The 129,625-nt window shown below is 41.6% G+C and overlaps 1 protein-coding gene across 1 annotated transcript; it reads right to left on the bottom strand.

Moving 5' to 3' along the window:
- Positions 1 to 65,860: 65,860 nt before the first annotated feature.
- TRIM71 (tripartite motif containing 71) lies at positions 65,861 to 129,336 on the bottom strand. Its single transcript, XM_063113553.1, has 4 exons — positions 128,470 to 129,336; positions 83,392 to 83,559; positions 71,208 to 71,342; positions 65,861 to 67,312 (listed from the first exon to the last, which is right to left on the bottom strand). The coding sequence occupies exons 1-4, from the start codon at positions 129,334 to 129,336 to the stop codon at positions 65,861 to 65,863; spliced, it is 2,622 nt and encodes an 873-aa protein (XP_062969623.1).
- Positions 129,337 to 129,625: the final 289 nt, after the last annotated feature.

Here is a 129,625-nt window from a genome sequence, read left to right as displayed (position 1 = left end):
TAGCTGCTCCTGGGCCAATTTGATGCTAATGAAGCAAATGTGTTTTTCTCAAAGTGGCCTTTTGGAAGGTTGCAATACTCAGTTGGATAACTTGAGAGAACTTTTTGGTCTTTTCACCAAACTGCCTATGAAAATCAATCCTATGTGCTGAATTCTATTAGACTGGGAATTAACCCTATGGATCTAGAAAAGGCACATCATAGTCAGAAATAAAATCTCTACGCCCCAACCACCTTCATTTCCTATCCGAATTGGCAGATGAAGAGATTAAAACCTCTGAAAGTTACACACATGCTCACATGTGTATCAGAGCGATCAGGGATGAAGGGCCACCAACTCAAGGCCACTCTTCTTGTGCCTTCATGGCACCCTGATATTCCTTTTTAAAACTCTTTTCACCTTGTTTAGTAAATCACATCTAATCCCTCCCCACATCCTCATTATCCAAATTTGGATATCTAACTACCCAAATTATGTGTTTCTCAAGAGAGAGATTTTGGTTTACTCCTGCACGTGGATACTGAAGACCTGTTGCATCACAGGGCCTCCAAAAAAGCTTGATAAATGAATAACAATTCTAGTCTTTCTCCAACATTTTACCATTGAAAATTAAAGGAATAAACAAGTCTAAGGAGTTAGGAAATTATCAGAAGAACAAACAAACAAGAAACACAGCTGGTAAATGTTTGGAATGATTCTGTAGGCCTTATGTGTGCAGTGTTTCTTGGCCTGGGAGTACTGATAGAAGAAAGAAGCAGAAAGGTTTGTATTTTAGGTGAAAATCATCTGTATATTTTTGGCATGTGGACTTAGGCCAGTTGTATGCAGGGGACAGCCCTCCATCAGATGAGGGCTCAGGAGGTGTGGGGACAGGTAGAGGGTGTGGGAGCTCTAAGATGGGTGCCATGAGTGGCTGGGATGCCTGAGTGTCTGAACTGAGTGAGTGGCTGGCAAGCACTCAGGGCTTCTTCAACTCCACACACATGTCTAGAAAGCCCCACATAGCCTAAGGCCCTGGAAACATCCCCATCCCCACTTACCTTGCTTTTCTGTAAGTGGCTCTGAGGAAGGTCTGTGAGGCAGTGCCAGGCTTGCTCAAGAAGCTGGCGTTAAGGAGGACAGGTGCCTTTGAAGGGCACGTGGTTTCCTGTGAGCACCACCTCTATCCCTCACCCATCTATGCTGAGTTCAAATGGGGTTTTTTTCTGATAGAAGTAGGAAGCAGAAAATGAGTGATTCTTACTCACTCATTCCCCAAAACTGAAAGCTGGGAAGGTTTGCTCTCTACAAGATTAAGAAAAAAAATGAAGTCAGTTTTTTTTTTTTTTTTTTTTTTAAAGAATTTTAATTTTTAAAAATTCATTTGTTGGCTTTTTAATTTAAAAAAACCTTTCTTTTAGCTGGCCATCTGCAGTAGAAATTATCTTTATATTTTGGATCAGTGGCTGTTTGTTACTTCCCTGTCACGGACGTACAGCAGCAAGTGATCAAGGTGTGCGACGTTCTTTAAACAAGTAGGAAGGCCAGAGATACCCAAGGAAAAGGATATTCAGGAGAAGAGAAGAGGAAAACGTGTCCAAATGTGTATGTGAGTGACTTGAAAGGCGTTAGTCAACCACATTCTTTGATTCAATCAGTAATTGACTCATCCTCAGTCTTGTGTAAAGTGGCGTGACAATGCGGCTTCAAGCCATTTTGCAACAGGAAGACCCCCTCATCCAAGCCGCTTCTGCTTGGAAATTGGGGAGCCTCACAGACAGTGATCTGGGCAGGGATCTGGATGTTCCCTTTGGTAGCAGTGTTAAGTTCCTTGTATATCATATCCTTGGCTTTTTGGCAGCTTCCAGATATTCTCCCTCTGTGTGTCTACAGTTGCTTAGCTTTTTGGTTCAGCTTAAAAGAGCCACAAATGTCATTCTTCCCGAGGAGTTTTCATTAATAGGAATTTAAAAAGTGCATTAGGACACAGTTAATCTTTTGTTGTTGTTGTTATCACTTTTCTAAGGAGTATTTTTAGACATATTCTTCCTAATCCCCTCCATAAAATTTTAATGTCACAGACATATTGTATATCTGCTTAAGTACTGTATGTTTATCTGTGCATTCTACATAAAAAGAGCAAGAATTTTGTCTCTCCCCATGCACCAATTTTTGCCTCCTTGGGGGCAATATCACCTCTGTTGAGAATGCATGAGTTAGAGTAGTGGTACTCAACTGGAGTTCTTTGTCCCCCACCAGGGGACATATAGCAATGTACATTGTGGCAGTAGGGAGGTGCTACTGGCTTCTAATGGGTAGAGCCCAGGAATGCTGCTAAAATCCTACAATGCACAGGACAGCCCTTTACAACAAAGAGCTATCTGGGCCAGAATGTCAATAGTGCTGAGGTTAAGAAACCCTGAGCTAGAGCAATGTTCTCCAGAGTGTGAACTGTGGAACCCGATCCATAGATGAGAAACGAGAAATGGGAATCAGTGGTCAAATAACTCTGGGGAGTGCTGGAGTTGGGTTTAAGTTGAACACAGTTCCTTACTATAGTGCTTCTTAGGGGCTTTTCAATGCTATATCATGTCTCTGGAAGGTGGATTTAGAGTGAAAATGTCCCAAATGTATTTGACCAGCTTATAAAATGAACATGGAATTATAGACTTTGAGGGACAAGTTAGAGAGATGGGGAAGGAAATACTATGAAGGGCATGAAAACATATGCCCTGGAAGGCCCTTGGCAAGTCCATCTGAGCACATTGCCTAAATCTCCATGGATTCCAGCTTGGAGCAGGGGAATATTAAGGTTCTAGAACATGCTATTTAGGGGTCCAAATCACTAAGTGGTCTTTGCAATGTATGTCTGCAGATGATCCCTGGAGAGCCAGTTAGTGCTCCCTTGACTGACCCTTGCCCTGTAACAAGCATCCTGGTTCCCATTAGTGAGGGGAAGTGTAAGCTCCAGTATCCGTGTTGGCTGATAGTACTTGCTGTAAAGCCTGCTCAGTCTGGGTTCGGATCCCAGTGCCACAACTTACTAGCCACTTGAACTTCAATTTTCCTATCTGTAAAAAGAAGCTTTAATGCATGAGGATTGTGGGAAGATTAAATGAGCTAGTGTTTGTAAAGCACTTAGAATTCTGCCTGGTATATATAGGTACATAGCAATGGCACTAGCAATATAGCAATAAAAACCAGTAGGATGAATAAAATACACAGGAATAGCTTCTTCTCTTGAAGTAGCTGAGCCTAGCATGTTGCTCTTAGCCATTACTGGGCTCCCAGGAAATATCTGGAATTAGTCTCGGTGGGCCACACTTAATTTCCAAGTCAGTGCTCAGGTTAAAAGGTTTCAGGTTTCCAAATTGCAGAGATTACTGCCCTGGAGAAAATGAGTCTTCAGGTTGGCAAAGTAACGTCACTGTCTTGGAGAAACACGAAATAGATTCCCCTTCAGTAAGGGTTCCAAAACTAAACATACAAAAAGAAGGATCCCACCCCCCAAAAAGATCAGGTTTTAAATAAAGCCCATGTCATAGATGGGGAAATAGGAATCCAGAGAGGAGTGATATGCTCAAGGCAACACAGCCACACAGCCACTTGGCTAAAACCCACACTCCTGACGTTTTCATGGACACCATGTTCCGTTGGGCTTAATTTCTGAAATCTGGAGGAGCAGAACAAAGAAAACCCATTGCAAACCCTACCCCAAACCATGGTGGTATAAAGTACAGCACAAGCCCCAACATGAAGGAAGCTGTAACATGAGACTACAGCGCCCCCTCGTGTACTAATCTTCATCTCAACACAAAAGACATCAAGGTACATTCCCCAGGCCACACATACCATACCAACCCCCAGGGATCTATATATATCTGAAATTGGAAGTCATAAATTCCCAAAGCCTTCAGAAGGAGCTTCATAGGACTCAGCTGCAGAACTGTGGTGGTTAAGCATCCAAGCTTTGGTGTCAGATCTGTTATTTACAGCTCAAAATGAGAGAAGGCTGCCAGGCAGGGCCACACCCAATGGCCACATATGCTGCTTTAAGGGCAGTGTATGTGTGGCAAGCAGCATGAGGTTAGTTAGGTTTCAAGCACTTCCTGCTGATTTGCTAATTTGAATAATTGTGTGAGCTTAGAGCACAGGGGCTGTCCCTTCTTGTCTGATACCTCGCCCCAGGGCCATTAGAACTAGTGAATAATGGCCTCTGAGTATGAGAGCCTGATAAGAGAAGTGATTGGGGTTTGGACTTAGCTGCTCAAGAAGAGGAACTGACCGCCTCTAGCCAGGGCCTCAGACAACATTAAAAAACCACCACCACCACCTATATTACAGAGGAGATCTGAATAAACAAAACTTTGTCAAGAAAATAGAAAATAGCAAATAGTTAAATTACAAATTAATTTTTTAAACGATAACTAAATATCCCTACACATTGGAAATTAGACAGCACATTTTCACACAACCCAGATGTCACAAAGATATCATAATAAAAACCAGAAAACACTTATAACTGAACGATAATAAAATATTTATCAAAGTTGTGGTGGGCAGTTAAATTGGCCTTTAGAGAACAATTTAGACCTTAAATGTTTATATTAGAAGAAAAGTAAGGCTAAAAATTAATAAGAAGTGTTCAACTAGAAAAGGAAGCAGTAGATAAATAAACAAAATAAACCCAAAGAGGGTATAAGGAAGAAAATAAGAGCAGAAATTAAACAGGAATTTTAAAAGTAAAGTAAAATAGGCTCATTAAAGTATCTGAAAACTCACTTGGTTAGAGCACGGTGCTGATAACACCAAGGTCAAGGGTTTGGATCCCCTTACCGGCCAGTCACCAACGTAACAAAAATTAATAATAATAATAATAATAAAGTATTTTAAAACATTAATAAAACTGACAAACCTCTAGGATGATAGGTAAAGTAAAAAAAGGAAAAATAATTTTGGGAATGTAAGTGGAGTTATAAATACAAACAAACTAGAAATAAAAAGCATTATAAGGAAAATTATGGACAATAACAAATTTTAAAAGTTAGAAAAAATGGATAAATTCATAGAAAAATGTCATACTAGAGTTGGCTGAAAAAGAAATATAAAACCTGACATAAACATTTTCAAAATTCAAGGGCCGGCCCATGGCTCACTTGGGAAAGTGTGGTGCTGACAACACCAAGTCAAGGGTTAAGATCCCCTTACCAATCATCTTTAAAAAAAAAAAAAAAATTCAATCAGTAGTTTAAATGCTTTGCACAAAAACAAACTAACAAATTTGCTTTACAGGCAAATTCTACAAGCATCCAAGGTACACACAATTCTAAACACATGCATCTTTTTTTCCGTAGAAATACAAAAACAGAATACTCCAAACTCATTTGATGTAGTATAAACTTGATAACAAAACCGAAGTATGAAAAAATAAAATTACTCAATTTCAGTAAGAAAAAAAAGTCGCTCAGTTTCACTCATGATTATACTGATGCAAATATTCTGTACAAAATACTGGCAAACCCAATTCACTAATAGTTGAAAAATACATAATAACCAAGTTAGTTCATTTCAGAAATGCAAAGTTGGTTTTATATTAGAAAATCTATTAACACAAATCACCACATTAAAAGAATAAGAGAGAAAGGCCATATACCAAAGAAAGAACACTGAATAAGAAAAACAACCTGTCATTTGTGACAACACGGATGAACCTGGAGGGCATTATGTTAAGTGAAATAAGCCAGGCACAGAAAGACAAATACCACATGATCTCACTTATATGTGGAGAGTAAAAAACTTCAACCCATAGAAGCAGAGGGTAGAATGGTGGTTATCAGAGGCTCATGGGGAGGGGATGGGGACTGGGGAGATGTTGGTCAAAGGGTACAAAATATCATTTAAACAGGAGAGTAAGTTCAAGAGACCTATTGTACAATATGGTGACTGTGGTTAATAACAATGTATTGTATACTCGAAAATTGCTATGACAGTGGATTTTAAGTATACTTACCACGAAAAAAAATAAGTATGTGAGGAAATGCATATGTTAATTAGTCTGATGCAGACATTCCACTGTCTATATATTTCAAAACATTATGTTGCACACCATAAATATGCAGTCAATTAAAAATAAATAAATAACGATATTCATGATTTGGAGAAAAAATGAAAACACTCTTAGCTCATTAAGAACAGAAGGGAACGTCTTTAAACTGACAAAAGTTATCTATCTACAAAGAAAATCTCCAGCAAACAGGGGCTGGCTGGTTAGTTCAGTTGGTTAGAGTGTCGTGTTATAATACCAAGGTCAAGGGTTCAGATTGCCATACTGGTGGGCCACCAAAAAGAAAAAAAAAAACATGAAGAAGAAAAGAAAATCTCCAGCAAACATACTGTTTAATTGTAAATAGCAAATGTCATTCCTCTTATAATTAGGACCATGACTAGGAAGCCCACCAGCACTAGTTCTATTGTAGCTGGTAGAAAAACAGAAGAATTTTAAAAGATACAATGAATTCAGCAAAATTGCAGAATACAAAATCAATGAACAAAAATCAATTGCATTTAATACATGAACAATGAACAATCTGAAAAAGAAAATTTTTAAAAATTCCATTTACAATAGCATCAAAAAAATACTTAGAAATAAACTTAAGCAAGGAAGTAAAAGACTTGTACCCTGAAAACTATAAAACACCAAAAGAAATTAAAGATGACACAGATAAATGGAAGACATCCCATGTTTATGGAGATTGGAAGACTTGATATTGTTAAAAAGTCAATACTACCCAAAGCAATCTCCAGATTTAGTGCCATCCCTATCAAAATCTCAATGACATCTTTTGTAGAAATAGAAAAATCCATCCTAAAATTCGTTTGAAATCTCAAGGGACCCTGTATAGCAAAACAATCTTGAAAAAGAACAAAGAGGTCCTATACTTCCCAATTTCAAAACTTATTACAAAGCCATAGTAATCAAAACAGTGTGGTACTGGCACAAAGACAAACATAAAGACAATTAAAACAGAATGGAATAGAGAGCCCAGAAATAAACCCTCACATATATGGTCAAATTAATTCTTTTTCTTCATTGTCTTTACTTTCTCCCTTCCCATTGTATAGTAATGGTATCATTTAGTACATTCAGTGTTAAACACCATTGGAAACACAAAATATACAAACACACGTTTATATATTTAAAGAGTATAAGTAATTTTAATACTGCCATGTTATATACAAAAGGATAGTAGGGGAAGGAGAGTATCACAGAGATTTTCATTACAGAGGAATAGTTACCATAGCCCTCAAGAAGGTGACATGAGGAGTCAGCACCAGGAAGGGAGCTGGCAAGAAATCTTATTCCTGCAGCTCTGAGAATCCTTGGGTGGGACCCATGGAAACAGGAGGTGGCCGTGATGACTGGCTGACACACTGTGGAGGTGCACCATGACCTGTTGCTGCCATCTTTTCTTGGTCTAGGGTAGAAAGAGGAGAAAAACCTGTCAGAAAACAATGTTGCCAGGGTTGGCCAGTTAGCTCAGTTGGTTAGAAAGTGGTACTGATAACACCAAGGTTCAGGGTTCAATCCCTGTACCAGCCAGATGTCAAAAAAGAAAATAATGGTGCCATGATGAGCCAAATAGTGAAGCACTGAACTGTGGAATCCAGGGCTTTCAACAACAACAAAAAAAAGAGCCTGTTTAGAAGGAAAAGGAGAAGCCCTGGGCCAGCTCCTTAGGATTACTCCCTCCTCAGTGTCCGTAGATGTCAAACACCGTCTCTCCCATCCCTTAGGAGTACATACCCTTTTCCTCTCCTCTTCCCTCTCTCCCAGCCTCCTCCAGACCCTGCTGTTTCCCTGACATTCCCACATCAACACTCAGTCCCAGACCTGCTTAAATATTAGCACCACCGGGTTAAGGGCTGGGATGTCCTAAGCCTCCCTAAGTGCCAGATGTCAATGTAAAGAGGGAGAAGAAATACGAACGGCTGAACATTGTCACTGTGGTTCTCTTATGCCATGACAGTTGAGAGCATTCCAAGTAATACCTAATGTAAAATTCAATTTTTATTTTAATTCAAAATCTTTCCATGTAATAGTATTGAAAAACAGTAGTTTAATTTCAAACAAAATTATTTTTCTTTCTCTAAAAATATTTATATCTTTAAATAACAAAATATCACAAAAATGATAGTAGAAACATCTTATCAGTGTGTTTATATGTGTGCACCTATGTATACACATACTTTTGAGTGCCAAAATTACTTATGTAAGTAACATTTACAATACACGATAAGTTGATGTAATAAGTTCATGTAATAAAATATATCCATGGTATAACGGTATGTCCTAGTCATATAACTCCTCTTCCCCCGTCTTTTTAGGATCCAGGCTCATTTTCCTTTATGAGGCATGCATACATTGTTAACAATTACTAAATGTATTTCTTTGAGTCTCTTGGTTTCCTAAAAAGGTAAAAGAAGGAGAGATGTCATTAATGACTGAGTGCTGGTTAATGATCTCTCTTGCATATAACTGAGAAGTGGGGTCAATTCGGTCAAAGTTCAGTCAAGATGAATGATTAAATTTAGGAAAATGTGAAATTGTCCACATTTCAGTACACAATATCAAAATCTCACTTTATTTGCTGTCTGTTACTGCTGTAACAAATACCACACACTCAATGGCTTAAACATAAATTTATTATTTTACAGTTCTGGTGGTCAGAATCTGAAAAGTTTCCCTGGGTGTTAGCAGGACTGGCTCCTTCTAGAGCTTCTAGGGAAGAATTTGTTTCCTTGCCTTTTCCAGCTTCCAGAGGCCACCTACATTCCTTGGTTCGCGGCCTTTTCCTCCATCTCCAAAGCCAGCAATGCAGCATCTTCTCTCTTCTCTGACTTCCTGCCTTCCTTTAATAAAAACGAGTCCTTGCAATTACATAGGGCGCACCCAGATAATCCAGGTGAATCTATCTCAAAATCCTTAATTTAATCACATCTGCAAAATTTCTTTTGAATGTAACATAACGCATTCACAGTTTCTGGGGGTTACGACATGGACATCTTCAGGAGCTGTTATTTTGTTTCCTCATCTTATGCAGTGATATCACTCCTGATCTCATCAGAAAACTCTTACTGGGAAGTTGTCATATTCGTGATGGTGGATACAAGTTTTTCAAGATTATAATTTTTGCTTGAAAGCTACAGTTTTATTGGCAACAAATACTGTCAGTTGTTTTACTTGAAATAACAACTTCATTCGTTTTCAATAAAATGTTTATCAAATACCTGTTTGAATAATCATAAATTGTCACTCTTTCAAGTAAATGGAATTCCATGGGAATTCAAGGGTAGAAATAAAATTAGTTTTTCCTGTTTCATCAAGATTTATTAAGTAAAACTGGCACTGGGAGTGCATAGAAAGAAAGAATATAATGTTTTTTAGTACAGTTGGGTATTACTGTCTTGATTTGTCTGAAGATCCCAGTGGTTTTGCCTACTATTGCTTTGACCATCAGAGCAAATATCAACACAGTGAAAAATATAAAGTAGTTATAGTATTTTGAATATAGTTTTGATATCATGATTCCCCTGGAAAGGGTCTCAGGGACCTACTCCTCCAACGCCCTCATGGGTCTATGGACCACATTGTGAAAACTGCTCTTTTAGGGAAATAAAACCTGCCAGCAGATGGCAGCAGGAACAGCAGCATTCTCCAATGTATGTTAACCATCATTTAGGAAATTTGATTTTATATTCAAATTTTGCCTTTAAAGCTAAAAGAGAATTTATTTTTAGAAAATATTTTAAAATATACAATGAATTCCATGTGACAAGTTCTACTTCAGCTCGCAATTATGTGAGAACTTTTTCTTGAGACAACCATCACATTTGCAGAAGTATGCGGAAGTGCTCTAGTCCACTTCACATGTAGTTACCCAGATACTAGGAACAGTAAACAGCCTTGGTAACAGTAATTCTGTCATTTTATTAAACCATACAAAATTTAAATGTTCTACCAACTGGAATTACTATAAAATTGAAGGGTTTCCAAAAAAAAAAAAATCATGCATATAGTTAAATAAAGCTCATATTTTTTCTTTTAAATGCTACTGTTCAGTCTTTTTTTAAAATTTCTTTATTAAATGCCAGTGCACTAGAAAGAGCTTAACAAACTGAAAATTCATATCTACTGAAACTCAGCAACTACATATTATCTTAAAGCATCAGTTAATGCATTTTTCTCTTCTTTACAGTGACAGGTTTTGAGTTTTACTTATAAAACATCAAGGTTTAGTGATGAATATCATGAATGATTCTGGAAGGTATGAGACGCAAGAATGGAGCAAAATATTAGTAAACGTGAGAATTTCTAAAGTAAAATAATAAAACAAGAATAAATTGTATAATTTGGAAGGTAAATAAATACAAGGTAGAATTAAATATTGTTCAATGATAAAATGCAAAACAATGATCAGAACTTGTGTGTTCCATGTTCAAATCTTATAGGTTAAAATTTAAAGGAAAACTCTTAAAAAATAGGATTCAATTTCTTTTTAAACAGAAAAGTCACAAAGATAATAAAATCGTTAATTAACTCACAAGTAGTCATTACCTAAAATACTGAATATTCTATTTTCTTTCTTTTCTGTTTCACACATTAGAATTTAAATTCCATGAGTGAAAATAAAATAAAATAAATTCCTTTGTGAAAACATTTTTACTTCTTTGTTAACCACTACATCTTCAGCACCTAGAACAATGTCACACACATGGGAAGTGCTCAAAATTATTTGCTGAATGAATATCTTACACAAACTAGTTTATCTGAAATAAGAAACATACTTGAGATTCCAATAATGGGGAAAAAAAAAGACTCCAATAATGGGCAAAAAGTACAAAAATTCATTTCACTAAATAGGAAATACAATTAGTAATAAGTGATAATGGAATAATGCTCAATCTAATCAAAAATGCAAAAAAAAAAAAATCTGAGATTCTATTTTACCTGATCATAGTCACAGATATTTTAATAATTAATAAAAATCACACGGATGATAGGTATCAAGAGTCATGAAATGATCTGGTAATCCACATTTAGTTTGTTTTCCTAAAAAAAAAAAAAAAAAAAAAACTCAAAATCCTTTATGTGTAAAGCTCATCACTGGATAATTTATGTTTAATGCAGAAAGAATAATAAATGCAGTTCCACAATATGGGACTAGCTAAGCCAACAGGAACAAACACTATATGAACCATTTATACAGTCATGAAAATTATGTTAATGAAGACTATGCAATGATAAATGAAAATGATTGAATATCAAATAAAACAAAGTATGGCATAACTCTATTATAGATCACAACAACATAAATTAAGCTAAAGCAACCAGGTTGGATAAATTTTCATGTAGGAGAATTGGTCATAGCTCAAACTCTAGGGAGGAAATCTTCTTGGTCAAAGGATATGAAAATTTTAAATATGAAACATACTGTCAAATTGTCTTTTTCGTGACCGGCACTCAGCAAGTGAGTGCACCGGCCATTCCTACATAGGATCCGAACCCGCGGCGGGGGTGTAGCTGCGCTCCCAGCGCGGCACTCTCCCGAGTGCGCCATGGGCTCGGCCCCAAAGCAGAACCCTTCTGTAGCTACACAAAAATCCATTCAATTATTCAGCAAAGTTTCCTGAACATCTATGTATCTTCATCATACTGGACAATGGGATTTTAAGGTGAATATGAAGTGTCTATGTTCTCAGGGCACCAATTAATAGTCTAGTGGAGGAGACAGCAGGGAGAAAAACATTATAACAGAGCAGAATTCTATAGTAAAATAAGGAGGTAATTTTAATAAAGTATAATATTGAAAAGGTGAGATTTGAGCACAGTTCTATAATAGAACAGAAATCACAGCTATTCGTTGGAATGAAGAGAAGCTTCTGAGAACAGTTGCTATTTGCCAGCTACATCTGCCAGATGAAGAAGGCATGAGATAAGGACTGACTGGTAAGGCAAAGGAAACAGAGGGGTTGGAGGCAAGGAGTGGAGACAGGGTAGGCAAGCCGTGTGCAGACGGTAAAGTTCAGTCTGGTAGATCAGGGTGAAATACCAGTGTACCTGAAATTAGACATAGGCTTCAGTTATCGTCGGCATTAGCATTCTTTGAAACAGGAAAAACCATAATCTCATCAGTTCTCTTCTTTCGCACTGAATGTAGCTCTATGTGGGAACACAGTAATGGCAGATGAGCATTAAGACTTCATCCAGTAGGTAGCCCCGTAGGATACCCCACTGGGCGGTCAACTCCCATGTCCTTGATTTCTTTTAAGTTCCTGATGGTTTCCCTCTGCCCCAAACGCCAGTCTTCCTTTCCCTCCAAGCACACCAGGGCAGCTTAGACAGTCTGCAGCGCCCCTTCTTGAGGCTTAACCCTGACAATTATTCCTTCCTGTCAGGTGAGGATAGGAGAAGCCACTTTATTTTATGCATCCAAGGAATATAAGCTAACACACAAGTACCATTTTTCAAACTCTGAAAAACAAAATATTCGTTATTTTCTTTTTTTTTTTTTTTTTTTTTTTTTGTCTTTTTCGTGACCAGCACTCAGCCAGTGAGCGCACTGGTCATTCCTATATGGGATCCGAACCCGCGGCGGGAGAGTCGCCGCGCTCCCAGCGCAGCACTCTACCAAGTGCGCCACGGGCTCGGCCCAATATTCGTTATTTTCTAATTAAAAACAAATGTGAATCAGTGTGAAGTCAAGAGGAGGCCAAAGTGTTCACTACAGAGCAAATCCAATCACTGTAATGGGATCCCTATTGGATAAATCATCCCAGTCCTTCCGGGCGCGTCCCCACAATGCCAGAAGAGACCCATCTCTGACTGTGTAGTCCCCACCCAGCCTGTCTCCATGTTACAGTTAAACAGAGACTTGCAGAGGGGAGGAAATGGCCAGAGTCCATATCTGTGCCCTGAGGCGAATTTTTTTCCAGATGAGGTCTGTTCACCCCACAGTACACCCCTCAATTCATCCCCACCCAGTGCTCCGAGGAGGGTGGGGTCTGGCCCTCCTTGTGACCCGGATACCTCTGGACCCCAACGTCCGCCACCTCCACCCGACCCCCACACAAATACCTGCAGCGGCCCAGCCACGGGAGCGCGGGAGACAGGCAGCAGCTGGGGGCGTGTCTCAGTGGAGGTGTGAGCCTCGCAGCCTATCAGAGCCACGGCAACGCCGTGGGGGCGTGTCCTGTGGGGAGCTTGTCAGGCCCAGCGAGCAACACAGCCCAGTGAAACCATCCTCTGGGAGGCCCGATATTCTAATTCCCATGTCGCAGAGGAGGCTCAGCGGGAGGTTAAGTAACTGGCCTGAGGTGAGCAGCTGTCAAGAGTTCGGCCAGAATTTGTGGTAATGGGCATACTGATAGTATTGATCTGATCATCACATCTTGGACACAGGCAGTAACGGTCAGTTTTGTACCCCATGAATGTGCATAATCAATAAAAAATAAATAAAAATAAAAAAAGAGTTGGGCCAGGAGACTGACTCACACTTATTTTATTATTACTTCCCTCCACCGCACCACCTGCCTTTCTCGTGGACAGCAAACATGCTGACAAAGGTGTTAAGTTCCAGAAGATAGAATAAGCAAAAGCGGGCATCTTCAGTGGAACCGAGACCCCCACCCCACCCACCCAGACAAGAGTGCGGTAGGGAGAACTCCCTGACCTCATAGAGTTTAGGGAGAAGCTGTTGCCATCGAAAGAGATGTTACAGAGAATTAAGTGAATGGATGCTGGCAAGAAAAATAGAAATGAGGACATTTTCTGTGGTCAAGATGTTTTCCTTCAAATTCATGGTCATTCTGAGAAGTAAATATGGTAAAATTTTTTTGTTTTGTTTCGTTTCTTATTTTTACATATGGTAAATATTACCAGCCAAGAGCCATAGAGAAAGGAAGCAAGACTCAAGAAGGTGGTGTGACCAATCTGAGCATTAGTGTTGGATCTAGAAGAAAACCCAGGTTTCCTAGCAGAGGTGTGAATTGTAGCCCCCTCTTCTTCTCAGCTACTCTCAATGATTTCTCCAGGAAAAAGACAGGGCAAGACTGAAGGACCAAGATCCTGCAAGCTTTCACCTGGCTCCACACTAGGCATGGAAAGACATGGTGAGATTACCCTGATTCCTCTGACATCAACTCCAACCACCATCAGCTGCCACCCACGTGTAAGGAGGGAAAAAGCTGATCCCCAGTTGTTGTTGTTGTTGTTGTCTTATTGTGGTAACATATATAATAAAAGTTGCCATTTTAACCATTTTTAAGTGTACAATTCAGTGGGATTAATTACACTCACTATGTTGTACAACCATCACTAATATCTATTTCCAAAATGTTCTTATCACCCCAAATAGAAACTCTGTACCAATTAAGCAATAACTTCCATTCTTTCCCCTGCCCCAGCCCCTGGCAACCTCTAATCTACTTTCTGTCTCTACAAATTTGCCTTTTCTAGATATTTCATATAGCTGAAATCATATAATATTTGTACTTTTGTTTCTGGCTTATTTCACTTAGTATGTTTTCATTATCCAGGTTGTAACATGTATCAGTACTTCATTCCTTTTTATTGCTGAATAACATTCCATTGTGTGGATATACCATATTTTATTTATCATTCATCCACTGATGGACATTTGGATTATTTCCACCTTTTGACTGTTGGGAATAATGCTGATATGAACGTTGATGTACAAGTATCTGTTGAGTCTCTGTTTTCAAATCTTTTGGAGTATATGCCTGTTATGGTCTGAATATTTGTCCCCTCCAAAGCTCATGTGGAAGTTTGATCCCCAATCTGGCAGTGTGGAGAGGTAGGGCATTTGGAAGGTGATTGGATCATAAGGGTTCTGCCCTCATGAATGGATTAATCTATTCATGGATTAATGGGTTAATGAATGATTGGGTTATCATGGGAGGGGCACTGATGGCTTTGTAAGGAGAGCAAGTGAACACATTAATACATGCTCTTGTGGAGAGTACTAACATTAATAAAACAAATGTATTTCACAGGACCTCAATTTTTAAAATTACACATAGAAATGTTAAACTTGCAAAAAACAGGAAACTTTCCCCAGGCTAAAGTCTCTGTTGTAGATAAAGAATTGTAACACAGCAAAATTGCTGGCTCAAAGGGCAGATGTCCTTGGTGCAGGTTAACCTACTGATTGATATGTTGAGAAAGTTACTTGATTGTTATGTAAACATACTGAGGAAATTGCTGTAGGAAAAAAAGTGTTTACTAAGAACAAGCTTTTGTGGGTGGATTGACTTAACCTTTTGCAAACTGCATTATGGAATGTCACTTTATTTCACTGATATTACTAGTTTCCATTGTTAAAACTATACTTATCCATAACTCTGCCCATGTCCTTATGTTCTCTGTAATGATTAAATCAACTGAATGTTCTTGTTAAACTTCCTTGTCTTTACAATAAAAGGGAGAAGCTAACTTCGAATCAGGGCTGTCACATTCAGCTTTCTCCTCCTAATGGGGAAATTACTGAAGTGCAGTCCATCTGGGCTTCTCAATGCATTCATAGTGCTTTGAGTGATCAAGTAATTCTTTTTTACATCTCTGTTACACAGGGGGATGTGTAACACGCTCTTGCCCCCCTCACCATGTGTATTAGTCTGTTTCATGTTACTATAACAGATTATCTGAGACTGGGTAATGTATAAGGAACAGAGGTTTATTTGGCTTACAATTCTGGGACAGCTGCATCTGGTACGGGCCTCAAGCTGCTTCTACTCATGGCAGAAAATAGCAGGCAACCAGTGAGAACAAGCAGATCACATGGTGAGAGGAAGCAAGAGAGAGAGGGGAGGTGCCAGGGTTTTTTAAACAATGAGCTCTTGCGGGAACTAATAGAGCAAGAACTCACTCACTACCCCCACAACCTAGGGAGAGCACTAATCCATTCATGAGGGATCTGCCCCCATGACTCAAACAGCTTCCAACACTGCCACTTGGGGATCAGATTTCCACATCAGTTCTGGGAGGACAATACATCCAAATTCAATCACCATGTGTTGCCCTGCTTCACCTCAGGACTCTGAAGAGAGTCCCTACCAAGAAGGCTCTCACCAGATGTGCTCTCTCAACCTTGGACTTCCCAGCCTCAAGAACTGTAAGAAACAAATTTCATTTCTTTATAATTTACCCAGATTCAGGTATTCTGTTAGAAATGACAGAAAACTCACTAATATAACACCTAAGAATGGAATCCCTGGATCATATGGTAATTGTATGTTTAATTATCTTAGAAACTGGAAAACTATTTTCTATAACTCTGCATCATTTTACATACCCAGGGGCTGGCTGGTTAGCCCCGCTGGTTAGAGCACAGTGTTATAACACCACGGTCATGGGTAGTTCGGATCCCTCTACCAGCCAGCTGTCAAAAAAAACAAACAAAAAAAAAACACTTTACATTCCCATAAGCGATATTTGAGTGTTCCAATCTCTCCACATTCTTGCCAAGACTTGTTATTTTCTGATTTGTTTTGTTTCGTTATAGCTATCCAAGGAGGTATGAAGTGGTATGTATGTCATTGTGATCTTGATTTGCATTTCTGTAATGACTAATGATGTTGGACATCATTTCCTTTGTCATTTATCTTCTTTGGAGAAGTGTCTATTCAAGTCCTTTGCTCATTTTTTAATTGGGTTGCTATGTCTTTTGGTTGTTGAGTTGTAGGAGTTCTTTATATATTCTAGAAACTAGTCACTTGCAATGTGATTTGCAAATATTTTCCCCTGTTCCGTGGGTTGCCTTTACACTCTCTTAATAGTGTTCTTTGATGCACAAAAGTTTTTAACTTTAATAACATCCAAATTATCTATTTTTGTTGTTGTCTGTGCTTTGGTCTCACATTAAAGAAACCATTGCCAAACCCAAGTTTGACCCATAGCTTTATGTAGGTCTGAGCCCCCTATTGACAGAATCCACCAGTTCCTCGCCAGAAGATATTCGGAGCATTTATTCAGAGGTCACTCTGTTGTATCAAGTATAACCTTGACTCTTTTCCATGGGGGATCCCTGTGATTACTCCAGTCTCTGAACTATCCCATCCCCACTAGACAGATCCAGGCATCCGGGTTTCCTATCTCACAGATCTTAGAATTTGTTTTGTTTTGAGGCAAAATGAGCCATTTTTCCATAGGCCTGCTTCCACTGATTCTGGCTTTGCTGAGAATATTTAAGAGATGCAAACATTGTGATTCACACTACTTAGAGATACCGAGGGCTGCTTCCATAATTCAGCTCTACTTTACGAATATAAGTGAAACTCTTTGAGGATGAGCATGGAACCAAAATCTAGGGCAAGTTTGAGGGTGGAAAAAAAAAGGGTGGTGCGTTTCTCGGTCCTCTTCCCATGTGCTGCTGGGACCAGGCAGAGAACTTGCTGAGTCTGGAACATGCTGATATGACTAAGAAGATTGCTCCTCCCTTTCCTCAAATTCCTCCAATAAAGATTGCCAAAGACTAGAGCTAGGCTGGGGAAACACTCCCACCTCTTAATCTTTGCTCTACCTATTTAATAGAAACATATGTAAGCATTTGATTTATGAGTTTATTTGTTGAATCATTCCTCAATTCTGGCTGCCATCTCAGTGACTTTTCTCCAAAAAGACTTTTTACATTACTGGAAAGCCCCCAAATATTGTCCTAGTACCCAGACTGTGTAGCCCCATTAGTGAAATTGCAGCTGTTTGACCCTGGGATACCAGCATTAAAAAAAAAAAACTAGAGAGACTGTTTTTGTTTTTGTTTTATTTTGGTGGCTGGTGGTATGGGGTAGAGAGATTGTTGATGGGCAGCACAGTTTTCATGAAATGCTGCTAGAGTCAAAGAAAACTGTTCCCTTCCGTAATGCTAGATACCAATATGCACCATCAACCAAGGGTTATGATTCTTCAGGGCATATTCTCTGCACACTCCCCTCCTCCTCCCCTCTAAATGACTACCACCCAACATGCACACATCCTCCAAATACTGTCTCTCGAACAACCAATTTCCTCCAACCCTGACTTTCTACTTTTCAGTCAGCCCTAGTTGAGATTCTTCCTCCCTCCTTACATGCAAGGTTCCATCCCTTCCTTGCTAGGAAACACAACTAGGAAACACAAAATATACAAATACAGGTTTGTATATTTAGAAAGTATATTTTAATTTTACCATGCAAATAATTTTGGAAATATAATAGTACATTAGCGCAAGCAATTATAATACTGCCATGTTATACATGAAAGGATAGTAGGGCAAGGAGAGGATCACAGGGATTTTTACTACAGAGAAAGAGTTACCACAGCCCTCAGGAAGGTGACGTGAGGAGTCAGCAACAGAAGAGAGTTAGCAGGAAATCTCATTCCTGCAACTCTGAGAATCCTTCAGTGGGACCTGTGGAAGTAGCAAGCAGGTGACTGTGGTGACCGGCAGACAGACAATGGAGGTGTACCATGGTGTTGCTGCCATCGTTTTTTGGTCCTGGGTAGAAAGAGAAGGAGAGGGCCTGCCCGTGGCTCACTTGGGAGAGCGTGGTGCTGACAACACCAAGTCAAGGGTTAAGATCCCCTTACCAGTCATCTTTTAAAAAAAAAAGAAAAGAAAGAGAAGGAGAAAAACCTGTCAGAAAATAATAGTGCCACGATGAGCCAAATAAATAGTGGGGACCTGAACTGTGGAATCCAGGGCTTTCAACAATAACAAAAAAATGAGCCTGTTTAGAAGTAGTGGAAGAAGCCCTGGGCCAGCACCTTATGGTTGCTCCCTGCTCAGTGTCCGCAGATGTCAAACACTTTCTCTCCCATCCGTTAGGAGTACATACCTTTTCATCTCCTCTTCCTTCTCCCTTGGCCTCCTCCAACCCCTGCTATTTCCCTGACATTCCCACATCAACACTCAGTCCCAGACCTGCTTAAATATTAGCACCATAAGGTTAAGGGCTGGGATGTCCTAAGCCTCCCTAAGTGCCAGATGTCAATGTGGAGAGGGAGATGAAATATGAAAGACTTAGCATTTACCTTATATCCACATTGCCACTGTGGTTCTCTTGTGCCATGATATCTGAGAACATTCCAAGATAAGAATACCTAATATAAAATAAATTGTATTTGTAATCACAAAACATTTTTAATGTATTATCAATGGTACTTAGAAATGTCATATAGGAAAAATTAACTTTTTATTTTTTCTGAAATTATTTAAACTTTATATAATAAAGCAACACAAAATGACACTGTGGACATGTTATCAAACAAGAACGTCGGGTGTGTGTGTGAGCTTGTGTGCATGTGTGCCTGATATACTTTTGGTTGCAAAAATTATTACATGAGCAACACTCACACCTACACAATAAGCTGATATAATAAGCTCACGTAATAAAATGTATCCATGGTACTACAGTGCGTCCTAATGATAAAAGCCCTGCTCCTTCATACTTTTTTTGAAACTGGGCTCATTTACTTTATGAGATATGCACACATCATTAGCAGTTCCAAGATGTATTTATGTCACTCTCTTGGTTTATTTAAAGAGGAGAAAAGGAATGAGTGTCGTGATCAATTATTGAGGCTGGTAAAAGAGCACTCTTGCATGATTGGAAAGTGGAACTAATTCGGTCAAAAGTATCAGTAAAGCCACATGATCAAACTGAAGAACATATTTTAACCTACAAAACTGATTTTAGAATCATGAGAGTGAAATAAAGAAATACATTTTCCTCTTTCGGTATAATTTACATGCATGTGTTCATTAGCAAAATCTGCTAATCAACTAAGTTTTACAAATAAAAGACTAAGCAAATTATAGTATTTAAACTCACCTATCTGTTTTTAAATGCTTTAACTTGCTCGCTTCTCTAAGAGTTTCTGTTTGGTGCCTCTATTGTCTCTGGAGTTGACTGCCACTCCAAACTCATTGTCATGTCTTCATCTGCATACTAGGGCCTCTCCTGGGTCATGCGCTATAAGGAAATGTAACCAGCTTTTCAGCTCAATCTTATTTTATATCTAACATTTAAATTCAGAGGTTTCAAAATGAATTGAGGATCCAAAGAATATTACTATGCTTAAAGATGTGGAAAAATTACATGTGAAAATATATTCCTCCTCATGGAATTGAGAGCTAAGTTTCAGGATTCTTACGTATGAATGTGCTTACGATGCTCAGCAACACTGTCATTCCCACACCCCTTATGGTTCAGCAGCTATAGTTTATTACCACATAGCTTGGACTGTCTGGGGGTGGGGGAGTCTTACTGCAGGCTAAAACCTAGAAAAGTTCACACAATTAGTTTTGTGATAAAGATATTACGTCAGCTGTTATGTCATATGCAAGAATTTTACTATCATTCCTGTGCCAAAGCTGGAATTTAATCCTCCCATTCTGGTGGTTATTTAAAGGGCCACAGCCTAATTTTTTTTTTTTTTTAATTTTATTTTGTCGATATACATTGTGGCTGATTATTGCTCCCCATCACCAAAACCTCCCTCCCTTCTCCCTCCCCCTCCCCCCATCAATGTCCTTTCTGTTTGCTTGTGTATCAACTTCAAGTAATTGTGGTTGTTATATCTTCTTCCCCCCCACCCCGGTTTTGTGTGTGTGTGTGTGTGTGTGTGTGTGTGTGTGTGAATTTATATATTAATTTTTAGCTCCCACCAATAAGTGAGAACATGTGGTATTTCTCTTTCTGTGCCTGACTTGTTTCACTTAATATAATTCTCTCAAGGTCCATCCATATTGTTGCAAATGGCAGTATTTCATTCGTTTTTATAGCTGAGTAGTATTCCATTGTGTAGATGTACCACATTTTCCGTATCCACTCATCTGATGATGGACATTTGGGCTGGTTCCAACTCTTGGCTATTGTAAAGAGTGCTGCGATGAACATTGGGGAACATGTATACCTTCGACTTGATGATTTCCATTCCTCTGGGTATATTCCCAAAAGTGGGATAGCTGGGTCGTATGGTAGATCTATCTGCAATTGTTTGAGGAACCTCCATACCATTTTCCATAGAGGCTGCACCATTTTGCAGTCCCACCAACAATGTATGAGACTTCCTTTTTCTCCGCAACCTCACCAGCATTTATCGTTCAGGGTCTTTTGGATTTTAGCCATCCTAACTGGGGTTAGATGGTATCTCAGTGTGGTTTTGATTTGCATTTCCCGGATGCTGAGTGATGTTGAGCATTTTTTCATATGTCTGTTGGCCATTTGTATATCTTCCTTAGAGAAATGCCTACTTAGCTCTTTTGCCCATTTTTTAATTGGGTTGCTTGTTTTCTTCTTGTAAAGTTGTTTGAGTTCCTTATATATTCTGGATATTAATCCTTTGTCAGATGTATATTTTGCAAATATTTTCTCCCACTCTGTTGGTTGTCTTTTAACTCTGTTAATTGTTTCTTTTGCTGTGCAGAAGCTTTTTAGTTTGATATAATCCCATTTGTTTATTTTTCCTTTAGTTGCCTGTGCTTTTGGGGTTGTATTCATGAAGTCTGTGTCCAGTCCTATTTCCTGAAATGTTTCTCCTATGTTTTCTTTAAGAAGTTTTATTGTTTCAGGGTGTATATTTAAATCCTTAATCCACTTTGAGTTGATTTTAGTATACGGTGAGAGGTATGGATCTAGTTTCATTCTCCTGCATATGGATATCCAGTTATTCCAGCACCATTTGCTGAAGAGGCAGTCCCTTCCCCAGTGAATAGGCTTGGTGCCTTTGTCAAAGATCACATGGCAGTAAGTGTGTGGGTTGATTTCTGGATTCTCTATTCTATTCCATTGGTCAGTGTGTCTGTTTTTATGCCAGTACCATACTGTTTTGGTTATTATAGCTTTGTAGTATAGCTTAAAGTCAGGTAGTGTTATGCCTCCAGCTTTATTTTTTTTGCTCAGCATTGCTTTGGCTATGCGCGGTCTTTTATTGTTCCATATAAATGTCTGGATAGTTTTTTCCATTTCTGAGAAAAATGTCTTTGGAATTTTGATGGGGATTGCATTGAATTTGTATATCACTTTGGGTAGTATGGACATTTTCACTATGTTGATTCTTCCAATCCAAGAGCATGGGATATCATTCCGTCTTCTTGTATCCTCTCTAATTTCTCTCAGCAGTGGTTTGTAGTTCTCATTATAGAGATTTTTCACCTCCTTGGTTAACTCAATTCCTAAGTATTTTATTTTTTTTGGTGGCTATTGTAAATGGGCAGGCTTTCTTGATTTCTCGTTCTGCATGTTCACTATTGGAGAAAAGAAATGCTACTGATTTTTGTGTGTTGATTTTGTATCCTGCTACTGTGCTGAAATCATTTATCAATTCCAACAGTTTTTTTGTAGAGGTTTTAGGCTGTTCGATATATAGGATCATGTCATCTGCAAACAGGGACAGTTTGACTTCATCTTTTCCGATCTGGATGCCCTTTATTTCCTTCTCTTCTCTGATTGCTCTGGCTAGTACTTCCAACACTATGTTGAATAGGAGTGGTGAGAGTGGGCATCCTTGTCTAGTTCCTGTTCTTAAAGGAAAAGCTTTCAGCTTTTCCCCATTCAGGATGATATTGGCAGTGGGTTTGGCATATATGGCTTTAATTATGTTGAGATACTTTCCCTCTATACCTAACTTATAGAGGGTCTTTGTCATGAATGAGTGCTGAACTTTATCAAATGCTTTTTCAGCATCTATAGAGATGATCATATGGTCCTTGTGTTTGAGTTTATTAATATGGTGTATCACATTTATTGATTTGCGTATGTTGAACCAACCTTGCATCCCTGGGATGAATCCCACTTGATCGTGATGAATAATTTTTCGTATGTGTTGCTGTATTCTGTTTGCTAGTATTTTATTGAGGATTTTTGCATCTATATTCATCAAGGATATCGGCCTGTAGTTTTCTTTTTTGGTTATATCTTTACCTGGTTTTGTTATCAGGATGATGTTTGCTTCATAGAATGAGTTTGGGAGATTTGCGTCCGTTTCAATCTTTTGGAATAGTTTGTAAAGAATCGGTGTCAATTCCTCTTTGAATGTTTGGTAAAATTCTGCTGTGAATCCATCTGGTCCTGGGCTTTTCTTTGTTGGGAGCCTTCTGATAACAGCTTCAATCTCCTTTATTGTTATTGGTCTGTTCAAATTTTCTACATCTTCATGGTTCAGTTTTGGGAGCTTGTGTGTGTCCAGAAATTTATCCATTTCCTCCAGATTTTCAAATTTGTTGGCATATAGTTGTTTATAGTAGTCTCGAATGATTCCTTGTATTTCAGATGAATCAGTTGTAATATCGCCTTTTTCATTTCTAATTTTGGTTATTTGAGTCTTCTCTCTTCTTTTTTTTGTTAGCCATGCTAATGGTTTGTCGATTTTATTTATCTTTTCAAAAAACCAACTTTTTGATTTGTTAATCTTTTGAATTGTTTTTTGGTTTTCAATTTCATTCAGTTCTGCTCTAATCTTAATGATTTCTTTCCATCTGCTAACTTTAGGTTTGGATTGTTCTTGTTTTTCTAGTTCTTTAAGGTGAAGTGTTAGGTTGTTCACTTGCCATCTTTCCATTCTTCTGAAGTGAGCGTTTAATGCAATAAATTTCCCCCTCAATACTGCTTTTGCAAGATCCCACAGGTTTTGGTATGATGTATCATTGTTTTCATTAGTTTCAATAAATTTTTTGATTTCCTGCTTGATTTCTTCTTGGACCCATATGTCATTAAGTAGAATGCTGTTTAATTTCCATGTGTTTGTATAGTTTCCAGAGTTTCGTTTGTTATTAATTTCTAGTTTTAATCCATTGTGGTCTGAGAAGATACATGGGATAATTCCAATTTTTTTGAACTTATTGAAACTTGATTTGTGACCTAATATGTGATCTATCCTGGAGAATGATCCATGTGCTGATGAGAAGAATGAATATTCTGAGGTTATTGGGTGGAATGTTCTGTAGATATCTGCCAATTCCAATTGGTCTAGAGTCTTGTTTAGATCTTGTGTTTCTCTGCTGATTCTTTGCCTAGATGATCTGTCTAATATTGACAGTGGGGTGTTCAGGTCCCCTGCTATTATGGTATTAGTGTCTATTTCCTTCTTTAGGTCTAATAGAGTTTGTTTTATAAATCTGGCTGCTCCAACATTGGGTGCGTACATATTTATGATTGTTATGTCTTCTTGATGGATCAGTCCTTTTATCATTAAGTAGTGTCCCTCATTGTCTCTTTTTATGGTTTTTAGTTTAAAGTCTACTTTGTCAGATATAAGAATAGCTACTCCAGCTCATTTTTCTTTTCTGTTTGCATGGTAAATCTTTTTCCATCCTTTCACTCTTAGTCTGTGTGAATCTTTATGGGTGAGGTGGGTCTCTTGTAGGCAGCATATAGTTGGGTCCTCCTTTTTGATCCAGTCAGCCAGTCTGTGTCTTTTGATTGGGGAATTTAAGCCTTTTACATTAAGAGTTGTTATTGAAAGGTGTTGATTTATTCCTAGCATTTTATTGGTTGTTTGGTTGTCTTAGGTGTCTTTTGTTCCTTGCTTTCTGATTTACTGTTTGGTTTCTGTGTTTGTTGGTTCCTTAGGTTGTAGATAGCGTTTTTGTTTGCTTGTTTTCTCTTCATGAATGCCATTTTTATTATAGTAGTGGGTATTGATTTTTCTTGGGTTTTTATGGCAGTGGTAGTTATTTTTCAGGAACCAAACCCAATACTCCCTTGAGGATTTCTTGTAAGGGTGGTCATGTGGTAGTGAACTCCCGCAGTTTTTGTTTGTCTGAGAAATGTACTATTTGCCCTTCATTTCGGAAGGATAGCCTTGCAGGGTAGAGTATTCTTGGCTGGCAATCTTTGTCTTTTAGTATTTTGAAAATATCATCCCATTCCTTTCTAGCTTTTAGGGTTTGTGATGAAAAGTCTGATGTTAGCCTGACTGGGGCTCCCTTATAGGTGATTTGACGCTTCTCTCTTGCAGCTTTTAAGATTCTCTCTTTGTCTCTGAGTTTTGCCAATTTGACTATGACATGTCGTGGAGAAGGCCTTTTTGGGTTGAATACGTTTGGAGATCGTTGAGCTTCCTGGATCTGAAGATCTGTGACTTTTCCTATACCTGGGAAGTTTTCTGCCACTATTTTTTTGAATATGTTTTCAATGGAATCTCCATTTTCCTCCCCTTCTGGAATACACATGACTCAGATATTTGAGCGCTTAAGGTTGTCTGATATCTCTCTCAGATTTTCTTCCATGTCCTTGATTCTTTTTTCTTTCTTTTTGTCTGCTTGTGTTATTTCAAACAGCCCATCTTCAAGTTCAGAGGTTCTCTCTTCGACTTCGACAAGCCTGCTGGTTAAACTCTCCGTTGTGTTTTTTATTTCACTGAATAACTTCTTCAGTTCAGCAAGTTCTGCTACATTTTTTTTCAGGACATTGATTTCTTTGTACATTTCCTCTTTCAGATCCTGTATACTTTTCCTCATTTCATCATGATGTCTAGCTGTGTTTTCTTGTATCTCATTCGGTTTCCTTAGAATTATCACTCGAAATTCCTTGTCAGTCATTTCAAGGGCTTCTTTTTCTATAGGATCTAGAGCTTGAGATTTATTAACTTTTGGTGGTGTACTTTCTTGATTTTTTGTATTTCTGGTATCTTTTTTTTTATGTTTATTCATTGTGGCAGGGGGTTTCACAGTCCACCGGTTTGAGACTAATGACTAACTAGAATGTTGCTGTGGTTGCCAATTTGGTATGGCTACCTCCGTGGCTGCTCAGTTGGCCTCTAGTGCCTTGTGTGTGTGGTTGCCTCGGGTCTTTGGCTTCTCCGGGGAGCCACCTTTCTCGTCAGCTTGGACTCTGCTGGGCTGGTGATTCACGTACCACAGGGTGTGTGATCGCTGTTGAGCTTTCACTTCCTGTGCAGGACTTCTCCCTGTTCCATGTGCTCTGGCCCAGGCTGTTGGATCGTGCAGTGGCGACCCCACAGGGTGTGTGGTTTCTGTCGAGTCTCCGCCTCCCTGGCCGCACGTCTCCCCACTCTGTGCGCACTGTGCTGGGCTGGGGCGTGTCTTCTGCAGCCCTCGTCTATCAGCTGGGCCTTCAAGATCCTGCTCGGCACTGCCTCGCCCAGGAAGTCTACCAGGTTTCTGCTAGGCACAGATGACCGGTCACTCTGGGTGCCTTTGTAGCACTGTGTAGATCTTTCTCAGGACTTGTTCACCTTTGTATCCCCCCGGTATAAACCGAGTCTAGCGCCTGCCTGCAGCCAGCTCTCCGGCAGATTCAAGCGGACCTGGGAACTCGCCTACCACACTATTCCCAACTAGAAATTGGTTAGGCTTTTTTCCAAACTGGTGGCCACAGAGATGGTAACTGCCTCTCAGTAACAGGAAGTTTACTGGGGGCTGGAGTCCAGGGTGTGGTGGAGTGACAGTTGGCCCGCCCATACTTCCTTGCCCTCCCAACACTGGCCGGGCATGCCCCACGCCACCAACCCACCAGAGAACCACGGAGGGGGGAGGGGAGGCCGGCCCGCAGGCTCCGGAAAGCCCCGCCGGGCCAAGCAAGTGGGAAGGCTCAGTGAGGGCTGAGCCAGGCGGAGCTGCCTGCACCTGGGAAAATGGAGGCAGCCCCGGGGCGGTGAGTGGCCTGGTGGTGCAGGCGGGAGCCAGGTGGGCGTCAGCCCCCCAAACAGGGCTGGTCCAGGGGTCACTCACAGGGTTGTGCCAGGTCGGGCGCTCACTCTCTGCCTCTGGTTTGCCGCCTTCCCCGTTCTCGGCCGCGCTGCCGTCTCGGGCTGTTCAGTCACGGCGCAGCTCGGGCGCTCCCAGGAATCTTCTTTAATGCCGGCCTGAAACCTCGAATCCTGAATAGGGCAGCTGGCCGCCTTCAGCGCGGCCCCAGCCTCCAGGATCCTGTCTGCATCCACAGCAGCCCTGGCGCCGTGTTCCCTGTTTAGAGACTCGCTTTTGCAGCTAAGAAACAGTTCTTTTCCTGCTCCACACTTCAAAGCTGGTGTCTGTAAATGAGGCAGCCTCTCCTGCCGGGGGCAAAGTGGTGGTCACCCCCCCACAGCCTAATTATATGCATGTGCATCCTTTTTATCACTGAGTTGAGAATAAAAATGTTAAAAACAGATATAATGTATTAATTTAAAATAAACTGAAGGCCATTTCAATGACATACATACAAAATATCGGGTTAGGTTAAGTAAGGATCTATCAATAACTGGCCAGTCGCAAAAAAAAAAAAAAAAATCATTAATATATAAGTGATACTGGTAGAAATTTAAGGTACACTTCAAGTAATTCTTCAATCAAAAAAATCTGTTGCAGGGAGGGAAAAATCTACTTCGTGCTGGCAGTTAGCTCACTTGGTTAGAGTGTGGTGACAATATTAGAGCATGGTGATGATAACAAGGTCAAGGGTTCAGATCCCCTTCGCAGCCAGCCACCAAAAAAAAAAAATCTATTTCAGCAGTATAGTGGTTCTCAAAATGTGTTCCTAGGACTCCTAAAGTCCTCTAAGATTCTTTCAAGGGGTCTAGGAGGTCAAAACTATATTTGTAATACTACTAAGTTAAATAATTTTAACTTTTCTCTCTTTCTTTAATGAGTGTACAATGAAATTTTCCAGAGGTTATATGATGTGTAATGATGCCAGTGGTTTTACCCACCAATGCTTTTGTACTATTAGTGCAAATGTCAACATAGTGAAAAAGGAAAATAACATGGTAAAATTATCATAAAAATGGTATTGGACTTGCAAACACCCTAAAAACCATCTCTGGTTCCTCCAGTACTCCTCACACCACACTTTGAAAAACATTAAAACTTTGTCTTATAAAATTTAAGGTCCCAAGAATAACATTTCTCTAAAGTTAATATTTTAAAATACAATAGAATTTCTAAGGAACAATAACATTTCTTTTTTTTTTCAGTGTATTTTTTTTTCTTTTTCTTTTTTTTGTATAGTACTTTTTTTATTGGTTATGAATATTCATGAGATACAAAGCTGATTGTCACCACTCATGCCCAAGATGTGATGGCCAGATCCATACTGGCAGCACGCCCATTACCACAAATTGCAATTATACCCAGTGTCCCCCACCCAGTTATCCCCAACCACCCTCCCCATCCCCGTTTCTGCCACTCCACTTTTTATCCCTAGGTATGCTCTCTCCCTCTGCAAGTCCAATGCACCACTGTGGTCTTTCCTTCCTTCTTTGTCTCTTAGCTCTCACTTACCAGTACATGCGGTATTTATCCCTCTGCACTTTGCTTATTTCACTCAACATAAGTTTCTCCAAGCTCATCCATGTTGTTGCAAATGGGAGAATTTCATTCCTATTTATGGCAGAGTAGTATTCCATGGTGTATATATATATATACACCATATTTTCCTTATCCAATCATCCTTCGTTGGACATTTAGGTTGGTTCCATATCTTGGCTATCGTAAAAAGAGCTGCGATGAACATGGAGTGCAGGTATCCCTTCAACATGATGATTTCCATTCTTCTGGGTATATACCCAGAAGTGGGATTGCTAGATCATATGGAAGAACAATCTGTAGTTGTTTGAGAAACTTCCATACTGTCTTCCATAGTGGTTGTACTAATTTACAGTCCCACCAACAGTTCAGTAGTGTTCCCTTTTCTCCACACCCTTGCCAGCATTTATTATTCTCCATCTTTTTGATTATACCCAGTCTAATTGGGGTGAGGTGATATCTCAATGTGGTTTTAATTTGCATTTCCCAGATGACTAGTGATGTTGAGTATTTTTTCATGTACTTGGCCATTTGTATGTCTTCCTTTGAAAAATGTCCATTCATCTCCTTTGCCCATTTTTTAACAGGGTTATTTGGTTTTTTATTGTGTAATTGCTTGCATTCCTTGTATATTATGGATATTAATCTAGGGAACAATAACATTTCTTAATTGTCATTGCTATGATTTGAGTGTTGCCTCCAAAACTCATGTTGAAATTTAATTGCCATTGACCTTTAAGAGGGGTTTAGGTCATGAGAATTCTGCCTTCATGAATGACGTTATCAAGGGAGTGGTTTAGATATCTTGGGAGTGGGTTCCTAAGAAAAGGATGAGCTTGACCCCCTTCTTCCCTCCATCTTGCTTGTTCATTTGCCCTACTGCCTTCTGCCAGGGATGGTGCAACAAAAAGGCTCTCCCTAGATGCTCAGGAGATGCTGGCATCATGCCCTTGGACCTCCCAGCCTCCAGAACCATTAACCAAATAAATCCATTTTCTTTATAAATTACCTAGTCTGTGGTTTTCTGTTACAGCAACACAATATACACTAAGACAGTCATGATTATGTCATTTTACCTAACTAAGCAAAAAATTACCTTAAAAATTACCAATATAATATTGAAAGAGAAGAACAAAGTTGGAGATCTAACACTACCTGACTTCAAAAATTACTATAAAGAGGGCCGGCCCGTGGCTCACTCGGGAGAGTGTGGTGCTGATAATACCAAGGCCACAGGTTCGGATCCCATATAGGGATGGCCAGTTTGCTCACTGGGTGAGCATGGTGCTGACAACACCAAGTCAAGGGTTAAGATCCCCTTACCGGCCATCTTTAAAAAAAAAAAAAATTACTATAAAGCTATGACAATCAAGACAGTGTGATATTGGCAAAAAAATAGACAAATACTGTATGTTAATGAAACAAATTGGAGAACCCTAAAATAGACCCACATAAATATAGTCAACTGATCTTTAATAAAGGAGCAAAGGCAATACAATGGAGAGAAGATAATCTTTTCAACAAATGGTGCTGGAACAGCTGGACATCAACATGCAAAAAAAAAGAAAAAGAAAAAGTGAATCCAGACACCGGCCTTACACCTTTCACAAAAATTAACTCAAATGGATTATAGACCTAAATGTACAACACAAAACTATAAAACTCCTAGAAGAAACATAGGAGAAAATATACATAAGCTTGGATTTGGTGAGGACTTTTTAGATACAATACTAAGGTCACAATCTATCAAAGAAAGAAATGATAAGCTAGACTTCATTAAAACTAAAATTTCTCTGTGAAAGACACTGTCAGGAGAATGACAAGAGAAGCCACAGACTGAGCAAAAATATTTGCAGAAGACATACCTGATAAAGGAGTGTTATCCAAAATATCCAAAGATCTCTTAAAACTCAACCCGATTATAAAATGGGCAAAAGATCTGAACAGACACCTCACCAAAGAAGATATACAGATGACAAGAATATGAAAAGATGCTGCTGAGGACTGAATTGTATCCCCCAAAGTGTAGGTATTAGAAACTTAATCCCCACTGAAACAGTATTAAGAGAGTGCAAAATCCTATTATGGTAATTGAAAGTGAGGGCCCTGGGGAGGTGATTAGATTGTGAAGACCATGCTCTAGTAAATGGATTAATCCATTAATATTTTAATGGTGGTCATGGGCATGGCTCTGTTGGTTTTAAAAGGAGAGTACATGAGAGTCTCTATCTCTCTCTGCTTCTGCCATCCACCATGTTACATCCTGCTTTGCTGTGAAGAGTCACTATCCACAAGCAAGGCACTCACCACGTGTTTCCTGGATTTGGACTTCCCAGCCTCTGAAACTGTAAGCAATAAATATCATTTCTTTATAAATTACTCAGTTTTCAGGTATTTTGCTATAAGTTACAGAAATAGACCAATACAGATGTCCAACATATGTCATTAGGGAATTGCAAATTAATATGAAAATGTGATGCCACTATACATCTATTAGCATTTCTTAATCTAAAATACTAAATATTCTATTTTCTTATTTAATTTCTGTCTCACATTTTAGAATACTCATATAAGCTCAATGAGTAAAGATTTTTTGCCTGATGGTTAAATATTATATATGCAGCATCTAGAATAGCATTATACACATAGAAGGAGTTCATAACTATATGTTGAAGGAAATCTTTATAACACAACTGATTTATAAAAATTATAAGAAAAATGCTAAAACTTCAGTATTGGGCAAAATGAAAAAAGATAACTCGGAGAAAAGGAAATACAATTAGTAATAAATAATTAGCACAAATTATGACAGGATGATTTCAGTCTTACTTTTAATGGAAAATGCAAAAATTGATCTGAGATAACATTTTAGCCTATCACATTCACCAATATTTTAAAGATAATACAATCATTCTAATATATATATCAAGTGTCTTTTATTCATTTTAATTAACACATTGTAATTATACATACTTATGGGGTACAATCTGATGTTTTGATACAAATATGCTGTCTAATGATTGGGTTAGGGTAGTTAATATATCCATCACCTCATGCATTTATCATTTCTTTGTGGCAAAAACATTCAAAAGCCTCTCTTCTAGCTATTATATAATATACAAAACTTAACTGTTAACTGTAGTCATCTGATTGTGCAATAGAACACCAGAACTTATTTCTGCTATCTAATTGTAATTTTGTACCTGTTGGCCAGCCTCTCCCTGTTTTCCCTTCCCTCCTTTTCCTCCTCATTCTCTGGTAGCCACTATTCTATACTCTCTGTCTCTATAATAATAAGCTTATATTTTTTAGATTCCACATGAGTGAGATCATGTGGTATCTGCCTTTTCGTGCCTTGCTTACTTCACTTAATGTAATGACCTCCAAGTCCATCCATGTTGCTGCAAATGACAGGATTTCATTCTTTTTTATAGTTGAATAGTATTCCATTGTGTATATATATGCCACATTTAAAAAATCCATTCATCTGTTGTTGGACACATGTTCATTTCATATCTTGGCTATTATGAATAGTGCTGCAATAAACATGAGAGTACAGATATCTCTTCAACATACTGACTCCCTTTCCTTTGAGTGTATACTCAGTAGTGGGATTGCTGGATCATACAGTAGTTCTATTTTTAATTTTTTTTTAAAAGATGACCAGTAAGGGGATCTTAACCCTTGATTTGGTGTTATCAGCATGACACTCTCCCAAGTGAGCCACAGGCCGGCCCTCTATTTTTAACTTTTTGAGGATCTTCCATACTGTTCTCCATAATGACTGTACTAGTTTACACTCCTACCAACAATGTGCAAGTGTTCCCTTTTCCTCATATCCTCACCAACGCGTGTTTTCTTTTTTCTTTTTTTTTTTTTTTTTGGTGGCTGGCTGCTACAGGGAAATGAACTTTTGACCTGACCTTGGTGTTTTAATATCACACTCTAACTGAGCTAACCAGCCAGACCTTCTTTTGTCTTTTTGATAATAGCCATTTTCTAGTGGGTGTGAGGTGATATCTCATTATTGTTTTGATATGCATTTCGCTGTTGATTAGTGATGTTGAGCATTTTTTCATATGCTTTTTGGCCATTTGTATATCTTCCTTTGAGAAAAGTCTCTTAAGATACTTTGCCCATTTCTCAGTTGGGTGTTTTGCTGTTTTTTCTTTTCTTTTTTCTTCTGCTGAATTGTTAATTTCTTTATATATTCTTGATATTAACCCCTTCTCAGTGTATGGTTTGCAAATATTTTCTCTTGTTTTGTAGGTTGTGTCTTAACTCTGTTAACAGTTTCCTTTGATGTGTAAAAGCATTTTAGTTTGATGTAATACCACTTGTCTATTTTTGCTTTTTTGCTTGTGCTTTTGAAGTCTTATTTTTAAAATCCTTGCCCAACCCCATGTCATGGATCTTATGTTTTCCCCTATGTTTTCTTCTAGTAGTTTCATAGTTTTGATTTTACATCTTTATATTTAAATCTTTACATTTACATCTTTAATCCATTTTGAGTTGTTTTTAGTATATAGTGAGAGGTAGAGTTCTAGTCTCATTCTTCTGCATGTGAATATTCCAATTTTTTCAGCACTATTTACTTAAAAGACTGTCTTTTCCCCCAATGTATATTCTTGGCAGCTTTGTCAAAACTCCATTGCCTTATAGGTGTGCAAATTTATTCCTGGGCTCTCTATTCTATTCCATTGGCCTATGTGGCTGTTTTTATAACAGTACCATGCAGTTTTTGTTACTATAGCTTTGTAGTATAATTTGAAGTCAGGTAGTGTGATGCCTCCAGCTTTGTTGTTTTATCCCAGGATTGCTTTGGCTATTCAGGATCTTTTTTTGGTTCTATATGAATTTTAGGATTGTTTTTTCTATTTCAGTGAGGAACGTCTTGGTATTTTGATAGGGATTACATTAACACTGTAGATCACTTTGGGTAGAATAGCCAATTAACAATATAAATGTTTTCAATCTATGAACATGGGATATCTTTCCATTTATTTATGTCCACTTCAATTTCTTTCTTCAAAGTTTTATAGCTTTCATTATAGAAATCTTTCACTTCCTTGGTTAACTTTATTCCTAGATATCTTTTTTTTTTTTTTTGTAGGTATTGTAAAAAGAATTGTTTTCTTTATTTCTTTTTCAGATAGTTCACTATTAGTATATAGAAATGCTAATGTCTTTTTTATTCTTTTGGTGGGAGGGTCTGGCTGGTACTGGGATCACACCCTGGATCTTGGTTATCAGCCCCATGCACTAACCAACTGAGCTAACTGGACAGCCCTCTACTGTTTTTTGTACATTGATTTTGTATCCTGCAACTTTACTGAATTCATTTATTAGTTCTAACAGGTTTTTTTGGTGGAGTATTCAGAGTTTTCTATATATAAGATCATGTCATCTGCAAACAAGGACAATTAAACTTCCTCCTTTCCAATTTAGATTCCTTTTATTTATTTATTTATTTTTTCTCTCTTTTCTAATTGCTCTTGCTAGGACTTCCAGTACTATGTTGTATAGAAGTGGTGAAAGTGGGCATCCTTGTCTTGTTCCTGATCTAAGAGGAAAGGCTTTCCCTGCTTAGTATGATGTTAGGTGTGGGTTTGTTATATATGGCCTTTATTGTATTGAAGTACATACCTTCTATACCTAGTCTGTTAAGATTTTTTATCATGAAGGAATTTGAATTTTGTCAAATGCTTTTTCTGTGGTAATTGAAATATGATTTTTGTCTTTTTTTCTGTGAATATGATGTATCACATTCATTGATTTGTGTATGTTAAATCATCCTTGCACCTCTTAGATAAATCCCACTTGATCACAGGAATCATCTTTTTTATGTGCTTGCAGTTTTCTTTTTTTGTGTGTCCTTGTCAAGTTTTGGAATTGGAGTAATGCTGGCCTCATAAAATGAGCTGGGAAGTATTCTCTTCTTCTCAATTTTTTGAAATAGTCTAAAGAGAATTGGTATTACTTCTTTAAGTGTTTGGTAGAATTCAGCAGTGAAGCCCTCACGTCCTGGGCTTTTCTTTAATGGAAGACCATATTACTGATTCAATTTCCTCACTTATTATTGGTCTATTCAGATTTTCTATTTCTTCATAATTTAATCTTGGTAGATTGTATTTGTCCAGAAATTTATCCATTTCTTCTACATTATCAAATTTATTGGCATATAGTTGTTCATAACAGTCTTTTATGATCCTTTGTATTTCTGTGATATTAGTTGTAATGTCTCCTTTCTTATTTGTGATTTTATTTGGGTTTTCTTTTTTTCTTGATTAGTCTGGCTAAAGGTTTGCCAATATTGTTTATCTTGCCAAAAAACAACACTTCATTTGTTGATCTTTTCAACTTTCTTTTAGTTTCTATTTCATTTATTTCTGCTCTGAGCTTTATTCTTTCTTTCCTTCTGCCAGTGTTCACTTTAGTTTGTTGTTGTTTTTCTAGTCTCTTTAGGTGCATTGATAGATTATTAGAAATTTTCTTTTTTGATATAGGCACTTATTGCTGTAAATTTGCCTCTTAGAACTACTCTTGCCATATCACATAGGTTTTGGTATGAATGTATTTCCATTCTCATTTGTCTCAAGGAATTTTTTAATCTCCCCTTTTAATTTCTTCATTAATTTATCAGTTGTTTAGGAACATGTCATTTAATTTCCATGTATCTGTAAAGTTTTGGAAATTTTTCTTGTTGATTTCTAGTTTTATGCTATTGTGGTCAGAAAAGATACTTGATATGATCTCTATCTCTGGAACATCTATTATTTGAACATGTTTGCTTAATGGTGTCCCATAAGTCTTGTAGGCTTTCTTCATTTTCACTTATTTTTTCCCTTCTGACCATTCAATTTCTAAAGATCTATCTTCAAGTTCAGAAATTCTCTATTCTGTTTGATATAGTGTTGCTGAAGCTCTCAATTGTACTTTTAAAAAAATTTTTCATTCAGTGAATTCTCCAGCTCCAAGATTTCTGTTTGGTCCTTTTTTATGATATCTTTGTTAAATTTCTCATTCAAATCATGAATTATTTTCTTGATTTCACTGAATTGTTTATCTGTGTTATCTTGTATCTCACTGAGTTTACTTAAGATTGTTATTTGAAATTCCTTTACAAATATTTCATAACTGTGTTTTTCTTTGGTGTCTGTGACTAGAGACTTATTGTGTTTCTTTGGGGATGTCACATTTCCTTGCTTTTTCAGTTTCTTGTGTTCCTACATTGATATCTGCACATCTAGTGGAGTAGTGTTTTTCCTGACTTTAGGGGGGAGATTACATAGAAATGACTTTCTCCTGTATGTGGGTCCTAAGGTGTCTGTTGGATATGTTGTGCTGGATTTGGTTTTGGGTGAACTCAGTAGCATAGTTTCTGTGCTGTTTCTTTCACTAATTCTCTCATCACTAATTCTCTTTAGTGATGTCTACAAATGCCTAAGTGGCCTAGACTGAAGTAGTTTGTGCCAACACTGGACCTATCTTGCTGGGTCATAGACTCCAGGGTGGTTGGTGAGCCAGGTGTATGCAGGTGCAGGTGCAGACCACCAAACTACTCTTTGAGGTGTAGAGTCACTGCTCAACGAGTTATCAGACCAGGCTTGGGCACTCAGGTTTGAAGTTGTCTCTCCTGGGGGTGGTACGCTGCCTTACCAGCTTTGGGGCTTGACACAGGTGAGGCTGGGTGCAGGGTCTGGAGGTCAAGTGGCTCTGTGAAGGTCTATCAGAGCAGTGGATGCCACTGCCTGGCTAGGATGGCATGCGTAGGTGCAGCAGGGCCAGGTGGCTCTATGGAAGCCTGCCAGAGGTGGCAAAGCCACCACCCAATCTGCTGTCAAATAGGGAACAGGGCATGTACAGGTGCAGCAGACCTGGCAGCTGTGTGGAGGGCCACCAGGTGAGCTGTTGAGCCCAGACCTGCAAGGGTCCAGTAGCTCAGAGGAGAGCTGCCAGTTGGAGGGAGAGCTGCTGCCTGATCCACTGTCCAGCAGGGAGCAGGCATGCCTTAGTGCAGTAGGGCCCAGCAGCTCCACAGAGACCACCAGGTGGAGGCAAAGCCACTGCCTGATTGCTAAAGGTCAGGCAGCAGGTGTACACTACTGTAGCAGGGCCCAGCAACTCTGTGGAGGACAGCCAAGCAGAGGAGGAGCTACTGCTGGAGTGGATGTCAGACTACCATGGGCACCTGTGGCCTCAGTGGGCCAGCAGGTTTTGCAGGGTAGGTGCATGCAAATGTTGTGGACTAGCAACTTATTGGCAGCTTCCCTGATCAGCTGGTCTACCTGTTCTCTGGGGGTGAGGGGAGGCCACATGGGTTCAGATGCTGGAGCCAGTCTTTCTGTGTGGCTTAGGCTCCAGGCAGCCAGGGTCATGATCCTGCTGATACCCATGTGAACACTGTAGAATAAAGGTGGGGCCTCAGGATGGAGGGAGTTTGCACTGGCCCCCAAGGCAGAACACACTCTAGCAGCAAGTTCAGTTTTACGATGGCATTGTGCCACGTGTTATTATTCTTTTTTTAAGTTTATTTACTTATTAATAGTATTATTTTTTTACATTCTAAGATGTTGTGGAGCTGTTAGTGGAGAGAGGGAAAGGGGAAGGGGGAATAAAATAGGGTGGGAGAAGGAGGAAGAGGGACATTAGTTTGGAAAGGTGGGGGTTGCTTTCCCTCAGCTTCTACTGTAAGGTCATGCAGCTGCACAAATTCCCACCAACTCTCCAAACTGGGTCTAGGGCCTGTGAGAACTGGGAGACTCTCTTGTGGCAGAAATTGCTGGCAATTGTGGTGGCAGTGGAAAGAGCTGGGGTTTTTCCAGCTTACCTTCTCTCCACCTAACTTCAAGCCAGTCCCTGTAGGGAGACAGAGAGGCAGAGGCAGGATGCCTTGCTCTGCTGTCTATGGTGCTAGCTCAGTCTTCTGTGCTCCACAAGGATTTTGTCACTCCCCTGGTGCTCTGCAGTCATTCCAGTCAAAATATGATTGTTTATTTGCTGTTTTATTCTCTTTTTTGTGTGGGGAAGATGAGTACCAGACAACTCCAGTCAGCCCTCTTGCTCCACCCTCCCCAAGGTTCTTAAAATGATCTGATAATCCCACTTCTTATTATCTTAGAAAAGAATCCAAAGACAGAAATGATTTTATGTGTATAGGTCACGACTACAGTTTGACATGTAATGCTAAAAGAGTCTGATAGCAAATGAAATTCTAGAAATAGTGGAACACTTTAACAAATTGAGGAATAACACTATATTCAGTCACTAAAATTATGCTTCTGACTGCCCGGCCACCAAAAAAAAAAAAAAAAAGTTTCTGATAATAACAAATGAAAATGGTTACATCTCTAGTGAAATAAAGCACACCATAAAATTCTACTGGGTGATCACAACTATATAATTAAACTATTTTAGCCACAAAGAATTCATGATATTGCTACAGAGAAATTTAAAATAAACACCAATACTTATGTTTCAAATTTAAAACATACACATACTTTCAAAAATAAATCCTTTTGTAGGAATTCAGGCTGTGACTAATTCTCCCACATGAGAATTCATTCACTGATTCTAAAACATATGCTGACACCAAGGTGAAGGGTTCAGATCCCCTTACCAGACAGCCACCAAGAAACAAATTTTTAAAAGTATACTGAACCTATATGGCTGGCACTGTGTTGGACAACGGGGATTTAAAAGTGAACAATGGCCCGGCTGGTTAGAGCCTGGTGTTGTAACACCAAGGTCAAGGGTTTGGATCCCTGCACTGGCCAAAAAAATTTTTTAAAGTGAATATTAATTATCTCAGGGTAAGAGTTCACAGATTGGAAAGAAAGATAAAGATATGAAAAAATTATTATAATAAAGTGCAATATTTTAAATAAGAGAGATTTGGATAGAATTTTGTTCTACCATAAAACAGTAGTTCTCTTTGTTGGAATGAACAAAGGCTTCAGAGAAAGGTTGATATTTTCCCAGCCATATTTGCCAGATGAAGAATACATGAGCTTAGGACTGCTTAGCAAAGCAAAGAAAACCGTGGAGTCAGAGGTGAGAAGTAGACAAAGGACAGACATCTTGTCTGAAGATGGCAAAAAGTTTAGTGTGATAGTTCAAGGTGGGATAATAATGATAATCATGATTACATATAGACTGGAGTCATTGCTGGCCATCAATGTCCTTTTTAAATATGAAAAGCCATAGTCTAGTCAATCCTATTCTCTCACATTGACCTGAATAACATAGATAATACAACAGTAATAGATGAACTACAGAATGTTTACTTTGTGACATATGCCCTGCTAAGCATATATCTACTATCTGTCTCAATCCTCACAACAACCCTATGAGGCAGGTGTTTCATTATATTCCACACATTGATGGGAATATATTAGGAGCTTTGCCAACATCATAAAGCTTTTCTTCACATCAGCTCTGGCTAAGAGAAGTCAACCCACGTCATTTCAACAAGTACCTGTACAAAGAATGCCAGCCTCTCCTGAACACAACTACTGATACACACAAGAACTTAGATTACAAAATTATGCTGAATGATAAAAGCCAATCTCAAAAAGGTTACATGGTGTGTAATTCCATTCATATATAACATTCTCTAAATGACAAAATTACAGAGATTGAAAACAGACTAGTGGTTGCCAGGTGTCAAGTGCAAAGCTTCACCTTGTAGGTAGCCCCTTAGGAATACCCCACGGGTGGTCAGCTCCCAAGTCCTTGTTTTCTTTTGCTCTCTTGATGATTTCCTTCTGCCCCAAAGGCTAGTCTTCCTTTCCCCAGGGCTAGTTTAGCCAGTCTGCCGCCCTCCTTCTTGCAACTTAACGCTGACAATTCTTTCTTCCTAATCGCGTAAGGATGGAAGACATTCGTTTCCTCTTTGTATCCAAGCTAACACACAATTCTTTTCAAATTCTGCAAAACGAAATATGCATTATTTTCTAATTATGAGCAAACATTCATGATTCACATTTAGCGTGAAGAGGAGGCCGAAATGTTCACTAACGAGAAAATTCAATCACCGCAATGACAAAGATTGTTGGTTAATAATCTCAGTCCACCCCAGGGCCAGCCCTTGGCTCACTTGGGAGAGTGTGGTGCTAGTGACACTAAGGCCATGGGTTCGGATCCCTATATAGGGATGGCCGGTTGGCTCGCTTGGGAGAGCGTGGTGCTGACAACACCAAGCCAAGTGTTAAGATCCCCTTACCGGTAGATCATCTTTTTTAAAAAAATAAAAAAATAATCTTAGTCCACCCGGACTTCTCTGTCGCCATTTGACGCCTGGTCCTCACCCCTCAAATAGTCCCCATATTAGTTAGAGACTCACTGAGGGGAGGAAACTAGCTAGGATCGTTGGCCAGGTGGGGATTTCTGTGCCCCGAGGTGGAGTTTCTTTAGGGTGCTTATCCTGGTACCCTAGGGCCCAGTCCTCCTACGGCCACTGACTCCAACATACCTGTTGCTGAAGAGAAACAACATGGCGGCCAACAGTTAATGGCTCCGTGGTTGCAGCTGGGGGGCGTGTCTGTGAGCTCCTCACAGCCAATCAGAGGCAAGGGAGGAAAGGAGGCCGCTTCCAAATGGCTTGCCTGGAGGCGAGAGCCTCGCAGCCAATCAGAGCCAAATGAGCCAAGAACCCATCTCCAGGAGGTGTGTGGGTTGATGGGAGCCTCATAGTCAGGGCCAAGGCAGCTGCGGGAACCTTTCAGGAGTTACTGTCGGGGGCGCTGGCCTTGTGGGGCTTGTCTGGGGCATGAACTTTAACGTCGATCAGAGCCGTCTAGAGGTCTCACCCTGTGCCCTGTCCGGGCTCAGCACTATGAATAATAGGAGCCTGAGAACTATGCAATCTGAACTCACGCTGTTCCCTCTGCCATAAATGCCCTTACTGCTCTCCTTCCCAGCTGACTCCAGTTCTTCCTTCAAAGGCCAACTCACTGCCACCTTCTCCTCTCAGCGTCCTTCAATCTAGGAGAATCTGATCTCATGCTGTCTGACTTCAGCCATCCTGCATTGAGATTGTCCTTCTTTTGTGTCTTCCCCATTAGACTAGATGCTTGTCACACTGCACGGAAGTCGAAACAGAATTGCACAATAACGACTTGCAAGTGCTTTGGAATCAGAGGCCGAGCTTCCCTCACAGCCAGGTTCCACAACCTCCATGCTTTGTGACCTCCGGGAAGAGAATTAACCCCTCTGAGATCAGCTTTCTCACCTGCAAAAGGGGAAGATGGGAAAGCCTCCATCTGACTTGTTGGGCAAATTGAACAGTAATGGAGCAGGTAAACCCAACACAGAGTCTTGTCATCTACCTAACCTTTGAAAGAGTGGGAGGAGTTGAGGGGCTGAGGAGTGGGAAGGGGAGGTCAACAGCACGTTCTGTTATCTAAAGTCTTCTTTGAGAACAGGCATTTCCAGATTTAGAACAGCTCAAGATGAAACTGGCAGAACTGGGTCCAGCAGATGGAAGCCCCAGGAAATGCCCTTTAGCATGAAGAAAAGTGGCTTTGGTAGGCGGTGAGGTCCCCATCCCAGGAGGATTCCAGCAGGAAGAAGGGCTCTTCTCCAGGTGGAGCTGGACAAGAAGATCCCTCAGACTTGACCCACAACTCAGGGCCTGTGACCAAGACGGGAGCACACCCTGCAGCATCTTCCTCTCTGGGTTCCAAGTCACCTTGTCTCTAAAATGAGAGGACTAGCCTGGACATCTCTAGGGGGGCAATTGGGTTGAGAAAGGCAGCTCAACCTTGGAAAAAAGCCTAACACTCTCAAACTCTTCCACTGTACATCCTTGACCTCATGGCCTTTCATCAAACACCTTCCCCATTCCCACCCCCACGTCCTCCACCATTTCTCTCAGTGTTTTTCCCTCACTCTCAACATACTGAGTATTTAATACAGTCGACCCTCCATATCTGTGGATCCGAATCTGCAGATTCAACCGAATGTGAATCGAAAATATTTGGGGGAAAAAAATTAAAAATAACAATACAACAATAAAAAATAATACAAATAAAAATACACTATAATAATTTACATAGCATTTACATTTTATTAGGTATTATATGTAATCTAGAGATGATTTAAAGTATACAGGAGGATATCCATAGGTTATATGCAAATATTACACCACTTTATATAAGGGACTTGAACCTCCTCAGATTTTGGTATCCATGGTCCCAGAACCAATCCCTCATGGATATGAAGGGAGGACTGTACTAAAATCTAGCTGTCCCCTGAGAACACTGATTTTTCTCTAACCTTCTCAAAAGTATCCGTGAAACTCTCCTGGTTTTAAAGGATGTAGATAAGAAAAAAAATGCTTCCTTGTTGCTAATTTCCCCTCCCCAATCATGTCTCTATCTTCTCTCAAACACTCATCTCCTCTGAAGTATATTGCAGTCCTATCTATCCACAATCTGCCAGAAGAGTCTGCGGACTCTTCTCCTGACTCACAGCCTTATTCTCCACCACAACTCCACCGTGACTCTCAACCCCAATCACAGATGATTACTCCTGCACCCTTGGCCCAGTTGCTCAACCTCATTTTCAACAATCCTCCCTGAATCTCACCTTGTCATCATAATCTTTGCCACCTCCCCCATGTTCATTTCAAGCATCCCACTCTCCAAAAATCACCTTCTATTTTCCTGACACTCCTGTCTTAATAGGTCTTCTCCATTAATCCCTTGACCCCTTTGGGACCTCCAGTTGATTGGCTGGTCCACCAGTCTTTTGTTGCCCGTATCCTCCTTTGCCTTCCTTCCACCTAGCTTAGATGTTGTGGGCCCATCACTATAACGATTCACTTCAGTAATCATCAACAACCTAGCATCTCTTTTCCTAAATCATCTCACCTGGAGAAGCCCAACCCTAGCATAGTCAATGTTTTTACTTGTCACCTGAATCCGAATAGCTCAATGTGGTGAGAGGGGGGAAAATTAGACATATGTGGATCGATCTCATATCTAACAGTTTCTAACCATAAATCTTATGTGGGCACTTGCCATAATCCAGCAATCTTACTTGATTTCTCCAATCAATTTTCTCCTCCACTCTCTGAAACATAATTTCACACCTTCTCCTTTCACATCAAAATTCCAGCATTCTTCCCATTTCCTGATGCACTCAGAATTAGAATAGAACCACCTCACTTTTTAAATCTTCTAACCTACTCACACGGCGTCTATGTCATATCCTGTTAAAATGGATGGCCTCTTCTACTACAGCCAATAACCACTCAGGTACCCTGGAGCACATTCTCATTAATCGTACAAGGACTTTGCTGTTGCAATGATCTCAGCTCCTCTCCGTCTCTCTTTCCTGGTAGATCATCTCATGTTTCAAAACAACTCTTCTTCGATGCCACTTTCCACTTCCACCACAACCAGTTTCTCTGCTTCTTTTTATAGCAAAATTCTACAAAGAACTGTCTGTGCTTGTGGTCTCCACTTCCTTGCCTCCCGTTCTCTCTTTAACCAACACCACAACTCCATGGATTCTGTTCTTGTCTAAATCATCTCCATTTTCTCCAATACAAAAATCAATTTTTAAATAAGTAAGAAAAAGTTTAGCAAAATAGAAAAACACAATTAAGTCTTAGCTTATGGAAAGAGTGAAAGAAAGACATATGACAAATTGTTCCATTAAATAAGCTAAGGTAGTGAAATGTTAATATCTGCCTAACAAATTGGCAAATAATTTCAAAATAGGAAAATTCTCATTGATAAAGTGTAGGAAGCAGGCACTCATACAGTTGTGAGAGATCTAGTTCAGCCTGTTTATAGGGAAATTTGATAATATGTTTTAAAAGGCAGAAACATGTATCATTAAACACAATAATTCTACTTCAAAGTAATTTTTTAAAATGAATCAGAGCTAATTATAAAGATTAATGTACAAACAAACTTATTGCAGCATCATTGAAATAGTAAAAAATTATTAATAATCTAAAGGCCAGGCCAAATGATATGAGAATGAGTCAATTAATTATGAAATATCCATAAAATAGAATATGCAGACTTTAAGCTGATGATTTAGAAGGCCATTAAAGATGAGATTGTCCAGTTAGCTCAGTTAGTTAGAGTTCAGTGTTATAACACTAAGGTCAAGGGTTCATATCCCTGTATCGACCACCCACCAAAAGAAAGAAGGGTGTTAAAGATGAGAACATTCTCCCAGTTGATAAGAGAATGAAGTATATTATTATTATACAGTATGATTTTAATTTTGTATCATATTTATATATAGACAAAATTTGAGCTCATTTGTTTTATATATTATATACATTTCTTATATTATATGGAAATGTAATGATGGTCATCTTGTTAATTATAGCTGTTTTTTCTTTTTTATAACATTTAAAAAAAATTTTAAATGATTTTTAGAGCAGTTTTAGGTTCACAGCAAAACTGAGAGGAAGATACAGGGATATCCCATATACCCTCAATGTACCCACCACCACCACCACACATACACAGCCTCCCCTGTTATCAATATCACCCACCAGGGTGGCACATTTGTTATATTTGATGAACCTACACTGACACATCATTATCATCCAAAGTCTATAGTTTACATGAAGTTTCACTCTTGGTGTTGTACATTCTATGGTTTTGTACAAATGTACAATGACATGCATCGATCATTATAGTATCATACAGAGTATTTTCACTTCCCCCTAAATCCTCTGTGCTCCACCTATTCATCTCTCCCACCCCCTTAATCTCTGGTAACCACTGATCTTTTTACTGTCTCCATAGGTTTGCCCTTTCCAGAATGACATACACTTGGAATCATAGAGCATGTAGGCTTTTCAGATTGGCTTCTTTCACTTAGTAATATGAATTTAATAACCTTAAATATCTTTTCATGTCTTCACGGCTCCTTTCTTTTTAGCACTGAATAATATTGTCTGGATATACTATAGTTTATCTGTTCACCTACTGAAGGACTTCTTGGTTGCTTTCAAGTTTTGGCAATTATGAATAAAGCTGCTATAAACACTTGTATACAGGGTTTTGCGTGGACATAAGTTTTCCACAACTTCTGGTAAATATCAAGGAGTGTGATTGCCAGTAAGAGTATGTTTAGTTTTGTAAGAAACTGACAAACTGTCTTCCAAAGACAATGTATAATAAATGAGTGTTCCTGTTGCTCCTTATCCTCATCAGCTTTTGGTGTTGTCAGTGTTCTGGATTTTAGTCATTATTTTTAGAATTACATTATTGTTACCGAACAAGAGCTTGCTGCACAACTCACACAGAAGCCAATACCATGGCTCTGGTTTTTGTGAGAACAGAAGGTTTTATCATGAGGTCAACCAGCAAGGAGACAGAAAGCACAGCTTAAATCTGTCTCCATGAACCAGGGGCTGAATGGGTTTTTAAAGGATTGGTAAGGATCAGGGACTGAGGATTGGCTGGCTACTGTTCAGACCAAATGACTAGGCAAGGGGTGATTGGCTGGGCCCAAGTCCAGCCATATGACTCAGGCAAGAGCTGACTGGGGGATGAGTCAGGAATTGGTTTGTTGAGCCTGAGTCAGGTCATGTGACGTGGGCAAGGGCTGATTGGTTAGCCCTGAATCCAGTCCTTTGGTGGAAGATTTTCAGCTTCCTGTGGTGCCCAGGGATATCTGGAGGGCAAGGTCTTCTCTCTGAGAATGCTCAGCTTATACCCTGCAAGATAACTTGTAAAACAACTTGAGATAGGGAAATAAAACCAGTTTCAGCTAGTTTTAGAGAGTTTCATTATTATTATAGTTATTATTAGTCTGTTTCTGTTGTTTATAACAAAATACACAGAACTGGGTAATTTGTAAAGAAACAAAATTTATTGCTTACAGTTTTGGGGGCTAGGAAGTCCAAAATCCAGGGAACACATCTGCTGAGGGTCTTCTTTAGTGTTGGCTTTACAGCAATGCAGGGGTCTCACATGGCAGAAAATGGTGGAGAAAGAAAGAATCTCACATGCTCGCCTTTTAAAGTCCTCAGAACCATGCCACCATTATTAATCCATTCGCTATGGCATGGTCCTGTAGTCCAATCACCTCTTTAAGGCCCCACCTTTCAATTACCATAATAGGATTTTCCACCCTCTTTACACTGTCACAGTGGGAACTAAGTTTTGGGGTGATATCAATCCACAGCAGTTATTGTTCTAATTAGGTTTGTAGTGGTATCTCATTGTTATTTTAATTTGCCTTTCTCTGATAACATATGATGTTGAATAAATTTTCATATGCTTATTTGCCATCTGTATATCTTCTTTGGTGACCAATGGCCACAATGTGCCAGCTGTCAACTCCAGGATTCTAGGAATCTGAATATTTTCACCGCTCAAGTGACCAACTAGCAAGCCCATGTCAACTGTGATGCAGCCACCAGGGGTCAGTTGTAAAATGGGTCCCCAGTCTATCAAATCAACACCATCCTTAAAAGAGATCTCCTGTGTGTATGTGAATTTCAAACCTACTATTGGTGAGGTGGTTGGCCCATTATCAACTCCTTGAGTAAGACAATACCTTTTCCTTGGAGAGGTGGGTAAGGGAAGAATTGGTAAAGGGCCACAAAAATTGATTACATTGTATAATGTTGAATATACAAATTTGAATATCCCAATTGGCACATCATATATTGCACACAGGTATTGATATTCAACTCTGTACCCCACAGATATGTACAATTAACTATGTTTCATTAAAAAGTAAATAAATAAATAAATGAAAAGACAACACTTTTTCCTAACACAGGGAGCCACTATTGTCAGGCTGGCTCCCAACCACCAAGGGTTTACAATGAGCCAGACACTCAGTGAAGCCCTTTCCATCCATTATTTTATTTATTTTATTTTTTTTTTGTGACCGGTAAGGGGATCGCAACCCTTGGTGTGGTGTCGCCCACACCGCACTCAGCCAGTGAGCGCACCGGCCATCCCTATATAGGATCCGAACCCGTGGCCTCGGCGCTCCCAGCACCGCTGCGCTCCCCGCACCGCTGCGCTCCCAGCGCCGCACTCAGCCGAGTGAGCCACGGGATCAGCCCTCCATCCATTATTTTACTTATTTCTCACCATGACCCAGCACAGCAGATATTTTTATAGGTAAGAAAACTCAGATTGAGAGAGATGAAACAACCCGCTCAAGATCACTCTGCTAGCAAGTGGTGATTCCAGGATTTTGAAACCATTGCTGGACAGGGGCTCTCCTTCCCCTTCTTACTAATGTAATTTGCAATGCAGCAGAATCAAAAACAGCACTTGCTTCCCAGCCTGTGGCCATTGTTAGGGCATTTCTCATAGATTACATTGTTTGAACCCCACCATAGTCACATAAGGCGAGACAGGGCAGGGTTTCGTGACTTGCCCAAAGTCTCTTGTTTTGCTCAGATGAGAAATGGGAGCCCAAAGTAAAGACAGTTTCAGACTTGGTGAGGAGACTGCAGGATCAGAATTAGGAGCCTCTGAGAGCTGGGATTTCTGGGCCATGGCCCACAGGGGTCTTTCCCAAGGGATGGATAATAAAATCTGGGCAAGAGGAGAGAGAAGCTCTTTGACTCATCAGAACCAAAGTATAGAAAGGTCGTGAGCACAGGCTAGAAGCAGACCTTCCTGGGTTTGGACTCCTCTCTGACCTAGGGCAAGTTTCTGAGCCTGTGAATTAGAGGCAGAATCTTCCAATTCCCCCACCTCCAATTCCACCTGTCTCTATGCCTTCCAGATCCCCACTGCCATGCTTTCCCCTCAGGTTTTCTCAGCTTGAGCTACTCCCACCTATTCCTAGTTGGACTTCTGGGCCTGTCTCAGGCTTCTCATCCCTCACCCTTTCCTCCTGCGCCAGCCATAGAACCAGTTCCCCAACTCTCAGCCCATTCCTGCCCCCCTATTGTCCCACCCCCCCAAAGCCAAACCACTGAGCTGAACTCCAAAGTCTCTTTCAGAATGCATTTGTCCCTGCAGGAATCTGCTCCTAAACACACTGGGTTCCTCCTCACCCACACCTCCCCCCTGTAATGAGCTCACCTCTCCCAATCCAGAGCCATCTCACCTTTGCAACCCCAGCCCTGGGTCTTGAGAGTCAGAGTCCTGGGCTTGTATTCTCGCTGCCTTTGGCCAGCTGTAGTAATTTATCTTGAAAGACAGATGTGAAGAGAAAAAGAAATTTATATGAAAGTTTGGTGGCATGGGACTCTTAGAATGTTTGGAGTCAGCTAGAGCTAAGGTAGAATTCTGACTCTGCCACTTATTAACTCTATGGCCTTAAGCACTTTCCTTTACCTCTCTGATTTCTCATCTGTAAAATGAGCATATTATTGCTTTATTTGCTTGTTGTGATATTTAAACAAAAAAAAACTTAAGTTCCTTGACAATAAATGAGTTTCCTTTTTGAATTCTCTTGATGACCAGGTTTTTACTAATATAGTGTTGACAAAAGCCATTTTACCACTAAACATAGAGAACCAGAGTGCCTGGAATATGACCACCTTAACCAGTGACTGACTGGTGCAGGGTATAAATACTGCAGCTTCGTAACCCCTATTTAGGACCAGTCTGAGTCCTACACTATCTTCAGAGTTTTCTCTTGCAGGATTAAGTCAAAGTTATCTCCTATGGCACTTATCTTGATATTACATCCTTACTTGGCCTCCTTCCCTTCCTATATCTCTACTCCCTTTCCTTTTTTTTTTTTTTTTCTAGGAACACTTCCTGGTAAAACACTTGTACAGAAATTCTTATTTCATGGTCTGCTTCTGGGGAACCCAGCCCAAACCTAAGAAAGGCTTGTAATATCTACCTTGCAGGCTGCTGAGGATGAGAGCGTGCATGAGACAGCTAGCAGAGGCCGGCCCACGGTAGGCGATCGACTACATGGCTGAGTGCAGGAGCTCACAGACTCCAGTGCCAGCTGTTGGGAGGGGACCGGGAAATGGGAAGGGGATCTCAGAGGACATGGTGGAGGAATGGACATGTCTGTTGCACATCCTGATGACACGGTTGAAGAAACAGACTTGGCTGCATATCACTTGCCCAAGTCCCCTCAGCCAGTGAGTGATAGATTTGGATTCAAGCCCAGGTCTGCAGTGTGGTGACAGAACACAGGAGGAAATGGGAACCGGGAAGGTGAGGCTGTGAGACTAGAGGCAGCAGAGTGAAGTTGTGGCAATCTACACATGGAAGGAGAAGCATGGTGAGAGTGCAAGTGAAGAGGAAGGAACGAAGGACGGGGTCATTTCAGGAGGAGAAATGACATGATCTGGTGAGAGATTGGAAACAGCGAACGCAGTACATGAGCTCCACGAAGACAGGGAGTGTTGTCGATGTTCACTGTGGCATCCTGAGCACCTTAAACAGTTCCTGGTACACAGAGGCATTCAAGAAGATTTGTTCCAGAGCGCACAATGTGTAGAGTGAAGTGATGGAAAACGAAACAAAAAAACACAATTAGTTAAATTTATACTGCTTACTAAATTCTAAATACAGAGATTTGTTTTTCGAATACGTTCTGAGTTTCAATTTCTTGCAGGACAGTTTTAGGCAATGTTCAATGAAGGAGCTCAACACAGGGGGACGAGGTACAAAACAAACAAATCATAAACAAGATAGCTTGAGCTAGTTGATAAATGCTAATAAAAATGAGGGGAAAAAAAGGTCAACAAATATTTGAATGCTTATTTGAATATTTGGATATTGGATGAACTAATGAATAAATAGAATGGCATTGCCAGAGCCTCTAGTTTGAGCATGAAACGACGGAGGTGGCCCTGGCAGGCGTGAAGAGGTGGCAAAGGGGAGCTGGAGGTGGGGAAGAGAGAAGAGATTCAGTCTGACAGCATGTTGAGTGAGGTGGTGGCAGAGATTTCCTGGAGAACTGACAAATATGAAAATGATCTTTCACACACATTCACATGCATACCTGGCACGATCATGAATAAAAATACTTAAAGAAAGAACCCAAATAAGGAGTGGCCCTTCAAAAACATTGGGCGGTACTTGGCCTGTGTTCCAACAGGGCAAACTGTCCCATCCACAAAAGGCTCACACTGGGCCATTCCTTTGTCTCCAACACTCTTCCCCATTCTTCAGAGGTGGGCTTCTGCCTGCATCTTGGTCTGCCTTGCTTTAGGAACAATGCCCTGGAGGGAGATCTCTTCAGGAGAGGTTCGGTTTCATGTGGAAGGTACAGCAATAACGGCCAGTGCTGGAATCCTGACAGAGCCTGTTTCTCAGAGATTCTGCTGGAATTGGCTGGAAACCTCGACATGCTGGCACCTGCCCAGCCCTTCTTGCATGAGGGGCATTAAACTGTGTTTTGGGTGGATCCCTCACCCCTTCTCTTCTCATTCCCATCAAACCTTGAAGTTGTGGGCACATCCCTAAGCCAAGTTCCTAAACCTCAAGAGGAGACCTCTCAGTCTAGATTAGAGGCTGTTTCAATCACTACCCCACCCTACCCCATCCTTACTAAGCATACACCACAGTGCCAGCCCCACACAGATTAGCAGTGACTCATCTGGCAGAAGGTGGTTCATGCTGCTGTTGAAATCTCCTCAAGCAGTAGGGTCTCCCCCTACAAATTTCAGATCGATGCCAGTTAGCTCAGTCCAGAGAAAATATTGTCTTTAGCCTTCTGTAGCACGGATAGCACATATTACCAGAAATAGAACTCTGGATCTTGTATACGAGGGTACTTCAGCAAGTTCATAGAAGGATTCATATTATCATTTAATTCCATTTTTCTACAGTTTTTTTTTGGAAGTACTCTTATATGATAGCCATTTTAAAATATGTTGGGAATGCTTGACCATAAAATTTGTCAAGATCAGCCTCAATCACCAAAATCGAAGTTGACATCTTTTGAGTAAAACACCAGGAAATTACTCCACCCAAGAAAACCAAGTTGTTGTCAGGCCACCTGTCCTAGCAGGCCCTAAAAGGGATTTGCTGAGCACAAAGTACATTCATATCATAGAACTCACTATGCAAAAATGTGTGAATACCCAGCCAAACCATGTGTTTGTATAACTTTCGACTAAAAAGGTCATGTTCACATTTGCCAATGTTGCAGTTAGTGTCAGCTCCCAAACCCAGCCCCAACCTCCATACGTCTTCTTCCTCCCTTCATAAAGGCTTCCTGCCCAACCTCCTCATTTCTTCCAGGACTGCCTTCATTCTGGCACTAGGCTAGGTATAGAGGATCAAGAATAAATATAAGTTATAACCCTGCCTTTTAAAAAAAAGCACAAGTCTTGGGAGAGAAAAAAAAAATCAATGCTGGAAATGGTGAGTTAACTGAGAAGACTATAATTGGCTTTAAATTGTCAAGAGGAGACTTTAGAAAAATGGGCTCATGAACTTTTCCCCCCTCTTCCATAACGAAAAGCTAATGATCAGAATGGCCCAGACAATGGCCTAGATATGAAGAATTAGAAGAAATGAGCCAACACACTCCAAATCTTTTTGCAAACAGGACATGGCCCCATCTTGTATGTGGAACTGCTGGAGGTCAGCTGCAGGTTTGGTCTCCAAATGGACCATCTGGCTTTGCTTATGTCCATGAAAATAGTTCACCTCCCACAGCATCTAATATACACTCCTCACCCCAAATGCCAGAAGTGTTTGTGTTAAAGAGAAGGCACTATAAAAAATGTAGAAAGGCAATAATGAGAAAATTAAGCCCATAAATTTATATAAAAAAGGACAACAGCATCAAAGGTAGAACTACCGAGGAAGCCCCTTTGTGGGAGTGGCCCTATTCTGGGAAAGAATCCCTCAATGAACATGCAAACTTAGCCTTGAAGAAAGATAATTTCATTTAATGGTTCTCTTAAATCAAGAAAATGAGGTAAATATTCTTTGTCCTAAGATTTAAAAAAATATCTTACTAATACCTATTAAAAAATTTAGACTGCTTTTTTTTGTACTCACAATTTTACTAACACTTGTTTGGTGATCAGTATGGCAATTTTTCCATAAAATGAATATTTCAAGTCCCAGTATATTAAAATGTTGATAAGTTTTTGTATTTTTAAGTAAAGAATTTCAGGATTGAATGCCATAGCCAATAATAAAGTTATTAGGGAAAATGGGACTACCCACTACCCAAGGGAACGTCATAGGTAATACGCAATACTGACGTGTGAAGCCAAGACCAAAGAAGAGTTACATTTAGGAAAACATAATACTTAAAGGAAAAATAAGATTCTAACAAATAGATTATGCAAAGGGATAAATAATAACTTTGCAGATACCACCTTAACCAAGTGATCAAGGTTAATTAACATCATCAATGATAAGTCAGTTTGATACTATGTACCCCCTGGTAGCAATAGAAGCAATAATAGCAATGGCAATAAGAACATATCATCTCTGGAGTCTTCTTCCCTAAAACTCCTTAACACATACAATCATGCTGAAACATCAGAAAAATACAAACTGAAGAAATACCTGACCAGTACTCCTCAAAATTGTCAAGGTCATGAAAAATGAGGAAAGACCAATAAACTGTCACAGATTGGAACAGACAAAGGAGACATGATGACTAATCATAGAATTAATCCCCAAACTGAAAAAGTACATTACTAAGGAAAATGGTGAAATACAAATAAAATCTATAGTTTAGTTAATATTATTGTACCAATGTTAGTTTCTTAGTTTTTATAAATGCACCATGGTTATGTAAGACATTAATGTCAGTGGAAGCTGGATGAAAGGTATACAGGAACTCTCTGTACTATCTGGAATTTTTCTGTAAATTTAAAACTACTTCAAAATAAAAAGGCTTTAAAAAATATAAATAAAAGGAAGAAACAGGACAAAGCAAAGAGAAAGGAGAAAAACAATGGGTAGTAAGTTTTAATGCTTAAAACACTTTAAATCCATGATTGTTTCCAAATTTCCATTTGTCTTAAGCTTCATGTTATATGATATAAAGGCCCTCATAGCTTACGGAACTTTAAATTTACGCAAAAGAAAGTTAAGATTGCCTATAATTTAACATTCTACTTATTGATAGTTGTAGAGCAAAACAAGCAAATAATCTTACTTTTTAACGAAATTTATGTTTCTCTGAATGTTTTAAAAAATGGGTAAGGCAGGATTCCCTCACTAAAAGTGTGTTTTTTAGAGCCACTTCAAAAAAAATTATACTTAACAAGTGGTTGATGAAACTATTGCTTTAAGTTGTACAAGAAGGGGGTTCAGGAGCTGCCAATAATCCTTGATACATGTTTTCCAGACTACACTTCTTTCCTTTCCTCAGGTTTATTATCTCCATTTTCTTAGGTATGTTTTCTTAAGTTCCTCCTTGGTTAACCACCTTGGCTAATTTCTTCCTCCTCCCCTTTTTGGATGACTATTTGGCCTTCCCTGCTGTTACTTTGGCCTCGGTTCAACTTTCCAGGGGCAATTTTGATTGTAACCTGGCTGACCTATTCCTGGGTTCTTTTCCTACTGATGATGCTTTACCAGGAATGGACTTCTTCCAAATTGTGGCCACAGTCAGTTGTTTAGGCACCTTGGCAGAAGACACTGCCTGGTTATATGTAGAGTTCATGCCATCCCACCGTTGTCCTAGCTGCTCAGACTTCTTTGTCATGACATCTCTAAAATTTCTATTGACATCTTTCCCCCCGCCCCCCAGTTTAACTACTCATAATCCTCTTGGTGAGAACAACTAAAAAAGCTGAACAAAATATTAAAAACATCCCCTTGAAAGCATCAGAGTTAACTAGGTACTGAAGAATTGTCAGGCAATTCTTACAGAAAACAGGAATCCAGAAATTTGAACTCAGTCCTTTGAGGACTTTGCTAATTATTGAAGAGGTGGCCAAGAGGCTCTGCAGCACTGCTGACTGTCTGAAGGGCGAGGAAGACAAAAGTCAGAGTCTAGGGCCTATCAAGGAGGGCATGCCTGGTAAACAACCTAAGCTTTGAGTTTGCACTCTTAAGGGCTGCTCTCTAGCACTAAAGTAGACCAGGCTTCACGGATCTGAAGCCAGTTTGAAATCATCTCAAGCCCTGAAAACTGGTGATCCCTGTTTGTTAGTGCCCACAGGGATCTGGTGAGAGCTGACTCTCTCCAGAGGAAGATGACACTATTCTAGGCCTTGAACAATGCCCCCCAAACAACTTTGAAATACAATATTGAACACAATCAAAATGACCACACACCAAGAAACAGGACAATGAGAAAGAGAATACCATCATCATCAACAATAACAATAAAATCAGACAGTAAAACAGAGTTACAGTGCTCCAGATATTGGAATTACCACTTTTACATAAGTACACTTAATACATTTAACAAGATAAAAGACAAGATCTATAATTTCAGAGAACTTGAGCCTATAAAAACAATATAACATTAAACTTTCTACAATTTAAAAGTACAAAATCCAAAATTAAGAACTCAATAGATGAGTTTAAAAGCACATTAGACACAACGGAAGAGAGATTTTGTGAATTGGAAGGTAGTTAATTAAAAAAAAAAATCCAAAGGGCTGGCTGGCTAGCTCAGCTGTTAGGAAACATTCAAAACCCCATACTGGCCAGCCACCCAAAAAAACCCCAAAATCCAAGAATGAAGCTCAGAAAAAAATTAAAAGATAAAAAAATTGAGAAATTAAGCAAATTTTGGAAAAGATGGAAAATATGGTAAGAGACAAAAAAGATACATGAGAAAGTCCAGTATATATTTAATAGAAGTCCCAAAGAGAGAAGAGAATAAGGCAATAAGGTAGAAGTATTTGTAAAGAAACAGACTAAAAACTTTCCAAAAGTGATGAAACATATCAAGTCAAATTAAAGAATACTAAAAAATCCCAGGCAGGATAAATAAAAAGAAATCCACAAGTAAGCCCATCTGAAAACCAAAGACAAAAAGAAAATCATGGAAGTGTCAAAGGACATTATAAAAAGAAAGATTACCCTCAAAGAAGCCATACTGAAGTTGACAACAGACTTCTCAACAGAAACAATGGAAATCTGAAGAAAAAATGCTAAAAGAAAGAAATTTTTGTAATTAATAAAAATAAAAATAAATGGTTCCGGACTGGCCTATGGCTCACTCGGGAGCGAGTGGTGCTAATAACACCAAGGCCACAGGTTCAGATCCCATATAGGGATGGCCAGTTAGCTCACTTGGGAGGGTGTGGTGCTGACAACACCAAGTCGAGGGTTAAGATCCCCTTACCGGTCACCTTTTATAAAAAAAAAGAAAAGAAAAGAAATGGCTCCCATCTCATTGTCACAACTGGGCACAAATTTATAAAAATTCAAAATGCTGAAAGGCTGTGATAATAGTTGCACAATATTGTAAATGTACTTAATGCTACTGAATTGCATTAATCACAGTTAAAAATGGTGAAGATGGTAAATTTTGTTATATATATATTTACTGAAATAAAAATTCAATTTAAAAAAAGGCTGAAAAAAAATAATTCAAACCTACAATTATACCTCCAGTAAAAATATCCTACCAAATTAAAGGTAAAATACAGGCATTTTCAGACATGAAAAGTGAGAGAATTCATCAACACACCCTCGCTAAAGAAAATAACAATGTGTTCTTCAGGCAGAAGGAAAATGATCACAAATGGTAGCTCAAAGTTGCAGGAAGGAATGAACAGAAAAGAAAGGGGTAAATATGTGGGTTGATCTAAATGGATATTGACCATATGAAATGAAAATAATAATAAACCTGTGGGTTCTAAAAAATATAGAAAATATTAAAATACACTCAACAAAGATACATAAGTCAAAGAAGGCTGATTAATGGGGTTAGTGTTCTAAGAAGCTTGCAAATGATGAGAAGAGTATAAAAAGTATCAATTAGCATTGAACTTTAAAAAAAAAAAAACCCTTTTATTTTGAAATAATTGCAAATTTAGAGAAAAGTTGCAGAATAACACAAAGAATTCCAGTATCCCATTTATCCAGATTCAACAGTTAAATTTTGCCATATTTACTTTATCATTCTGTGTCCTCTCTTCTCTCCTCTTCCCCTTCTATATGTATTTATATTCTTTTCTTCTCAATTATTTGAGAATAGGTTGCATTCACACATTCATCATGTTCCTTTAAATCTTTTTTTTTTCCCCTGGCGGCTGGCTGGTACAGAGATTAAACCCTGGACCTTGGTGTATCAGCACCACACTCTAACCAACTGAGCTAATTGGCCAGCCCCTTCTTTAAATCTTAATAAAAAGTATTATCTTACATAATCAATAAAAACATCAAATTTAGGAAATTTAATGTTGACACAACACATCTAATCTACAGACCATTTTCCAGTTTTTTCAATTGTCCTTATAATGCCCTTTATAGCAGTTTTTTTTCTGGTACAGGATCCAATTCAAGATCACATACTGCATTAGCTGCCATGTCTCTTTGGTCTCTTAATTTGGAAGTTTTTGTCTTGCACGACAATGACATTTTGAACAATAAAGACCAAAAATTTTACGGAATATAACATTTTGACAGGTTAAGAATGCATGTTATAATCTCATGGATAATGACCAGAAGCAGATTGACCATGAAGTTAATGAGACTTCAGCTTCCCTCTCCTTTAGGAAGCAGAGATAACCTTTCTACCCTGGTGGTGGTTGTGGTGTTGGTTACATGTATGTTTGCTCAAAACTCACAGAGATGTATGCTAAAGAGTGAAATTCATTAGATGTAAATTATACCTAAACTTTTAAAATGAAAAAAAAAAAAAGTGCTAGTCTCTTGAAGTTGAATTGTCAGAATATCCCACCAAATTACATTCTGGTGCTCATCAATTAAATTTTAATAACTGGGATTGTTGCTTAGGAGACGTGAGACTTTCTTTTTTTTTTTTTTGGTCTTTTTCGTGACCGGCACTCAACCAGTGAGTGCACGGTCCATTCCCATATAGGATCCGAACCCGCGGCGGAAGAGTCGCCGCACTCCCAGCGCCGCACTCTCCCTAGTGCGCCACGGGCTCGGCCCGACGTGAGACTTTCTAAGCAAGATTAAGTCTAGCGCTACACACTTAGGGAAAAAGAACTGTTGCTAAAGGTAGAGAAAAAACTTTCAACATGTCTTGAGGAAAGGAAGTGTTGGTGGGGCAAGTGGGAACAGCCACTTAGACGTCTCTCCTGGAAAGGCAATTTCTTATGGCTTCACAGGCCTAGTATATAACCATTTTATACACCATTCCATTCTTCCTAGAAATGCAAAGTTCTCTCATCACTGTTCTTCTGTCTCCTATTGTCATGTTTTATGAGCAAGTCATAAAAGAAAAGGGAAAACCAAGTCCTGAGGTTTTCTTCGGTCAACCTCTAGCCAGAAATCCAACATGCCACCTGCCAAGCCACTTAGTGCTCGCTGAACAAAAATGAAATCTCTAGCAAATATATAGTATTGTTGTTTTATATCTTTTTCGAGCATTATGCAAAAGGTATACTGTGAAATCATTCTGCAATATACTGCTTTCACTCAACATTATGATTTTTAGATGTATCTACACATGTAGCTCCGTCATTCATCTTAACTTCTATTGAACAAATATATCAAACTTACTCTTCTATTTCCCCACTGACAAGATACTTGGCATTACTTACTCCAGACAACAGGGCAATGATTCTTTTGTCTTCTTGTGCTAGAATTTTCCAAAACATATTCCTGGAGGTGAAATTACTGGATCTAAGTGTACTGCCTACATCTTTGGCTTTACTAGAGACAAACACCCCTGCAAAGAGGTCGCACTCCTTTACACTCCTAGCTGCACTCCTACCAGCTGTGTAGGACAGTTTCTATTCCTCACCGATACTTGCTATAATTTCACTTTCACATTTTTCAAATGGATGGGTATGAAATTGTTGCTTTGGTTTGTATTTCCCTGAGTTTTAGTGCAGTTGGGCTCAGTGAATTCTTTACCTACATCCTTTGCCTGTTTTTTTTTTTTAATTGGGTTATGTTTTCATTATTGTAGTTCTTTATATATTCTGAATATTAATCTTTTGTTAGTTATACCTTTATAAATACCTTCTCCCAATTTGAGGCTTATGCTTTCGTATCTTTATTACTGCTCATTGAGCAGATTTTAAAAACATGAAAGATAGCCACTGTATTTTTATCACATGTGCACTCCTGGGCGGCTGGGCATGCTATCAGCCTCACAACCAGATCCAGGCTGATGACATTTCCTGACACTAGAACATTGCCTGTGGTCATGGGAGAGGGAAGAGAGATCTGAAAGGATGTACTCTGGCAGTGAAGTGTTGCTGTGCACAACCTGCTGGTCAAACTAGTCACATGGCCCTCCCAACATGAGGGGACCAGAAAAGGAAATCAGATCTTTTCACTGAGCAGAAGTTCTTAATGTAGTTATTATGTTACATATTGGTATATATTACATAACATTACGTACCAATTTTTTGATTTGTTGCCTGTGCTTTTTCATAGATAATTCATATACCATAAAATCCACCCATTTAGATTGTAAAGTTCAGTGACTTTCAGTATATTCACCAAGTTGTGAGACCATCACCACTATCCAATTCCAGAACACCTCATCATCCCCCAAAGAAACTCCATAGCAGTCATTCCCAATTCCAATCTCCAAGCCCCAGCCAACCACTTGTCTCTGTGTATTTGTGTATTCTGGACATTTCATGTACGTGAAATCATGTGTTTGGCTTCTTTCACTTAACATTTTCAAAGTTTACTCATGTCATAACATGTATCAGTATTTTATTACAATTTAAGGCTGAATAATATCCCCTGTAATGACATACCACCTTTTGTTTATCCAGTTACCAACTGAAGGACATTTGTTTTTATTTTTAGGCTATTACAAACATGTTGCTGTGAACATTCATGTACTAGCTTTTTTGTGGACGTCTTCAATTCTTTCAGACATAAACCTAATAGTGGCAATGTTGGATCTTATATTTAACACTATGATGAACTGCCAAATTGTGTTCAAGTGTCTGTAGCATTTTACAATTCCACCAGCAATGCATGAAGGCTCCAATTTCTCCACAACTTTGCCAATACTATTGTAGTTTTGATTATTGTTAAAATTTTTACGAAGGGCAGCCCACAAAGGGGGCCTGCTACAAAGGACGGTAGTCATCCTTAGAAAGTTTAAGCCCTGCAAAGCTCACCACACACTGTTGTTTAAGAGCCTGCAGGAGTCAGGGGGGTTGAAAACTAGATGTTGATTCTTCCTAGAGCTTTCCTTCCCTGCACTTCCTCAGAAATGGGTCCGGCCTCATTTTATAGCTTCTTCTCCTGGGGCTTTCACAGAGTACTGAGATAAGAATCCTTTCCTTAAAACAAAAAGGCACATCCAAAAAAAATTTTTTGGGGGCAACTGGCCAGTATGGGGATCCAAACCCTTGACCGTGGTGTTACAAGGCTGTGTTCTAACCAACTGAGCTAACTAGCCAGCCCCCATCCAACTTTTTTATTCCATAAAAAATCTCCCATCTAGTGGTAAAAGGGAAATAAAAGTGAGGGGACTAGGAAAAGGCATGGAGAATAGGAAGGGGGGAAAATGGGGACAGAGATTGAGTTGTCACACTGCTATCTTGAGTCTTCTAGAAAACAGCTACTCAGAATGTTAATTTTGAAGCTGAAGGTATCAATAGGGCAAACGCCACTTTAAATGGGATTAAGGAAAGAGCACAGGTTTCATATTCCAGATATTGATACTCTGCACTTTAAAAAGGTGGTTCCTGTACTGTAGGTGGAAGATTTACCATTAAAAGTGTTAACACAGCAGGAAAGGGACCCAGGACAGGAGAACATTTCAGGAAAAATGTGGAAACCAGTGTGCTGGCTGTCTCTAGCATGCTAGACAGACACTCCATTCATAGGTCAAACCTAAGGCTGTATGCACAGAAGACAGGTGAGCAAAACTGGGGAGAACGAACGATGAAGTCCCAAAGTAAGTTCTGAACACAGAGCTCAAAAGAATGGTCTTCTTTATCCACCTGGCAGCTATGCCCTCCCAAACCCCCAACCCCAGGGAGAAACCAGGGTGTTGTTCACTTCCCCTGGAGCCAGAGGTGAGACCCAAAATGGTTTCTTGCCCTCTCCCCCCAGGTAGAGATTATAAGTACCCACCAGGAAAGGAAGAGGGGGTGGCAACTGGGAAGTCACATACTTGCCCTTCTAAAGGGACACCTGTTACTATGTTCCTTGGGAGAAGGTAGGTATGGGGCTTCCAGATTTGAAATACCCCGAGAATCTAGAAGTCCAGATGTAAACGTTCGTAGGCTCTTTAACATTTCTTCCACTTTAAAATGCTGGTATCCACATTTAAAAGAAAACACACACACACACACAGCATGGGCCCGATCTGGCCCACAGGCCAAAGTGCAGCCCCTGCACTGTCCACCTCGCAGACTCCCTTTCCATGAAGGGCAGTGCACACAACCTTATTCATTCAGGAATAAAGGATCACACAGACACGCTATCTCCATGGAAAAACCCTCTTGTTTATTTGATTAAACAAAAATAAAATAAGCTGCATAGGAACAATTTTAAAGTCCAAAGAGACACCAACTTTGTTTTAAGGCTGTAGTAGCTGATACAGCATCTCCTTGCTACCTTCTCCAGCCTTCCCTATGGACCACAGTGATACATTCAGAAGCCTGTTGGCTAACACAGGAGTTTTTGAACACTTTTCCATCGGTTCTTCACCTGCTCATTGCCTGTCATGCCTGCGGCCTGCAATATTAAGATTTAAAAGTAAAAGCCAAAAGAGGGGGGGAAAAAAACACCCAAAACAAAAATCCACTTTTGCCTAAAGGTTTGGGAGAAAATCTTCATTTTCCCACCCCATCCACTGAATGGATGGGATCCACTCTACACAGCAATGCCCACTTAAAAAGCGGAAAGAGGCAGGCATCTCCCTAAATGGGCTTTCAGCGTCGCTTCTGCAGCCAGGGGAGTTACCCTGGCCATGCATATTCCTTCTATCGTGTCTGCCTTGGACAAATAACAAAAATAAGAAGTTTAACTTAGATCATTCTAACATCAAGCAACACACCCTTGTTAATTCCCCCAATTCTGAATTTACTTTCCTTAAAAAAAAAAAAAAAAAAAAGACAACTCAGCTGAGTCATGTGTTCTACACTTGAAAATTAAAGCATTTTGCTGACCAGGCATGAGAGCAAATGGACAGTATTAAGCAAGATTCATAAAAAAGATACCAACAACCCTCCCACCCACCCAAGTATACCTAGCATGCTAGTTAAAAACAACACCCCTTACCCACCCACCCTCATCTGCATTGATTTCAGAGGAAAAGGAAGGAAAAAAAAAAAAAGAAAAAAAATCTTACCACCCTAATAGCAAGAAAACCCCAGAAATATGAAAAATCTTCCGAAGACAGACAACTATACAGACTCCTAGAAACATAAGGAACTATTATAGAGCTGGTTATTTAAAGAAAGTAAACACTTTGCTACACACGTCAACATTCAGTCAGTGTGCTCTGAGATATAGAGCCTTAGGAAAAATACTACCTGAGCTTGTAAGTTAATACAATCATTAATAGGAGGTCTAAGACCATATGGATACACAAAACTTTTAGAACCATTACTGGTTAAATGATGATGGAAAACATCCCACCAGGCTGGCTTGTTAACCCGTAAGATCAGTGTTAAAAATAGACATCATTGAGGTATTTCTTCACCATGACATTTATAAACCCAATTCACGATAACTACAGTGGTCTTAGGACCCTCTCTTCCAACTAAACCAAAAATTAACTAGGAAAGAAGAGAGGTGGAGGATCAATACAGTATATCCTTGTAATGTGCTTTCAACTTTATCAAGTATTTAATAAACAAGTAAAGAAAAAAACACCCGTCAACATGTTACCTTTGGTAGAAAAAAATTAAAACATAAAACAAAAGAGCAACACACACGTCACCAGTCACTGATCAGCAGAAACAGTGATTGTTGCCAACATCACGGTGATGAACATCCTGCTGCATCCAGAAAGCTACAAATACAATCATGAAGTCAAAAGGATTCTCATTCCCTTCAAATATTTGATGTTTCCAGCAACTAGACCTTTAGAATTGCTCCTAAAAGGGTATATTTGCAGACATTCAAAATATAGATAAAATATTTTTCTCTTGAAGAGAAAAAGAGACCTAAAGGTCCTTATTTGTAGTTAAATCCTCCAATAGGTCAGATTAACCAGTAGTTTCATAATACTGAATAACTTGGTAATGTTACATACAATTCTTTTTGGGGGGGTGGGGGCAGCCAGATTGATAACTACTTGGATTTATAACTAAATTTGCCTGACATTTCTCTTTTGAGGTCAATCATTTCTCCTGAGAGAAATCAGTTCTACATTTATGAAAACATTTCTTCTAGAGGTACCTTCCCACTCCCACCCACTCCCTACTGGACTAATGCTATTCTTTTCAAGACCCATCAGATGCTAACATGAGGTAGAGGATTTTCACCAAAAGTGAGGTAGAAACTAAACAAAAGCAGTCACTGTGTCATGGAGTGCTGCGTCCTGTGTCCTGTGCCCCTGGCCCACAGGAAGCCAGAGGAAGCCATAGAGCCTCAGATGGCCCCAGCTCTACAATATCGGAGTTTGATTTTTATACAGCCCCGAACGGCGGGAAACTCAACAGTGATGTTTTAAATAAATACCCTAAGTACTTTTTGGCACCACTGGATTTTTTTTTTTCTTTTCTTAAACAGAAAAACAAGCCCAAAACTTTGGCATATCTTCCACTACCTACCAGAACACAGCAATCCTAGAGTCTTCCAAAGAGGAAGACTACAATTAGTATTCTGCTGCTTCAAGCCCAAAAAAATTCCCTCCTCACATAATGAAGCTTTGGCTTAAATAGAATAAAACACACTGAGCCAACCTCAAGCTATTCTCTTGCAACTCCATCACAAAAGTGCCTTGATTCTGGCAACTTTTTTGGCCCAACATATAATTTAGATTCTGTTTATGGTACCCTTGAGTGTGTTTCCCCAAATAAGTTAGACTTAAAAGGGCACTGATTGAGGAGTTGGTGTACTTGAGGGTAAAGCTGGGCCACCGGGCTATAGCCAACTCAGGTGCCACCTGCCAGCCACAGGAGCACAGGTTCTGAGACAGGAATGTTTCTTGTAACCAAGTTGACAGAGAAATCATTTAAATTTTAAAAAATAATAATAAAATAACACTTTTGAAATGTCATCACCAACCAAAAGCAGTTCTTACCTATGGGTTATTTAGATTTCCTTCCAACATCTCAGTACCCAAACTTACATACCCAAATCCAATGGACATCTCCAAACCTAAACTGACCTTAAATTCCACCCCACCCCACCCTTAACCCACCTGACCAGATCTGACCTAGAGCGGGAATATTGTCTAATTATCACATTTACCCCATAGAAACGTTATTCTTATTCTGCTCCTTCACAGCACCAGGACTTTTATCTTTTCCACCATGTTGAAGACTACCGTCTTTGACCCAATTCCTACCCTTAGCATCACCTCATAAAGTTACATTTAAATACATGTATTTTTAACAGCCACACACTAGGGAGTATCTAACATTGGCTTTTACCATCTTTAATTGATTTGGAACATTCCAAGTTATTTTTTTAAAAAAACACTCTCCAAAGTGCTTCGCACCAATCCCTATGGGCCAGGAGTCAATCACGGGCAGGCACAAATGGCCAATGTTTTAAAAACAAAGTTTCCCAAATGTGACCATGTTTCTCAAATGCCAGTCATGCACCATTTTGTGAGCAGAAAGGAGGGAGAAATGCCACCATTGAGGATACGGGGGTAGTATCTCCCACCTACATACTCATTTCGGGGAATGACCCTACTTGCTCTAAGCCTGCAAATTGGTCAGTCTATTAATTAAGACCTGATAATTTCAGCCATGGAGTAGAAACCCTGGCTTTAAGACCAAAACCATGGTAAAATGTTAAATAACTCATTTTGGTTACTTCCATTCACCAAGAAAATTTCTTATTCAGGTCTCAAAATTTCCCCACACACGGGGAAATTAGGAAGGAAAGAGAGTGAAGATAACCATATGAAAAAGGAGATGGAATTAAAAAAAAAAAAAAAAAAAAAGGCAGTGACTAACTGAAATAACTTATCCCAGCCATAATCATGACCTAGTTTTCTGAGAACATTTTAATCAAGATCCATTTTCTCATTAAAAAAAATTTTAAGCATTTAAAACTGGTTGTCTTTGGTGTTTAAAGGGCAATGTGTTGGGTGGTTGGGGGGAGGGGAGGAAGATCAGCACCAAATAACTCCAAAATAAAAAACAATAAAAATGTTTAATTACACGAACTCTTTTACTACATAAAGAACATAGAACGTAGGGGCCAAAAAAAAAAAAAAAAAAAGGCAACTGAACAGGAATGGGGGAAGGACTCACTACTAAATTCTTCAAGAAAAGAAAAGGTGGTTCTCCCAACAAGATTTCCTAACACCTCTCCACCCTGTAACACAGCAGCTGGCAGACAGCATTCTGAAGCTACCTTCCAATTTTTGGATCTTTTATTGCATGCAGTTCTCCTTTGTGAAATAAGTTTCCCCCCCATTTTGGTCACTCAGAAACCCTAGATGTAAAGCAATGGGAACAGACAGGATAGCCTGAAGTGGTTAATTAAATGTCCAGAAGAGTGGGATGGGAAAAGCAATTTGACTGACTTGTCACATTGTCCCCATCTTTTCTTTTAGGACAACAAAAACAAATTGTTCCATTTCTTAATTTGTTCTGTTCACTTAAAACTACATCCATTTTGCAATAGAAATTTCTCTTAAATACAGGAACAAACATTGATCTGTTAGTTTTTCTGTTTAAACAAGAGGTCTTCCTATAGGCCACTGAGGTCTGAGAGCACCTCTCTACAGAATTTGGTTCTTATTTCAGTATTTGGAAGGAATGCACAGACCCATCTGGTTCTGACAAATGGTATCAGATATACCTCCTTTCCACTAGAAAGACAGACACTGACCAGACATGCCAAGAAACACAAAGTTTTGTTTCCAAATCCAGCTTACAACAAACCAATCCTGTAAAGTGACACAGATGCCATCCCACAGTTCTGCAGTGAGAGTCTGGCTTAAATTTTCATTCTTTGGTACCGAGTTACAGATTTAAGAAAAGACATCACATCCTACATTTCAATTTGGGGTGATTTGGTTTACAAATCCTTTACATTCAAAGGCCTTGGGGGGAAAATTCACTTTAACCATGAGGTCCTACAGCATACCTTGGGCACAAAGAATCCTATAAAAGTGACCCGAGGAGAGGGTGGTGTGGGAATGGACTGTTGCTATTAAATTGACTTGCAAACATTCTTATTTCCCTGAACTTCCAAAGCAGGAAAAAAAATTGTGCTTTTAAAATAAAAGTTCATTCCTTTGCCTAATCTTAGGAAAAGAAACTCCTAGCACTACAGAAGAACATTCACTCTCCGGTTAGAAACAGACCCCTGCCCCTCCGCAGAGTCCCTAGTTTGGGGGTGCCTTGCTTCTTGGTTCGTCCTCTACTTACTTCCTTCGGCATATGCATGCCCACCCACATTTCATGTACACGTGTCAGTCCATGTCTGAAAACCCTCTCTCTGAGAATGAGGTTAATTTTCTTCTTCCTTCCAATTAACTCTCTGTAACCAACAGCAATATCAGAAAACTTTTGAGAATACACTTAAATCAAAAGTCCTGAGCTACATCTATTTCTTAGAAACCAAAGTGTGAAAAGAAAATGTTCTTTGGGAGGCAGTGTGTCATTTTTAGCTTTACTATTTGGGTGCAAGATGGCTTACACACGTACACACACTTACACAAACACACACCAAACAAAGATTATACACCCTAAAATATGGTCTGCTTTTCTTGGCTAGCAAGCCACAGCCACATCATCTAGGAATAAGAAAAGATGCTGAAGAGGATGTTAAACACACTGAGGTATTAAAGGAGAATGGATAAAAGCTTTCTGCTGCAGCATTTAAAAAAAAAGAAAAGATTTCCCAAAAAGACCAAAACCACAAAACACAATCTAACCCCACATAAACACAATATTCTCAAGAACACACAAATACTCTATAATTATGTATTTTAAATCCTATTTTTTCCACATTTTGTAGTTTTTTTGTTTTTTTACTTAGTAGTTTTGTGTTTCCTTGGCTCAATCTACAGAATAACCCCACCCCACACATCCAGTGCCCTCCCGGCCATATAGATGCGAGGCTTGTGCATATCACGCCCCACGTGGGGGAGAAGGGAAATGTGAACTCCTCCGAGTAGGGAAGAAGGCCTGTTAGAGAAGGAAATGTAAAGATTCATGAGGTAGATAGAAATTATCACTTCACAGGCTCAATCCCTGCAGAAAGACAAGTACATTCATATCTGTAAAAAAATAAAGATGAGGTAGGACTTAAGCAATGTTGTACTTTTCTTGTTCTCTTTTAAAAAAAAGAAAAAAGAAATTTCCCTGAGACTGTTTCTTCTTTGAAATTCAAAAAGAGAGAGAGAAAGAGAGAGACGCACACACGCACACCCCAAACACGGAAGCCTAGAAAATGTGATTAGAAGATGAGGATTCGATTGTTGCCAAAGTCCACCACGACGATCATTCCATCAGGGGTGACAGCGATGCCGGAGGGGCGGTCCATCTGCCCAAAGCCACTGCCTTGAGCACCAAACTTGCACAGGAAGCTGCCATTGGACTCAAACATCTGTACCCGGTGGTTCCTGGAATCGGCCACAATGATGCGCCCTTCCTGGTCCACGGCCACTCCTTGGGGGCGCAGGAACTGCCCGTTGCCGGTGCCCTCAGAGCCCAGGAAGCGTGCTGATTGACAGTCGGGGTGAATGACCAGGAGCCGGTGGTTGTTGAAGTCGGTGACCACCAGATGGCCCTCGTGGTTGAAGGCCACACCCCGTGGAGAGTCAAAGTGCTTCCAGAGAGCCCCCTCGAAGCCATACTTATTCAGGAAGATCCCATCAGGCCCAAAGAGCTGGATCCGGTGGTTCCGTGTGTCTGAGACCAGGATTTTGCCCTCAGAATTCACTGCCACATCCCAAGGGTAGTTGAACTGCCCATTCTTGGTTCCTTTCTCACCAAATTTGAGGAGGAACTGGCCCTCGAAGGTGAAGATCTGGATGCGATGATTGTCCTTGTCAGCCACCACGATCCTGCGTGACGTGTCACAGGCCACGCCAGCTGGTCGGTCAAACTGCCCGGGCCTGGAGCCTAGGGTGCCAAATTTGTGGTGGAAGGTGCCACAGGGCTTGAACACCTGGATGCGGTTGTTACTGCGGTCAGCGACAACGATGTAGCCCTCCTTGTCTACACTCACACCCCAAGGGCGGCAGAGCTTGCCATCGCTGTCACCCTCACTGCCGAAGCTCAGGCCCGGGAGCCCGATGCCCACGTAACTGCGGCCTGACTTCACCACCACCTTGAAGGGGCTGTTCTCAATGTGCTGGTTGCACATGGTCACTGACACCAGGTGCTCGCCCTCCAGCTGGGGCCGGTAGCTCACCATGTAAGTCCCGTTCTGCTGATCGCTCACCTCTGCACCAAACAGGTTACCATCAGGGCCCAGGACCACAGCTGACATTAGGTCACCTCCCGAGAGACGGGGCTCACCATCGTGGTCATACCCAATGACAGTGAAGGAGGCCACCTTACCCTGGAGGGCCCACTTGAGGCCATCACCTGTGGCCTTGGTGAGTGGGGCAAAGGCCCCGCTGCTAACGAAGCCTAAGGACTTGATGGCAAGGTACAGTGCCTGGTCAGGGGGTGTGAACATGATCCGATCATCCTCCTGGGGCTGCAGGAGGCTTCGCACGGTCTTCAGCTCCTGCACCTGGGCCAGCATCCGGTCTCGGGCCAGCAGGACGTCCAGTGCCCTACCTTCCTCCAGGACCTGCTGGACGGCACTGATGGTGCTCTCGAGCTTGTTGAGGTTTTGCCGCAGCTTCTCCACCTGCAGATATAGGGACTTGGCTTTTACCTGGCGGATCTTCTCCACCTGGAGGGAAAGGTGAGAGCAGGGAGAGAGGACAGAGGCTTAGAACCAAGCACAGAAAACATCACATAACCCGCAATTAATCATGAGGAAGCATCAGGCGAACTCACTGTGAGGGATAGTCTAACAAAAGACAACGGTTCTGCACCCTTCAAAAATGGCAAAATCAGGGCTGAGCCCGTGGCGCACTCAGGAGAGTGCGGCGCTGGGAGCACAGCAACGCTCCCGCCGCGGGTTCGGATCCTATATAGGAATGGCTGGTTCACTCACTGGCTGAGTGCCGGTCACAAAAAAGACCAAGAAAAAAAAAAAAGGAAAAATCAAAAGAGACCAGAAAAATAGGCCAAGGAACTGTTCTGGGACAGAAGATGACCACTAAAGAGACATGACAACTAAATGCAATAAGAGACTGAATCCTGGACCGGGGGGGGAAATAGCTGTGAAGAACACTGCTGGGACAACTGTTGGAGCTTGACCATAAAACTGAAGATTAGATACCAGTATGGTAACAAGATTAAACTTCCTGGTTTTGATAACTACTGTGATTAAGTAAGAGAACATCCATGCTCATAATAAACAATAATGTATATAGGGGTAGAGGGCGCTCATGTCTCCAACACTCCAACTTATTATTCTCACATCACATTCGTACATATATATAGAGTCTGGGTAAAAGATATATGGAAGTACTGCTATTACTGCAACTTTTCTGTATGTCAGAAATTAAAGAAAAATAAAAGTTAAAATCAGCCATCTAACAAGTATTTACTGAGCAACTTTGTGCCAGGCACTGGGGACACGGCAGTGACCAACAGATAATATGTCTGTCCGTAGTCTTCAGAGTTATATTTAAGAGTAGCAGATAGTAAGCAAGCAAACAATGAAATAATATAAGACAATATCAGACAGTGCTGGCTGTTAACAAGTAGAAACAGATGTTAAAGACAGTGACGAGGGAGGCCTGATTCAGATAGAGAGTGGTTAGGAACAGTTTCTGTCACAAATTCACACCTAAAGGTTGAGACTAGCAAAAGGCTGAAAGGACAGCAACCAGTACAAAGACCCTGACATGGGCACTTGCTTGTTATTCCCCCCCCCCCAAAAAAACCGCAAAGTTTTTAAGTAGGGGAGTGACATGAATGCATTCATGTTAAATGTCTAGCTTTGTGCAAGAAAGGACACTGGAGGACAAATGAGGAAACAGAGACCAGTGGTCACTCAGGTAAGCAAGGGATGGTAGTAAGCAACAGAGGTGGCTGTGAAGGTGGACAGGCAAGTGGCATCAAGGACAGCAGAGGCAGAGCCAGAAAGACTTCCTGATGAACTGGATTCCAAGGCCAATCCTACATGCCCCAAAAAACTGAATTTTGATTGCAGCTACACGGGGAGCCTGACATCTCTTAAAGATCTCTCTTTCTCTTTCATATACACATACACAATGAGAAGGAGAAGACAGTGTGTGAAGAATGTAAGAAGAGGATTTGGGGAGAGACCTAATTCAAGATTACAAAAACTCTGCTGTCATAGTTTCTCTCTCTACTCCTGGATTTTAAAAACAGACTTTAAAAACTCGACTGGGAACCTGAAAAGCCCAGTACCCCACATTTGGAGATAGCAAGGTTTTGGCAACAATTTGCCTATATTAACTCCAAAGGAGCCCTCTAAATCTAAAATCTTATAATACATAAACCTGAACATGGATTCTGACCTGCCAAAATAATTCCTGCTTCTGATGTTCTCATACCACACTATTTGGAAACTTGGGATTTTGTCTGACCCATGAAGAATAATCTCTCCATTCTTTTAATTTAAATCACTAAATAAAAGTCCCCTAATTCTAAGTGATTTCCCACTGTAAAAGGAATAAAGTTACCCATCTAGTTCAGGTTGTTTTGCAAAGGACCATGACTTCTGAGTGTTCTACTGATCTGAAAGCCACAAAGTCTATTTCAGAATAAGGGCCCACTGTTGGGAGACCTGGATTTTAATCTGATTTTCCCTTGGGTGGTGATGACATGATTTTGATCCATTATGCTTTTTCATTTATTCACTCTGGAACCAGGATCTGTGGGTACAGAGAGGCCCAAATGGGAACAGACAAAGAGAAGCTTTATCTTCTGGCCTAAACTTTACACTGGGCCAAACTTCTGCTGTTGGTTCTGACCCCTCACAACCAGGTGGTTGCAGCTAAACCCACAAGGTAGCTGTGTCCAATGGAAATTTATAAGGAACAAGAACGAAGAGGTACATTCACATACATAAAACTGGGATGCCTGTTAAGATTTAATCTTTGCACTCATGTATCTTAATGTTTAATTAACCAGGGATGCAAGAAAAAAGAAAAAACAACAAAAAAACCATTATATAACAAAGAGCAACGAGATGCCCAGACCACGGACAGACAGACTTTGCAGAAAAATGAAGTAATTATGAAGCAGAAAAATCAGTAATTAATCAAAGACAGACTTCCCACAGAATTTGGGCCAAGGTTCCATAGCAAAAAGTAAAGATAAAATGAGATTCAGGTGTGTCCATAATAAGCAATCGTATTTTGGAATTATCTGAGAGTGAGTTTTTAAGCAAGAGAATCAATTTACTACATGCATAAGAGTTTGACTCTTCTTTTAAACAGCTTCGCGTTGAGTGAAAACTTGATTTCCACTTCTCCTGAAAGAGAACTGCCTTTAGAGAGAGAAGAGAGTGAGCCAGCCTCACAGGAAGAAGGGGAACTAAGGTGAGAGCTGCAGAAACCCTCACACACAAAGGCCTTTTTCATCAGGAAATCCAGAAGAGCGAGTTTGCGGCAGAGTTCACTACAAAACTCTCAGGTTGCAAGAAGCGGGCCCCTTTCAGTTATAATTAACATTCGTGGGTGGCATGAGTTTGGCAGACCCATGGGGACATCTGAGTGTCTAAAAACTATGTTATGCCCACAAGGGTGCTCAAAAAATATGTTCTGAATGAACTCTTGGACTAACTCCCTCTAAGTCCCCCTCCATGACTCCAAGACTCTTCTTGTTAAAAGGCAATTGAACCATTTCTTTGAGATCTCAGTCAGAAGAGGCAGAAAGCAGCTAGTTGTGGTTAACTAAATGGAAAATGTGATGCAAAATCCAGTGTGGCCTTGTAGAACACATTAGGGCACAGTAGTTAGCAAGGGTCACTTTCAGAAACTGAGATGACATCTCTACCACCATATAGTGTTTAAATCAAAACAAGCACACATACACAGAAGACTGGCTTTTTAAATCAGCTATGTAGTCTTATGTAGTTAAAGAATGGGTATGGGGCACTGGCCCATTCACAGGCATAACTCTCCTTTTTCCTGAGTGGGAACATACTTGTAAAATAAGAGAAGGAAAAGATGAGATGCTGACTTGGGTGGGGTGAGTAGTCATTCCAGCTGATTTTTATGTAAACAGCATAGCAGTGGGCTCAGCATTCTTTCCTGCTCCAACAAGAAGAAAGGGCACCCACTCGCTACCCTCCCAAGTGGAAAACTGGTTTTCCACAAGAGGTCAGGAAGTGTAACCAGCCAGGACACCAAAAATAAGATGTTTTCTAGCAGCCTGACTTTCTTAACAACAGTTTTGATTGTACTCCCTTCTTTCTGCCTCCTTTTGAGTATGTGCAATATAAAACTTGATGCTCCTTCCAGTCTTGGTTACCCAACTACTTTTGAAAAGGCCCCTTGTTTACTGCATGGATAGCGCACCCACAATGTTCCAGGGACCCCCTGCATCTTTCTGGATATTTACCAAGTGTTTTAAACTTAGAGTTTGCGTTCAGGATCTGAAATTAGAATTCTTGTAGAATTCTGCTGGGGTTCAGAGCAGACAAGTGGGCACAGCCTGGGTAGGGGGAGGCATTCTGGGGATGGGGGTTCTCTCTCTTTTACCTTCCACAGCAGCTCACACTCTCGCTCCTCCAGGGCCTTCTTATGCCTTGCAGTCACAGCCTTGACCTCCGACTGTACAACTTTTGCCTTCATCTCCACCTGTTCTGCCACTGTCTGGGCCTGCTCGATGCTCAGCTAGGAAACAAAAAACAAGGACCATCACTCCTTATACAAAACATATAAAATCGGCTTCTATCAGACCTGAAATGTTAACACTTTTCCCAGACCACTTGATCCACTGCCTTGCAAAGAAAGCAGACACTTAGGGGGAGAGACTAGCATTTGTTTGACATGTAACTGAAGGAGTTGCTGGCAAGAGCTGAATTTCTTTGTATGACAAATGGCACCTACTCAGTGAATGTCAGGACTATTAAGAGATACTAGGACACAGTGAAACCAGTGTATCTGGGTGACAGGCGAAAACTGGGAAAGAGGATCAGATGTAAAATGTACAGCTCTGGGCACACGAGCAACTTCCCTAGACTTTCTTGGCCTTGGTCCCTGCCTGGGGAAAACCCCTCAGTCTGGGCTCATCTCCCACATGAGAATGTACAACAGGCTAGGAGCTGATCCATCATCTTCTTGTCAAGTCTTAGCAATGTAGCTCATCCCAGTCAGAACCAACACCCAGTGCATACTGGGAGTATCACCTGATCTACCTAAGAACCCATGCCCTGTGGTAAGAGACGGCTTGCCAGAGACCATCTACATGCCACCATACACCCACCCTGTACCACCAACCCTCGTAAATCAGCTAGTTTAATCAGACGTATTATTGTTCATAAAAAATTAATCCAGACAGAAGGCCTGGTGTTTCATTAATACTGCATGATGTATCTTGAAAAGCTACAAAGATTTCTTTGAGATACTGAGGTATTAAATCAGGGATTCTGAACTGACTGCTCGTGTTGCAGCAGGTTTTAGAGCAGATGACCCCATCAGGAGGGGTGTAGGGAGGCACAAAGGGTTTGGAGCCTGATCTCAGCATGGGTAACCAATGACCCAGTTTGCCCAAGGACCGAGGGACTTTTGAGATGTGGGACTTTCAATGCTAAAACTGAGACAGTCTAGGTCAAACCAGGCTGGTTACATCCTTGGGGTAGGTAACGCGGGTTCAAATTCTGGCCCCACCTCCTACTAAAGAGTTGTAAAGCCCTGGACAGTTCCTAGTCCTCTCCAACCCTGGGGGGTAAGGGGTAAATGTGAGGGAAATGCAGGGGAATATATGAACAGAGCTGAGCACACAGCACCTGGCTCAGAGGAAAACACTTGTCATCAGTAACAGTTCTGTTCAACCATCCTTTCCCATCAGCCCATTTAGATCCTGTCATAAGAGTCAGAGCACATACCTAAATACCTAGGCCTACACATACTTCCTGCCTTATTTTGTTTTTAAATTTTGGTAAAAGACACTGTATTAGTCAATTTTTGTTGCTTATCACAAAGTACACTGAACTGGGTGATTTATAAAGAAAATGAAATTTATTGCTTACAGTTTCTGAGACTGGGAAGTCTGAAGTCCAAAGTCCATCTGGTGGTGACGACAGTGACCACACTGCAAGATGGTGGAAGCAGAGGGAGAGGGAGAGGGAGAGAGAGAGAGAGAGAGAGAGAGAGAGAGAGAGAGAGAGAGAGAGAGAGAGAGAAAGACAGACTCTCCCCTTCTTTTAAAGCCTCAGAACCATGCCCCTGACCACCATTTTTAATCCATTCACTACTGCATGATCCTGCAACCTAATCACCTCTTCAAGGATCCACCTTTCAATTACCATAATAGGATTCCCCACCCTCTTAACAGTCACAGTGGGGGCTAAATTCTAATACATAAAACTGCAAGGGACACAATTCTACCTTCAGGGAGTTTTGGGGGACATAATTCAATCTACTACAGATACATAACATAAAATTAACCTTTAGTGACATTTAGTACATCCAGTGTCATGCAACCATCAACACTATCTACCTCTAAAACACTTTCATCAATCAAAAAGTAAACTACATTCCCATTAAGCAGTCACCCTCTGTTTCCTCTCCTTCTTCCCCATGGCAACAATTAATCCACTCTATAGATTTGTCTATTCTGGGTGTTCTGCTGTATTTTTATTACTCTTCCTGCACAACAGTTTTGACTTATTCTGTCACAAGTGGGGCCCGTATTTACTACCTCTAATGCTATCAGTCTAGATGAGGGCTGACACATCCACAGTATGAAGCCACACTCAAGGTGCAGCCCCCAAAACATCCATGGCTCGAATGGTTATGTGCCCCACCACATTCTCTGCCCCCGTCCCTGTGAGGCCTAAGGATCCACTGAGCCGCATCACATCCAGCACTGGGTAGATCTGGGTGCTTCACAGGCTACCCATGGCCTGGAATGCCTTCTCTTCCAAATTCACCCTAAATTTCAAAATCTAGTTCAGATGCCACTCCCTTTCTGAAGGTGGAAATGAACAGCATCTTTCCATAGTGTTTCTATTGCATCTTTACAATCTTTCCCCAAGTGACTTTACATATCAAATATGGGGGGGGGGGGGGGGGGGCTGAGTAAATAATGCATAGTTTTTTAAGAACAATATATAATATAAATTCTATGTTTGTGCATGTCTCTGACCATAACCATGTTTACCAAAGCACTACGTAGCTGAACTGTGTTAAATATTACCCCCCACTTGTAGATGTAATTAGCTAACATGAGGTCATACTAGATTAGGGAGAGTCCTAAATCCAATGACTCGTGTCCACAGAAGGCCATGTGTAGATGAAGGGACACAGATACACAGAGGAGAAAAAAGCCAAGTGAAGACAGAGGCAGAAACTGGGAGTAACACATGTAACAAGCCAAGGATTGCCAGCCACCACCAGAAGCGAGGATGAGGAAAGGAAGGAGTCTTCCCACAGCTTTCAGAGGAAGCACGGTCCTGCTGACACCTTGATTTTAGACTTCCAGCCTCCAAAACTGTGAAAGAATAAATTCCTGTCCTTTTAAGTCATCTAGTTTATGGTAATTTGTTATAGCAGCCCTAACTAATACAAATGGCAATACATTTGAAGCAGATAGATACACTGAAATTACTAAGATAAAAAATTAGAATGACCAGTCAAACAGGTGTGCATTTAAGCAGGTATCATAGTGGGGTTGATAAATTCTGAATATCTCGGGCTGTCAGTCGGGATTCATTAAGGAAGAAAAGGAGAAACCTTACTAGACATGTAAACAGAGAGAATTTAACACAGAGAAATGGTTTAACAGGCATGGGAGTACTGCTAGGGCTCAGAGAACAAAGGGGAAAAACGTGGTGGTTACAAAACTCAGAAGTAAAGAGGTGGGATCATGAGCAGCTAATTCTGGGAGTGGCCAAAGCTGGGAAATGAAGCAAACTTCTGCTGCCAGGGTGGGGAAAAAATGCTACTATTAAGAATAGGAAGCAAAAAGGAAGAAGTCTCTTTCCAGATATGTTGCTTTGGCCTCAACATCACATGGCAAGGATGTGAAAGGGTGGATTAGAGCTGAGAGAACAGAACTTAATAACTGGCACCACCTGTTTTCAGATGTATTGGTTATTAATTAGCACAGAGGTAGTGTCCAAGTCAGTATCTGACAAAAGCAACAAAATCTGTTTCCTAACTCTTCCTCAAAAGAAAGCAGAGGTGACAAACTGCTTTCTATTTATACCAATGTCATATTACTTGCCAAACTGATTTTTCCACTTAAAAAAAAAAAAAGTCTGAAGATGTGGAAATAGCAGGCACACATCCCCACAGGGCAAGGACTGTCGGGAGTGAGCAATGTGGTTACCGTCAGGTCCCTGAAGGCCCTTGTGTCTGAAACTCCCATCATATGATAAGAACTGTTTCTTCCATCTTTCAAACAGGTAGAAGGGATTTAAAGCTTTTATCACAATGTGAGTAATCACCAAGCACGGGAGGATAATATCATTCCTTGGGTCATAAAAGCCCTATGTGTAAAGGCAAAATGGGTCTTTCCCTTCCAAATCATACACAATCCAGTCAAGCACCACATTCCAAGATGTGCAGACCAGGACCTGCTGAACAAGTTCCCAATCTCCAAGGCAGGGTGTCTGAGGCAGGTGGGATGGGGGAATCACAATGGGTAAAACGGCTGGGTAAACTCCCAAAACAGAAATGTACACTGTGATTGTGATAAGAGAAATCACCCAACAAGCACTTGCTTGAGAAAAACTTTCGTCACCTTTTAGATAATAGATCCTATCATACATTTGAAAGTTGAGGGTCTCAAATCTGGGCGAGCAAATCAGTGTATGCCAGCCAACTATTGAGTTCTTGCCACTTAGTATGTAGGAGACTGAGGGCAAATCTAGGATTTGTGCGGAACAGTGCAGATATCAAATAGTGATGTCTGCTGCAGAGAACAGTGGTATCCAATGGTCAAAAGGTAATAGAGAATGCAAATATCACCCATATATTGGATATGGGGGACTACTGTAGTCCACTCTAAAACATAATTTTCATCACATTCAACATCTTTGAAACTATGATTCATCTTAAAATTGTTAGTGAGTTTTTTCCCTTTGTTGTATATAAAATAAATGTACATCTCACAATCAATGGCATCTTAAATGTGATGAAATATAGTAATGAAACAATCAATATGTAGAGACTAACTGTTCCTGATCCTGTTTATTGATATCCTCAGGGAATTAGTGTACCTTATGAAATCCTCAAATTATATAAAAGACCAAAATATTGTATCTTCAGTAATAGAGGCAAAATAAAAGCATCAGAATGTTCTAAAAAGCAATAAATCAGTGATTTGCCCTTTAAAAGCCCTAAAGCTCTACAGACATCCTCCGTGCTTTCTTTGTTGTGGGTGACTCTAGACCCTCACCAGGGTAGATTCTCTTTACACTACTGTCTAGAATTAATTCAAGGATTTATGTCTTGGTCTCTTTCTAGAACTAAGACTCACACACATTATGACTCTCAGAGTCATAACTTGACTGATTCACAGTCAACAGTACATCTGACACATGTAATTTAATATCAGATGAAAACCAGATATTCAGTGGGAAATGTGCCTTTAGCATATATACACCCCCCCCCCAATCCAGAAATGATTTACTGGACGCTTACAACAAAAGCAAAGCATACAAACTCATCTTGAAAATAAGTGGGGGACATCAGGACTAGAGGAAGATGTGTCCAAGACAAGAGGACCTCACTAGGGAGGTTTAATAAAGAGGTTACATGCAGTATGGTATAGGGCTGCTAATTTATTACAGGAGAGGAGTCAGCAATCTCAAGCCTTCTGGCACCAATGCAAACACAGAAACATGATCAGTGGTGTGACTCAGGGTTCAGAGGTGGCCAGAGAAAGGCAAAAACTGCTGTATCTCTAGAGAGTGTATATTATCTCCTACACCAGAGGGGAAAATAATAGAGATGCCCCTGGCTGAAAAAAGGGGATGGAGTTCCGGCCAAAGTTTTTTTCTAAACAAAAGCTGGTAAGTGGAAATCAAAACACACAATTCCCAAATAGTACTGAGTCCAGATACATTGTAAAATGTCACTGATACTCATTTAAGGATGGTGTGAGGTTTGTAAGGACTTAAATCTACCTGCAGATTTGGTCTGGCCAGTATCATTTACTTTTGGGATGTGTTCTTGCTCATTCACTTGGTCCAAAGGGAGCTACCAATCATAGTGCCTCTGGCAACCAGACTGTGTCCAAAGAGGGGAAAGAAAGGAAACCAGACCAGACCAATCAAGAACCCTTCCCTGGAATCTTACATATGAGTGCTCAAAAGCCTCCCCCTACCATCCCCAACCTAAATGGAGAGGGGGAGAAGAAGGGAGAGGAGGGAAAAAGTTAACTCTTTCCCTGAGAATGGCTTGCTTGCTGGAACATGGCCTCCATGTATCTCCACTGTGTGGATGAAGCCCAGGTTCATTAGCAAGAATGAGGTTACCATGGAGAGAGGGGCAGAGCTAAGTGACTGAGAGTGCTACACCAAGGTCTGAGTCCCTGGATACCTGAAGCCTGATCCATCCATATTCCACATCGTTACCTGAGACTGTTCATTCCCTTTCAGTCATTCAACAAGAATCCTAATTAAGACAGCACAGAGAAATTTTTAATTAGATCATGGTGTCCTAAAGTTTTTCAACTATGATTTTTCTAACATTTGGTGTGTGTGTGTGTGTGTGTGTGTGCACGCGTGTGTGTGTGTGAGAGAGACTATGAGCACACACCACCCAGATAGAGAGAGAGAGATATAGATAGATAGACAGACAGACAGACAGACAGACAGAGAGAGAGAGAGACTATGAGCACACGCCACCCAGATAGGAACTCGCCATCAGTTTTGACTTGAGTTCAAACCACAATTCCTCTACAAGTCAGCATAACCTCTGGCAGGTTACTTAATTTCTTTGAAGCAGTTTCTCTGCAAAATGTTAAGAATGACACCCAAGCTTCAAGGGACTGCTATGTACACATGAAGCACCTATTTCAGTGCCTGTAACAGAGCAAAAGCTCAATAAAAAGGGGCCATTAATTCTTACTGATGAAAGGTGAAGTGAAGTCCTATGAGCAATGAGATCTGGGATCTTGAGCAAAGCAACTAAATTTTGTTCTTCCATTTCTACATCTGTAATTAAAAAAAAAAAAAAAAAATGGTTCCTACTTCCTGGGATAGTTTATACAGTTCATAAGCTCACGAGATAGTAGGCATTCACTGTGGTAAATTTTCCATCGTGGTAAGCAGCAGTGACTATAGGTTACCTGATCTATCAAAGTGATCAAACAAAAACAGAAATTAAGGGACCTAAGTAACCCAAAAAGTCTACATTCACTTACAATTTTACCCATACAACTTTGTAAAATTATGCAACATCATTAAGCTCAGTTTTCCTCATTCTTATATAATGTGGTGCAATATCTATCATTCTTGCTTTAACGTGAAAGTGCCAATAATATTTATTAACTGGGAAGACGACATGTCCAATAAAGGAAATTAAGAAGAGCAGGGCAAAGATAGTTACATATGGTTGTCTAGAACATCCATTTCACCTCTATTATTACTACTGACTTACTACTAACATCAGATGAAAAGTAACAGAAGCTCTATCTTATTCAAGGCCATAGTGAGCAGGAATCAAAAACTCCCTCGCATCTGATGTGGTCATAAGACTGCATTTTGGTCAATGAGATGTATTGAAGATTTCTGAAAAATGTCTTTAAAAGGCAGTAGTATACCCACTTCCTTCCAATTATCCAGAACATAGATATGATGGCTGGAGCTCCAGCAGCCACTTTGGGCCATAGGAATGAGTGGCACAAGTAAGAATGGCTTGGTAGAGATGAAGCATTCTCCAAGACTAAACTTACCTACAGACTTTTTTTTTTTAATAGGAGAGATTAAAATCTTGAGCATTTAAGACACTACATTTTAGGAACAGAATAAGGGCCTGCTGCCCATTGTTAAATGCATTTCCTAACTGATTAAAACAAAACCTTAATCTATGGTATGTATATAAGTGATTGCTCAGAAACACATAGGAGCAGGAAAAAAGGAATTACCATAGGGTACAAGGAAACCTTTGGAGGTTGACAGGTATGTTCATAATCTTGATATTTTCATGCTGAAATACATGTCAAATGTATGTTATACATTTAAAAATTTTTTTTTTTTTAAAGATGATTGGTAAGGGGACCTTAACCCTTGACTTCGCGTTGTCAGCACCACACTCTCCCAAGTGAGTTAATCAGCCATCCCTATATAGGGATCTGAACCCGTGGCCTTGGTGCTATCAGCACCACACTCTCCCAAGTGAGCCACGGACTGGCCCCTAAATACATACACTTTATTTTTTTTCATATTTTTATTTTTTATTAGTATATTCCTTGTTACAAATCATACTTATTCTTTTAGTCCCTTATCCAATCTCTCCCCTTCCCCCGACCCGAATAACCACAGATTTGTTCTCTCCATCTGATAGATAACTGTTCCTTTGTTGGCTTGTTGCCTAGATGATCTGTCCAGGACTAAGACAGGTGTGATCAAGTCCTCCCCTATAATCGTAAATGAGGTGTTTCTTCTATTACTCTGGAGTGTACACTTTATTGTATATATCAGTAAAGCTGGAAAAAAATTTTGCCTGAGTCCCACCACAAACGAGAAAACAGTACTAATAATACTTCATGGTTTGCAGGTTTTACTTAATGCCACAAAGTCCTTACTCCTACTGTTCACCATTCATCATGTTACAATGAATACCTCCAAAATGTAGGAGGACACACCTTAGGAGAGATTCCTAAAGGAGGAATGAGTTACTTCCACCTTTAAAGCTCTGGAAATTTCCCAAAGCACATTCTCCCACCAATTAAGAGTAAGCATGGGTTACATACCCAGTTATTTGTCCAAAATAGTGTTCTGGTGTCATTTTCACTGAATTATTGCTCATGTTGAATATTTTTCCATATGTTCATATTCAGTAGTTATATTTTCTCCTTGTAAGGTACATTTTCATTTCCTTCATTCCTTTACCTATTTGGTGTCTTTCTGTTTTACCCACTTTTATGAGTTTTTGTTTGTTTGTTTGTTTTTTGCATAGAGTAACTATTTGTCTGCCCTATTTTTCTAGTTTGTTTTCCTTTTAATATGAAAAAGTTTCTTCTATCAATCCTAAGCTGAGAATACGTCCATGCCTTTAAGTATTTAATATTTCTTTTTTCAAATGCTCCCTTCCCCTCCCCTCTTCCCATGTAACCTTTTAACCTGGCTAACTTTTATTTTGGTGTTTGCTATGATAATTTAAATTTACTCCTTCTCCTCACTTCATCACCCTTTATTTGATTTGATGTCTTAAGTATTAGATTATTAGCAAAATAAAGCCTATTGCTCTGTTTCTCGGATCTGCCAATTTGCCAGTACAAATAAGCAACTCTTTATAGCTCCTGAATGACACACTTAATACATTAATACTATTAACAGCAAATGAACAAACCCAGGACAGAGTCTTAGAAATGACTTCCAAATCAAATATTCCTTATAAAAGAAATCAAAATCTCTTATCTTGTGACCAGAATTCTTCTGTATTTTGATTTAAACAGATTAAGTGACTTTCCTTAAAATAAAGGTCCAAGGGCCGAGCCCGTGGCGCACTTGGTAGAGTGCTGCGCTGGCAGCGAGGCGACGCTCCCGCCGCGGGTTCGGATCCTATATAGGACTGACCAGTGCACTCACTGGCTGAGTGCCGGTCACGAAAAAACGACAAAAAAAAAAATAAATAAATAAAATAAAATAAAGGTCCAAAGTTTATGTATACTTTCAAGACAGCCATCCCCCCACTGCATGTTAATTGACTATATATATTCCTTCCTACCGCCAATGTTCTCATTAACAGAAAACTCTTCATACCATCTCTGCTGTACTCTTTAACATAAACACTATTAAATATCAGCATAAAAATTATGTGGGTGGGTTGTCCACTTCATTAACATTTTGACCAAGTACATGTGAAGAATCAAGGGCTTGAAGCACTGTGCATCTAAATCAACGTTCTCAAGTGGGGGGCACATCTCAAAATTTCAGTGGCTCACCCATCTTTCCATTGTATTCTCCTGTGTTGGTCACTGAGCAATTTTACATTCATTCACAAATCTAAATATTTCTTTATATAACAATTTCTTTATATTCTTTCTATATTCTTAAATGCTTTATATTCCAAATATTTCTTTATATAAAGACACTACCCTATTGCATAGTGGCCACTTTTTCCAATGTCTTCCAGATGTTCTTTTCAAATGAGTTTTGGATTAGATGCTTCCCAGGAAAGGAACTCCACCCTGCATAAAATCACGTCTTCCTGATGCTCTCAGAACAGTGCTCTCCCTTAGGGCAGCAAGGGCTCAGTTATGCATGTTCAGCACGCAGAACACATGCTGACTCCTCTCCCCATCCTCACTCAATCTGTTTCAATGACAACAATGTAATACTGATGATCCTGGTTGATACCAGCAACCCACGTGCAAAACACTCATACACGATGAAAACTAGGTCACGCCAGTCTTGTGACTATGGTGACAAAGCTTGTTTCTGTGGGGGGGCAAACTGTCTTTTCAAAAAATGGTTTTTGAGCAAAGCTAGCTTTGTTCTCAAACTTTATCTTGGCTTCCCCTCAGGCGTGTGCTGGCATCTCAGGGTTAACTCAGAGGAAAAGAGGTGATGTGTTTTCTACCAACACCTAGGGAACTTCTTTCATGACCAACATTCTAGGGCCTTTGAGCTCCTAGATAGTTGATTTTTCTGGGAATGGCCACGACATTGAGGATCTGGTAAGAAACTTTTGTTGAAGACTCCAACAAATCATCACAACTCATTTTTCTCCCCAGAGTGGCTGATCCCACAGAACACAAGAGCACCAACATTTCTCTCAACCGTGCTTCAAGGAGCCCCTGAGGTTCTCAATATCCACAGACCAAAAAAGGGTAATTAACTTATTCTACAATCTAAGGGGTGAGGCCTAGACATCAGCAGTTCTTTAGGATTCCCCAGTTACGCCCCAGTGGACATCAGGCACCAGTGTCTAGGGGGCACCAGTGTCTAGGAGACACCAGCAGGGTAAGGAATTTGTCAAGGTCCTAAATGTAGTGGCATAAGGTAGAAAAGACACAAACCACTTCATTGCAAGGACAGATACAATAACACACAACAGAACGATGCACTGGTGGAGATGCTGACAAATGACAACTTGGACAGCAACCTAAAGTCACAGTGAAGGCATATGAAAGAAAATGATCAACTCCAGTGTAAAAACATGACAGAATTAGTCATTCCAGAAATACTCTCAAACTTCCAATTTTATGACTGGAACCTTAGAAAATTCTGACTCTTCAGAAAAGATTTTCAATATTATGCATAGGAACATGATAGCTGCTGAGAAACTCATTAAATCAAACCCTTTCTTTAGGGCCCATGACCTCAATTCTTTAGCACTTCCAAAAAGATCTTATTTTTAAAACAATTCACTTATTTTAACACTCTAGAATGTAAATAACAACAGTTTCCAATGCAATTTCTGCTGGAGGCTTACCAATTTCTCTTGACTTTCAAACCTATCCTACAATACATAGAAAACATAATTTTCCAATTTCCCAAAACCTTGTGACCTGGATCAGGCAAGAAGATTTAAAAACAATTCAGGCACCTTATTACCTATAGTGGATTGAATTATGTCCCCTCAAAACTCACTGAAGCTTGAATTGTGTCCCCCAAGTTCTGGGTATTAGAAACTTCGTCCCCACTGTGACTGTCAACAGGGTAGGAAATCCTATTATGGTAATTGAAAGGTGGAGCCTTGAAGAGGTGATTGGATTGTAGGACCATCCCATAGTGAATGGATTAAAGATGGTGGTCAGGAACATGGTTCTGAGGGCTTTGAAAGAAGAGGAGAGTCTGTCTTTCTCTCTCTGCTCCACCATTTTTGCAATGTGATACCCTATCATCAATGAAGCCACCACCAAAGAAAGCCTGCACCCAGATGTGTTCCTTGGACTTTGGACTTTCCAGCCTCAGAAACTATAAGCAATAAATTTCATTTTATTTATACAATACCCAGTTCTATATATTTTGTTATAAGCAACAGAAACAGACTAATACATTACACCTAACTGTATAAGAGAACTTTGTCCACTCTCCAAGTTACACATGCCCCTCCCTAACCCCAAAGTGATGGGAACTCAACAGTCAAGGGTCTAAATTACCAGGGCTTTATCACCCAGGAAACAGTTCAAGACTGAATCTTAGGTAAAATTGTCCATGCTCACCTATAAATACATAAATCTGCATAGCACACATCTGTGTCTAAAAGCATTGTGTCCAGTCGTTCTGCAGTTCTGACTCAGAAATGCCAATGTCTGCTTGGATTTGGGGAGGGGTCTGGATGCGAAACATGCGGGTTACATGATGGGGCCCAGGCGAGGCCCTTTGGGATCTAATAACTTTGGCCACAAGCTTGTCATCTTCGCATGACTGCTGGGACCCTTCCAGGGACCGTTGCTGCACAGATCTCACTGAGCTCATCTGGGTCACTATTCCACACCCCCCACACACTGGAGTCTACCCAGTGATCCACACACACCATCTGACAGGGAGAGGGAAGGGTTTCTCGTGGAAATCAATGGGGGTGGGGAGATGCTGACCTGGATTGCCTGGCGGCCCTGCTGGGCGTCAGACAGCAGCTGGATGGTGAGTGCCCTGGAGTCCTGCAGCGCCTCCTGGAGGTAGATGAAGCTGTGGCCCCCATGCCGGCCCATCGTGCACTCCCGACAGATGGGCACAGAGCAAGTGTCGCAGTACAGGTGCAGCACCTGAAAACCAGACAGGCATAAATGAGCAGTGCAGGGTGGGAGGAAGAGGGAGGACAGCAAGAGTGGCACCCTGGATCCCAGACCTCAAACCACCCCCTTCACAACAAGCAAGCACACCCCTTACAGAGAGGGGCAGCAGGCACAAATGCAAATAAAACTAAAAACAGCCACTTGCCCTGCTTTCCCACTCCCTTGGCTCCACATCAAGTGGGGGGAAACCAACTAAATGCCCACCATCACCTCACTCTAGTTTCATTCAGAACTGTAACTGAGACATTTCAAAGGCACAGATGAAGTGAAATATCCCTCTTGGCATGAGAGATTTCCCTGTATCTTCGGTTATCCCCGAAAGTGGTAAGATCATGTTCCCTGGTCTGAGATTGGTGGCCTGAATGAAAGAATATACCAGAAAAGTTTCCCCTGCCACCCCAGCTTCTGGGTGTGAAGCAAGGTAAGAGACGGTAAATATCACCCTCCCAAGGAGACCAGCAGAGGCACTAAGCAAGATGCAGGCTTAAGCTTCTGGAACTAAGGCAAAAAGCTAGTGGTAAGGTCAGCCAGCTGCTTGCCTTTCTTCTTCCTGCCAAGCTATTCCAAGGAGTTGGACCTGGGAGGCAGCCAGTGCTGACAGAACTGCTTTATGTGATGTTATACACCTCCCTGGGTCCAGCGTGCCAGGGGGGAGGGAGAGAAGGGCTGGCACAGCCTTTACCTGCTGATAAATAAGGAGCTCTCTAGAGAGAAAGCTCCTTGGCACTGAAACTGGGCCAGTCTCATTGTGGTGTATCTCTCCACAGAGCTGGGCCCTTAGTGCCGCTCTCTTTAAATGTTTGCTGGACTGCTTTCAAGAGCAGATCTTAAATGTGCCTCTGGGTGTAAGGGAAAGGTAGCTAACTCTCAACAGGCAGGGGAGAAGTGTGTGTGTGGGGGGGGGGTGGATATTCTGTCACATGCACAACAATGCACTTCATCTCCAGGTGAAGACAGAAGATCATGACCTGCTCAAGGCCTCACAGCAAGGACACGGCAAGAAACCAACATGAGCATGAGCCTTCTGAAGAGCTGGTTTCAACGCACATGGTGGTGGCTACCTCATCCAAGGTACAAAGCACTTTGCTAGGTATTGTGGAGGTCCAAGATGTAGGACTCAAAGGGATTATGCGTGGAACGGAACAGGAGCTCACTCTGGCCAAGAGGCAGGGCAGAAAGTCATGGGAGACAGGAAGGGAGGCCTGGAGGTGGCCCTGACAGGCCCACAGGGAGAGGGGCTGGGGGTAGGGGCAAAGAGAGTAAGAATGCTGTTTCTCCCCTTGTCCAGAGTTTGTATTTTAGTAACCACAAAATCTTAGCATGAAATATGTCCATTAGGAAATGCTCTCACAAATGGCTCAGTCAAGCAAAGAGGCTGCTCCACACCCAGGGTTAATTAACTGAAGCATGTGAGCCAGCAGCATGGGCTAGGCTGCTTCTCTGGATTCAGAAATAGGAAAAAGGAAAGATTTAAGATATTGTGTTCTTACTCTTGTGAAGAAACGGTTCTGAGATAGCATGTTTTATGGATCCTACTTTATACAAGGGAAGTGTGATAAGGTTTGTAACTTTACTGCCAATTTTGATCACTGTAGTACTTTTCCAGCAACAGTGGTAGACTGAAACCAGGTGGCAGTGATTTGCCTTCTGCTTTTTAAGCAGGTCCAACTATTAGAGATTATCTAATCCTTCTGTTAAATCTAAAATTCTCAAGCAAAGTCTAAAGACGAACCAAAAGATGCTAAGCTGAATAAATTCAGAAAAAATTCTCAGTCTTTTTTTACTACGTGCTGCCAAAGCAATTCTACCAACTTCAATATCCTCAAACACATTCCTTCCGTTGCTCTCTCCATTTGTCATGGGAATAGAGATCACTCCTATGTTAACGTAAAAGTATAAAAAACTTCCAGCAGAAGGTTCCTTTTAAATTAGAAGAAAACATGCCTCTGAACCCCCTGTGGCCTCCCCACTTCTACCAAACAGCTAAGCAACCTGAAGACGCATCTCTTTGCCTCTTAGGACAGCTATGTGGCCTGACTGGAACTTCCTCGCTTGCTTCGGTCTGTGGGCTCATGCAAATGCAACAGCCTGGTAGAAAAGAACCTTAGGCTGCTAACCTGAGCCTGGCACTACCTGGCTGTGGGACCATCTATCCAGTCACCTTCCTTGACCACATGAGCTTCAGTCTCACCTATGAAACACACGGGGTCTGAGTAGGTATCTCAGGAGACCTCTTCTACCCCAGAACCCTTTCTCTGGGGGCTTGACAACAGGACCGGAGGGCTTCGAGGAAATTCTAAGGGCAGCCAGTTAGCTCAGTTGGTTAGAGCGCAGCCTTATAACACCAAGGTCAAGGGTTCGGATCCCCATTCTGGCCAGCCACCAAAAAAAAAAAAAAAGAAAGAAAGAAAGAAAAGAAAAGAAAAGAAAAGAAAAGAAAAGAAAGAAACTCCAGGCTGGGCCAGGAAGCTAGGCTCCAGTCCAGGCTCCAGTTGTGAAACTGCAAGGAATTCAGATGAATTTTCTTTTTTTTCTTTTTTCTTTTTTTTTTTATCTTTTTCGTGACCGGTACGCAGCCAGTGAGCGCACCGGCCAGTCCTATATAGGATCCGAATCCGAATCCGAACCCGGGGCGGGAGCGTCGCTGTGCTCCCGGCGCAGCACTCGGGAAGTGCGCCACGGGGTCGGCCCCAGATGATTTTTCTAAGTTTTAGATTTGTTAACCTTAAAAAAACAGAGCTTGGATAAAGAATGATAGGTTTTAAAGGGTTCTGCAGATGCAGTGGCCAGAAAAGAAATCCTGGTCAAAAAAGGTGGTGGCAAGGAAGGGTAGAGTGCCCGTAGCCTCTGACTCCAGAGCCTTCCCATGCCCAAGCCTTGAGAGCCCAGATAACTCTAAAATAGGTGAAAGAGGTCCCTGGATATAATCCCTGCCTGGCATCATTTTACACAGGATCAAGGCAGTTAGATCCTGTACCCAGGGCACACTGTGGTTTCAGAAAAGCCAGTGTTTCTGCAGTTCCAGAGGTGCGGTGTAGAGCACTCCCGTAATTGATAATAAAAAGCTTTGGGTGAGTAAAAGAATAGTCTCAATATGCCTGTAATAAACTATGATTTTTTTAAAAATGCATTGTCCCAAAACTGTAAAATGAGATCAATTTTTGTAAACCTCTAGCTAAAAGTTGGACTAAAACTTTGGGAAGATTTCACACTTCATTTAGAAGCAAAATCTCATCTACCTGAAATTCCTAAGAGTGAAAATCCACACTTGTAGAGCTGCTGAAACATGATCCATACGTAAGGATGTGCATGCATGGGTGCAATTCTCTCTAAAATAGCTGAAAGATTATCTTTTAAGAATAAGCTGGAGCTGTGTAGTGTCCCATGGCCAGAAATGTGGCAGCAGCCACGAGCAGAGGCTCTGAGGAAAGGGGGGAAAGGATGGGAAGAAGAGGTCCTCTGGTGGCAGGAATTCCAGGGTCTGGGGCTGCCTCTTTGGGGCTTCCCGGGCAGAGGCATGGACACGCCCCCTCAGGCCTGGCGACAATCTGGCTGCCCCAGTTAAATGGAGCAGGCTTGACCTCTGACCCTGCAAGTGACCACCCTCTTCCCTGCCCCCAGCTCTCAGAATAACCCACCTACTGCCTTTCTCTCCCCAAATATCTTAAATACCAGGGAGAGACAAAGACCTAGGAATGTGGGCCCAGCAGAAAAGGAATTGGGAGGGAGGGGTAATAAATAAATAAAAATACAAAGTAGGCATGTTTACCTTTAGCTGTTGCTTAAATAAAATGCTGCGCACACTCCTGGAACCTAGTTTTTATACTATCTGCGACCCAGCAATGAATATATACCCACACATCTGAAAAGAATGAGCTTCGGGTTTAAAATACAACTACCCACATCAGTGAGGAATGTAAACTAAAAGGATAGAAGTGGACCTCTGATCGCCACATATTTAAAGTTCATCAAAATGTGTCAACTAAAATATATCAACTGCTGTAAATTTTTTTTTTTTTGGATTAGTTCAACATCCCTTAAAATGACTGAGGAGTTTACTTGGCCTCCCACAAACTAAGGCTGACAGAAGGAGGTTTCCGCCCACCCAAGAGTCTCCCAGTACAGAAATAAAGTGGAGGTTGTCGGGTGACAACCTATTCTAGAAGTAATAGGGACCCAGAAGCCTTACCTATGCATGCTACTCTACAGGCTCTCACATGGGACAACAGAGGACTTGTTTAAAAAATGGTAAACCAAGTTCAAGACATAAAGTCTAGCCATTAAACAAAGTATATTTATTAAATGACATCAAAACCAAGCCTTACTTGATTTAGACAGACTGAATGCCAGTGCTCTAAAACCAGCAGTCCAAACCCTTACTTAGCAGAAGCTCCTCCTGCATCTCTGGCCACATGCTCCCCATAGCTGTAGCCTGGGAAGAGGGAAGAAAGAAATAGGGACCTAGTTCGTACACAATCATCTCCAGTTCAAGACAATAGAGCCCAGGTGCAGATATATTATTCTCCTTTTTTGGGTAGGGGTACGGGTGGGGTTCCTGGAACTTTTTTTATTTAGATAGGTAACACACATGCCATTTGTTCAAACACAGAAAGACAAGTGCAAACAGTTTTTTAAAATTTCCCCAATGTCTCACTCAATTGTTTCTTTATGTAACCATCATAAATATGCATAGAATATGCATTTTTGAATTTTTTAAAGACACAAATTTTTCTCATTTAAACTGTATTAACTTGGAGAATGTCCTAGGTCACTCCACACAGAGATGCCTGGTTGCATGGTATGTTGCCTATGAATGTACCACAACTTATTTAATCAGTACCTCCTGACAAAATTTTAAAGCTGTTTCCTGATATTTGAAAAATCACAAGCAATGGGAGTACAGTGCTGCTTGATGGGGTATCTCTAGAGGAGGGTGGTAGAAGGGGTCTCCGGCAATGTTAAAGAAGAGGGTGTTAAGAAAGAAAATTGTATGGATCCCAGAGGGTACCATTCGAACAGCCAGTGAAACAAACAATGGAGGCCCCATACAAACCCAAAAATCCCCTTTCTCCAACTCTAAAATCCAAAAACTACTCTGGAAGCCAAAACCAGAACTGGTGTACAGGCTGACTCTAGTCAATAACAATATATTGTATTCTTGAAAAATCACAGAGTAAAAGTTAAGTGTTCTCACCACAAAAAATAAGCATGTGATGCAATGCCTCTTAAGAAGCTCAATGTAACCATTCTACATTTTAAATCATCTTGTACATAATATACTGTACATATTCTTGTCAATTTAAATAAATTAAAATTTTTTTCTCAACCAGAATTAGCATGAAAGTAGATGATTTTTAACTATACCAGTTAGTGAATTTTCATATATTTCACTGCAGAAACGTTAAATGTTCATTATTTTGGTGTTGTTTCTAAAATCAGAAATTTTGAATGCAGAGGCACATTTGACCCCAAGGGTTAAGGTAAGAGCCTTAAACATGTAATACTGTCTGTCTGACCAGCTTGACTGAGTAAGATTCATTTCCGGGCTAAATAAGCAACATACAGTGCACGAAGACCTGCGGAGATGGAAGTGAAGTGTACAAGAACAGTCCAAAGTGGGGTCAGAGCCATCTACTCAGCTCTAGACCAAATTTTCAGGCTCCATTGACAAGGCCAATTTGAAAACAAAGGGCTGAAATCAGAGAGGGACACGGTTAGCTCTGAATCTGGACTAGTGCAGTTGCTGGTGACATGAAATGTCACCTGTTAGCACTTATTCACTTGAGGTTTTTGTGCCACCACAAAAGCCACAGCATGACTTTTTTTTTTTTTGGAGAAAATCTTCACAAGTCCACTGAACACTGCTCCAGCTGCTGCCTAGCAAGGCCCAGGTCCTCCAATGCCCCATTCCTCAAGGCTTCCTCAGACTCTGCTAGCTCCCTTCCTCGCTTCCACCTGCTCCTCTGGCTGGTGGGACCAGGTTCTAACACAGGCCCTTTGTGAAGTGGTCCAGCTTTGTCAGTCCCTACTGTACACCCCATCAACACCGCCTGTCCGAAGTCCCGGGGCGGCCCTTGCATCACTGTGCCTTTCCCTGCAAGAACACCCCCTACAACATACCTCCTGTGTTTCCCCTGAGCACACTGCTCTTTATATTAACATATGCCAAAAAATGGAAGCAATTACATTTTAAAACTAAAATCAAATTGCTAATAATCAGATGAGTAAATTCTCTTTCCAGAGTTGAATGCTGGAGTTTGGCCGAGTCTACTCACTAATTTGATAGAAAGAAAAACAACCCAATTTTTGGCTCACAGGACTGTCAGAATTATTAAAAGTATGAAAATGAATTCATTCTGGGGGGAAAAAAAACATTCTCCCGCTAGAGAGACATTCTCTCCTCTTGAAGGAAGATGAAACCCCAGATAAGAAACGCCACCCTGGGCGGCACAGGAACAACGCCTTCAACCAGTTTTGCCAGAGTCACACAAACAAAATAGTTTCATGACTACTTCTTGCCCCTCCTAAAGCTGAGGGTGCAGCAGCAAATGACTTGAGAAAGGGTGGTATAACTCAGGCATGTAAGTTCTCTGTGATTCTGACCCTATTCAGGGAGCTGCAGTTAGCTTTACAGGGCAGGAGAAATCCTCCAGGTGAGCCAGAAAGAGCAGAGGTCACTGTGGGAGGAGGCTCGGGGATTGGCCACAAGAAAGCACCTCCCACATTGGGCTGAAGTCAGCATCTCTCCAGGCCTTTGCAAAATCACAAGAATAAAAACAATTTTTTTAAGTATGATCATGATGTCACAAAATACTAAGTGTGAGACAATACGTGTGGGGCATGAGGAGGGAATATAGCCATGCCTCTGTTCATTCCATCCAACACCCGACCTGAAGTCCAATGGTGGCTGACAGTCGGTCTCTGCCCCTGGTGGCACTGTGCTGGCAGGGCCTTGCTGGGCCTGCATCCACAGCTGTGGATCCCACTAATAAATGACATGCTCCTCAAACTCTGCCTCTGGAAAACCCAACCCCTGCAGCGCCCTCGGCTCTTTGGACTATTTCTTTCTCAAACAGACTCTGGTTCTTAGGCTGGAGCCTGGTCATCTTTGCCCATCCCCTGCAGCCTGAGGCTCACTCTTGCTGCCAGCATGCCACCACCTGGAGTCTCTCACACAGGCTTTAACAGTGACCACCCTCAATAGAGCATCTTCTCCATGGTTATACCTGTGCTCGGGGCTGCCTCTAGCAGATCTAAGTTAGGCTGAGTTTTGGAGTACTGCCTACCAATCACAGTTTTAAACAATTTGTTTATTTAAATCAAACGTGAGTGTTTAAAAATAAAAATAAGAGTGGTGCTGATAACACCAAAGTCAAGGGTTTGGATCCCCGCATTGGCCAGTCATGCAAAAATAAATAAATAAATAAAATAAAATAAAATAAAAACTTCCATATCAAAAAATAGACTATGGCATCTCCACACAACAGAATGTCATTCAGCAATACAAAAAGAAATGAATTGCTAAGAATTACTGATTGAAGCAACCACGCAGATGCATCTTAAAGGCATTGTTTGATGAAAAAAAGGCCAGAATCAGAAGAGAACAGTTTTTCCTTCACAATAACTAATCTAGCTGCAGATGAGAACAGGGCTGGACTGGAGGGGCCCTAATGGAATCGTTCTGTAGAGAGGGAAATGTTCTATTATCCTGATGGGAGGAGTGGTTACACAGGTGTATATAATCATCAAAACAAAATGAACAATTATATCTGCCCTCCTCAGAAAAAACTGACAAGGGAACCCCTCCCCACTGACAACTTAAGTGTTGATAGGGTGAGGTTTGGCACCTAGCCACGGCATGGCACTCTTCACAGGTAAAGACCTAATAAATACTCATACTGAGCCCATAAATGAGTTAACTCCAATAGCCCCACATAATTTACTTCTAATAGGTTGCTACCATTCTTTCCACAATGTTCCCATTTGGTACTATTTTTCCTTTGCCCTCCACTATAAATATTATCTTAAGTTCTATCTCGCAAGAGGCAAGTGTCAACTAACTCCCTGGAGGTTTAGAAAAAATTAGAACCCTGAGCCCGATTTACAGCACCACAGGCAGCCAGCGGTCATACAAAGCTGTATGAAATCATTAGTGTCCCAGCTGCCGCCCCGGCATGCATCTGACCTCTGATGAACTAATGAGTGGCCCATGCAGCTTCCAGCAGCAAATAAAAGAGATTTGTTCCAACTCTGAGATCACTGCCCACGTAAATTACACATTTTTAAACCAGACATGAAAAGATAGATCTTGACATAGACTCAGTTTTCCTGTTGTCTCCAAGATTGCAAAAGAGTCTTAATATGCTGTGTTCTGGACAAGAATCGGTGGTGCTTAGAGGCTGACTTCTTTAAAAAAAAAAAAAAAAAATGGCTAGACTCTGTAGGTGGCCATGTAACTTACTCCTTGCCTCTTAAACAGTGGGCAACATTATACACCTGAAACCTTTTCACTCCCCAAAGTAGCAAAGTAGGTTTCAAATGCCTATGGGGCTGAGATCAAGTAGACAGGTGGATTTTTTAAAACCAGGGAAGGCACTCATCACCTGGAGGCAAATGTCCTCAGGGCATCTGCAGTACCTCCTGTGCCCACCCCCAACTGCCACCCCAGGAATGGGCAGAGCCTTTCTTAACAATCCCTCTGTTGAGTAAAAAAGCAAAATGAGCAAGAGCAAAAAGGGGGCTCAAGCCAATCTCCAGTGCAAAAACTGGCAAAGGAAAAGTTCTCCGTCTTGTCAGGAAATTAATCCTTTAAAACCCTTTTCAAGTTAGCAGTTTGTACAGCAGTCCATTTAAACCAACCTCCCCCCTCTACTCCAGCCTAATCCCATGGACATTCCCACAAATGCTAAGCACCAGCCGCAAAGCCCAGGCCAGGCCTGCTTTAAAGAGCTTCCCCAAGGGCTGACTGCCAGTTAGCTCACTTGGTTAGAGTGTGGTGCTAATATCGCCAAGGTCACAGGTTCTGATCCCCACATAGGCCAAAAAAAAAAAAAAAAGCTTCCCTGAGATGGAAACCAAGGTCTGTCCCCCATGCTGGGGTGCTCTGAGGAATATAATACAGGCCCTGGGGCTGGTTCGTGATGTAAGCAGTTACTGGGCAGGTATTTCTCTTCCCACCCCCCACAAGGGCAGTGATGACCTCCCATCAACCACCGGTGACCTAGGGAGTCCTGGGTAGGGCAATGGGGACAAGAGGGCAACTAAAATAAGACATAAAAAGCAAAATATATCAGATTAAGAACAATTAACACTTAAAGGCCTTTTGAAAGAAGAGCGTGGGGAAAAGCAAGCAAGCAAAACAAAGGGTAGGTAGGAGCCTACCTAGGCAAACCAGTAGAAACTGGTCCAACAGGGAAAGAACTGGGCACAGAAAAGCTGGATTCGTCTTACATGCTGTGACCTGGAGCAGAAGGGCCCAACCGGTGCTGGAATCACACTGTGATAAATCCACAACTGCAAAGGATCAATTCAGCTGCCAAACCAGGAACCCTGTTGGGCCTCACCAAGGCCAGAAATGAAGCCCTATCCCCTTCAAGTTCACCCATCCATCCCTCTTCCTACCGGTGTACCCAGATTTTTTTTTTTTTTTTAAGATGACCGGTAAGGGGATCTTAACCCTTGACTTGGTGTTGTCAGCACCACTCTCTCCCAAGTGAGCTAACCAGCCATCCATATATAGGAATCCAAACCCGCAGCCCTGTTGCTATCAGCACATCAGCACCACGCTCTCCAAAGTGAGCCACGGGCCGGCCTCTAGTGTGCTCAGCTTTACAACAGCCACACTCTAAAGAAGCTGTAATTACAGGAGGATTTAAGCAAGGACCACGTGGAATGCCCCTGGAAAGCCAGGGAACCTAGCCAGCAGCCAGCAAGATTTCAGACAGGGAAATGCCACCTAACTGGTAATAAGCTACAATCAGAAAAAAAAAGACCGATGCTCAGGGACACTGCTAAAACCATTAGGGTCAAGCTCCTCTTCAGGGCCCCAAATTCCCGGTACCACTCATCATACATTATTTTTCTTCTTTGTTGAGAAAATGACGGTAATGAGAAATGATTTCAAGACTCAGATTTTCAGAAATCCTGCCTCAATTCCAATGAACAATGTTTGTGCAATGCTCAAGTGAGGAATTTCTTCGAATTGTACCTGTGTGCTATTCAACAGAACTTATGAAAACGGGCCACTCACTCACTGACCTGACTCAGCAGGTAATGCAATCAGGAGAGCCCCCATGCTTCTGCCCTATAAAAGGTGGTGAGGGGCACAACCCCCTCCTCCCCCCAATACCTCCCCCGAACAGATACCCAAGGATAAATTTCCAAAAGATGGGAGAAGCCAGACCTGCTAGGATGGGAAAAATGAAAACAGACAAGCTTGTCTGAGCTGGTGAAACAATCAAGTGGTATCAGTTATGTAATCTAAGGTTTCAGGAAGAAAATAAAGAGCCCTTAAACTGATCTTTACCTGGGTTTTGAAATTCCTGCCTTGCTGCACCTAGCTCTGTTATTAATGAAAAAGTCACCCTTATTTTGGCTCAAGCCTAAATCAGGAGAAGGCAAGATACACAGTGACACAAATCTAAATACCTGGCTCTAGTGAACCCTCAAATGGGTGTGTTTTGAGGTTTGGGCCCCATCTGGCTTTTCCTTGATCCTTCTCCCATATTCATCCTACTGGCATCTAAAACTCTTCCCCAACAGGCGCTGGCCGGGGAGGCACAGAGTGGCCAGCCGTGGGGAGCCTCCTGGCTCTGGGCCTTCAACTTCAACAGCTTTACAGACAGCTCTTATACTTGGCCTGTACGCAAGCTGTAGTCTCTGAGGCCACAATATCCTTATCGAGTGTGTTGTGTTTACTGCTAATATTTTTTACTATTTACATCAGATTTATGGCTCTGAGCTAAGAACCATGGGAGGTTTAAAACACAACCCAAGAAGCTTACAGTCTCCTAGAAGTCTTGATTCGTCAGTCTGGGGAGTTCCCGTTAGCTCATGTTGTCTAAACATAAGCATTAACAGCACCTCCTTTCACTCTCAAAAATGACCCAGTTTGGAAAACACATTGCATATGTCATCCCCACTAGAGAAGATCAGTAAGACAAATGGGGAACTAAACAAAATCTATGAAGCCAGGTAGGAAAAGCTGCCCAAAATTGCCAGAAGACTTGTACAAAATGACTCCCTTCCACCACTGCACAGGAGACGCTGTGGTCACACCTCTGAGGTGGAGCAGGTCAATCAGTAATGACTTCCTAGAGAGAATGGTACAGATGCATCAGGACTGAGGTACAAGATTTATGAGGGTACTTCAAAAAATCTTTGTGAGAAGATTCGTATTATCTTTAATTCTATATTTCCACAAAATTTTTGAAGTGCTCATGCAAGTCCAGTTAAAAGTGACAGTAAAAATCCAGTTAAAACTATGCTTGAGAATAGTAGCATGCTGTTGTTCCTGGCCAAAGTGTAGGGGAAGAATGTGGAGCAAAATAGAGGGACTGGAGGATCACGGGAGAGCTTGTGAGCAGGGATGTATATAGTAGCTGGGAGACCTTGAGGGGACAGGGAATACAACGATGGCTCCAGTTATCTAGACATGGAAGAGAGCCAGAGCACAACTTTGGGCCACTTGTGTTGAGTCAAGAGTCAGAAAACCTGGGTTCAAATACGGAACTAGTTTGGCTCACTGGGCTCTGCTTCTACCCAAGAAATGGGGATAAACACACCTACTCTCACAGGTGGTAGTGAAGAATTTATCCTAAGAGAAAATGCATGAGATGTTGATGGCAGTTCCAACAGAATGGACAGGGGTGGTGGCCAGCCTGGAAGGGTTCCAGCTTGGTAGGTGGCAAGGCAAGTTAAATCAAACTGATCGCAAGGCAGGACTGATTCCCAGCTGTGAAGCCACTCAAACAGCAGGGTCGGCTTCTCCAGGGCTGTTGTTTTGTTTACCCATTGAAAAGAATGTTGAGAGATTCCACAAATTTAGACTGGGGAAAAGTGTAATGAATGAGGACCTCTGGCCTGTACATGTCCCCAATTCCCTCTGCGGGCCACAGTGCCTACCCACAAGGCCAGGGACTCCACCCCTCCACTCAGAACAGCCTTTCACCCCTCACTAACAGAAGTCATCATATTTTAACATGAATTCCAATGCATGCCCATTTCCTTATTGTACCATGCTTGGTATTATGATGTCCTCTCCCTCAGAGGTTACAGCCCAGTAGGAGGGGAAATTACACGGTCGGGGGAGAAAATAAGAAAACACTGTGACTGGGTGTAATCTCAGCAGACTTCCTGGAAGAGGTGAAGCCCAAGTTTAGTTTAAAAGTACAAATAGCAATGGGTGGAGGAAAAGTTCCACACAAGGAAGAGTATAAAGGAAAAAAGCAAGGTAGTTTCTTGGTCTGCCTGCCCAAGTCAGCACCAATGTTGCACAGTGGGCCAGGAGGGGCCAGGAGGGGCCAGCTGCCCCCACACCCCCACCCTGGCTTCTCCCCTTTATGCTGTGTGCTATCTCTCTGGCTCTCTGGGCTACCAGTTGTTTTAGAAACAATTCAGAGGCAGCTAATTAGCACTGTGCCCCAGGTAGGGTATCCCCTTCAGCTTATACTGGGCTCCCTGTGAGCTCATTCCTCCTTTCCCTCTCAGTAGGAGTGTCCCTGCTGTATTCCCCCAAAACACCATCCCTGAACCTGAACCTTCATTCCAGGACAAGCAAGGCCCTCTGGGGAATCCACTTTCAATCTCAGACATCCCAGAGCATGCCACCCGTTTCCGGGTGAGCTAGGACTTGTTTCTCAGGGTGTCCCTGGCTACCTCTACAGTATCATTCCCACGCAGCAACCAGGGAAAGAGCCTTTTAAAAAGTCAGAGACAGATCGCCCCACACCCCTCCTTAAACCCCCCCCCAGTGGTTGGCTTCCCATCTCCCTCCTGGGGGCCACTCTGCCGCAGGGTGTGGCTGGGCCATCCTGGACTCCCTGCTGCTCCTCCACCACCAAGCCCCCACAGCTGCCCCCCACCCGCCCAGCTCCTCCACTCCATTCACTTCCTCAGAGACTCTCCCCAGTACTAAGCACCAGGCTGCTCCACCTCGCGCCCATTCCCTTACTTACCCTGCTGAACTTTCTTCACAGTGCTTCACTCCCTGGAAAGTATACACCCACTCACTTCTTGTTCATTGTCTGTCTGCGCACTGAAAAGTGTAGCCAGAAAAGGGACAATGTCTCGTTGCTCTACAGCAAGTCACAAGAGTGATGAATTGAGTTCTGGGCACCTGTTTGATCTTGTTTAGCAAACTCACTACTGCTGATGAAAAATATCCCCCTTCAAAACAACAATAATGGGACGGCCGGTGGCTCACTCAGGAGAGAGTGCGGTGCTGATGACACCAAGGCCGCTGGTTGGATCCTAGGGGGACAAAAAAAAACACAAAAACAACAGTAACAACAACAAACCCAAAAAAAGAAAGGGGCCGGGTTAAAGGAGACAGGATGGGGGATGTTAGAAAACCATGTCTTACAGTTTGCAATGCTAAAATCATGAATAGAAAATTAGGCTACTTTAGAGAAAATCCAGTTTCCATCTCTGAGAGGTGGTTTCTGGGTGAATTTATGATAGCCACTTGTGGTCAATTAAAGATGGCTGCACTTTTTATGTTTCTTTTTTTGATACTCCTCACATTAAAACATGAATTCTATATCCTCTCCCCTGAATCTGGGCTGGCCTTGCAATTTGGCTTGCCCAGTCGAATGTAGAGGAAGTCATGCTACACAAATTCCATGTGGGACAGCTTTCATGTGCTGGAACACTCACTCTCAGAACCCAGTGGCCATGCTCTGAGAAGTCCAAGCCACAGGGAGGAGAACCCAAGCACTCTGGTTGACAGACAGCCAGGTGAGCAAGCCATCTTGGACCTCCCAACTCCAGATGACTACAGCCCCAACCAATAAGGCGTAGGGCAGATGACTCACTCAAATGATTCTAGTCTGTCTACAGAATTGTGAGGACATACCATTTTTATCTGTTAAAGAACATAAAACAGGGCTTTTCACGGAGCTGGAGCTGAGAGCTACATACCTTCAGCAAGATATCTTATTTTCTCCTTCAATAAGACCTAGGGAATAAACAGCATACTCCAGGTTCCTTCTCAGCTCTGCCCACAGCTAATTCTATCAAACCTCAATTCATGGATTCCATCCCAGAGCCGTGATCAGGCAGTAGCTACAGGGAGCCAGAGAAAATTCAGTTTTCCAAAAAAACCCAAGAGCTGATCACAACCTCTCGGAGCCTCAACAGCCTAAGCAATGTGTAGAAGCATCTTTCCATGTCTGTGTCTACGACCTAAGTGCCTCTCTAGAAATAACTATGTATGAGAATATGGTGGAGAACAAAACCATTAAAATGGAAATGTAGACAAACACCTAGTAAGCTTCCAAAGGAGCCAAGACTTCTTTCTTTCTCTGGGACTCCCTAATCCACACTCTCCAAACACACAAAACCAAACCCTAGATTTGACAGGTCTGTGGTCCAGAGCTATAATTTCATTTCTCACCACTGGCCTGTTGTGATCTCAGTAAAAACTTTTATCCTCCATTTCTTCTCAGGAAAAAGAGAGGGTATCCCTTCTCCAGTAAACAAGAACCCTTATACAAGCTACAAGGTATTATGTTTGTATGTTCAAGCCATCCAGATAGGAATGAAGCACTTCCTTAAAACTACAGATGATTTACAGCACCATGTTTGATACACAAAGTAAACTAAATGTCCATCAGTAAGGGACTAGTTAAATAATCGTTAAATTGATTACTGCATAACCATTAAAAAAGAACAAGATGCTATGGACCCACAGAATAAGTCACTATGGAGGAAACAGGGAATAATGTACGTAGTATGATACTATTTGTGAAAATGTAAGAAAAAGACCCACATATGCTTGTATGTCATAAAATATAATTACATACTTTTGGCCCTACACCAAATTTATATAGTTGCTTGTAATTTAATGAAATTGCAATTACCTTTTGTTATTCTCTTTGTATTCTTAAAATATTTGCCAAGACAAAGCTACAGTTAATTACTATTTATACTAAATAAACAAACCAGGGCCGACCCCGTGGTGCACTCGGCAGAGTGCAGCGCTGGGAGCGCAGCAGTGCTCCCGCAGCGGGTTCGGATCCTATGTAAAGATGGCCGGTGCGCTGCTCACTGGCTGAGCGCAGTGCAGCTGGTCACAAAAAGACAATCAATCAATCAATCAATCAATCAATAAACAAACCAGATATTAACATGAAATAATATGAAGTGAAAAAGAACAGAATGCAAATAAGTATCCACAGTATAATCTTAATTGGGGAATGGAAGGGTGTCTTTTCTCTTTTTAATGCCATAAAAGCGAGAATGATATACACCAAATTGTTATCTCTGGGTTAGGATGACTAGCAGTTTAATTTTCTATATTTTCTAAGTTTCCACACAGGGCACATATAGAGTCTTTAACACACAGGGTTCTCCTCTGAGGTTCATTCACCAAAGCTCTGTCAGACCAAGAAGGAATTTAATTATGAGCAACATTTCTATAAGTACTTACTAGGGTCAAGCCCTGTGCCAGATACTTTACGTATATAAACTCATAGCTGCTATTACCACCCTCAGTTTACAGATGAAACTGGGGCATGGACAGTTTACGTAATTAGCCCAAGGACACAATTCCAAGTGGGTCCAGGGTCAACGTAGAAACCACTAGGCTTTGCTGTCCCCCTCCCCCAGAAAAACTCATTCACCTCTATAAACCTTCACCTACACAATTAAGGTTTTGTAATCCTGTGGTAGAGGCATTTCTATCTGTGTGCCATCAACCACTGCTAAACCCAATTGCTTTTTTTCTTTTTCTTCTGGTCCCCCCCCCCCTTTTTGTATTTTATTTTCCAATTGCTTTTTTTATGACTTTAAACTCAACAGCCCTGTCTCTTCACTGCCTAGAGTTCAAGAATAAATTCAGGGGGCTGGCTGGTTAGAGCACAGCCTTGTAACAACAAGGTCAAGGGTTCAGATCTCCATACGGGCCAACCTCCAAAAAAAAAAAGGATAAATTCTTCTCAGGTTTAACATGCTGACTTTAATAGCACACATCCACAGCTCCCTAAAATGAGCCTAGTACAAAGGTATTTCCAAAAGTTCACAGAAAAAGATTTGCATTGTCTTTTAATTCTTTTTTTCCCACAAACTTTTTGATATAACCTTATACAATGAAACCTCTCTGGCCATGTTCATGCCTCGCTTCGGGCCCCTGTTCCTAGGTCCTCACCTCACAGGGCACCTCACTCTCTTATCACACTGCACTTTTTCTGACCACTCATCTTGGTTCCCAATACCTCAGATTTCTACACAACCCCCTCAGGCATAAACTCAGTAGTGGACACATGGAAAAGATGGAAAAACTTACTTATCTGCCCTCCCAATCTCCACCCTCCCTCTGGTCAAAGAGAAGGAACACAACCTTCAATGTCCTATTCCAGGATATGCCCCTGCAGGCTCCAGCTTAGGCCACGACACCATCCCTGTCCCCAATTTCACTCATGGCCCCACAACCCAAAAGGCTACCCCCCAGGGGATCTGTGATCAATTTAGTCCAAGGCTGAGGGCCAGTCACAAAGTAGCTACATCCAAGATGGCAGCTGGTCTAATACAGAGCCTTTGTTCTGGCAGGTTCCCTCAGGCACGTTCCAGCAAGAGGGTTCCAGGCACATTCTCTCCCACGGAATAGTTTCTGGCAAGCGGGAAGTGAACAGAAAATTCCTACCCCACCCCCCAAAGTAGAAAGCTGTCCCTATGCCTGGATGGTGAAATCAGCTTTCCTTTCTTTCTCTCCCTTTTTTGCAATTTTGATACTTTCTTCAGGCCCCTATTTTGCCACCCTGAAATTAAGTTCCAAATAATTACATTTTCTATGATTAATGTCACACTGAGGTAATTAACTTAAGAGCAGAATTAGCCTGTCCTCAAAGCTGCCAGCTCTCCCATTGTCGTTACTAATAGGAAGAAGAGGTGTGGACAACACTGAGACTTCAAACAACTTTCTGTTTAGCTGAGTGATTCAGTTGAGGAGGAGGAAGGTATACCAAAGCCAAATTCTCCTTACTGACTCAGTCATTCGCTAATTGTATTCAGCTCTATTACCAATTATATTCAGTTCTTTCGCTAATTGTACCCTGACATTCAAATTTCACCATCTAATTGAGACCTAATCCTTACCAAAAGAACAAACTTTCCCAAGTTCCCCCCAAGAAACACTCCTAAACAAGGTTTTAAAATACACAAGTTGAACTACTGACATTTTCATAGTCACATTTTGGGCGCAGGAGTGTTCTAAAAGTCCTATTCACAGAGACCTAAAAAAAAAAGGAAGGTGAAAAGTCTTGCTTTTTAAAAAGAATGGTAATTTTTCACTTCGTGTATTTTGATAAAGATTAACTTTTCTATTTAAACCCCTCCCTCACCCTCACCCACACCTCAGAATGGAGTGGGTGGTGGGGGTGGAGAAATGACTTGAGATTTTGGGATCTGATCAATGCAACATGTTAAGGGCAGAGCACAAGGTCAAAAGGAAATGATTAATCCCACAGGAGAAACTGGCGGATGGGGCAGGGAATGGTTCCCCTACAAAACCCTCACTAATAAGTAGGTCAAAAGACACTCTGCTTAGCAGCGTTTTCTCCCCATACTCAGTATTTCATCTTAAAACACGTTTTTGGCTGTTGTTTTTTGGTTTTTTGTTTTTTTTTTTTTAATTCAAAGAACATTAGTGTAACAAGTTAGTTCTCCTTAGAGGTTATTTTTATTTGCCGATTACATTCCAGTTGTTGCAAAAGAGGGTACAGAATTAGGCACAAGAGAGAATGACTCTAGTCATCAGAATGACTAAGACATTCTATGACAATTTCCATTCCTGGCGGGAACCATGCTGATCATTAATGGAGGAAGGAATATTTTGGGCCTCTTTAGAAGAAGTTACCAGTCAAGACACACAATATCCCTTTGAAATGCTCTGACATCAACACTCAAAGTACATAAATAGGTCAAACACAAAGAGGGGGAAGGAGGGAAATGCCTTGCAAAAATCCTATGGGAAACAACTTTCTTCTTAGTTCTTCACCCTCCCTAATGCTTGCTTTTTTTTTTTTTTTAAAAAAAAAAAAAAAAAAAAAAGATGACCAGTAAGGGGTTCTTAACCCTTGACTTGGTGTTGTCAGCACCACGCTCTGCAGTGAGTGAACCGGCCATCCCTGTATAGGATCTGAACCCGTGGCCTTGGTGTTATCAGCACCACACTCTCCGGAGTGATGAGCCACAGGCCGGCCACGGTTCGGATCCTATATAGGGATGGCTGGTTAGCTCACTTGGGAGAGCGTGGTGCTGACAACACCAAGCCAAGGGTTAAGATCCCCTTACCAGTCATCTTTTAAAAATAAATAAAATAAAGAAAGAAGAAAGAATCACACCAAAATCCATATTCTTAATTAATGATACAAATTTCTCCCTCTAATCAACACATCACACAGGGCTAACATTTTAAACAAGCTTAACACTGCCTCAACACTTTTCTGTCCCATTACCTACCCCAACCCCAGAAGCAGTGTGACGCTGGAAGGTCCGCTAATTTCTGAAACAATCCAGGCAGGGTGTGGTTCTGTTCCATTGTTTTGTTTGAAATATATGACAACAGATGACTATCTTGTTTTGAAAGGCACTGAAGACATTCCCCAACAACACTTAGAGCCAAAAAGCTTACAAGCTAGATGGCAGCCACATTCAATTTGTGTGCACAATTTGTGACAGTCCCAAGGCCTGGAAATCCCTCAATTTGTGTGCACAATTGTGCATGTGCGCTTCTTTCTGGAGAGAAAGTGCACAGGTGTCAGATTCCCAAAGGAGTCCCTAATGGTGTTTTTTTTTTTTTTTTTTTTTTTTAAAGCTAAGAATCCACAGTCAATTTAAGTTCTGTATCAAAAAGTGGAGGGACCCATTTACCCAGATAAAACAGCCATGGGTTGGTTAATTTAGGAGTAAGAACTAGAATTCCAGGATTCCTTTGCCGTTTAAAATTAGTCCCGGGGGGAAACTGCAACGCCAGCGTTTATAACCTACAGCAGGAAAAAGGACCTGCTCTGCCTTTGCCACGAAAGGATGTTTAACGAAGACTTACTTCCCTGGCCGGCCAATGCGACGGATCTGGTTCCTTCAGATCTTATCCACCCAAGCTAAGGCCCATTTTCTAATGAGTGACTTTAAAATTTAAATTTTAGTTATCTTGCCCTTAAATTCGCTGTCCCTGTCCTGCCCCCAGTTTGAGGCCCCCCTGATCATCCTGACCAAGGTCAGGATCCCATTTTCCCATTTCCTAAGACAGGTGAATGCTTTAGAAAAACTAAATACCCCTCCCCAACTGGAGACCCCCAGCTGCAGGGAGCTTACTGATGAGGCTGGAGGTTTAGGAATGTGTCCTGAAGCTACTCCTGATGCTGCCAGCTAACCAAGATGATCCCACCACCCCCAGGCTCCACTGGGGCCGCCTCACTTTTTCCTCTCCAACTGGCTATTGGCCCAGGTTTCATCCAGCTGGCCAGGACAGGGGCTGAAGAGAAAAATGAAGAGGCATCAGACATTTAAAAACTGGGGCAAAAGAAAAGTAACCTCGGGCCTGTGCTCATGGATAAAACCAGGTATATTTTTGTACCTCCTTTCCCAAAAAGGGACATGAAAAGAAGCAATATTTAGACATATGTAAAGATTAAGAGGAGGCAAAGAATTAACACAGTGTCCTTTTCTTTGGAGAGATCCTTTCACAACAGCCTTCTGCACCAATGACTCAGGCTCCCCCCCTCCAGGGAAGAGGGGTGATATCAGGGATAGAAGTGAGAAGACCAGCTGACTTCTGGAGACAAGATAAGAGTTTATGGACCAGACCTTGCAGAACTCCCTTGGCAGGATTCCTCTGACCTGTAGACCAAGAAGGCAGAGAGAATCACACCCTACCCTGGGGTGTACAACTGTCGAAACTCACCACAGTTTCAGATCTGTGCATTTTATTATGTGTATAGCATACCATATAGGTATGTACCTATCGTTATCTCTATTTAACAAATAAGGAATCCAAGGCAAAGAGATTAACTCACACAAGGTCACACAGTAGTAAGTGGCTCTTTGCCACTCCTGTATAAAGTACTCCCAGGCACATTATTTCTAAAACGTGTCCTATCACAACTTTAAAAAAGAAAAACAAAAGGAACAGAGCCCCATATTAAGAGCAAGTTGAGCCAAGACTCAGAGGCAATATGGGAGGGGCAGACCCCAGGCCAATCTCTTTGGTTGTCAGCACATTCATTTGTCACACGAAGAAGGGGCTGAGTACAAAGCTGAGTAATAGATCCTCTATGTAAGCCAGGCAAGTTGGCTACATGCTTCCTTATATCATCACATTTAAAACGTACAGCCTCAAATTAGTACAGCCACTAGGAAGGACAGTATGAAGGCTCCTCAAAACAACAACAACAACAAAAAACCTATACTAAAAATAGAACTACCACACGGTTCAGCAATCCCACTTCTGGGTATATGTCCAAAAGAATTGAAATCAGTAAGTCGAAAAGATATCTGCATTCCTATGCCCATTGCAGAACTATTCACAATAGCCAAGATAGGGAATCAACCTAAGTGTCCATCCATGGAAGAACGGATAAAGAAAATGTGGTGTATATATATACACTATTCAGCTTTTTTTAAAAAGAAGGAAATTCTGTCATTTGTAACAACTTGAATGAACCTGGAGAACATTGTGCCAAGTGAAATAAGCCAGGCACAGAAAGACAAATACCACATGATCTCACTTATATGTGGAATCTTTAAAAGAGTCGAACTCAGGGCCGGCCCATGGCTCACTCGGGAGAGTGCGGTGCTGATAACACCAAGGTTCCGGTTCGGATCCCACATAGGGACGGCCGGTTGAGCGTGGTGCTGACAACACCAAGTCAAGGGTTAAGATCCCCTTACCAGTCATCTTTAAAAAAAAAAAAAAAAAAAAAAAGTAGAACTCAGAAACAGTAAATTGGTGGTTACCAGGAGCTAGGGTAGGCATGGGAGTAGGAAAAGGGAAGACACTGGTTAAAGGGTACAAAGTTTCAGTTACATAAAAGCTTTTGAGATCTATTGCTCAACATGGTGACTGTGGTTAATAATAATGTATCATATATTTCAAAAGTGCTAAATAAATTTGAAATATTCTCAGTACATAAGCCTAAGTATCAGAGATGATGAATAGTTTAATCACTCCACAATATATACATATCAGAACATCACACAGTACCCCATAAATATATACAATTATTATGTCAATTAAAATAAAATTTTAAATAAAAAGAGAAATGGTTTACCAATTTAGTTTCCCACCCCAAAACATAATAAGTGCACAACCTAGTAAGTTGTAGTCTCCATCTCTATTTTTAAAATGGTGAAAACTAAACTTTTGCCCAGCGCACACAGCAGATATGCAATTTGACTCAGAAACCTCAGGGAGGAGGATCTCAAGGCCCTTTCTTCTCTCACAGGGCTGGGCATATTATTACTATTCCACAGTACACACAACTGGTTTATAATCTCATATACATATAATGCTCAGTTGCCTAGTGCCCACTGCGTTAAAGAAAGATTTGTACCTGTGAGTAACCCCAAACTCAAGACTCCCTATGTGTGGGAGGGAGTGAGGGCTGCAGGGTTGTCCCGAGACTGCCCCAGGCATGGTGGCAGGAGCTGCTCAGCCAGATGAGGGACATTAGAGAGCAGCAGTCAGCAGCTGCCTTCTCTTCCATCCTCTTTGCCCTAGCTCCTGGTGATTCCTACATCTTTGCAAGGTTTTCATGGGTCCAGTCTTACATCAGGAGCAGGGTCTAAAACACATAATCGCCCACATTTCCACCAAAGTAACCCTGGGAGTGAACAGCAGCAGCCCTGGCTTGCTCTGGGAAACACCACCACAAGCTCAACATTTCAGCTATATCTTGAAATTCCCTGTACTCTTTGCTCCACAGCACAGCACCAGCTGTTTTAATACAATCTTCAAATAAAAGGAGAAGCTGTGGGCTCCTTCTGGGGTGCTACCATCATTTCCTCTGACTCAACAGAGACATGGCCACCCTTCCTTTTTCTCAGGAGCTGCTGGCTGCTCTGAGACCGTCCTGAACTTCCCTGTGGCCGCTAAGTGCTTGAGCAGCCCGCAGGCTCCGTGCCCTGCAGACAGGTACCTGGAAGTCCTCCAGGTGGCTCCCGTTCAGCTCTATTTAGACAGACAGAGGTGCCAACTGGAGGCAAGACAAGAAGCGGGAGACCTGGCAAGGCCTCCAGGTGCACAGCCTCGGCCCTGAGCAGCTAACCCAGATTAGCTGCTTTTGTCTGTGTCTGCAGGAAACAGCTTTGGGAAGTTTCCCTCAAATTCAGGCCAAAAGTTCATTGTCTTCATTAACCTGTCTAAATTAGATTTTTATCCCAATGTCATCTTTTCCAAGGTGGTTCAGAAGACAGGGCTGGCTATCATATGATTCAACATTCTAGGGTTTTGGTTTTTTGGGTTTTTTTGGCAGCTGGCCTATATGGGGACCTCTTGACTTTGGTGTTACAAGGCAGCACTCTAACCAACTGAGCTAACAGGCTGGCCCAATATTTTAGAAGTGTATAATTCTAGTGTATTATTCCAAATAATAATTCTAAAGCCTCATTATTATCAAGGGCTACTTAAACCAGGGCATCTCATGATAAAGAGGTCTAACAACTCACAACTCAGGTGAAATCACTTAAAATTAAATAGAATTAATAGAATTTAGTCAGGTAAAATGCCAATTCAAAAAACAAAAAACAAAACAGTGAGTCAGTACTCTGCTATGACCTGAAGTCCCCCTCTCCCTCCTGGGGCAAGGTTTAAATCTATTTCTAAAAGGGGCCACCAGCATTTAGAATCTGGAAGTGCTTATTAAAGATGCAAATTTCAGCCCCACCCTAGTCTTAGAGAATCAGAATCTCTGTGGGGTAGGCAGCCCTAGGGTTAACCCACTCCTGGGTCATTGTTAAACAGGGAAAGGCTGACTAGTTTAAATGAAATGAGAAAACACGGGTAAGCATGTAGTGGGTAGTTTCTAAAAATGCTTTTTTGAGTAAAATACTTCAAGAAAATACTTCTGGTTCTAGTAGTTTTTAGGACACTTGTTTTTGGGGTTTTTTTCTTTATTTCACATTCAGGCATCTTGAGTCCTTAGAAAAAGTGCATTATCTGGAGTTATTTGCATAACATTAAATCCAGCAGGATTTATGGAGCTCCTCCACAAAGGCGGGGCGGGTGGGCAGGGACCAGATTAACCCTTGCCCACACTCTGGTTACTTTCTGGGTCAGCTCTGCACCTTCCCAGAAAGCAACTCGAGACAGGAAAGGAGTTCAGGGAGATTCCGTCAACTAATGGCCCTTGGGCAAAGACTCCTCCAGAATGTTACTTGTCCTTGGCTGGGCTGGAACAGAAAACCCAGCGGGTAAGGGGATAAGCATGCAGGCGGGCATTAAGCCAGCTTCCCGGGGAAGATTAAACACAGTTAATTAAAACCCTGCAGAACAGGAGGCAGGGGGATTAGCTGGCAGGGAAAAGGTGGGGGTGGGGGGACGTACTAGCAGGAGGGGTGATGCCTGCCCGGAAGACTTCCTTCCTAGAGCTCTTTTGTCACTAATCAAGATTAAATGTGCTGAGCACAACCTGGCCATCCATTCCCTTTGACAGATCCCAGTATCCCTTACTTGAAGTCCACTGGATAAGTCTGTCCCAAGAGCTGGGCAACCCCAAATGATTTTTTTTCCTCAAAAAATTAAGTTTACTGCAAATTACTGCTATGTCTTAAAACTGGTAAATGAAGCAAGGGAAATGGGGGTGGGGGGTTGTCCTCTTAGGTGCAGCAATCACTCAACCCTCAATTATGGTTACCATCACATTTCTTCTACCCCATGCTATCAACACAGGCCAGATCTGGGGGACTGAAAGCAGCAGAAAGCAGAGGGCTATATTCCCCAACAAAGACAGGACCTGACAAATTCAGTCCAATCTAGCTCCAGTACATATGGAGCCCCTGCCTGGTTGCAATGTTCCTCTAGTCACCACCCCGATAATCCCACAAAGCTCACCCCCCCATCTCCCCAGTCTCCCAATTACAGAAGACCAAGGGCATCACCATCAAAAAGCATTTATTAAGCACCTAACTGCCTAGAGTCCAGGCAAAGATTCATAGAGGCCTGGCCCTGCCCTGGGAGAGGGTCATTTATGACCATTAAGGCCAGAGTAAGGCAGGCTCCCAGAGACCCATAAAACTCCCAGGAAAGGAAGTAGGGATTAACCACTTCCTCCCACCTCTCAAGAAGGAGTTTCAAGTTGTACCAAATTGCAGAATAGAGGGTTCTCGGGAGGGGGTAGGGTGGATCAGAAGAGCCTACACCTGGCTAAGGCAATGGGGACATGACCAAACCTGGGGTTTCTCAAATTGCTTTGATTTTTACTGATGAGGGCTTTGTAGTCCTCACTGCCCCGGCATCTCTTTGAGGCACATTCTACCAAGCCTCCCCACTCACCCCTTGGCATGGGGTCTGGACTCTGTCCAGGAAGGGACCGAGCATGGGGATTGTGTGTTTGTTTGACAAGTGCTATGCTGGTACAATGGATTCATTCTTTTACATACTCATCACACAGATTTGTTGGGTCAAAAACTGTCCCTATCCTGGGTAATTTACAATCTCATCTTTCACTCAATTTTTGTTGAAATTTATTTCAGCAACTCTTACCCAAATCTGAGAAAAGCAGCTTACAAAGAAAAACAACAACAAGAAGCAAGCCAATGGGAATTCCTGGATCAAAACCACAAGTTTGGCTCTGAGCTTCCTGGCAGTCAAAGCAAAATGAGCAACATTAAACAATCACGTCATTATCAAACCACCAGTTTTCAAGAAGGCCAACATTCTTCCTGGCAGCAAATCCACAGACACAGTATGGATCCCCTCCCTTCAGAGCTGTGGAAATCCCTGCTGAAATGATACAGCGGCAATCCTGTCTTTTTCATACTAGAGAAAAGCAGGTAGAGACAGGTGCCCAGAACTGCATAAGGATGCTCCTAGGTGTACAGACTGATTTCAAGAACTGCACTCTAAAAATTACCTTCTAGAAACTCCAGAACTACTCTGGCCACCTGCCCAAACCCTTGGAGACAGGAATGGTGATGGCAGGGGGTGTTTCATTATTGTGACACTACCCCAATAAACAGAGGCCTATGGGTAGCACTAGTTCCACCATGGGGTGTGGTTGGCAGCAATGGAGCAGGATGGGAAAGAACTTTCTCCCCTTTCTTGGGTTGGCATTGTTTCCAAGGAACCTTAGCATCCACCACCAACCCCTTTTATCCAGGGCCCCTTTCTATGCCAGGGTCTGCACGGATGGGGCGGGGTGTCAGAGAGACCTTGTTCCAGGTATTAGGTCACTTTGACAAAACTGCCCCCTATGAGGAAACTTCAACAAGTACTGTACCTGTAAGACCCAAATGCAGAGGGGAGGGAGGGGGCCTTGTGAGGAAAAGCCATTCAGGTTGGGAATTTCAGCCCCTGCCAACAGCTTTAAAAAGGAGTGTCTGAATTAGGTTGCCTCTTAAATGAAATACAGGACGCACAGTTAAATTTGAATTTCAGACAATTTTCTACTATAAGTATGTCTTAAATATTACATGGGACACTCATTTTTAAAAAATATTTACTGTTAGCGGCTGGCCTGTGGCTCACTTGGAAGAGTGTGGTGCTGGTGACACCAAGGCCACGGGGTTCGGATGCCTATATAGGGATGGCCGGTTAGCTCACTTGGGAGAGTGTGGTGCTGACAACACCGAGCCAAGGGTTAAGATCCCCTGACTGGTCATCTGTTAAAAAATAAATAAATAAATAAATAAATAAATAAATATATATATATATATATATATATATATATATATATATATATAATATATATACTGTTAATCTGAAATTTAAATTTACTTTTTGTGGGGAGGGGGCTAAATCTGACAACTCTGGTCAGGAGGCTTCCTGGTGAGTTCTTGTGATCTAAATTAGGTGAAGCCTTACAAACCTCTTGAGAAGGGAAAACCCAAACTTTAAGAGAACTCTTCACTGATAGACAAGCCATGTTAAGCCAAAGAATGGGTAAACCACTATTAACTTACTAACCAACTACTTAATAAAAAAATGGGGGAAGGGATCTTTAGTTTGACTATGGTTAAGACAAAAGCTGACTCAGTTCAGCCAGACGGTGCCTGAGAAGGGAGGCAACCAGTCAGGGCCAGGCGTACTCCCCTCCACCCTCATGGGAGCCCTGAAGCTCCCTATGAGCAGAGTGACAGACAAGGCTTCCATGGTGCAAGCCACTCAGGCCAAGACGGATCAACATTCCAGGAGGCAGCCATTCCCGCCCTGCAGGGGGAACAAAGAGCCCAGGGAGGAATTCCTGTTGCCCTAAGCATGAGGGTTGGGGGTGGTATCCAAACAAAACTAGACAGAAAAAAGCACCCCCAGCAAGGGGCCCTAGGAAGCTCACTCCCCTCCAGGTCCTGTCAGAGGAATGAGAAGACCCAAGGAAAGACGCCAGTGCGGATATTAAAACTGGACCTTATACACACAGAATGCAATTGGAGTCCGAGCTCAAAACAAAACGTGGAATAAACTTCAGGAGAGAACAATCTCTATAGGAAACAGACCCTGAATTTAGTCATTAACTTTATCTTGAGCGTCTTCTTTGTATTCACGCTATGCACTGGCTTTGGCGTTTACTATAACCAACGCAAACATTTTGCTGTCCTTCAAAGCGTAGAATGTTTGTTGGCTCGTTTTTAAAACAAAAGCTCCTGCATCGCCATTAGGAGAGATGATTCCAAGGAGATTCCATTCAGGGATCCCTAGGAAAAAGACCTTTGGAAGGGGAGTGGGGACGGGGGATAGGAACTGTGAAGCAACCTCTTCTCCCTCCTTCTCTCTGGCACACCCTTAATGTTGGCAATACAGTGGGGAGTAGATCTCCAGACAGCATGAAAGGGAAATGAGTGACCTGGGCTCTCAGAGGCCTCAGGAAAGAAGTTTTGGGGCAGACTTACACAACTATGAAGTTCTCTTTTGCTTTGAGGACAGAGGTGGCAGATTTTAAAGGGGGCCCAACAGCTCCCTGGAGCCAGTTTGAATTAACTCTGTAAACACTGGTTGCACATTTGCTTTGCAGTTATAGCTCTAATCGCCAGTGGAGTCCTCAGCAAAGTGCTTCCCAGTTTTTCAAATGTCCAGCTCCTTAAAGGCTCTCAACTCTTGGGTTTCTCTTCTGAGACTAGTGGCTCTTTTCTCTGGCTGGATGCAACCAGTTCCCACAGTGTTCAGCCCCTACCCCATTCCAGCCCAGCAACCTCCCATTTCCCAGTAGATCCACTTCTCATTGGGGTCCAGAGACCACGAATGGGGAAAGAATTATACATGAGAGAATGCAAAGAAACTACCTCTGAATCCTGACAGTGTCAGGAGATAAGGGACCCCTGCCCCACAACAAAGCTAAATAATCAATCAGACTTTTGTACACCAAGAACAACAATTCTGGACAAAGGAAACAGCCTAAAGCCTACTGTAAAGTTCTGCAGCTTGGGGGTCATGTGTCCCTCCTTGGTAAGTTCATGTCATCTCCACATAGGACCTCATCAGCCAGTGAAAGGCAATTATGAATGGCATTTACAATAGCTTGCCCATGGCAAGAAAATCCCCCCACCCCCCTGCAAGTGAAATGTCCTTTGTAAATTTAAATTTCCTATTAAAGAGCTTCAAACCCAAAATTTTTTTGAAAGGAAGACTCTTCAGGAATGGAAACCACAGATCTGTCACCTTCAATTGACTGGGCAGGACAGAAAAGCTATGAATTTTCTCAGAAGTGTTCACTAGCCCCCACAGAAAATAAGCAGCCTTCCAAGAGCAAGAGAGCTTTAGTTCCCCTATACCAACCACCTCTGGAAGGATACAGAGATACTGGTACTCCACCATTAGGATTTTACTTCTCCACCACATGTCTCCTTGGAGTGCTCTTTTTTTTTTTTTTTAAATAAACATATAGTACCTAATCAAAAATAATTTAGTACCTTTACATGTACATCCTTAGCCAGGATACCCCCAAATCCCCAGCAATTCTATTTCCCTTTATAGTGATGTCAGAGTCCCCAGAAGGCAAGCTCTATTCTACTGCTTTGTGTCCTCAAACACCCAGAGAGAGAGAGAGAGAGAGAGAGAGAGCAGGCACATGGCAGATGCTCAATGAAAAGTGTGTTGATTGAACGGAATTCACTTCCACATTTTCCAAGCAATCCTTGAGGAATTTGCCTCCCAGCAGGCATCTGCTCACTGGAAAACAATGTGCCCTGGCCATTTGCATTGTGGCCCTGAAATAGCAAAGGTTTCAAGAGAGAAAGAAAAGAGAATCTGGTTGTTCTCTGAAGCTAAATGCCTTAGAGGTAAAGATTTTAGGGAGTTTTATAGTTATCCTCACATCTGCGATACACCAGGACACCAGACATCCAACTTGCCATCATTAGAGACTCTTGCACATCCACAGCCCCCATGGCTCTCCTCCCTGTAAATCCTTCTGAGACCCATGACCAAGCAAGCAGGCCAAATTCTCCAGAGATTTATACTAAAAGGTAATGAAGCAAAGGAACTTTCTCGGGTGGTGGGTTTGTGATGGTGGTAATACAAATGTAAAAATCTGTAAAAACTCATCAAATGTATCTTCTCATTTATCATATTTAAATTAGTACATTTTAATGTATCTAAACTACCTCAATAATGATAAAGAATGAGTAAATGAAGCTGTATATTGTCATACAAGGATGTGCCAGATCTGTTATTAGATTCTAAAAACACAAAGCAAACTGCAAAACGATAAGAGTTTAATGTACATCAGTGTGTGCATGATTAAATTAAATAGTCATAAAGATCATGTTGCATAGGCATAATAAATAAGACCAATGGTAAAATCCAAACTACTAACAGTGGTTACAGCTGGGAAGTACAACTGGCAAATCATATTTTTAAGCTACTTAGCATTTGCCTTTGTTACAGTAACTCCTTATTTTCTTTTGCAATTTAAAAATCCAACAAAGACAAAAATCGAAAGAGGGGAGCTACCTGTAGGATAGCAAGTCTGTATAGCCAGAGCCCAGCCCAGTAATAAGTACACCATAGGCAATTGGAGCTCTAGGTGCTGAAGGAATGAGTGGTTTGCAACAAGGCCTAGCAAGCATTGTTACTGTCTGCTGTGAATAACAATATCTAGAGATTATTTCCTTAATAGCCTCTAAGCATGTAAGAGATTTAATATATCACCAGTATATGGCCACAAAGCATGTGTACTGATACACATTAAACTGCAAGCTAGCTGGCACTCACAGATTAAGGACCCTAATATACTCTACTTCCCCACTCTACTTCCCCACCACCTCCCAACAGCTGTATTTACCAGAGTGGTTTCCCTGAAATCTGGGGTACAAAAGAAAAAGAGGAAAACAGAGTCAGGACATTAGGCCTATTTGTCATTGGTTCTAGATAAAATTAGATCCCACTTCATATGATATACCAAGAATATAGTCTATGGTGGGACTAAAGATAAAATGTAGAGAAAGTTAAAGACTACAATCAACCAGCTAAAATTGTAAATGTATACCTAGTTAGGGCTGGCTGGCTAGCTCAGTTGGTTAGAGCATGATGCTGACAACACCAAGGTCCCTAGACTCTTGGATCCCTGTACCAGCCAGCTGACAAAAAAAATAAACAAATAAAACGTATACCAAGTTAAACCAAACAGAGACAAGCTATGGCCTCAGAGAAACCCTTTGCAACACACAGCCAGTAATCAATATTTATCCAAAATGCCTACAAATTGATTTTTTTTAGAAACCTGAGAAATTGGCGAGGAACCTGGGCAGGCAAATCAGGGAGGAAATCCAAATGGCCAATAAACATAAGAAAAGCCACGCTCACCTCAGAGTAATCGCGGAAATGCAAAGCAAAACAACAGGAGGAGCCATTTTTCTCCCATTAGATTGATGGCAGTAAGGGCGGGCTGGGATGGGAGGAAATGTGGCTGGTGGGAGGCAAGCCCTCCAGAGCAAAGTGCTGGGATCTATTAACATTTCAAATGTGCCTCTCCAGTGTCCTAGCTACTCCCTTGCTGGAGGAGAAGATCTCTCCTTTCTAAGCAATAAATTTCACACCACGTATGCCAAATTCAGAGCAGTAATGATCACCAAGGTAGTACAGGATAATGTCTACCTACATATGATGTTTTTAAGACTACATTCCCTATAGGTTTGTGTATGCAAATAGTTGTTAAAGAGTTTGGAAGAAACCCCAAGAAACTGAGAACACCACACACTTTGGAAAGGAATGGGACTGGGGCTACATTTTTTAAAAATTAAAATTTAGGGATAATCCAAACAAAGAATATATTTAAGTATCACTTGTATAATTAAATTGGGATTAGTGTTAACTAGTTGCTTTCTGGGAATACTAGGTAGCCTTGAGGAAAATCTCAATTTTCCATTCATCCAGAAATTACAAGCTGACTGAGGATAGATAGTGAAGGAGGGAGAAATGAAAAAGTCAAGTAAATATTATAGTCACAGGCATGGACATACTCAGAAAATTACAACCTAAATGACAAGTGCTGTGAATTCTAAAGGTCAGTTTTTTTAAAAAAATCCTTAAATTTTGTTAAAAGAATACAAATTCAAGGCAAATTTGTTACCCCTTCCTACCTTTTAAACCCCTGTCAAGTGTTTACAAACATAGTTTTTATTACCCGCATTCGTTTGAGTTCCTCTTTTTTGTTCACTGGACAAATCTGTCTGCTTTTACCATCAAGAGGAGGACAGGACCCTCACACAGGGACAACATTTACAAGTCCAGGAACTGAAATGAGAAGGGCCTAGCAGACCAGACAGAAACCTTCCACACTAGTTTTTTAGAATTTTGTTTCTTAATCTGCTGAATATTATACCGTGGACAGTCTGCTACCACTCCCATCATCATGTTACACATGAGAAAACTGACTTGTCCAGTTTACACACCGATGCTCAGAAACAAACATCTTCTCCCAAACCAGGGCCAAACATCACCTCCTCCTCCTCATTATTTGATCTTGCACATGGCTTCTTAATTTTATTCCCATTTACTTGTTGCTTTTCATGCCTTTTTTTTTTTTTTTTTTTTTTGATGCTGAAGAGAATTGGCTTTACATCAACAAGCAGACAAAAAATCTTAAAGGTCTAGCCAGTTAGCTAACAGTTGGTTACAGTGCAGTGCTAATAACACCAAGGTCCAGAGTTTGATCCCTGTATCGGCCAGCTGCTCCCCCACAAAAAATTATTTTAAAAAATCTTAAAAATAAGTTCTGTGTGGCTAGGACAACAAGGCACTGATGAACCCAGCAGAGCTTCATTAAACTCAGACAAATTCTGTGCTCAGATTCTGTACCCTAGACAATCAACAGGAAAAAAACAAAACAAGCTCCAGTACAAATGCTCAAAACACCAAATGTGAACACCATCCCTCCTTTTATGAGAGAAGGAAATGTTTGTTTTCCAACTATCTATCTATCTATCTGTCTATCTATCTGTCTATCTATCTATCTATCTATCTATCTATCTATCTATCTATCTATCTATCTATCTATCTAATCTAATCTATTTACCGGTAAGGGGATCTTAACCCTTGACTTGCTGTTGTCAGCACCACACTTCTCAGCTAATCGGCCATCCCTATGTAGGGATCCGAACCCGTGGCCTTGGTGTTATCAGCACCACACTCTCCCCAGTGAGCCACAGGCCAGCCCTTTGATTTCCAACTTTAAAATTGACTGTACTAGAGGTAAAACTCCCAAGGTGTGAGATGCCGAAATATATCTAATGCCTTTCATTGTATATCTTTGTATGCTATTAACATTTGTATTTGTAATTAACAATTTAGTTAGGAAATAACCAACAGTAAAGCAAAGATGCTGCAGGTAAAGACAGGTAACAACTTCAGTTCTAGAATATCAAAGCAAGTTCATAGTTATCGCACAAAAGACTTAAGAATGAATAAGAAGATTACGAAATTTGTAGCTGCTGTGGCAAGTCCCAATCATCATACAGAATTAACCACTACTTCCGATAAGAGGATTTTGCTATCCCTTCTTCATACATCGGTTTCCATTTATCACCATAATAAATAAACACAATCACCCCTTTCACCTACTAAACTTGAGTTTAAAAGTAAAGACACTTAAACCTTACTTCATCCATACTACACGGAGACTTTTTAAGCTCCAAAATTTATATCAGTCCACAGCTGAACAGAGCCTGTAGTTTTTCTCATTTGCAACCTCTTTTTTAAAAAATCAAATTAAATAAGAAAAATAAAATTTCCTCTTAAAATATTCTGAAGGCTCTATCAAGCCAACAACAACAACAACAACAAAAAAAGGAAATAAAACTTGTTTCTCTGAAAGATGATTAAAATAAAGGGCAGGACTAGGGTTTGGGGTGGCTACCAGGTGCTCCCTCTGGCCCCATGCAGCACTCCCCAAAATCAGTTCCTTCACTTATATATACAGCATGTTGCAATTTTCTTTAGAAAATCAAACAAAAAAGTCAGCCCTAGGCAGTCTAATGCAAATTTTATTATTCCCTACAGAGTGATAAGGAAATAGGCTCAATGTCACACAAGTTTACTGACAAACGTGCTGGATTAAAATGGGGACTCCAGCAGATGACAGTGACCAGCACACAACACAGCACTGCAAATGTGTGAGGCAGTAAAATAAATATTCACAATCACCCAAAAAAAACAGGAAGCAGGAATGTCCCTCAACTGGTGAATAAACTGTGGTATATGCATTCAATGGAAAAACAGAAAAACTACTTCGCAATAAAGAGGAGGAACTACTGATACACCACGTGGATGACTTCTGAATGCATCATCTAAGTGAAAGAAACCAGTCTCAAAAATCTACACACTACATCATTTCATTTTATGACATTATAGAAAAGACAAAACCATATGAACGGAGAACAGACCAAAGGTTACTAAGGCCGGGGAGATAGGTTCACTGCCAGGGGGCAAAGGGGAATTTTGAGGAAATGAAACTGTTCTGTACTCTGGAGTAGTGGTTACACACTGTATGCTCTCAAAATGTGTAAAATTATATATATGCTAAAAAGGTGAATTTTACTATCTGCAAATACCTGAATAAACAAAAACAAAAACAAAAAAACAAAAGTGGGAAATCACCAGGCTGCTAGAAACGAGGCCTTCCCTTTCAACCTAAAGTTAGGCAGCACAAGCTGCAGGACAAAGCATACGGGGAACGACGTTGCTGGCCTTCTTGAGGGCTAAGGAGAGGGAGGGAGGCAGGAAAAGAAGAGCTCCTTTCTGGAACCTGTATTGAGCCTCCCCATCTCACTCTCAAGATTATAATCATAATGTGCTGGAACATTCTACCTCACAGCAGGCAGATACCCACAGTGTTGCAAAGGCAGCCACCCAGATAGCCACCTCCATTCAGGGCTGAGAACCAGATCAAGGCCATAGGGGAAGGCAGGGAATCACCTCATCCCAAATTGGTGTGTGAACTCCACAAAGGCAGGGATCTGGGGCTATTTTGCTCACTGCTGTTCCCCCAGGGCCGCCTCCTTAACCAAATCAATTTTTATAGAAATTACAGTTTTCTGCACTCATATTTCATCTCTATTACACTGTGTAATTACAATCAACTAGTACAATGACATCAACAGGTTTGGGAACAAAAACAGCAGTCTCTCTTGGTAAGCACATGGCTCAGCTGGAAAGAGCTGGGGTACACAGGGAGTGGACAAGGGGGATGTGGCCAGTGCAGCCTGCTAGCAGGAGGCAGCAGCAAGGACAGCAAGCTGCATTAGTAGTTTGACCACACTTCTAGGACAAACTAACTTTGGACGTGTTCTGGCTCTTATTAGTCTGAGGCATTCCTCCTGTTTTCATGGGAAGTTTCAAGTGGAATCAGTCAGGCGGTGCTGCCAGGAGCAAAGGGCTAACTGGCATGCCATCTTCCCAGTTACGCTGCTTGAGTTGCTACTGCGTCTCAGCCCCAAACCCATCCTCTCCTTCCGTCCTCTTTGTGATGGGGGCAGCCAAGACTAAGCCAACCCCATCTCTGCTTTGCCAGTTGGGTCCCTGTTAGGTTCTTTATCTGCTTCTTGAGTCACATTTTCACCCCAACAACATTGGTTTGTTCCAGTAGCAGCACCAGTTTGCAGTTTTCTAACACTACAGAAACCAGCCTCACTGCACACCACCCCACCACCCCACCCCACCCCACCACTACCTCAGGTGCACTCACATGTGCACACACAGCCACACACACCCCAGCACCAGCTGAACAGCCTGCTCCTCACAGATGGCAGGCCCACAGGAACCCCCCGTAAGCAGTAATAACTCGAACCTCTTCCTTTTTGATCCCTCAGCCTTAGGGTGGTAGCTGCTTCCCAGATGCCCTAGTGTTCTCTTCTTGTCATTCAACTACCTAGTTCACAACCTAATTTCCAGTCAACAATTCTTTTTTTTTTTTCCTTTTCCACCCTAGCCCTGGCCCCTGCCCCCTCAACAATTCTTTACATTCAATTATCTGCTAAAGTAATTAAAGACTGATCACCAGTTACTACTTCTATGTATGAATAACCCACCTCCTAAGGAAGGGTAAAAAAGAAGGGAACACTAACACCTTCCTTAGGGATGTTGGAAAGACTAGAAAAAATTAGGTAAAAAGATTTATATTATTACGTACCTCCTTACAACTCACTGCAGATTCTGTAGAAACCACTCTATCAGCCAATTCTATCTAAATTCCACCATTCTCCAAGATTCATTTTAAACTTCACTTATTTCATCTCATCTAAACCTGTTTAGATGCCATGAGCTTTACCATGTAGATTTCATCTAGACCACACATAGGGAAGTTGAGAAGCCATACCCACCCCCCCATCCCCTGCAATTCACCTTTTCCTTTTCAGTTTTATATCCCCAAAACAACAAGGCTCAAGCAGGAAACAGGACAGAGACTGCTCTTCTACATCTTTTAGCATGGAGCACAATTCACATGGAGCAGAAAACAAGCATTCAAATACTTTGAAGACAAATCTTAACAGATCAAGTCCTGTCAGCAATGAGGAACTGGCCAAATTATTCCATGGTATCAAATATCGCTTGGCCATCAACCAGGAAATATTTAAGAAGATAAGCAACACATTTAATTTCATGGAAAGGAATTTGAACTGTTTTGGCTGCAACTTGCAGGAAAAGTTGAAGCCAATTTCTTTTTTCAGGATATTATACTCAGTTACATGCGCGTACATTAAAACATAAATTTTTCTGTCTCAAAGCACCTCCATGTGAATTATAGCTCCCCACAAATAGGTCCCTAAGACACAGACACCCCATCACTCTTCCATCTTAAAGGTCAGAAATAAGACGACTAAATGACGTTTTCGAGTTTACACTACCACCACAGGGCAACACTAGGGATTAAACCCAGTCCTTATCATACTCTTGTCTATACCAAGAAACTGCAAGCTTTTGCCAAGCTATTCTTCTCTTTTCATCCCCAAAATGTCTCCCTCTGTCTACATAATGTGTGAAAAAAGCCCATCAAAACTCAACATTTGGGGGAGGGAGAGCCAGGGGCATTCCTTGGCTTGAAAATTAAGAAGTTGCCTTTGTTTCCTGCAAAGGAATGAAGGTAGAGCATGTGTTTCTTCTGAGGTCAAATCCAAACTGCCTAACTCACTGGGCTGATAATCAGGCAAAAGCTGGAATTGATCCTTAAATCCACTGATACCAACAGAAGCCAAACTTAGTCTAAGAACCCCCATCACTCCACTAATGACAAAGTAATTGCTCTGAGGTGTTGGGACCAGGGAGAGAGGGCACGGGCACAGGAGCAGGGGAAGAAGGTGGGCTCCATTCCCCAAGATCTGGAATAGAACATGCCCATGCTGAGGGCCGGCCTGTGGCTCACGTGGCTCACTCGGGAGACTGTGGTGCTGACAACACCAAGGCCACTGGTTCGGATCCCTATTAGGGATGGCCAGTTAGCTCACTTGGGAGAGCGTGGTGCTGACAACATCAAGTCAAAGGTTAAATTAAGATCCCCTTACCGGTAAAGAAAAAAGAACATGCCCATGTTACAAGATGGCTGGCAGAGGAAGCACCTCACCCTGTATATTGTAGAGATTTTTCACGAGTTATTTCAAAGAGATTTAAATTTAAGCCTTTCCCCCTTGTTAAAATATTGTCTGGAATGCTTCCCCATGAATTAATTTTGGAATGAGAGGCAGTCACAGTAATGATGGTCACTCATTTTTTGGGCAAGAGACCATGGCCCATTTATGTTATTTTTCTCTGTAATAACTTAGAAAAGATAAAGCAAGAAGATACAACAGGAAAACAAAAATTCAGGCAATAAATTTAACATTAACCATATTTTTAAGGACCAGTCTCAAAAAAACAAATTTGTTAAACAATGTTTGTATATCAATAGCAATGTGAAGAGGTCTGGGAATCAGGAGTTTCTAATCAACAAGTCATTCCATCTCCCCAGGCTTCAGTCTCCCCATTTGTAATGTAGCAGCTTTCTATACAATGATTTAGGGCTTTCTTCTGATAATTTAAGATTCCTCTCATATGCCTCCTTCAATACACACATACATACTCACTTAACAATACCATAAAATTAAAGCTTATAAAATACTCCAGTCCCTGAAATCAGATTGTTCCATTAAGGAAGTTGATCTGCTTCCTTGAAATGCCAGGTAAAAAAAACTGGCATTCCATCTAAAAAATAAATAAATAAAAGCTGAAGGTATTGATATAGCCTCTAACATACATTTACACCTACCTCATCTTCTCCAACACTTGGGGAGCCCTACAACCTAAAATGGTCTAGATCAAAAGTTAATGTTGAGTTCCAGTCCTTCTAAAAGGAAACAAGGTTTATGCCTTTTTCTCCGGTTCACCTTCCATCACCTGAACGAAGGCTACATAGCTTTCCCTGTAGATAATGGTGAACTGATAAAAAGCACAGCGCAGCCACAATTTCTAACACTAAAAATTAGTTCTGCCATCTCCTTCCTTATGTGCAGTGAGGAGAAGTGAGCTTCAATACTCTAACAGCTTACAAATAAATGTTATGAAATGTTTAAACTGTCTTCAAACGTGGGGCACTGTGTGGTATGTTAGCTCTAATCCTGACAACATTGCAAAGAGTACCTTCGTTTTACAAATGAGCAGAGACACAGCAGATTCTAAACCTAGAACCATCGACGTCAGAGTACTCAAGAGTATAAAGCCTTTAACAGGAAACACAAGATCAGCTATCTGAAGTCTCACATCTTCCCAACTATTACTAAAATGTTGTTTACCATATTCACCCTTTTTTTTTTTAACTGCTCAATACACATTGTAGTTGATTTTCATGACCCTTTACCTGTTCCTCTTCCCCCCTCCCTCATATTCACTTTTCTGCTCAATGCTTAGCCACACATTTTGGATGACATTTTCAGTACAAGCCTATGGCTGATCCTAAGTAAAAGAAATATCTCCCTCTGGCGTTGATCCCAGAGGACACAGACCAAAATCGGCAGATGTGGCCTAAAGTGCTGGCTTCCTTTAAATGTCCAACCGTAGTAACAACTGCTGGTGCCACTTTATTCACAATCTTTATTTTTAAAACACGGTGCTTACGCAGTCATCAGATCCATATTTAGCAGCAATATCTATGAGTGTAAATTTTTTCTATACAATAGCTTTTTTTTTTTTTTTTTAAAGATGACCAGTAAGGGGATCTTAACCCTTGGCTTGGTGTTGTCAGCACCACTCCTAACCAGTGAGTGAACCGGCCATCCTATATAGGATCCGAACCGTGACCTTGGTGTTATCAGCACCGCACTCTCCCGGAGTGAGCCAAGGGCTGGCCCCTACAGTAACACTTTTATAATTATCCCAATAAAGTCCCAAATGAGTGAAGAAGTTCCCAAAACCCACTAGCATTTCAAGAAAATTTATATTTTTTTTTGTTTGGATGGTTTTTCTTTTGTTTTTGTTTATTAAGAAAAACATATTTTTAACCACAAAAATAGGATAGAAGTAAATGGCTGGCCAAACTTCAGAAGTAACAACTAAAGGCTGCAGCTGCTGACAGATGTTTACAAAGGCACAGATCTCTCACTCAGGGGTTCCTCACTTGGCTCAGGTTCCAAAGTCCACTTGGGAACCTCCGAAATTTACAGGGTGTCAGAACATGAAAGCATGTCCTCAGTCTACACTACTATCTTCACCATTTCATTTTCTTTTGCATTCGCTGCTCTGCTTTATTCAAACTCCATTAATGTTGACAGAAGTGTTCTTCTGTAGAAGCCCTTAATAAATGATCACAACCAAGAATTGTCCTCTTCACGACCAAGTCCTCCCTTCCTAATAACCACAACTTCAATTTACCAACATATAATTATTGAAAGCAATAACTTTATCTCTAAAGACTACCACTTCCATAAGGCATCTATTTAGGAAATTGCTTTTGAACAAATTACAACTGGCTGTTAATTTCTTGTGCCAATTGATAACTAAATTAGGATCATTCTATAGATTCACATAAAAAAAAAGCTCACTTGGCAGGAATTAATGCTCAGATTAGGAATTGTCTGGGGTTAGAAACTCCACATTAAGGATGACAAACAAAACATTAGCTGAAGTCTAACTAATACGGATCTCTCAAAAACTCAGTGGGGTTTGAAACTCAGGAGTTGGGACTGTCCTTTATTTCATTTCACCCTCCCTTCAATGCCAATTGTAAGCAAACCACGTATACTCATATTTACCTACAACGAGAGGGAAGCAAGAGATGGCATCTGAAAGGGACAGAATTACTTTGGAATATGGTTTAAGTCAAACAGTTTCAGCTGTAAATAGCCAGAACTAGGGCCTCCCTCCCCTCCCAATTTTTCTGTTAACAAGTCAGAGTCTTGTCAATCAAAACAGTCAATCTGGTTTCAGTCAACTGGGTTTGTGGGTATAGACAAAACCTCAAAGGGAGAGGAATAATTTAGTATTGAACAAGCAGGTCACATCAGCTAAAGAGGTAAGATGGATCAAGCTTCCTCTTGCAAGTTGAAATGCTTGAAAGGTCAAGAAGAAAAGCAGGAAGTGTAGGCTTCCATGGGTGGCATCTTGCTCCCTTCAGGCAACTGTAATTCTGTATCAATATCTTTCTCTTCCCCTCTCTTCCAAAATAACAGGGATGGCAAAAACAGCCTTAGTGAGCTAGGCCTTTAACTCCTTGTTAGTGTTATGGGGGAAGGGAGAAGGGAGCACTACTTTGAAACTGCCTGCATGGAAGAATTCATCTCAACCTTTTACTTAAATGTCATTCAGAATGACACTAAAATGGTCCTTTATTTGCCACAAATGAATACAGCTAAAATAAACCTTGCCCTGCGTGAAGAACTGAATGGAGAAATAGCAAGATTAAGCAAACAATGTGACTTTTAGCACCAGAAACAATTTGGAGGGGGGATATATTTCAGAGATACAGAACTACAAACAAATGAAAATTTCACTTGAATCAGGAAAATTTAAACACTTTTTATCCTGGTAAACACTTCAACAACAGAAGCATTTTAGCCATTTCACCTCCTAATTTACAGCTTCCACAAGAGCTAACTCCCTTACTAGATAAGCATAACTTTTCTCTTTTTAAATGAAAAGACAAAAAGCTAACAGCTATGTTTAAAATTTTACATGTGAGAAAAATATAGTGCTTTTAGGTAGTGCTTTAGAAAACCAGACATTGTAGCATCCTGAAACCTGAAAAGGGCTCACAAAAAGTAGTATTTATAAGTAGGTTAAAATGAGAGGAAGAACTGGGGTGGGAAAAGGCAATTTTACTCGATCTTCAAAAACTTTAAATATTTTTCTATTCCAAGTACATCTATTTAACTTTGAAAACATGTCACTGATAAAAAAAAAAAAGCATCAATGATGAACTTGAAATCTGGAAGAAAGTGCCCATTTCCTTCCCAAAATAACTTCACTGTTTTCCAAAATATATAAGCCTAGAATTAGAAATAAAAATCTCATGGACAATTATCAAGTCTATGTAATTCCAAAACCAGTGTAGCTCACAATTTTTTCGTAAGAAAACTTCAGGAATAGTCACAAAAGTTTCCCCTGACAGTGCTGATACCATAGTTGATGACAGGTTTTGCCTTCAAGGGAACCTCATATCAGCACAGGCTTGGCCCACATCCCGGGGGTCCATGTTGATAAAATCCATCCCTATGCACTTTAATGCAAGTAGTCAGTTCAAGCATGACTTTATAAATAAAAGCCCACAGATTATATTCAAAGGCTAAGAAATTAAGATATCAACAATGAACATTTCTCTACAATTTATTTTTATCAAGCATGTTCTCAATTCAACAGGCTGCAATCTACAAACATCTCCCTGCTGCACTGGACTCAAAGCTGCAACTTCCGTAATTATTTCCAAGGTATAGGAAGTTTGGTTTTCTGGCCAACGGGTGAGATGTATGCATTGAGAGGATACATTCACCTAGTTGTGTACAGCTAGTTGAAGTTGGGCTACTGAAATACTAGAATGCCCATTTTTGTTCATTCTCTCCCTTTGTCCTTTAAACAAAAAACACAGTCTTTTGGAATTAACCTATGAGTCAATGGGATTCCAATTAAAATCTCATTTTTTTCTGGAAATTCAAAATTTATCAGAAATTTCACCAACATTAGTTAATCTGGTCACCTCTAGAGATGAATAGAGGAAAAAAGGATAGGAAAATGGGTCTTTAGCTTTATTTCATTCCTTTAAAATAAAACTACTTTGACTTATAACATAAGTGATATATAAATTTCTATTGTTTTTAAAAAGCATTTTGGTTTGGATTTTATAATTTACACAACAACATGCATATCATTTAAAAGTAAACGTGCATATGCATGCCTGGGAATGCAGAATAAAATATTCTGATGCTGAATATAGGTACAATCCCCTTCCCATTCACAATAATTCACTCAATATAAGATACAAGACAAATCCATAGAACAAGCAATTATTTTAGGCAGCAAACTGCCTTGCTCAAAGTGGTCTGAGACCAATTAAGGTTTCCTGAGAAGGGTCAAATCGCGTTGGAATTCTAGAACTTTTCTTTCCAGGAAGCATTTTGAAGCCCAACTCACAGACTGAATATAAACCGCATCAGCACCTGCACCCCCCATTTTCCATCTAAAAGACTCAGGAAAATCCCATCCCCGATTCGCCAAACAGAATATGGCCACCCTCGGATAGAGCGGGCTACGATGTTTCCCTCGGCTCAAGATGAAAACAAGGTCACCCCCGCTGGCTCCCCACTGTAAGTGACCTTTCCTGGAAACCCGGACACGTTGAAACCCCTGCTCGGCTTCCCGCCATTTACAGAATCCTGACGCCCAGCTCTTAGGCACAGAGCACACATGCTGAATTTGTGTTCCCGGTGTTGCCATCAAGGCAGCAAAACATCCTATGGGCCAAAGAAGCAAATATTAAAAGGGCGCCGCGTGAGCAGCTGGAGCAGCACGCTCAGGTCCCACGCTTAGCTCCCTAAACTCTTTCCCCAAAACGTCAAGTGTAGTGAAGACCCTCTCCTCCCCACGACCTAAGCGGCGGTGAGCTCTCGATGGCCGGGGACAGAAGCTTCGCAGCTAGCGGTTCTGGGGACGCTGCCCGATTGCCGGCGCCCGGCCGCGCCTGCAGGCCTTTCGGACTGACCCTCGACGCACAGAACTACCAAAAAAACCCCAAAACCAAACCACGGTTTTCAAACAAGCCCAATGAGAAGAGTGGCAGCAAGCAAATCTCATTTTGTTCCAACTCCCTCCTTTTAGGTTTCCAAGTTATTGTGATGTGTTGAAACAAGTGATCAGACACCACACCTCACTTTACAAACCCGTAGTCAGGTTGGGAAGTTGGGGGGTGATTAAGGAAAGCAGTCTCCTTACCCACTGCTCCCTCCCCAAAATGACAGGGGAAAGCCAGGCGACCAGGCCTCCTTCCCAAGGTCAGGTGGCAGTCACCATAGGAAAAGACGCCCCGAATTAATTAATGAAGCCTGTTGACAAGGGAAGCAAGTCAGTAAAGTACATTTTCAAAATTGAGGTAGGCTGTAGATACAATAAAACATATGATTTAGGCATTCGGCATGTCACAATCAAGACAATGATATTTGCGTTTATTTTCACCTAAAGAATAATGAATTTTGCACCTTCCCAGCCAGAGGCATGACTTTTTAAAAGGAGCAATATTCGGAAACTGTTAACAATCACTTCCTTCAAAGGAAAGGAAGAATTTTAGGCCGTGGGTGGGATCCCTATTTGAACCTCACTACCCGGTGGAGCTTTCTCTCTAACACGTTAGTCTTCTGTTCAGAGCACTGGTTTGTCACCTTTAAACTCAAATGTTCTAGCATTCTAAATCCAGGAACGAATAAATTAGGTCAACAAATTCCAAGTTTTCTTCTTTTAATGGGAAGCTACAGAGAAAGTAGAATTCTAGCTCAAAACTGAGCAAATTTTGTTTTTAAAGGACACAGTTTAATAACATAATATCTTCAGGCTTGCCAAACAAGTTGCATTGCACATGTTAAAAAGTGAAATTTAAAGGCATCCGGGTACCGCCCAGGGTGAGGGGATCTCTACTGCTCACTTCACGCTCTCCCACAAGGTTTGAACGGGTTTAGAATTTAGAAAGTGAATAAACCTTTTACAAGTCTGACAACACCAAGCATCTACTGCTTTAGACCAAATAAAACGTACGTAGATCTTTAACTGGAAATATAAATAAAATCTGACATTTAACTCAACGCCCTTACCAAGAGGAAAATTCTGGTGGATTCAGGGCGCCCCCAGCCCTTCAATCCCCGCTCCGCCCGCCTTCCACTGGATCCTAATCTGCAAGAGAATTGGCTCCATTTTTCTGTTCCTGGGATTCGGAACGGTATTTCGCTCAATCATTCACTCTTCTAAAAGTGATGAAAGAACATACTAGAAACACTCACCCATGAATGTGGAAAACTATGAGTCCATTCACAGCTTAAAAACGAAGGAAAAAAAATAACTGCCCCCTAGCTTCATACCTATAAGGAATCTTTAAAAAGGAGGTGCCCAAGACAAGTCAATTAGAATTTCAACTTTTTTCCAATAGGAGAAGCCGGCTTAAGGCCATCAGGCAATAGCTCCGCCCTCCTCCCCAAATAACAGGTTACGAGTGGAAAAGGCTGCGGCGCTATGCTTGCCTTGGCCGTGCTCGGTACCAGCTCGCCGCTCCGACTCACTCCGGCAGGCAACTCCCAGGAGCATTTTTAAAGCCCCTGCGGTCTCCTGCTCTCCCTCCAAGTCAAGTCCATAGCGATCGGACACACCAAACCTCACGGGTCTGTCTACAGGTAGACCGCATTAAACTACCTACCCTCAGCAGAGCCCGCTTCTCAACTTTGACCCCTGTTCAGTGGGTTCGGGAGAGCAATGTACCCCAAGGTACTCATTCAACCCAGAGGAGGGGGGGTCACGTGGTGTGAAAAATGCGCAAGAAAGGCTTATTGGATTGCCCGAAGAGTGAAATCAAGCCCAAAGACTGCGGTGCAACCCTCAGACTCTCTGCGAACCCCCGGTTCACGCCGCGTGTTGCTACTCTGCTTTTCTCCATGGGAAATCGAGCCCCCGGCTGAACAGGGTGGGACACCTTGTAACCAGGAAAACCGGTTCCCGTAGGGATCGAAGCTAGGGCAGACGCGAGCGGCCCAAGAGACTCCCAAGATTCCCAGCCGGGTGAGCGCAATCGGCAAGGTCGCTCCCCGATTCGCTGCTCTCTCGGGGTGCAGCCGTGAGCTCACGAGACCAACAGCAGTTCAACATAAGAGAACTCAGGGGCCAAACACGCATTATACGTTACGACAAACAACTGCGGAGCAGATAAGGGCTGAAGACTGGGGTCCCCTTGGTCCTCAAAGATCCGCACTCCCCCCTCCAACCCAATACAAACAGGTATCGACTGCTACGCTGTCCAAACAACACAACCAGTCCTCCCCTCATAAAGGGGCACGTGGAAACCAGGTCTACACAGGCACACGCACTCCACACACATACCACTCAGCCACCCACACAATCATCTCTTCCCGGCTCATGCACTACTTAAAAGCAACAAACCTACGAGTTTTACAAACAAAGATGGGAAAAGGAGCGCCCTTCTCAGCACATTGGGAGGCCTTCTGGAGTGCCCGCACAAGGAGGCCACGTCTACACAAACACAACTATCTCTTCCCCAACTCCTGTCTACCTAATTGGAGAAAACGTTGGCACGTTTTACCATAAACAAAAAAGTGAAATTTGGAAAGGGACTTTTCGGGGGCCCTAGTAGGGCGCACAAAGAAGCCAGGTATTCTACACCCTTCCTAGGTCACGATCTGCTTAGTAGGAACGACTGCCTCGTAGCCGAAGGAAAAACAAAACAAATCCGAAAAGGAGAGGCCCCCTCCGCCCCTCGCTTTGGGACCCGCCGGGCGGCTCCTCCATAGGACGCACGCGGTTACCCGGTGGACCCAAACACAAGCCATCTCACACCCCGCCGTACTCACCTCATCTTCGTGGTGCTGGCAGAAGCCGAGGCGCTCGGGAAACACGGAGAGGATGGAGAAGGGAGAGCCAGGGAAGGGCGGCCCAAGCCCGAGCTGCTGAGCCGCCGCCGCGGCCGCCGCCGCCGCCGCGGCTGGACCCGGCGGACCGCGCTCGATGTAGTGGTCCTTGGTGAGGCGCACGCGCTGGTGCGCGCGGACGCAGTTGTCGCACAGGTGCTCCTGGCAGTCGAGGCAGCGCGAGGAGGCCGCGTTGCCCTCATCGCACGAGCTGCAGCCGTGAGGCCGGCGCAGCAGCAGCGCCGATGGAGAGGCGGCCGGGCCGCCGGGAGCAGAGCGGGAAGGCGCAGGAGGCGGCGGTGCCTGGGGGAGCGGCGGCGCGGAGGCGGACGCGCGCGGGTGCCCATGGTGAGCGTGGTGCCGGTGGTTGCTGTGGCCGCCCGCGCCGGCCGGGGCGCCGGCGCGCCCGTTCTTGGGCGGTGGCTCGTCGGCTGTGGCCACCACGGCGTCAAGCAGGTTGCTGAGCAGAAAGGCGGACGAAGGCAGTGCGTCCATGCCCGCCGCCTCGGCTAGTACTACTTTCTGGTCACACACGGGGCAGCGCAGCTTGAGCGGCTCCCCGGGCGCGCTACCTCCCGCCGCCGGCAGCCGGTGCGCCTCGAGGCAGGGGCGGCAGAAGGCGTGCAGGCAGGGCAGGACGTGCAGGCGGCGCGCCGCCGCCCCGGGGCCCCCGCCGCCGCCCCCCGACGACGTGGACGTCTGCGACGAGGACGACGACGCTGACGAGTTGGAGGAGAGCGGCGCCGGCGAGCCGCACATCTCCTTGCACAGCAGGCAGATCTGGAAGTCGGTCTCGGGGAACGAAGCCATTTGCAACCAGCCGGGAGGAGGGGGAACAGAGAGGAAGAGGAGGAGGAAGAGAGAGCGTACGAGGTGGGTGGGGGAGCCACAGACTCACTCAGAAAAATGCATCGATTGGGCCTGCAATCTGGGAGCCGGCACCAGAGCGGCGCGCCCCGCTTGGCCTCGCCACGTCCGGCCTGAGCGCTGCCACCCTCGACAATGCGGGCATTAAATGCCACTATCCAGAGGCTACAGACTCCTCCCGGAGGACGTGGGGACCGCGTGCCTTCCGAAGCGGGAATGCCGGAACAAGCCC

Source organism: Cynocephalus volans, chromosome 11 (genome assembly GCF_027409185.1).
Source record: "Cynocephalus volans isolate mCynVol1 chromosome 11, mCynVol1.pri, whole genome shotgun sequence".
Classification (NCBI taxonomy): domain Eukaryota; kingdom Metazoa; phylum Chordata; class Mammalia; order Dermoptera; family Cynocephalidae; genus Cynocephalus; species Cynocephalus volans.
The sequence above is the reverse complement of the archived record's forward strand: the minus strand, read 5'-3'. Positions and strand labels throughout refer to the sequence as shown.

What these genes read in the sequence shown, in the direction of transcription:
- TRIM71 (XM_063113553.1), bottom strand. Translation starts at nt 129,336, where the DNA reads ATGGCTTCGTTCCCCGAGACCGACTTCCAGATCTGCCTGCTGTGCAAG. An exon ending in GCCAGCACCACGAAGATGAG is followed by an intron (nt 83,560 to 128,469) that starts GTGAGTACGGCG and finishes TCTGGTTTTCAG; the next exon opens with GTGCTGCACCTGTACTGCGA. An exon ending in AGTGTGAGCTGCTGTGGAAG is followed by an intron (nt 67,313 to 71,207) that starts GTAAAAGAGAGA and finishes CTTTCCCTCCAG; the next exon opens with GTGGAGAAGATCCGCCAGGT.